The sequence below is a fragment of the Oncorhynchus mykiss genome, chromosome 20 (assembly GCF_057628025.1).
Source record: "Oncorhynchus mykiss isolate SJ-2025 chromosome 20, ASM5762802v1, whole genome shotgun sequence".
Classification (NCBI taxonomy): Eukaryota; Metazoa; Chordata; class Actinopteri; order Salmoniformes; family Salmonidae; genus Oncorhynchus; species Oncorhynchus mykiss.
Genome location: NC_143041.1, coordinates 25,197,847 through 25,342,025, shown reverse-complemented (window position 1 = coordinate 25,342,025; position 144,179 = coordinate 25,197,847). Strand labels below are relative to the sequence as shown.

At 43.3% G+C, this 144,179-nt stretch overlaps 6 protein-coding genes across 7 annotated transcripts; 5 read left to right on the top strand and 1 right to left on the bottom strand.

Moving 5' to 3' along the window:
• Nucleotides 1–53,193: 53,193 nt before the first annotated feature.
• Nucleotides 53,194–92,286, bottom strand: LOC110499108 (serine/threonine-protein kinase SBK1-like). Of its 2 annotated transcripts, none has more exons than XM_021576019.3 (5): nucleotides 91,350–92,286; nucleotides 91,106–91,232; nucleotides 59,761–59,999; nucleotides 57,246–57,448; nucleotides 53,194–56,844 (listed from the first exon to the last, which is right to left on the bottom strand). In XM_021576019.3, exons 2-5 carry the CDS (start codon nucleotides 91,141–91,143, stop codon nucleotides 56,011–56,013), a joined length of 1,314 nt encoding a protein of 437 aa, XP_021431694.3. In that variant the 5' UTR covers nucleotides 91,144–91,232; nucleotides 91,350–92,286; the 3' UTR covers nucleotides 53,194–56,010. The 2 variants fall into 2 exon arrangements, with proteins under 2 accessions (XP_021431694.3, XP_021431695.3); XM_021576020.3 differs by having other exon boundaries at nucleotides 91,106–91,227; nucleotides 91,350–92,218.
• A 20,440-nt stretch (nucleotides 92,287–112,726) lies between these two features.
• Nucleotides 112,727–114,369, top strand: LOC149974464 (uncharacterized). The gene is made up of 2 exons (XM_090213207.1): nucleotides 112,727–113,618; nucleotides 113,751–114,369. The coding sequence occupies exons 1-2, from the start codon at nucleotides 112,866–112,868 to the stop codon at nucleotides 113,850–113,852; spliced, it is 855 nt and encodes a 284-aa protein (XP_090069333.1). The 5' UTR covers nucleotides 112,727–112,865; the 3' UTR covers nucleotides 113,853–114,369.
• A 91-nt stretch (nucleotides 114,370–114,460) lies between these two features.
• On the top strand, nucleotides 114,461–115,950 carry LOC149974463 (uncharacterized). The gene is made up of 3 exons (XM_090211976.1): nucleotides 114,461–115,048; nucleotides 115,192–115,318; nucleotides 115,652–115,950. The coding sequence occupies exons 1-3, from the start codon at nucleotides 114,461–114,463 to the stop codon at nucleotides 115,948–115,950; spliced, it is 1,014 nt and encodes a 337-aa protein (XP_090068102.1).
• On the top strand, nucleotides 115,468–134,839 carry LOC149974462 (uncharacterized). The gene is made up of 6 exons (XM_090211975.1): nucleotides 115,468–116,152; nucleotides 116,302–116,428; nucleotides 116,740–117,294; nucleotides 117,551–118,003; nucleotides 125,078–125,109; nucleotides 134,717–134,839. Exons 1-6 carry the CDS (start codon nucleotides 115,991–115,993, stop codon nucleotides 134,837–134,839), a joined length of 1,452 nt encoding a protein of 483 aa, XP_090068101.1. The 5' UTR covers nucleotides 115,468–115,990.
• Nucleotides 134,840–136,847: 2,008 nt separating this feature from the next.
• Nucleotides 136,848–137,976, top strand: LOC149974461 (uncharacterized). Its single transcript, XM_090211974.1, has 2 exons — nucleotides 136,848–137,742; nucleotides 137,875–137,976. Exons 1-2 carry the CDS (start codon nucleotides 136,990–136,992, stop codon nucleotides 137,974–137,976), a joined length of 855 nt encoding a protein of 284 aa, XP_090068100.1. The 5' UTR covers nucleotides 136,848–136,989.
• A 132-nt stretch (nucleotides 137,977–138,108) lies between these two features.
• On the top strand, nucleotides 138,109–139,466 carry LOC149974460 (uncharacterized). The gene is made up of 2 exons (XM_090211913.1): nucleotides 138,109–139,040; nucleotides 139,184–139,466. The coding sequence occupies exons 1-2, from the start codon at nucleotides 138,453–138,455 to the stop codon at nucleotides 139,343–139,345; spliced, it is 750 nt and encodes a 249-aa protein (XP_090068039.1). The 5' UTR covers nucleotides 138,109–138,452; the 3' UTR covers nucleotides 139,346–139,466.
• Nucleotides 139,467–144,179: the final 4,713 nt, after the last annotated feature.

Sequence of the window (144,179 nt, the reverse complement as noted above, 5' to 3'; positions counted from 1 at the left end):
ACAGGGTAGAGGAAGCAAGATTATTAGCTACCAGTACCCTTCCCCTATAAGACAGCTGGGGAAGCACTCATTTCCACCTTGACTGTCTGGCACACACTTTCTCCAATACACCCTCAGTTATTTTTCTGAAAGACATCGGAGCCTAGAAAAGTCTTCATCCCATCTCTGCCCCACTGAAGCCCCCCTGGTAACCGTGGAGCGGACCCCGTCTGAAGCTGACCTGCCCACATCTCTTCACTCTTTCCCCAATTGACTCTAGCTGAGGAGGCCCCCTCATACACCTTTAAAGCATTTGAGAGAACCTTAACATCCTCACCCCCTGTAATAAAAACTATCACGTCATCTGCATACGCAGACAGTGCTATCGTGGGACCCTTCATTACCCCTGGCACAGAGAAACCAGTAAGCTTTGCTCTTAAAAAACGAAGCATTGGTTGAATCGCCAGACTATATAACTGCCCTGAAATTGGGCACCCCTGCCTGATGCCCCTTTGGACAGGGATGGGGCAACTCAAACCCACCTTCACCATACGCGAGGCACCAGCATACAGTAAATTCATCCAAGACAGAAAAACATCCCCAAACCCAAAGGCTTTCATTGTTTTAATCAAGTACTGGTGGTCCACACGATCAAAAGCCTCCTGAACCAACGAAAATAAACCCACATTTACATCAGACAGTTTACAAATGTCTAAAACATCTCTTATCAGAAACAAGTTGTCAACAATAGAGCGATCAGGTATACAGTAGGACTGGTCCTTGTGGATCAACAATCCCAGATACTCTTTCAACCTGTTTGAGAGACATTTAGAAACAATTTTGCATTCAGCGCACAGCAAAGCAACAGGTCTCCAATTTTTTATGAGAGCCAAATCCCCCTTTTTATAGGCAACAGTGAAAGCACCGCACGTTGACAGGATACAGGAAGGAATAAAAATCATAAAAATTCTCCCCAACAATCCCCCAAAAGTGCTTATAAAACTCAGATGGTAAACCATCGATGCCAGGGGCTCGGCCTGTTGAGAGCTGCATGCCTGCTGTGGACAGCTCTTGCAGTGTAATGTCAGAGTCCAATGCGACTCTCTGCTCAGGTCCCAATTGAGGAAGACCGTGTAACAACTGTTCAGTACACAGTGTCACAATCCTCCGCCTTTATAGAGGGACAAGTAGAAATCCACGGCATGTTGACCCATTTCAATGTCATCCGTGGTCACCTTTCCATCAGGGAGACGAAGGCAGACCATCTGTTTACGTTGAAATGTCGACTGTCCTAGGTTTTAAAAAAAGCGCTGGGAGCATCCATATCCTTGAGGGAAGCGAAACGAGACCTAATCAAGGCACCCTTCACTCTTTCATGCAGAAACGACCTCAGTTCATGTCTCTTGTCCTGTAAGTTCATGACTAGTCCAGGGTCGTTCTGAGTGAGCAGCTTCAATTCAATAGATTTGATGTCCTGTTCAAGGGCCTTGATAGTCTCTTTAACTTCAGAGACAGAGCAGTATACTGTTGACAAAATACTCGTATTTGGGCCTTCCCAACCTCCCACCATTGTCTCAAGGACTCAAAAGTCCCTTTTATAACCCTCCATTTTTCCCAAAACAACAAAAACCTGTCACAAAACATGACATCATGTAACAAATTAACATTAAAATACCAGTAAGATGATGACCTTCGTGGACAGGACTTGTGAATATCAACAGTAACAATATGATGATCAGAGAAACCCACAGGAGTAATGGCACACTTTCCAACCCTACTACAGTATTGCTCAGATACATACAACCTGTCTAACCTTGCTGCACTGACACGACCTTCATTAATTTTTAGCCATGTGTACTGCCTAACTTTTGCATTCCTTACTCTCCACACATCAGAAAGCACAAACTCAGTTAATAGGCCAGACAGGCAAGTGGCTGACCGCAGGTGGGGTTCTTCAGCGGTGCGATCAACAGTAAAATCCACTGTACAGTTCCAGTCACCCCCTAAAACCATACACCCCTCTTGGTCACACTGTCTTAAGGTTTCCTTTATTTGATCAAATATAGCAACACGCTCTGTATCTGTACCCTCATTAGGAGCATAAACATTCAAAAAAACAAACAAAAACCCCATAACATCCACCTTGACCAATAAAACCCGACCTGTGACACTCTCTGTTGTAGATACCACAGTCACCCCTAAGCCTGAGGAAAACAAGATTGTCACCCCAGCACTGAAATTAGTACCATGACTGAGTACATGCTGCCCCTCCCACCACATACCCCAGTCAACCTCATTTTCCTCATCACTATGTGTCTCCTGTAGGAAAACTACATTAAGCCTTTTCTGTTTTATTACTTCTAATACCCAAGCCCTCTTATTCCTGTCCCTTCCCCCATTAATATTGAGAGAACCTACCCTTAGTACCTCCATATAGAAAAGAAAAGCAGAAGAAACCACTGAGAAACCAAAGAGAAAAAAGACACCCTATGAAGCATGATCATCATCATTATTTTAATATTCTCTTAACCTGACCACCACCTTTTGCTACTGCAACAGCAGTGATACATTTCCTCAAGCGAAACCGCTTCTTCTCACTCAATTGGTCTAACCCCACCGTCTTCTGTAACATCACAGCTGACCTCACAAACTTATCAACATCAAAATCTGCCAATTTAACAGATTTCCCAGAAACTCATTAGATCATAAACTGAGTCCTCACCAGCAGCTATCATATCAAAAGAGATATCCATATCCTTCTCCTGATCCTCAGCTGAGACCACAGACAACTGACTCCCCTCTACCACATCCCTTTCAACACTCCCCACTTGCACCTCATCACTCGTACCAGGCATCTCCTCCACTACCTGGGAGACTAGCCCCACCTGAACATCATTACTCATAGTGGGCATCTCCTCCACTACCTTTGAGCCTAGCTCCACATGAACCCCAGCACTCGTAGTGGGCATCTCCTCCACTACCTGGGAGCCTAGCTCCACATGAAAACCCTCATGTACCTCATTACTCGTAGTGGGCATCTCCTCCACTACCTGAGAGCCTAGCTCCACATGAACCCCAGCACTCGTACTGGGCACCTCCTCCACTACCTGGGAGCCTAGCTCCACATGAACCCCCTCCTTTACCCCAGCACTCGTACTGGGCACCTGCTCACTAGTCTGAGGAACTGGCTCTTCAGATACATCCTTACCTTCTACAACAATACAGTACTTTTCTGTAGCATAACATTTCCCTATAATACAAGTTGCAACTCCGTGCCCTCAACACGGATAACTTGTTCCTAAGCAACATGTGCTTTTGGCTGCTCTACCGCTGTCGGCCCACCTCTCCCTACATCAGTGGGCCCAGGCGTTACGATGACCACCTGCGCTTCTCCCTCGGCCTTCTCCCTTTTCGGGCAAGCATGTCGCTTATGACCAACATCCCCACACTCTAAACACCGTTGACTACCCGTACTAGCATAAGCCATATACATTCTATTGTCATACTTGATTTTAAACAATGACTCTAAAGTCTGCTGCGGTGAGTCCAAAAACATAAACACCTGTCGCCGAAATGACATTACCTGTTTCAACGCCGGGTGTTTGCAACCCAACGGGACAACCTTAATTGAACTGGCGAAATTCCCAAAGCGCAATAACTCGCGCTCCAATAGCTTATTTGGAATAAACGGCGGTACATTTGAAATCGTTACCCTTGTTGACTGAGAAAAAAGCGGCATAACTTGAATAAACATTCCTTTAAGAAGTACACCATGCTCAACCATACAATCTACAAGACGCTCTTCTTTAAGAAGTACACCATGCTCAACCATACGATCTACAAGACGCTCTTCTTTAAGAAGTACACCATGCTCAACCATACGATCTACAAGACGCTCTTCTTTGAGAAGTACACCATGCTCAACCACACGATCTACAAGACACTCTTCTTTAAGAAATACCACCATCGCTTTATTCATCCGGGATGCATAAGCAACATTCTCATAGCCTACCTTCTCTCCTACTGCGACCAGAAACTCCTCAACCGTGACAGTAGCTTCAGTAACACACCTAAAGCCGTGCCGAAGTGACAGGGACGGCATCCCCATTCGGGCTGCCATCCCCGCCAAAATCAGGGTCATTTCGATACGACAAACAAAATACTTAATTCTACCACAACAAAAATAATAGCCTTAATCATGCACAGAAGAAAACCAAAAAATAGCAAACCGAAAGAAAGTTGTGAATATCTAACTCTCCACAACACACGCACTCCTTCACTCAAACAATTCCCAGCATGCACCAAACACTCCCGAGAGAGAGAGAGAGAGAGAGAGAGAGAGAGAGGCACTCTCAAGGGCAAATACACAAGACCATTCAATGTCAGGTTTTAAATCTGTGCATTAATGTAGTAATAATGAGCGTTGCCTGATCCATCCCAATAGGGTCATTCTTGAAATGTGGTGTCATTTGCGTCTCTTGCATCTGCAACCATGAAAAACACTTTAAAATGGCAAATAGCTACACATCATATGTTTTTATTTATATTTAGCTGTTTATCAATGATAAAACATAATGCAAGTCATTTATATAAACAAACCTTTGTTTATGCATTGTTTAAAATACTTAGGGTAAGCAAATTGGCTTGCCCCAGTAGTGATGAGTAGAGTTGTAGTGACATGTTTTTGGGATGTAGAGATATCTGTCCATTATTTTGAGTGCTATAAAATAAACAAAAGTATTTATTTAACTCAGCAAAAAAATAAATGTCCTCTCACTGTCAACTGCGTTTATTTTCAACAAACTTAACGTGGAAATATTTGTATGAACATAACAAGATTCAACAACTGAGACATAAACTGAACAAGTTCCACAGACGTGACTAACGGAAATGGAATAATATGTCCCTGAACAAAGGGGCATCAAAATCAAAATTAACAGTCACTATCTGGTGTGGCCACCAGCTCCATTAAGTACTGCAGTGCATCTCCTCCTCATGGACTGCACCAGATTTGCCAGTTCTTGCTGTGAGATGTTACCCCACTCTTCCACCAAGGCACCTGCAAGTTCCCGGACATTTCTGGGGGGAATGGCCCTAGCCCTCACCCTTTGATCCAACAGGTCCCAGACGTGCTCAATGGGATTGAGATCCGGGCTCTTCGCTGGCCATGGCAGAACACTGACATTCCTGTCTTGCAGGAAATCACTCACAAAACAAGCAGTATAGCTGGTGGCATTGTCATGCTGGAGGGTCATGTCAGGATGAGCCCGCAGGAAGGGTACCACATGAGGGAGGAGGATGTCTTCCCTGTAACGCACAGCGTTGAGATTGCCTCCAATGACAACAAGCTCAGTCCGATGATGCTGTGACACACCGCTCCAGACCATGACGGACCCTCCACCTCCAAATTGATCCTGCTCCAGAGTACAGGCCTCGGTGTAACACTAATTTCTTCGACGATAAACGCGAATCCGACCATCACCCCTGGTGAGACAAATCCGCGACTCATCAGTGAAGAGCACTTTTTGCCAGTCTTGTCTGGTCCAGCGACAGTGGGTTTGTGCCCATAGGCGACTTTGTTGCCGGTGATGTCTGGTGAGGACCTGCCTTACAATAGGCCTACAAGACCTCAGTCCAGCTCTCAGCCTATTGCGGACAGTCTGAGCACTGATGGAGGGATTTTGCGTTCCTGGTGTAACTCGGGCAGTTGTTGTTGCTATCCTGTACCTGTCCCGCAGGTGTGATGTTTGAATGTACCGATCCTGTGCAGGTGTTGTTACACGTGGTCTGCCACTGCGAGGCCGATCAGCTGTCCGTCCTGTCTCCCTGTAGCGATGTCTTTGGCACCTCACAGTATAGACATGGCAATTTATTGCCCTGGCCACATCCGCAGTCCTCATGCCTCTTGCGGCATGGGCATCTTTCTTTTGGTGTTTTCCAGAGAGTCAGTAGAAAGGCCTCTTTAGTGTCCTAAATTTTCATAACTGTCAGCTTAATTGCCTACCGTCTGTTAGCTGTTAATGTCTTAATAACGACCATTATTGTTCAGTAATGGTTCATTGAACACGCATGGGAAACAGTGTTTAAACCCTTTACAATGAAGATCTGTGAAGTTATTTAGATTTTTACGTATTATCTTTGAAAGACAGGGTCCTGAAAAAGGGACGTTTCTATTTTTGCTAAGTTTATGTTGTATAGATCAATAAAAAAGGCTATTCAAATACACATTTTTTTCACACAAATATTATGTGTTCCTACATTATATGTAATTGGTGTTATCCAAATGTAAAAGAAGGGAAATTGCATTTTGTGCAAAATTATTAATCACGTCAGGGACATCAGAGACTGTAACGTTCTTTGCTTCACGGAAACGTGGCTCACTGGAGAGACTCTATCCGAAGCGGTGCAGCCAACGGGTTTCTCCACGCATCGCGCAGACAGAAACAAACATATTTCTGGTAAGAAGAGGGGCGGGGGCGTATGCCTTATGACTAACGTGACATGGTGTGATGAAAGAAACATACAGGAACTCAAATCCTTCTGTTCACCTGATTTAGAATTCCTCACAATCAAATGTAGACCGCATTACCTACCAAGAGAATTCTCTTCGATTATAATCACAGCCGTATATATCCCCCCCCAAGCAGACACATCGATGGCTCTGAACAAACTTTATTTAACTCTTTGCAAACTGGAAACCATTCATCCGGAGGCTGCATTCATTGTAGCTGGGGATTTTAACAAGGCTAATCTGAAAACAAGACTCCCTAAATTTTATCAGCATATCGATTGCGCAACCAGGGGTGGAAAGACCTTGGATCATTGTTACTCTAACTTCCGCGACGCATATAAGGCCCTGCCCCGCCCCCCTTTCGGAAAAGCTGACCACGACTCCATTTTGTTGATCCCTGCCTACAGACAGAAATTAAAACAAGAGGCTCCCACGCTGAGGTCTGTCCAACGCTGGTCCGACCAAGCTGACTCCACACTCCAAGACTGCTTCCACCACGTGGACTGGGACATGTTTCGTATTGCGTCAGACAACAACATTGACGAATACGCTGATTCGGTGTGTGAGTTCATTAGAACGTGCGTTGAAGATGTCGTTCCCATAGCAACGATTAAAACATTCCCTAACCAGAAACCGTGGATTGATGGCAGCATTCGCGTGAAACTGAAAGCGCGAACCACTGCTTTTAATCAGGGCAAGGTGTCTGGTAACATGACCGAATACAAACAGTGCAGCTATTCCCTCCGCAAGGCTATCAAACAAGCTAAGCGTCAGTACAGAGACAAAGTAGAATCTCAATTCAACGGCTCAGACACAAGAGGCATGTGGCAGGGTCTACAGTCAATCACGGACTACAGGAAGAAATCCAGCCCAGTCACGGACCAGGATGTCCTGCTCCCAGGCAGACTAAATAACTTTTTTGCCCGCTTTGAGGACAATACAGTGCCACTGACACGGCCTGCAATGAAAACATGCGGTCTCTCCTTCACTGCAGCCGAGGTGAGTAAGACATTTAAACGTGTTAACCCTCGCAAGGCTGCAGGCCCAGACGGCATCCCCAGCCGCGCCCTCAGAGCATGCGCAGACCAGCTGGCCGGTGTGTTTACGGACATATTCAATCAATCCCTATACCAGTCTGCTGTTCCCACATGCTTCAAGAGGGCCACCATTGTTCCTGTTCCCAAGAAAGCTAAGGTAACTGAGCTAAACGACTACCGCCCCGTAGCACTCACTTCCGTCATCATGAAGTGCTTTGAGAGACTAGTCAAGGACCATATCACCTCCACCCTACCTGACACCCTAGACCCACTCCAATTTGCTTACCGCCCAAATAGGTCCACAGATGATGCAATCTCAACCACACTGCACACCGCCCTAACCCATCTGGACAAGAGGAATACCTATGTGAGAATGCTGTTCATTGACTACAGCTCGGCATTCAACACCATAGTACCCTCCAAGCTCGTCATCAAGCTCGAGACCCTGGGTCTCGACCCCGCCCTGTGCAACTGGGTACTGGACTTCCTGACGGGCCGCCCCCAGGTGGTGAGGGTAGGCAACAACATCTCCTCCCCGCTGATCCTCAACACTGGGGCCCCACAAGGGTGCGTTCTGAGCCCTCTCCTGTACTCCCTGTTCACCCACGACTGCGTGGCCACGCACGCCTCCAACTCAATCATCAAGTTTGCGGACGACACAACAGTGGTAGGCGTGATTACCAACAACGACGAGACGGCCTACAGGGAGGAGGTGAGGGCCCTCGGAGTGTGGTGTCAGGAAAATAACCTCACACTCAACGTCAACAAAACTAAGGAGATGATTGTGGACTTCAGGAAACAGCAGAGGGAACACCCCCCTATCCACATCGATGGAACAGTAGTGGAGAGGGTAGCAAGTTTTAAGTTCCTCGGCATACACATCACAGACAAACTGAATTGGTCCACTCACACAGACAGCATTGTGAAGAAGGCGCAGCAGCGCCTCTTCAACCTCAGGAGGCTGAAGAAATTCGGCTTGTCACCAAAAGCACTCACAAACTTCTACAGATGCACAATCGAGAGCATCCTGGCGGGCTGTATCACCGCCTGGTACGGCAACTGCTCCGCCCTCAACCGTAAGGCTCTCCAGAGGGTGGTGAGGTCTGCACAACGCATCACCGGGGGCAAACTACCTGCCCTCCAGGACACCTACACCACCCGATGTCACAGGAAGGCCATAAAGATCATCAAGGACATCAACCACCCGAGCCACTGCCTGCTCACCCCGCTATCATCCAGAAGGCGAGGTCAGTACAGGTGCATCAAAGCTGTGACCGAGAGACTGAAAAACAGCTTCTATCTCAAGGCCATCAGACTGTTAAACAGCCACCACTAACATTGAGTGGCTGCTGCCAACACACTGACACTGACACTGACTCAACTCCAGCCACTTTAATAATGGGAATTGATGGGAAATGATGTAAATATATCACTAGCCACTTTAAACAATGCTACCTTATATAATGTTACTTACCCTACATTATTCATCTCATATGCATACGTATATACTGTACTCTATATCATCGACTGTATCCTTATGTAATACATGTATCACTAGCCACTTTAACTATGCCACTTTGTTTACATACTCATCTCATATGTATATACTGTACTCGATACCATCTACTGTATCTTGCCTATGCTGCTCTGTACCATCACTCATTCATATATCCTTATGTACATATTCTTTATCCCCTTACACTGTGTACAAGACAGTAGTTTTGGAATTGTTAGTTAGATTACTTGTTGGTTATTACTGCATTGTCGGAACTAGAAGCACAAGCATTTCGCTACACTCGCATTAACATCTGCTAACCATGTGTATGTGACAAATAAAATTTGATTTGATTTGACTTTAGTAAATTATTTTGAAATGGTTAATGACCTTAGATTTGAGCATCTGTGGTCATTGGTGTTACCGTCATTGCTGTTCCTGTCATTAGTGTTAGACCTTCTACTCCTACTGGTGGCACATTGTTATCATAATGGTACAAATGGTTTAAAGTCATTAAGCTGCCACATTAGTCCATTTAGAATGGGAAAATCTACCCAAGTACATAAAACAATTTTTAAAGTTTAAAAAAATCCAAATGCCATGCCCAAATGCTACTGCAATTCTTGAACAACCGAATACATACATAAATGCTCATTTAAATCACTTCAGAGAAGCACAGTATGGCTGTTTTGTCACGAAGATTATTTTATCGAATACATTTGAAAAACATAAAAATATAATTATGAATTAATCATAGCACAATATACTGTGGGTAGAGTACATGGTTTAATAACTACCTAAAGTCTTCTTACCATGTACAATACAATTTCTGTCACCCCTTTTGCGCTATACTCACAAATGCCCAGCAATGATTGACCACTTAAGAATGGTAATTTATTTATTTATTTATTTTACCTTTATTTAACCAGGTAGGCAAGTTGAGAACAAGTTCTCATTTACAATTGCGACCTGGCCAAGATAAAGCAAAGCAGTTCGACAGATACAACAACACAGAGTTACACATGGAGTAAAACAAACATACAGTCAATAATAAAGTATAAACAAGTCTATATACAATGTGAGCAAATGAGGTGAGAAGGGAGGTAAAGGCAAAAAAAGGCCTTGGTGGCAAGGTAAATACAATATAGCAAGTAAAACACTGGAATGGTAGTTTTGCAATGGAAGAATGTGCAAAGTAGAAATAAAAATAATGGGGTGCAAAGGAGCAAAATAAATAAATAAATTAAATACAGTTGGGAAAGAGGTAGTTGATAGGGCTAAATTATATGTGGGCTATGTACAGGTGCAGTAATCTGTGAGCTGCTCTGACAGTTGGTGCTTAAAGCTAGTGAGGGAGATAAGTGTTTCCAGTTTCAGAGATTTTTGTAGTTCGTTCCAGTCATTGGCAGCAGAGAACTGGAAAGAGAGGCGGCCAAAGAAAGAATTGGTTTTGGGGGTGACTAGAGAGATATACCTGCTGGAGCGTGAGCTACAGGTGGGAGATGCTATGGTGACCAGCGAGCTGAGATAAGGGGGGACTTTACCTAGCAGGGTCTTGTAGATGACATGGAGCCAGTGGGTTTGGCGACGAGTATGAAGCGAGGGCCAGCCAACGAGAGCGTACAGGTCGCAATGGTGGGTAGTGTATGGGGCTTTGGTGACAAAACGGATTGCACTGTGATAGACTGCATCCAGTTTGTTGAGTAGGGTATTGGGGGCTATTTTGTAAATTACATCGCCAAAGTCGAGGATTGGTAGGATGGTCAGTTTTACAAGGGTATGTTTGGCAGCATGAGTGAAGGATGCTTTGTTGCGAAATAGGAAGCCAATTCTAGATTTAACTTTGGATTGGAGATGTTTGATATGGGTCTGGAAGGAGAGTTTACAGTCTAACCAGACACCTAAGTATTTGTAGTTGTCCACGTATTCTAAGTCAGAGCCGTCCAGAGTAGTGATGTTGGACAGGCGGGTAGGTGCAGGTAGTGATCGGTTGAAGAGCATGCATTTAGTTTTACTTGTATTTAAGAGCAGTTGGAGGCCACGGAAGGAGAGTTGTATGGCATTGAAGCTTGCCTGGAGGGTTGTTAACACAGTGTCCAAAGAAGGGCCGGAAGTATACAGAATGGTGTCGTCTGCGTAGAGGTGGATCAGAGACTCACCAGCAGCAAGAGCGACCTCATTGATGTATACAGAGAAGAGAGTCGGTCCAAGAATTGAACCCTGTGGCACCCCCATAGAGACTGCCAGAGGTCCGGACAACAGACCCTCAGATTTGACACACTGAACTCTATCAGAGAAGTAGTTGGTGAACCAGGCGAGGCAATCATTTGAGAAACCAAGGCTGTTGAGTCTGCCGATGAGGATGTGGTGATTGACAAAGTCGAAAGCCTTGGCCAGATCAATGAATACGGCTGCACAGTAATGTTTCTTATCGATGGCGGTTAAGATATCGTTTAGGACCTTGAGCGTGGCTGAGGTGCACCCATGACCAGCTCTGAAACCAGATTGCATAGCAGAGAAGGTATGGTGAGATTCAAAATGGTCGGTAATCTGTTTGTTGACTTGGCTTTCGAAGACCTTAGAAAGGCATGGTAGGATAGATATAGGTCTGTAGCAGTTTGGGTCAAGAGTGTCCCCCCGTTTGAAGAGGGGGATGACCGCAGCTGCTTTCCAATCTTTGGGAATCTCAGACGACACGAAAGAGAGGTTGAACAGGCTAGTAATAGGGGTGGCAACAATTTCGGCAGATAATTTTAGAAAGAAAGGGTCCAGATTGTCTAGCCCGGCTGATTTGTAGGGGTCCAGATTTTGCAGCTCTTTCAGAACATCAGCTGAATGGATTTGGGAGAAGGAGAAATGGGGAAGGCTTGGGCGAGTTGCTGTTGGGGGTGCAGTGCTGTTGACAGGGGTAGGAGTAGCCAGGTGGAAAGCATGGCCAGCAGTAGAAAAATGCTTATTGAAATTTTCAATTATGGTGGATTTATCAGTGGTGACAGTGTTTCCTATCTTCAGTGCACTGGGCAGCTGGGAGGAGGTGTTCTTATTCTCCATGGACTTTACAGTGTCCCAGAACTTTTTTGAGTTAGTGTTGCAAGAAGCAAATTTCTGCTTGAAAAAGCTAGCCTTGGCTTTTCTAACTGCCTGTGTATAATGGTTTCTAGCTTCCCTGAACAGCTGCATATCACGGGGGCTGTTCGATGCTAATGCAGAACGCCATAGGACGTTTTTGTGTTGATTAAGGGCAGTCAGGTCTGGGGAGAACCAAGGGCTATATCTGTTCCTGGTTCTAAATTTCTTGAATGGGGCATGTTTATTTAAGATGGTTAGGAAGGCATTTTTAAAAAATATCCAGGCATCCTCTACTGACGGGATGAGGTCAATATCCTTCCAGGATACCCCGGCCAGGTCGATTAGAAAGGCCTGCTCGCTGAAGTGTTTCAGGGAGCGTTTTACAGTGATGAGAGGAGGTCGTTTGACCGCTGACCCATTACGGATGCAGGCAATGAGGCAGTGATCGCTGAGATCTTGGTTGAAGACAGCAGAGGTGTATTTAGAGGGGAAGTTGGTTAGGATGATATCTATGAGGGTGCCCGTGTTTAAGGCTTTGGGGAGGTACCTGGTAGGTTCATTGATAATTTGTGTGAGATTGAGGGCATCAAGTTTAGATTGTAGGATGGCTGGGGTGTTAAGCATGTTCCAGTTTAGGTCGCCTAGCAGCACGAGCTCTGAAGATAGATGGGGGGCAATCAGTTCACATATGGTGTCCAGAGCACAGCTGGGGGCAGAGGGTGGTCTATAGCAGGCGGCAACGGTGAGAGACTTGTTTTTAGAAAGGTGGATTTTTAAAAGTAGAAGTTCAAATTGTTTGGGTACAGACCTGGATAGTAGGACAGAACTCTGCAGGCTATCTTTGCAGTAAATTGCAACACCGCCCCCTTTGGCAGTTCTATCTTGTCTGAAAATGTTGTAGTTTGGAATTAAAATGTCTGAATTTTTGGTGGTCTTCCTAAGCCAGGATTCAGACACAGCTAGAACATCCGGGTTGGCAGAGTGTGCTAAAGCAGTGAATAGAACAAACTTAGGGAGGAGGCTTCTAATGTTAACATGCATGAAACCAAGGCTATTACGGTTACAGAAGTCGTCAAAAGAGAGCGCCTGGGGAATAGGAGTGGAGCTAGGCACTGCAGGGCCTGGATTCACCTCTACATCGCCAGAGGAACATAGGAGGAGTAGAATAAGGGTGCGACTAAAAGCAATAAGAATTGGTCGTCTAGAACGTCTGGAACAGAGAGTAAAAGGAGGTTTCTGGGGGCGATAAAATAGCATCAAGGTATAATGTACAGACAAAGGTAAGGTAGGATGTGAATACAGTGGAGGTAAACCTAGGTATTGAGTGATGAAGAGAGAGATATTGTCTCTAGAAACATCATTGAAACCAGGAGATGTCATTGCATGTGTGGGTGGTGGAACTAATAGGTTGGATAAGGTATAGTGAGCAGGACTAGAGGCTCTACAGTGAAATAAGCCAATAAACACTAACCAGAACAGCAATGGACAAGACATATTGACATTAAGGAGAGGCATGCTTAGTCGAGTGATCAAAAGGGTCCAGTGAGTGGAGAGGTTGGTTTAGGGTCACAGCGATTTAGACAGCTAGCCAAGCCAACCGGTAGCAAGCTAGCATAGGATGGAGTCTGTTGTTAGCCACCTCTTGCGTTCGGTCAGTAGATTAGTGGGGTTCCGTGTGGTAGAGGGGATTAATCCAAATCACACAACAACAAAAATAAGAACAATAGATATAGTTATAGAGGCCCGAGAAGAAAACATAATAATTCAAATAAATAAATTGTCCGATTGTCTATTCAGATAGCAGCCGGAAAGACAGCTAACGGTTAGCGGGCCGCAGATGGGCGTTCCGGTAACGTCGCGACAGAGGAGCCAGCCGGATCTCCTTCAGGTAGATAACGTCGGCAGTCCGGTTGTGAAGGCCCGGTGGGGCTCCGCGTAGGCAGTGAAACGGGTCCGGATAGGTGACTGCAGCCCAGGAGTGAATGATGGAACTCAGGCGTGATTGACGGAGCTAGCTAGCACCGGAACAATCGATGTTTGCTCCGGAATCGACGAAAGCCGACTGTCACACGGATAGCAGCTAGCTAGCTGTGAGATCCGGGTATGAATGTCCAGAGAGCAGTTGAAATCCAGGGACATGGAGAGAAAAATTGGTCCGGTATGTTCCGTTCCGAGCCGCGCTGCGCCGTACAAAACTGGCGATAGATTTTCGATAGATTTTCGAACTAAAGGACAGCCGATGACCACAAACCGTGGTTAGCTTCTGATTAGCTTCTGGGCTAGCTCCTGGCTAGCTTCTGGCTAGTTTCTGGCCAGCCTCCTGGAGTTTCTGGCTAGCTTCCTGAAGGATTGCAGATCTGAGGTAAATAATACTTTTTTATAAATATAAATTGGTGAGGCTGGTTGCAGGAGAGTGTTTAGAAGATGAGTTGATGGAAAATAAAAATAAAATGTATGTGAAAAAAGTTGTAAATATATATATATACAGGACACGACAAGACGAGGACAAAAGACGTCTGAACTGCTATGCGATCTTGGATGAGTAATAGTCAGGTATACTGAATGTTACATGACAGTATGTGATGGATTTGTTTATGTCTATTGCACATCAATATAATCATTATAAACCATGGTAAATCATAATATTTTATTGGTGGGAGATAGTTGTCAGCACTCCAGTCTTTCCATTTCTCCCATGATGCCCTAGTAGTAAGTTCCAGAATGTGAATAGATTTAATAACAATGGTGCCCCAAAGTGCCAAGCTATTGAAACATTATTTATATAACTTACATTAAACGCAATTCCCTCTTTAAATCCAGACTTTTCAACTTTGCTACTCATATGGCTGTCTCAACTCTCAATTTGAGTTGACCCCACTTTAACTCAATCAGACCACACCGGCACCAAGCTTTAAGGTTGTTTAAATATAAAAAATACGTGTTGTTATTACATTCTATTGTAATGCACCGTAATTGGCAGTCTGTACACTTTTAAGACAATCTTATATAATACAACCCCAATCGAATCATTACTTCACAGGAGAGCCATTTGAACGTAAACTTTTTATTTGTGTTTTAAATGTGTGTTTTTTGGGCAGAAATGTCTTCTGGAACATGTGAACTTTCAGGTGTCTTAATAACAAACTTGTATGCCATCTGTAAATATAATAAAATAGTTAAATTGCGAGCCTAGTTGGTTTAGCCACAGACAAAGTCAGCAACCTTCCCACTAGCCATGATTGGCTGAGATAATGAGTTGGCTAGACATGCCGAGAGATCGAGCATTGAAATCAGTGGAATTAAAGTATGATAACTAAGGAAATGGAGAAAACATCTGTCTTCAGATTACATCTTTAAACTAAAGGAAACCATGGCATCCGTGACAGAGAGGGAGAAGCGCCCATCAATGTATACAGGTAATATAGTGTAGCTAACTACATTTTCAGATATTACACGTTTCTAATTTTGTTAGAAAGTTGTTTTAATTTAAAGTCAAAGTGTACTGTTCGCTAGCTAGCCAAACGTTAGCTGGCTGGCTCACTAGCTAATGTTATATATATAATCTGTGTAGTGGTTCATTGCTAGCTAGCTACATGTATTAATAAAAGACTTCACTTTGCAATTAACCATTTCAATATAATGTTCATGATGTCAATGCAACAACTGTTGATAGACGTAGCTGGTAAATTCGCTCTGGCTATCTACTCCGATTTCAGAGCACTCTGTCTGAGTGTGCCAGAGCGCCGAATAGCTGACAAATGGGTTCTTGACTCCTGTTGTTAGGCCAGAACGCTTGGATCAACCCTACTCCTCGGCCAGAGCGTCCAGTGTGCGCTCTGAACGCTCTGAATTTACGAATGGACAATCTGACAACACTCTGAGTTTACGTGCAGGGTTATTGCTTAAGAGTGTTTGGACGATGCTGAATGGGTGTGGACGAGCTCTCCAGGAAGAGCTCTCCAGTTTGTGTACCAAAACATTCAAAGGCCATTTTCTCAAAAGTGAGGTTACATGTTTATCAACTTTCAAAGAATAATTCCTTTTCCATTGTTCCTGAACTTTAGTGTAGGATACACCATTTTCTACCTCTGTTTCTACTTTTATCCAATGCAAAAACAAAAACACAATTTCAAATTTTGCTACATAAGACTCGAGCCGGTCGGTCACACACGTATGCCATGCAAAAACGCTAGAGAGTTAATGCATGAATAAGGCCTTTATAAGGCTACATAGGGCCAGTAATGCATTACACCTGGAATAAAGGCTTACATTTTTATTGGGTGGGAGGTACTTTGTGAAGGCTCTTTATTCTCACAGCCTTTTCATTGTAGATTTCATAACATTTGTTACTCTCCACCATCCAACACTCACCGCCTTGACCTAGTTTTCTTAATATCCCATAAATCATTCATATTGTTTAACCAGTGTGAACTCATTCTTCCTCTATCCTTAGTAAACATTACCCAAACTTAGTGTCCATATTAGGACAGCCCCAGTCTCAGCAGGAGACGTTGCCCTGATGTAGACGTCGCCAAGGCAAATAGAGGTTATTGAAGCTTCCATCCAAAACTTCTTCTTTAATTACCTATAGCTTCTAGATGAGCATTACCTCAAAAAGACAGACTCATGTCCCTTCCTTGTTGTAGCTCTATCTTTATAAAGCATTGAGTAATGTTTAGGGAGGTGAAGTGACTAAGGCCAGGTTTGACGTCAACAATCTGTGATTTAAAAAATAAAATTGGAAAGATATTGCTTTCATTCTCTCTCAGAATATCATGAATAAAGATTTTGCTGTCCATGTGGCTGGAATGCAGTGTCTATGCCTACACAAGGCACAGAAGTCTCTAGTGCACAGTAGTAGGGTTTCTCTGCTCTAGGCAATATGTCATCTGTTTTGATATGCATTGAAAGATCTTGTCTGTGATATTGGTCTCTGACCTTCATCTCTATGCCACTAGTGACTGCATTTACCCGGAATGATCGTCCAATAGAATGCAAGCACCGACTGAGCCCGGCTCTAATGATGTGCAAAAATAGGAGAGAGGGCAGAATTGCACTCATTATCTTCATATACAACAAGGATTATATTGCCCAACGTTTTCATATGGCATTAATATATTTAATGAGATGTAGTTTTTGTAGTCATCAAGAACTGTTTGATACCTAGTGCCAGAGCTGTAAATGGCTAGGCAATTTTTTACCTAATGAATTCTGGGAATTAAAAAAAATCATAATTGTTATCAAATGTGTATTTATTACTGTATGCAACAACATGTCATGCAAAGAACATCCCTTCAGTTAAAATCAGTTGAATGACTTATTCACCTATCATCAAGTACCATCAGGTGAAAGTATGGCTCTGAAAATAATCAATTAATCTAAAAAAGATGTTCAATCATGGAAGAAGACAGGTCAACTTAAATGCAGTTGCACATACAATGTAATGAATTTATTTCGTATCAACCCTTTCAAAAAATGTTTTTGTGTCCTCAACCCTATCTCCCCTGGCCTCAGAGCCAGGGCTGGATTAATGCAGGGGCTTTTGGGCCCAGGCTCGTGGGTGCCAAGAGCCAGCAAAAAATGTTAATGAACATTATGAAGCAAACATATACCGTATATATTATATATACCGTGTATAGCATATAAAGTTGAAGTCGGAAGTTTACATACACATATGTTGGAGTCATTAAAACTCGTTTTCAACCACTCCACAAATTTCTTGTTAACAAACTATAGTTTTGGCAAGTCGGTTACGACATCTACTTTGTGCATGACACAAGTAATTTGTCCAACAATTTTTTACAGACAGATTATTTCACTTATAATTCACTGCATCACAATTCCAGTGGGTCAGAAGTTTACATACATAGTTGACTGTGCCTTTAAACAATTCCAGAGAATTATGTCATGGCTTTAGAAACTTTTGATAGGCTAATTGACATCATTCGAGTCAATTGGAGGTGTATCTGTGGATGTATTTCAAGACCTACCTTAAAACGCAGTGCCTCTTTCATCATGGGAAAATCAAAAGACCTCAGAAAAAAATTGTAGACCTCCAGAAGTCTGGTTCATCCTTGGGAGCAATTTCCAAATGCCTGAAGGTTCCACGTTCATCTGTACAAACAATAGTATGCAAGTATCAACACCATGGGACCACACAGTCGTCATACTGGTCAGGAAGGAGACGCGTTCTGTCTCCTAGAAATGAACGTACTTTGGTGCAAAAAGTGCAAAGAAATCCTAGAACAACAACAAAGGACCTTTTGAAGATGCTGGAGGAAACAGGTACAAAAGTATCTATATCCAGAGTAAAACGAGTCCTATATCGACATAACCCAGTCGCTCAGCAAGGAAGAAGCCACTGCTCCAAAACCGCATAAAAAAGCCAGACTACGGTTTGCAACTGCAGATGGGGACAAAGATTGTACTTTTTTGAGAAATGTCCTCTCGTCTGATGAAACACAAATAGAACTGTTTGGCCATAATGGCCATTGTTATGTTTGGAGGAAAAGGGGGAGGCTTGCAAGCCGAAGAACACCATCCCAACCGTGAAGCATGGGGAGTTGCAGCATCATGTTGTGGGGGTGCTTTGCTGCAGGAGGGACTGGTGCACTTCACAAAATAGATGAAATCATGAGGGAGGAATATTCTGTGGATATATTGAAGGAACATCTCAAGACATCAGTCAGGGAGTTAACTTCATTGGGATTGGGGGCAGCATTTTCAATTTTGGATGAAAAGCATGCCCAGAGTAAAAAGCCTGCTACTCAGTCCCAGATGCTAATATATGCATATTATTAGTAGTATTGGATAGAAAACACTGACGTTTATAAAACTGTTTGAATGACGTCTGTGAGTATAACAGAACTCATATGTCATGAGAAAAAATCCAACCAGGGAGTGGGAAATCTGAGGTTTTGCAGTTTTTCAACTCAGCCCCTATTGAAGATACAGTGGGATATTGTGTCACGAATACCACCAAAGTTGTCTCCCCTTCTTGCTCGGGTGGCGCTCGGCGGTCGTCGTCGCCGGTCTAGTAGCTGCCACCGATCCCTTTTTCCTTTTTGTTTGTTTTTGTCTAATTGTTTTCACCTGTTCCTTGTAGGGGTTTTGGGATGGGTGTTATTTAAGTTAGTTTTGCCCGCTGGTGTTTGTGCGGGCTTATTGTGTTTGTTACGTTTGTAGTGTATCGTCGGTATTCGGTTTTCGTTGTCCGGGTTTGTGTGACTAGGTTTTGGGTTTGTTTTTGCACCTGTGTTTTAGGGCATTCACCCATGTTTGGGACCTGTTACTTGGTTAAGGACATTAACGCGTTTTTTCCCGTTTACTTTGCTCTCTGCGTTTGACTCCTCACCCATCACTCACCCATTGTTATAGAAGCCCACACCACCAGATGGAGTCAGCAGGAGCAGTGACCACCCCTCTCCCCACGATGAAGGAGAGAGTCCTTCAGCATACGTCCATCCTCCATCGCATCGGATCAGCAATGGATCAAATGATGGAGAGGATGGACCGTTGGGAGAGGAGTGGTCTCTCTACTACCCCACCTACCCTCCCACCAGCATCTGTACCATCTCCTCCAGCGGGATCCGGTGCCAGCGCTCTGCGCATCACGCCTCCGAGGGAGTACGATGGAGCGGCGGCGGGGTGCCAGGGATTTCTGCTACAACTAGAGTTCTACCTGGCCACCGTTCGTCCTGCTCCCTCGGACGAGGAGAGAATAAGTGTCCTCGTCTCCTGCCTGACGGGTAGGGCCCTGGAGTTGGCCAACGCCGTCTGGAACGGGCCCGACTCAGCGAGGGGCCACTACCTGGAGTTCACCCGCCGTTTCCGGGCTGTGTTCGATCATCCTCCAGAGGGCCGAGCGGCGGGTGAGAGGTTGTTCCATCTCCGGCAGGGGACGAGGAGCGCGCAAGACTTTGCATTGGATTTCTGGACTTTGGCCGCTGGAGCTGGGTGGAATGACAGGGCCCTGATAGACCATTACAGGTGTAGCCTAAGAGAGGACGTCCGCAGGGAGCTGGCTTGTCGGGACACTACGCTCAGCTTGGATGAGCTGATCGACATGTCTATCCGGCTAGACCATCTGCTGGCTGCTCGCGGACGTTCTGAAAGGTTCCTGTCAGTTTTGTGGAGACAGGGAGGGGGTGGTCTGATGAGTGTTCAGGCAGGTGTTTAGGAGTTTCCATCGGTGCGACAACGGTGGAGAGTTCAGACCAGGTTTCCACCGAGTATGCCGATTTTGCCTTCATGTAAGAAGAAGGCGTGATAAACCTCCAAGTAAACGCTGCACACCCCAGGAGTCACGTGTATCCTTTGTCCCAGGAGGAGACGTTGGCTATGGAGACATATGTCACAGAGGCTCTGGGACAGGGGTACATTCGGCCCTCCATGTCTCCTCAAGTTTCTTTTTCGTGAAGAAAAGGGAGGGTGGTTTGCGTCCGTGTATTGATTATCGAGGTCTAAATTCCATCACTGTGGGTTTTAGTTACCCACTACCTCTCTTCGGTGAAATAATTTCACGGGGCGCGGTTTTTCACGAAACTGGACCTTAGGAGTGCGTATAATCTGGTGCGTATTCGGGAGGGGCGTTTAGTACCACATCTGGCCATTATGAGTACTTCGTCATGACGTACGGGTTAAATAATGCTCCAGCCATCTTTCAATCCTTCGTTGATGAGATTCTCAGAGACCTGCACGGACAGGGTGTAGTGGTGTAAATTGACGACATCTTGATCTACTCCGCTACACGCGCCGAGCATGTGTCTCTGGTGCGCAAGGTTCTTGGGCGACTGCTGGAGCATGACCTGTATGTGAAGGCAGAGAAATGTGAATTTTCCAAACGAGCCGTTTACTTCCTGGGTTATCGCATTTCCACCTCGGGGTGGTAATGGAGTGTGACCGCGTCAAGGCCGTGCGTAATTGGTCGACTCCCACCACGGTAAAGGAGGTGCAGCGGTTCTTAGGGTTTGCCAATTACTACCGGAGGTTTATCCGGGGCTTTGGCCAGGTGGCGGCCCCTATTACCTCACTGCTGAAGGAGGGACCGGTGCGTTCACAGTGGTCAGCAGAGGCGGACGGAACCTTCCGTCGGTTGAAGGCGCTGTTCACCGAAGCGCCAGTGTTGGTGCATCCGGAACCTTCCTTGGCATTCATAGTTGAGGTGGACGCATCCGAGGCTGGGGTTGGAGCTGTGCTCTCCCAGCGCTCGGGTACACCACCGAAGCTCCGCCCCTGTGCTTTTTTTTCGAAGAAGCTCGGGCCAGCGGAGCGGAATTATGATGTGGGGGATAGGGAGTTGTTGGCCATTGTTAAGGCTCTGAAGGTGTGGAGACACTAGCTTGAGGGGGCTAAGCATCCTTTTCTCATCTGGACTGACCACCGTAACCTGGAGTATATCCGATCAGCTAGGAGACTGAATCCTTGTCAGGCAAGGTGGGCCATGTATTTCACCCGATTTCGTTTTACGATCTCATATTGTTAAGGGATTTTTTTAATCAATAATGACTAATTATGTATACATTTCAATCAGGACTGAATAATCAGAATACTATTATGTTACTGTATAGAGGTATGAATTTTCTTTTAATCCTAGTACTGAATATAATGTGTGTAAATATAATCAAGAATTAGAACAATGAACTGTCGGTTCCTTGGTAGAAATGAATGAACTTATCGTCAGACTGGCTAGAATGCTTATCTACACATGGAGACCTTGGCTCAGTCATAAATGATCTAAATTGGTGTGGGACGATGTGGGAGGGCTTGAGAACTATACTGCCATTGTACCGGATGGAGAAGAGACGGGACAGTTCGAAAACTAATGACGTCATTTTCAGTTTATAACCTGTGGTAAATTGTATCGTGTTCAGTACTCTCGAGAATAAACGCTACTGATTGATTTTGAGACTGGTCTCTGTCCATTTTATGCAAATAAGGGTCTTACAAATTATTAGGAGTGGGCAGAGTTGAATTGGTTAAATAAAACATAAAGGAATTAATTCCTGTTCCACGTATCAACCATGTTCCCTCAATACTAAAGCCGACGCGCTGTCCCGCCTATATGACATTGATGACCGGTCCATCGATCCTACTCCCATCATTCCGGCTGCCAAGCTGGTAGCACCGGTAGTATGGGAGGTGGACACGGAAATCGAGCGGGCACTAAGGGAGGAACCTACGCCTCCACAGTGCCCGGAGGGTCGTAGGTACGTGCCGCTCGCTGTTTGTGATCAATTGATTTGATGGGGACATCATCAGGTCACCCGGGTATTTCGAGGATGGTGCGAAGTCTTAGAGGGAAGTACTGGCGGCCTACCTTGGTGAGAGACGTGCGATTCTATGTCTCCTCCTGTTCAGTGTGCGCTCAGAGTAAGGCTCCTAGGCATTTGCGACGAGGGAAATTACAACCCCTCCCCGTTCCACAACGGTCCCATCTATTTTCTTACGGATCTTTCCGTCTCAGGGGAACACGACGATCCTGGTCGTTGTGGATCGGATCACTAAGTCCTACCGTCTTATCCCGTTGCCCTGTCTCCCTACGGCCCTGCAGACCGCGGAGGCACTATTCACCCATGTCTTCCGGCACTACGGGGCGCCTGAGGATATCGTTTCTGATCGGGGTCCCCAGTTTACGTCCAGAGTATGGAGGGCGTTTATGGAGCGGCTGGGGGTCTCGGTCAGCCTGACCTCAGGTTATCACCCGGAGAGTAATGGGCAGGTGGAGAGAGTGAATCAGGAGGTGGGTAGGTTTCTGCGGTCGTATTGCCAGGACCAGTCAGGGGAGTGGGCGAGATACATCCCCTGGGGTGGCCTGGGGTGGACGGCAGAAGAAGAACGCTGACCGTCACCGCAGTGAGGCCCCCTTGTTTGCACCGGGAGACAGGGTCTGGCTCTCGACCCGAAACCTGCCCCTCTGCCTGCCCTGCCAGAAGCTGGGTCCGCAGTGTGTAGGGCCATTTAAAGTCCTGAGGAGAGTAAACGAGGTGTGTTATCGATTGTTACTCCCTTCGTATTATCGTATTAACCCCTCGTTTCATGTGTCTCTCCTCAGGCCGGTGGTAGCTGGTCCCATGCAGGAAAGGGAGGTTCCGGAGGTCCCTCCGCCCCCTCTGGACATCGAGGGGTCGGCGTGCACATTCTGGACTCCAGACGCCGGGTGAGGGGCCTGCAGTACCTCGTGGACTGGGAGGGGTACGGGCCGGAGGAGAGGTGCTGGGTCCCGGTGGGGGATATATTGGATCCCACTATACTAAGGGAGTTCCATCGCCTGCATCCGGATCGCCCTGCGCCTCGCCCCGCGGGTCGTCCCCGAGACTGGTGTCGGCGCGCTGCAGGAGCCACGCATCAGGGGGGGTGGTACTGTCATGAATACCACCGAAGGTGGCTCCCCTTCCTGCTCGGGTGGCGGTCGTCGTCACCGGTCTACTAACTGCCACCGATCCCTTTTTCCTTTTCGTTTGTTTTTGTCTAATTGTTTTCACCTGTTCCTTGTTGGGGTTTTGGGATGGGTGTTATTTAAGTTTGTTTTGCCCGCTGGGGTTTGTGCGAGCTTGTTGTGTTTGTTACGTTTGTGGTGTATCGTCGCACGTTGCACCTGTGTTTTAGGGCATTCACCCATGTTTGGACCTGTTACTTGGTTAAGGACATTAAAGCGTTTTTTTCCGTTTACAGTTGCTCTCTGCGTTTGACTCCTCACCCATCACTCACCCATCGTTACATATTGGTCATGTTGCACTTCTTAAGGCTTCCACTAGATGTCAACAGTCTTTAGAATGTTGTTTCAGGCTTCTACTGTGAAGGGGGGCTGAATGAGAGGGGAATGAGTCAGAGGTCTGCCAGCAGCCACGAGCTCGTGACGCGCGGTCATGTGAGAGTTAGTTTACGTTCCATTGCTTTTCTACAGACAAAGGAATTCTCCAGTTGGGACATTATTGAAGATTTATTTTAAAAACGTCCTAAAGATTGATTCTATACTTTGTTTGACATGTTTCTACGACCAGCAATATAACTTTTTGGACTTGTCGTCTGACCTATCTGTTGGACTTGCACGCGCATTTGGATTTGTTTACCAAACGCCCTAACAAAAGGAGGTATATGGACATAAATGATGAACTTCATCGAACAACTCAAACATTTATTGTGGAACTGGGATTCCTGGGAGTGCATTCTGATGAATATCCCGAAGGGGAGGAGCCGCACGTCGGCCTCCTCCCCTTCGGCATACGACATCGCCAGAACACTAACCACCGGTCCTGGGATTCATCATTACGTGCACCTGTTAATCATTATGATTCACACCTGGACTTCATTACCTTCATCATTTCTCCCCTTTATATGTCACTCCCTTTTGCTTTCGCATCAGTTGGTATTGTTCTTTTGTATCGTTGGCCGAGCGTCTCATTACTTGTTTTGTTTTATTAAACCTGTACCTGCTTCCCGACTCACAGCTCCATTATTACATTGTCAGAGTGTTTGCTTACCAATTGACACCCTATTCCCAACATAGTGAACTACTTTTGACCAAAGCCCTAAGGGCCCTTGTCAAAAGTAATGCACTATTTATGGAATAGGTTGCCATTTGGGATGGAACCATAATCAGAATGTGTGGGAAAATCAGCGCTCATGTCCAGCTGGCAACACCAGCGGGTCCAGTGTAATTAGAGAATTACAGAAACATTAATCATCTTTGCTTTAACACTGGCTGTAATTCATGTGTCAGCTGTACCCCTCTTGCTTTCCCGCATGTTATGGAGACTCATTAAGAGTAATTAAAAGTAACGACGGTGATTAATCAACGCTCTTGAGCGGCATCCACTAGGACCTTGATATTTCCGAACAGGCAATGACACAGACAATCCTATCTCAATGCCGATCTAAAGTGGGAGCAGCACATTGACTTCTGAAATTTAGGGGTGGTTTCCTGGACAGAGTTTAATTTTCAGGACGAGGCTAATTCTACTTAAATGAATCCAGATTTAAAAAGTGGCTTTCTGAGACGTTGCTTAACTTCAAATTAATTCATTCTAGACTAGAGAGTCCCAGACTAAGGTAAATAAGGATTAATTGTTTATTAATCTTTGTGAAGCCTAATTAGAGGATGTGCACTTGGTGCTGACCTGAGGATGCTTAAAAAAACAGGGATGGGACACTAATACATAAGCATTGTGGAATTGCTTATATATTAGTGTAAACCAAACAATGGACGGAGGTGAAGAAAAACGTTCAAAGAATTTCAGGGACTTTGAAAAAACCCTCTTGAAGCGAATAGTATCAAACCACCCAATTATCGAGAACAAACTCAAATGAAAAGTAAACAAAAGGACGCTACAACAACTATTGTTGGCCCACTTTTACAACTCAGTGTGTAACACAACACAGTGGGGCCTAAATGTATGTGTGACATAAATGTAACAAACAATATCATACATAATTACTAATCATTTCTATATTGTCTTCTTTCTAAGGTCCTATGGAAAAACATAAAAATCAACTTTAAAGAAGACAAATGTTGTTGCTCGTAGAGAGCCTTTCAAAACTGGTGGCAGACTCCCAGTAATACCAGAGCCAGATGAGCTGAGGGACTTGTTGACCGGGATCATTCATAGCCATCAACCCCTGTAAGGCATCCCCGATGATGACCATTTGGACAGTTCAGATGGGGGACCTTTCCAATCCTCATTTGGTAGGACACATTTGTTCAACATGTGCCATTCCCGGACTACAGTGAATATGTAATGTTAACGGTCATCTCTTGCACTCCCAAAATGAAATAAATAAATAAATAAATAATGTTCTCTACTGCAGCAATGTAATCATTTTCTACAGGCAGATGATCACCATAGCTTGGAGGGGATAAGACAGGATAAAGGTCAGGCTGCTACATCTGCAGATTAGAGTGTCTAGTTTGTGAAACAGGTGCCTCAAAAGTCCTCAACTGGCAGCTTCATTAAATAGTACCCGCAAAACACCCGTCTCAACATCAACAGTGAAGAGGCGACTCTGGGATGCTGGCCTTCTAGGCAGAGTTGCAAAGAAAAAGCCATATCTCAGACTGGCCAATAAAAATAAAAGATTATGTTGGGCAAAAGAACTGTCACGACTTCCGCCGAAGTCGGTCCCTCTCCTTGATCGGGCGGCGTTCGGCGGTCGACGTCACCGGCCTTCTAGCCATCGCCGATCCACTTTTCGTTTTCCATTTATTTTGTCTTTGTCTTACACACCTGGTTTCAATTCCCCAATTACTTGTTCATTATTTAACCCTATGTTCCCCCATGTTTGTTTGTGAGTAATTGTTTATTGTATTGCGTTCCGTATTTGTGGCCTTGTATTTTTGCGATGTGTATTGTGATATTATTGAGTAAAGTTGCTTCCAGTTGGCTTGGGCAGCAGCATCAGGAAACGTCATGTAATTGTCTTTCAGTTAACATATTTTGTTGCAGACTTTGTGGACTATTCTGCATACAGTCAGTTCACTTACACCACACAAATCTCCTGTTTCATGATGGAAGGTTCCAGATGCCAAAAACCTCAAGGTGACCAGTACTTGTAGGGAAAGAGGGATGGGCCTTCCCCTAAGAGAGTCAGATTAAAGCCTTGGCTTCAGCAAACTAATTATGACAGCTGCATTTTGTTTGTACATAGGGAAAAGGTCACAGAAATAGATTTAATCAAAGTCATTCAGTGGGTTTCTCCTGTCTATAACCACATTTCTGTCTGTTGGTGGTGCTCTCTGATCATCAATGAATAGTCAAGGTAATCCATTGTCATTGTCAACCTGGTGATTCATCTGAAGGTAAACCTGCTTTGTCCAGGTTTAATTTAAACCTTTACTTAGATTTATTTTTTCTTTATTTAACTAGGAAAGTCAGTTAAGAACAAATTCTTATTTTCAATGACAGCCTAGGAGCAGTGGGTTAACTGCCTGTTCAGGGGCAGAACGACAGATTTGTACTTTGTCAGGTCGGGGATTTGAACATGCAACCTTTCAGTTACTAGTCCATGCTCTAACCACTAGGCTACCCTAGATTAACTGTAATCTTCCTTCTGAAAAATCAGACTTTTTAAGGACTAGGGCAAGTCTGAGACTATTTTAAACCATGTCTGAGAAATTCAATTTCAGTTGGACCAGTTTAAAAGTGCAATTTAGTCTAGGATTAGGCTTAATCTGTGTTTGCGAAACCACCCCTTAGAGTTGAGTACAAGAGGTAAATTAGGGTTAAGGAGTTAGCATTAAGAAGGTGGTGTTAAAAGGTTAGTATTGCTTTAAGGAGGCAGGAGTTACTGTAAGCAACTAGTGTTAAATTTGTGCTGAGCTCTGAGACCAGACTTCTCCGAGATATATGATAAGTTACTTCATACAAGTGGGTAAGACGTACACTATTATACTAAATTTCCTCTAATTCGTATGATATTGTATGACCGCTATTCCACTCATAACGTAACCTAATCTAATATATCATGCAAAATGGAGGGATACAAATGTACATACCAAATCCTATGAATTGCCCTGAGGCCAGGTTGCTGAGACGGTAGTACAAGCTCTCTGTTGAACTTTCAGACTGAGCCAAAGTAACGGTTTGGAGCTCAGAGTTGAGGAGTGTCGACAGGTGTTGCTGTGTGGCACAGGCAGGTCGTAAGGCTCACTTCATTATACTGACTTCAAAGCACAGGGAGAATATTGCTATGGCGGATGAGGGCGCGCTCCCTTGGGTCCAGGTTATTCCGTGGAATTATAGGATACACAGTGGGATCCAAACAAGATTCAAACACGACTGGGATGAATTTGAAAAAAGATTCAAACAGACTGCACAGGATTGATCAAATCAGACTATACATGTACATGATGGATTGTTGTGACAGTTCTCATTCCCGTCAACATCTATTAGAAATCATCATGAATTACAAGGTACTATTTAATTGTTTATTGAGCACAGGTGTGTAATGTGCAGCAGAGCGCCATTTGCACAATGTGTTGGGAGCTGCGGGAAGAAACAGCGGGCATTCAGTAAGCTGTAACGGAACAAACAAACAACACATTTTAGTGATCTCTGGTCCATTGTTAGACTGATAAACTAATACTGTTAAGAGTCATTATGTTGTGCTAACTGCGTTTATGTTTCAGAAGCTGAGCTGTACACTTACCGTGATGCGCGTTCCATTTGCTTCATGTCATGCCGCCCAGCTATGCTAGTCTAATGCTAAGCTAACATAGTGCACGGGTTCAGCTTTCCTTGAGTTCATTATATTTATGTTTGGACAAGTTTACTTCATTTTTTACGTTTTGGCATTTTAGATTTTTCTTATTTTTGGGACTCTGGCACTGTGCAAAGCCATTCAGCTTTGCTTGAAAATAACAAATAAAACCAGTTGCAACTGTCAACGATCCTCTTGTCCAGTCCTTTGGCACCTTAGACACTTATCAGCCAGTCCGCCTCCTTACAATTACAGTATATACGATATTCAGTATTAATACAGGATTCTTAAACTAAAGATTGTTGTCTAGTAGCACAACAAGATGAGGCGGGATTGATTTTGTTATATACTGTCCTCTCTGCTTAGTGAACTGGTGGATGGTGGGTCAGGTCAGAAGACACAGCGTACAGTAAAATGTATTCACAAACCCACAACAAACAAACAGGCATACTTATAAACAAGTGTGTACTTCCAAACTAAGGGATGCGGTGGAGGCTTTGGATAAAATGTACATTTCAGAACTCTTTTCAGTTCTGCTATGGCAATGGTGACAGATGGCCACACACTGCCCATGAGTTCCTCTTGTCTGACTCAAAATATACAGCCACAGTTCTGGCAACACACACACACACACACACACACACACACACACACACACACACTGAGTACTGCTGGGGTAGAGGTATCTGGTATTTTGTGTCCCTGTCACCTGTCCTCCAAAGGCGAGAGTGCCAGGGTGAGGTCTAGGAACCAGCTGTCATATTTCTGATACACTTGCTGCCATTGACAAGTACATGCATATACTCTTTCTCTGCACACACACACACACACACACACACACACACACACACATACACACACACACACTGATGTCTCAAATACAAAGATCCTCCCCTGTTCTCCAGTTGTGATCTGACGGAGTTGAAGAGTGTCCTTTCTCATCTCTTATAGACATAGATCTGACAGAGTGTGGAGCATCACTCAGCAGTCTGCTCCAACCATGATACATATTTCACAGTTCTAATCATCAGATCAAGACCTATTTGGTCCTGGGTTTAGTGTAGTTTATTTGGATCCCCATTAGCTATTGCACATGCAGCCGGTACTCTTCCACATAAAATGTAAAAATACATGACAGAGTATATAAGTTATAGACAAGAACAACAATATAATATTACATGAAATTAAAAATATACCAAGGTAACTGCCAAAATAAAGGAAACACCAACATAAAGTGTCTTAATAGGACACTGGGCCATCACGAGCCAGAACAGCTTGGCATAGATTCTAGAAGCAGGGTGTCACGCCCTGACCTTAGAGCCTTTATTTCTGTTTTTGGTTAGGTCAAAATCAAATCAAATCAAATCAAATGTTATTTGTCACATACACATGGTTAGCAGATGTTAATGCGAGTGTAGCGAAATGCTTGTGCTTCTAGTTCCGACAATGCAGTAATAACCAACAAGTAATCTAACTAACAATTCCAAAACTACTGTCTTATACACAGTGTAAGGGGATAAAGAATATGTACATAAGGATATGTGAATGAGTGATGGTACAGAGCAGCATAGGCAGGATACAGTAGATGGTATCGAGTACAGTATGTACATGAGGTGAGTATGTAAACAAAGTGGCATAGTTAAAGTGGCTAGTGATACATGTATTACATAAGGATGCAGTCGATGATATAGAGTACAGTATATACGTATGCATATGAGATGAATAATGTAGGGTAAGTAACATTATATAAGGTAGCATTGTTTAAAGTGGCTAGTGATATATTTACATCATTTCCCATCAATTCCCATTATTAAAGTGGCTGGAGTTGAGTCAGTGTCAGTGTGTTGGCAGCAGCCACTCAATGTTAGTGGTGGCTGTTTAACAGTCTGATGGCCTTGAGATAGAAGCTGTTTTTCAGTCTCTCGGTCCCAGCTTTGATGCACATGTACTGACCTCGCCTTCTGGATGATAGCGGGGTGAACAGGCAGTGGCTCGGGTGGTTGATGTCCTTGATGATCATTATGGCCTTCCTGTAACATCGGGTGGTGTAGGTGTCCTGGAGGGCAGGTAGTTTGCCCCCGGTGATGCGTTGTGCAGACCTCACTACCCTCTGGAGAGCCTTACGGTTGTGGGCGGAGCAGTTGCCGTACCAGGCGATGAAACAGCCCGCCAGGATGCTCTCGATTGTGCATCTGTAGAAGTTTGTGAGTGCTTTTGGTGACAAACCGAATTTCTTCAGCCTCCTGAGGTTGAAGAGGCGCTGCTGCGCCTTCTTCACGATGCTGTCTGTGTGAGTGGACCAATTCAGTTTGTCTGTGATGTGTATGCCGAGGAACTTAAAACTTGCTACCCTCTCCACTACTGTTCCATCGATGTGGATAGGGGGGTGTTCCCTCTGCTGTCTCCTGAAGTCCACAATCATCTCCTTAGTTTTGTTGACGTTGAGTGTGAGGTTATTTTCCTGACACCACACTCCGAGGGCCCTCACCTCCTCCCTGTAGGCCGTCTCGTCGTTGTTGGTAATCAAGCCTACCACTGTTGTGTCGTCCGCAAACTTGATGATTGAGTTGGAGGCGTGCGTGGCCACGCAGTCGTGGGTGAACAGGGAGTACAGGAGAGGGCTCAGAACGCACCCTTGTGGGGCCCCAGTGTTGAGGATCAGCGGGGTGGAGATGTTGTTGCCTACCCTCACCACCTGGGGGCGGCCCGTCAGGAAGTCCAGTACCCAGTTGCACAGGGCGGGGTCGAGACCCAGGGTCTCGAGCTTGATGACGAGCTTGGAGGGTACTATGGTGTTGAATGCCGAGCTGTAGTCGATGAACAGCATTCTCACATAGGTATTCCTCTTGTCCAGATGGGTTAGGGCAGTGTGCAGTGTGGTTGAGATTGCATCGTCTGTGGACCTATTTGGGCAGTAAGCAAATTGGAGTGGGTCTAGGGTGTCGGGTAGGGTGGAGGTGATATGGTCCTTGACTAGTCTCTCAAAGCACTTCATGATGACGGAAGTGAGTGCTACGGGGCGTTAGTCGTTTAGCTCAGTTACCTTAGCTTTCTTGGGAACAGGAACAATGGTGGCCCTCTTGAAGCATGTGGGAACAGCAGACTGGTATAGGGATTGATTGAATATGTCCGTAAACACACCGGCCAGCTGGTCTGCGCATGCTCTGAGGGCGCGGCTGGGGATGCCGTCTGGGCCTGCAACCTTGCGAGGGTTAACACGTTTAAATGTCTTACTCACCTCGGCTGCAGTGAAGGAGAGTCCGCATGTTTTCGTTGCAGGCCGTGTCAGTGGCACTGTATTGTCCTCAAAGCGGGCAAAAAAGTTATTTAGTCTGCCTGGGAGCAGGACATCCTGGTCCGTGACTGGGCTGGATTTCTTCTTGTAGTCCGTGATTGACTGTAGACCCTGCCACATGCCTCTTGTGTCTGAGCCGTTGAATTGAGATTCTACTTTGTCTCTGTACTGCGCTTAGCTTGTTTGATAGCCTTGCGGAGGGAATAGCTGCACTGTTTGTATTCGGTCATGTTACCAGTCACCTTGCCCTGATTAAAAGCAGTGGTTCACGCTTTCAGTTTCACGCGAATGCTGCCATCAATCCACGGTTTCTGGTTAGGGAATGTTTTAATCGTTGCTATGGGAACGACATCTTCAACGCACGTTCTAATGAACTCGCACACCGAATCAGCGTATTCGTCAATATTGTTATCTGACGCAATACGAAACATGTCCCAGTCCACGTGATGGAAGCAGTCTTGGAGTGTGGAGTCAGCTTGGTCGGACCAGCGTTGGACAGACCTCAGCGTGGGAGCCTCTTGTTTTAGTTTCTGTCTGTAGGCAGGGATCAACAAAATGGAGTCGTGGTCAGCTTTTCCGAAAGGGGGGCGGGGCAGGGCCTTATATGCGTCGCGGAAATTAGAGTAACAATGATCCAAGGTTTTTCCACCCCTGGTTGCGCAATCGATATGCTGATACATTTTTGGGAGTCTTGTTTTCAGATTAGCCTTGTTAAAATCCCCAGCAACAATGAATGCAGCCTCCGGATAAATGGATTCCAGTTTGCAAAGAGTCAAATAAAGTTTGTTCAGAGCCATCGATGTGTCTGCTTGGGGGGGGTTATATACGGCTGTGATTATAATCGAAGAGAATTCTCTTGGTAGATAATGCGGTCTACATTTGATTGTGAGGAATTCTAAATCAGGTGAACAGAAGGATTTGAGTTCCTGTATGTTTCTTTCATCACACCATGTCTCGTTAGTCATAAGGCATACGCCCCCGCCCCTCTTCTTACCAGAAAGATGTTTGTTTCTGTCGGCGCGATGCGTGGAGAAACCCGCTGGCTGCACCGCCCCCGATAGCGTCTCTCCAGTGAGCCATGTTTCCGTGAAGCAAAGAACGTTACAGTCTCTGATGTCCCTCTGGAATGCTACCCTTGCTCGGATTTCATCAACCTTGTTGTCAAGAGACTGGACATTGGCGAGAAGGATGCTAGGGAGTGGTGCACGATGTGCCCGTCTCCGGAGTCTGACCAGAAGACCGCCTCGTTTCCCTCTTTTTCTGAGTCGTTTTTTTGGGTCGCTGCATGGGATCCACTCCGTTGTTCTGGGTGAAAGGCAGAACACAGGATCCGCGTCGCGAAAAACATATTCTTGGTCGTACTGATGGTGAGTTGACGCTGATCTTATATTCAGTAGTTCTTCTCGACTGTATGTAATGAAACCTAAGATGACCTGGGGTACTAATGTAAGAAATAACACGTAAAAAAACAAAACACTGCATAGTTTCCTAGGAACGCGAAGCAAGGCGGCCATCTCTGTCGGCGCCGGAAGTTGAATGGGTGTGATTAGGGTGGGCATTCTAGGTTTTCTGTTTCTATGTTTTCTAACTCTTTGTTGTTTTTGCTATGTGTAGTTCCCAATCAGAAGCAGTTGTCTCTGATCGGGGATCATATATAAGTTGTGATTTTCCGTTTGGGTTTTGTGGGGAGTTATTTTCTGTTTAGCTGTTTTGTTGCCTGATAGAACTGTGTGCTTTAGTTTTTTCTACTTTGTTATTTTGTTGCGGTGTTCAGTTGATTTAAAATCATGAGCGCCTACCACGCTGCACCTTGGTCTCCTTCTTCAACCCACGAGAGTCGTTACACAGGGCTCTAAATTTAAATGTTTAATTGGTAGCACTGGCGCTCCAAATATAAAAAAGTTAGGAATACAAACATGAAATTTAGAAGCACAAGAAAATAATATTTTTTAAGGATAAAGTGACTAAAGGGGCAGTTGAAATCAGTGAGGGGGGCTACATTTTGGGGGTTCTTGCATTGGAATTATATTGAATTCTGCTTATATTATCACGCTATAGCACAATAAACATAAAGTTCCAATTCAGAGACACTGATATTATTGAGTGCTTTTGAAATCTGTAGCCTATCTCTGCTACACTGTATCAACACAATGGACATCGCACTACAGCTAGGCCATTTTGGTAACTAATATAGGCCTCAAGATAGATATTACAAACAGTCTATGTGAATGCAGTCGTACACACAGGTGTCTTACCAAAATAATGCAAACTAAATGCTAAAACGAGTAGCCTAGTTTTTCAAGCATGCAACCCAAAATTCTGAATAGCAGTTTGGCTTAAAATACAGACAACTGCGAATGTGAACAAATGAATGAGAACAGAAAACAGTGGTACCAAGTAGTAGGCCTAGTAAACAAAATATCAGATTGATTAAGGCATGACACAATCTATATTTAGGCTAGTTACTTTAACAGGAAACACATGCAGTCAACAAAAGGCGAATGGAGATCCAAATAACCAAAACATAGGTTACAACCTACTACAGTGAGATGCAGCCATACACAGCTGTCTTAACAAATAAATAGGCCTGGACAGGCCCACTTCAAACAAGCAAAATCATGCCACTTGATAATGAGTTCAGCAACACATTGTGATATGGTACAATACACTTCTGTCAATCAAATTTGACCCACTTTATTAATTTAGCAGTGCTAGCCTACCATAAACACGTTTCCAATACGTACAGTTCCATTTAGAATGTATCTTTTTCTATGATGAAACAGGGGCATCATTTGGGTTCCTTTATTGGAATTATATTGAATTCTGCTTATATCCCACTACACCCCAATAAACATACAAGTTCAAATGCTTTTGACCAAGAAGTTACAGGTTCAATGGCACAAAATCTCTACTGCGCGCTATCAGCACCATGGACAGTGCCCTACACCCTAAAGCAAGATTTTGATTTTAAAAAACAACCAACTACACTGTTTCAATCTTACCTTTTCAAACAAGTCATGCTTACTGCATTGAAACTTGGACTGACTTTTGTGGCTTCCACAACTACATGCAAGAACTAATTTTCCACTTTGTTCAGTCACAGAAGAAGCCAAGGAAAGCTCAACTAATCCGTTTGAGTTTATTTGTATTTTTACACGTTTCAGTAAAAGTGCTGGTTTTAGCCAGTCGGCTAATTTTCAACCGCAGTCCCTAGGCAGATTATTAAAAACAGTTACAATAACAATACAGACAAACAATGATCAGTGAACACATTTTTATTTAAATAGACAAGTCAGTTAAGAACAAATTGTTATTTACAATACGGCCTACCAAAAGGCAAAATGCCTCCTGCGGGAACGGGGGCTTGGATAATATATACTTTTTATTTTTATAAAATATAAATATAGGGGAAAACACACATCTCGACAAGAGATACAACACAACAACATAGCAAGGCAGCAACACATGACAACACAGTATGATGGCAACAGCATAAAACATGGTACAAACATTATTGGGAACAGACAACAGCACAATGGGCAAGAATGTATAGGAAACAATACATCATGCAAAACAGCCACAAATGTCAGTAAGAGTGTCCATGATTTAGTCTTTGAATGAAGAGGTTGAGATAAAACGGTCCAGTTTGAGTGTTTGTTGCAGCTCGTTCCAGTCGCTAGCTGCAGCGAACTGAAAAGACGAGCGACCCAGGGATGTGTGTGCTTTGGGGACCTTTAACAGAATGTGACTGGCAGAACGTGTCTTGTCTGTGGAGGATGAGGGCTGCTGTAGATATCTCAGATAGGGGGGAGTGAGGCCTAAGAGGGTTTTATAAATAAGCTTCAATCAGTAGGACTTGCGATGGGCTAGTCGCATTATAAGGGGTGGGAGATGAGGAAATGTTGGACGGGCAAGGATGCATGGCTGAGTCAAATAGGACTCCTGACTTAAAGAAGTGGTGATTAAAGAGCTCAGCCATGTGCTTCATGTCAGTAACAACCACATCATCAACATTAAGGGACATGGGCAGATGTGAGGAAGAGGGTTTATTCTTCAGGTCTTTAACCATTTTCCAGAACTTCTTGGGGTTAGACCCACAGAAAGAGAACTGCTCCTTAAAGTAACTAACTTTGGCCTTCCGGATAGCCTGAGTGCACTTAATTTTCATTTGCCTGAACGAGAAACCAGTCATATTGAGTATGTGTGTGCCGAGCCTTTCGCCAAGTACAATTCTTGAGGTGGAGTAACTCTGCAAGATCACAGTCGAAACAGGGCCTGAACCTGTTTTTAATTCTCATTTCTTTACGGGGCGGGTTTGTTAACAATACCACTAAAAATATCAAAAAAGGACATCCAAGCATCTTTGACAGAGGGGATCAAACTGAGTCTATACCAATTTACAGAGTAGAGCAACATAGGACAAGCAAAACGTAACACACAGACAGAGCAATAGCACATAAAGCAAAAAAAACAATACAAATGCACAGCTGTGATGGGGGATCTTACAAGAAGATTTCGGGGAGAATGGAATGATCGATTACTCAGGAAGTTCCACAGAGCATCAAGGAGGCTGCAACTTGTGGAGTCCCAGAGAATCTTTGCAGGTTATCAATTTTTCTTCAATGGAGCCAGAGCAGGCGATTTCAGTCTGGAAAAACTGGCAAGCGACATTGGCAAGCGCAACTCAGCCTCCATTAAATCTGTTTAGCTTACATCCAGCAGTTGTTTCATCTTTTTCACATCTAGAAAGTCATGGCACTCTGGGTCAACGGCACACAGGGCCTCCACCAGTTGACTGACATTTCACCAATGACATCATCCAAGAACAGTCTCAAATGCTCTTTGTTTCATGCGTGCCTAGCAAATCATTTGGTACCATCAATAGCATTCTTCCAGTTAGAACACCTAGCTTGGGTAAAGTCCTTGTCTGCGTTAGCATTCGACCCAACACAGAACTTTTGACATGGGAAACAAAATGCAGCATCTGCAGTAACTGAGTATTCCAGTTACTCTTTTCCTCTGAACCAGTTGCTATTAAATGAATGTTCTTGGACAGAAAACCTGCGACTCGGGTAGGCTTCTAGGCTAATCTAGAATGGCAACTCTGCTCCAATGTCATCAGGAACAGTCAGAGGTGGGGGCAGCTGTGGAGCCATTATCCTGGCAGCGCTTGTGGAAGGGTGGGTAGGCTCTGCACACGGAGCTAGCTAGAGCTCGGCAGCATCATCGCTGCTGGGCTTGGCTGCGGCCTTGATGGTTTGATGCTGCTGCTTTCTTCTTATTGCTCCCATTCTCTCATTCTCCTTTGTTTGGGTACTTTGGCGAATCCAATTTCTGATATCCATTGTGGCAGATTAACTGGTTTGAGCTCGCTAAATGCGCTAAAGTTAACACTTTTTACAGCTAGCTAAGAAGCTAACTAAACTCGGTAGTGGTATGGCGTGAGGCAGAGTTAAGTGAAACAGTAAACTTGACCCCGCAGGCCTGCCCCTTATAAATCAAAATCAAATCACATTATTCACTTAGCTTACCACAGAGATTAGAACCGTTTTCCCCCCACTTTTTATGGAAACCCAAAGGAGTCATACCGAAATGCCCTGTGGCTTACCATAGCCCCCCTACACACACCGTGGCGTTCCCTGTCCATAGTGCTGGCACAGCACAGTAGAGAAATTTTAACATGGGGACAGAGAAGTAAAACTGAGGGAGCTCAAGTTTGAACTGAGAGGGTTAAGCACCCTTGTGGAGCCAGGTCCGAATTGAAATCCTATATGAATTCTAGCTACTTTTCAAGCACCTGTTGGGCCCTAGAAACTAATATGTAGTACTGTGAAGACATTTATTTATTATAAAAGCTAAAATGTTGATACGAATGCTTGTCATTGAAATTACAATGTAATTAGTGGAATATTAGGTTTCTGCTTTCTACATGGCGTAAAAGCACAATTTTTCTATTGAGATGCATTACATTGAAAATTGTACACTGTCTCTTTAAAAACGTCAGGTTTGTGATGACAACGTGTAAGAGTTCTATCATTGATATGATCATTAATCTCCTAAATAAACTATCCCCTTTCCTTTCTTTCTGTGCCCACAATTTTTGGGATATACTGGTAAAGTTATCAGGTTGTTAGCTAGTTAGTCAATGAGGTAACATGTCTGAACAATGTGTAAACAAATTATTAATGAGTAGTTTTATAACGGCCCACAACCTGGTTGATGAATGTAAAATGTAGTCCCAGGGATCCGGTATTTGTAGAAAAAAAACGTTGCGTTGGTAATATGGGTCAGGGCCCGGTTTCCCGAAAGCATCTTTAGGCTCAGTTCATCGTTAGAAACTTTGTAGGAGCATTGTTAATTCTCCGAACGGTTTCCCAAATCCATTGTTACTAAAGTCGCACTTGAAAACGCTTGTTATTTACCGAATGCCTCAGACCACGAGTGGAACAGCTAAGTACGTCGTTAGATGTGTTTTTCCCCACCGCGTCACTTTATACACAGAAGATCTCCGCTAAACATAGAATCAAGATGTTCTGTCTCTCTCTGACCACTGATAACTTCACAAATTACTTGACTACAAATACAAAGTTGACAATGTCTTTGCAATTGCTATAAACAAGCAAAGGATAAAAAATATGCTTTAAATGAAAACGGAGATGACTGCATTAAAATATCAATATCCTACAGTATAGGTTAGATGTCTATAACTCAATAATGTTGAAATCAATTTAGTGTTCATTATGCTAATTGGATAAAGGATAAACATTTGTAATTTTGCCTCAATACATTTCATGATGGGCAACAAGATGTGCTCAAGCAAATCGAATGTATTTGATAGCCCTTCTTACATCAGCTGATACATCAAAGTGCTGTACAGAAACCCAGCCTCAAACCTCAAACAGCAATCAATGCAGGTGTAAAAGCACGGTGGCTAGGAAAAACTCCCTAGAAAGGCCAAAACCTAGAGAGGAGAATATAACAGAACATGGCCATGGTGTTTAAAATGTTCATAAATGACCAGCATGGTCAAATAATAATAATCACAGTAGTTGTTGAGGGTGCAACAAGTCAGCACCTCAGGAGTAAATGTCAGTTGGCTTTTCATTGCCGATCATTGAGAGTATCTCTACCGCTCCTGCTGTCTCTAGAGAGTTGAAAACAGCAGGTCTGGGACAGGTAGCACGTCCGGTGAAATGGTCAGGGTTCCATAGCCATGGGCAGAACAGTTGAACCTGGAGCAGCAGCACGAAAGAGAGAATTAGAGAGAGCATACTTAAATTCACACAAGACACTGGATAAAACAGGAGAAATACTCCAGATATAACAGACTGACCCTAGCCCCCCGACACAAACTACTGCAGCATAAATACTGGAGGCTGAGAAAGGAGGGGTCAGGAGACACTGTGGCCCCATCCCATGATATCCCCAGACAGGGCCAAACAGGCAGGATACAACCCCACCCTCTTTGCCAAAGCACAGCCCCCACACCACTAGAGGGAGATTTTCAACCACCAACTTACCATCCTGAGACAAGGCCAAGTATAGCCCACAAAGATCTACACCACGGCACAACCCAAGGGGGGGGGGGGGAGCAACCCAGACAGGAAGACCACGTCAGTGACTCAACCCACTCAAGTGATGCACCCCTCCTAGGGATGGCATGGAAGAGCACCAGTAAGCCAGTGACTCAGCCCCTGTAATAGGGTTAGAGACAGAGCAGTGGAGAGAGGGGAACCAGCCAGGCAGAGACAGCAACGGCGTTTCGTTGCTCCAGAGCCTTGCCGTTCACCTTCACACTCTTGGGCCAGACTACACTCAATCATATGACCTACTGAAGAGATGAGTCTTCAGTAAAGACTTAAAGGTTGAGAGCGAGTCTGCGTCTCTCACATGGGTAGGCAGACAATTCCATAAAAATTGAGCTCTATAGGAGAAAGCCCTGCCTCCAGCTGTTTGCTTAGAAATTCTAGGGACAATTAGGAGGCCTGCGTCTTGTGACTGTAGCGTACGTGTAGGTATGTACGGCAGAACCAAATCGGAAAGATAGGTAGGAGCAAGCCCATGTAATGCTTTGTAGGTTAGCAGTAAAAACCTTGAAATCAGCCCTTAACAGGAAGCCAGTGTAGGGAGGCTAGCACTGGAGTAATATGATCCAATTTTTTTAAATTCTAGACAGGATTCTAGCAGCCGTATTTAGCACTAACTGAAGTTTATTTATTGCTTTATCCAGGTAGCCAGAAAGTAGAGCATTGCAGTAGTCTAACCTAGATTCAACGAAAGCATGAATTCATTTTTCTGCATCATTTTTGGACAGAAAGTTTCTGATTTTTGCAATGTTACGTAAATGGAAAAAAGCTGTCCTTGAAACAGTCTTGATATGTTCGTCAAAAGAGAGATCAGGGTCCAGAGTAACGCCGAGGTCCTTCACAGTTTTATTTGAGACGACTGTACAACCATCAAGATTAATTGTCAGATTCAACAGAAGATCTTTGTTTCTTGGGACCTAGAACAAGATTCTCTGTTTTGTCCGAGTTTAAAAGTAGAACGTTTGCAGCCATCCACTTCCTTATGTCTGAAACACAGGCTTCTAGCGAGGGCAATTTTGGGGCTTCACCATGTTTCATAGAAATGTACAGCTGTGTGTCATCCGCATAGCAGTGAAAGTTAACATTGTTTTTCAATGACATCACCAAGAGGCAAAATATACAGTGAAAACAATGGTGGTCCTAAAACGGAACCTTGAGGAACACCGAAATTTACAGTTGATTTGTCAGAGGACAAACCATTCACAGAGACAAACTGATATCTTTCCGACAGATAAGATCTAAACCAGGCCAGAACTTTTCCGTGTAGACCAATTTGGGTTTCCAATCTCCAAAAGAATGTGGTGATCGATGGTATCAAAAGCAGCACTAAGGTCTAGGAGCACGAGGACAGATGCAAAGCCTCGGTCTGACGCCATTAAAAGGTCATTTATCACCTTCACTCACAAGTGCAGTCTCAGTGCTATGATGTGGTCTAAAACCAGACGGAAACATTTCGTATATATTGTTTGTCTTCAGGAAAGCAGTGAGTTGCTGAGCAGCAGCCTTTTCTAAAAAAAATGAGAGGAATGGAAGATTCGATATAGGACCATTGTTTTTATATTTTCTGGATCAAGGTTTGGCTTTTTCAAGAGAGGCTTTATTACTGCCACTTTTAGTGAATTTGGTACACATCCGGTGGATAGAGAGACGTTTATTATGTTCAACATAGGAGGGCCAAGCACAGGAAGCAGCTCTTTCAGTAGTTTAGTTGGAATAGGGTCCAGTATGCAGCTGTAGTAGCGGTAGTGTCTTTCCAAGCTAGTCGGAAGACTTCCAGTTTGGTTCTGGCGCCATTTCCTTTCCAATTTCCTGGAAGCTTGCTTTAGAGCTCGGGTATTTTCTGCATACCAGGGAGCTAGTTTCTTATGACAAATGTTTTTAGTTTTTAGGGGTGCAACTGCATCTGGGGTATTGTGCAAGGTTAAATTGAGTTCCTCCGTTAGGCGGTTAACTGATTTTTGTCCTCTGGCATCCTTGGGTAGGCAGAGGGAGTCTGGAAGGGCATCAAGAAATCTTTGGGTTGTCTGAGAATTTATAGCACGACATTTGATGCTCCTTGGTTGGGGTCTGAGCAGATTATTTGTTGCGATTGCAAACGTAATAAAATGGTGGTCCGATAGTCCAGGATTATTCGTAAAAACATTAAGATCCCCAACATTTATTCCAATGGACTAAACTAGGTATGACTGTGGCAGTGAGTAGGTCCAGAGAGAGACATGTTGGATAAAACCCACTGAGTCGATGATGGCTCCGAAAGCCTTTTTGAGTGGGTCTGTGGACTTTTCCATGTGAATATTAAAGTCACCAAAAATTTGAATATTATCTGCTATGACTACAAGGTCCAATAGGAATTCAGGGAACTCAGTGAGGAATGCTGTATATGGCCCAGGAGGCCTGTTAACAGTAGCTATAAAAAGTGATTGAGTAGGCTGCATAGATTTCATGACTAGAAGCTCAAAAGACGAAAACGTTTTTTTTGTTTTGTAGATTGAAATTTGCTATCGTAAATGTTAGCAACACCTCCACCGCCTTTGCGGGATGCACGGGGGATATTGTCACTGGTGTAACCAGAAGGTGAGGCCTCATTTAACACAGTAAATTCATCAGACTTAAGCCATGTTTCAGTCAGGCCAATCACATCAAGATTATGATCAGTGATTAGTTCATTGACTATAACTGCCTTTGAAGTGAGGGATCTAACAGTAAGTAGCCATATTTTGAGATGTGAGGTATCACGATCTCTTTCAATAGTGGCAGGAATAGAGGAGGTCTTTATTCTAGTGAGATTGCTAAGGCGAACACCGTCATGTTTAGTTTTGCCCAACCTCGGTCGAGGCACAGACACGGTCTCAATGGGGATGACTGTGCAAGTGGCATACTCCACTAAGCTGGCAGGCTGGCTAACAGCCTGATGCCTGGCCTGCACTCGATTTGATTGTGGAGCAAGGGGAGTTAGAGTCCTGTCTATGTTCGTAAATAAGATCAGAGCACCCCTCCAGCTAGGATGGAGTCTGTCACTCCTCAACAGGCCAGGCTTGGTCCTGTTTGTTGGTGAGTCCCAGAAAGAGGGCCAATTATCTACAAATTCTATCTTTTGGGAGGGGCAGAAAACAGTTTAACCAGCGATTGAGTTGTGAGACTCTGCTGTAGAGCTCATCACTCCCCCTAACTGGGAGGGGGCCAGAGACAATTACTCGATGCCGACACATCTTTCTGGCTGATTTACACGCTGAAGCTATGTTGCGCTTGGTGACCTCTGACTGTTTCATCCTAACATCGTTGGTGCCGACGTGGATAACAATATCTCTATACTCTCCACACTCGCCAGTTTTAGCTTTAGCCAGCACCATCTTCAGATTAGCCTTAACGTTGGTAGCCCTGCCCCCTGGTAAACAGTGCATGATCGCTGGATGATTCGTTTTAAGTCTAATACTGCTGGTAAAGGAGTCGCCAATAACTAGGGTTTTGTATTTGTCAGAGCTAATGGTGGGAAGCTTCGGCGTCTCAGACCACGTAACGGGAGGAGTAGAGACCAGAGAAGGCTCGGCCTCTGACTCCGACTCGCTGCTTAATGGGGAGAACCGGTTGGAAGTTTCTGTCGGCTGAATGAGCGACACCGGTTGAGCATTCCTGCAGCAGTTCCCTCCAGAAACCATGAGAAAGTTGTCCGGCTGCGGGGACCGTGTGAGGGGATTTATACTAACGTTACTATCTGTACTTACTGGTGGTACAGACACTGTTTCATCCTTTCCTACACTGAAATTACCCTTGCCTAACGATCGCGTCTGAAGCTGGGCCTGTAGCACAGCTATCCTCGCCATAAGACAATCTTTCTCCTGTATATTATGAGTACAGCGACTGCAATCAGAAGGCGTCAAGTTAATGTTACTACTTAGCTTCGGCTGTTGGAAGTCCTGACGAACCATGTCCAGATAAAACCTCCGGAGTGAAAAAGTTGAATGAAAAAAAGTTGAGTTAGGGAAAAACTAAAAATATAAACGGTAATTAAAAAGTAAAAAACGTAAAGTTATCAGGTAGCAAAGCAATGATGTGTCTAAGCTTGATTTAGTGCATTATGTTAGGGTAAGGATAAGCGGCCTCTATTTATAGCGATAGGTGATAATATCTCATAGAAGCTGATCCGTTGTCAGTATTATGGAATAATTCTAATGTTAAGGTAAGATTTGAAAGTGAGAATGCTGATCTGAGTGCAGTGCTGTCTTTCATTCAAACCTATCAGTATCGACACAATTCAACAATGTACTTAGTGAACTTTCTATCTGGTGTTTTGGGAAACGCATGTTAAATCTTCAGCCGTTGTAGGAAACATGCATCAGTAGGCCTAAATTCCATCAGTTGGGAAACCGGGGCCCAGAACCTGAACAACAAGTTCCATTTAGCTTTGTGTCAAAAACGCAACAACTTTGTCAATATGACTTCACCATGATGACTGACCATCCAATTGTACTCCTATGAGTTCAGCTTCTTCAACTTGTTCAATGGTCACAGCCTTTATGCACAACTCCAGTTGAGGTTTAGGTTTAAGAGAATGTTTAGAACCATCATCTTATTATCCATTTATTTTATCCAAACATCAGTTATCTGAGAGTGCAGTAAGTTGTGCCCTTTCCTATATGCAAGCTGAAAGTCAGTAGTTAACTTGTATTTTTTTGTCTATGAAATGTCTATGAAATGATTGGCTATATCAAAATGTTGTGATATAAATTAACAATAAAATTCAATTATCTATAGATTGAATGAAAAATTGTCCCATGTTATTGTTTCTTGTTGACTTGCCCATGTTGTCGTTTGTTGGCTCCACGCTGCTGGAAATTGATGTGGTTCTTTTAACTGGGGGAGCTGCTGCTGTGTTGTCTGAGAGAATAGTGCTCCACCGTTTCCAGACTTGGCCTGTAGTAACTTTTATTTATAAAAAAATAAAATAAAAAGTACCCTCCTTTTTCTCCCCAATTTCGTGGTATCCAATTGTTAATAGTTACTATCTTGTCTTATCGCTACAACTGCCGTACGGGCTCAGGAGAGACGAAGGTCGAAAGCCATGCGTTCTCCGAAACACAACCCAACCAAGCCGCACTGCTTCTTAACACAGCGTGCATCCGACCCGGAAGCCAGCCGCACCAATGTGTCGGGGGAAACACCGTGCACCTGACGACCTGGTTAGCGTGCACTGCGCCCCAGTTTTCTGCTGCCAATGACTGGAACTAACTACAAAAATCTCTGAAACTGGAAACACTTATCTCCCTCACTAGCTTTAAGCACCAGCTGTCAGAGCAGCCCACAGATTACTGCACCTGTACATAGCCCATCTATAATTTAGCCTACTAAACTACTACCTCTTCCCCTACTGTATTTATTTATTTATTTAGCTCCTTTGCACCTCATTATTTCTACTTTGCACATTCTTCCAATGCAAATCTACCATTCCAGTGTTTTACTTGCTATATTGTATTTACTCCCTTATCTCACCTCATTTGCTCACATCGTATATAGTCTTATTTTTCTACTGTATTATTGACTGTATGTTTGTTTTACTCCATGTGTAACTCTGTGTTGTTGTATGTGTCGAACTGCTTTGCTTTATCTTGGCCAGGTCGCAGTTGTAAATGAGAACTTGTTCTCAACTTGCCTACCTGGTTAAATAAAGGTGAAATAAATAAATAAAACAAAAAATGAATGTTTCTCACTGAACCATACAAGTCCTGTAGAATGACGTTCAGCTCCGTTTTTGTTATTTTCTCACAATGTTTCCCTTTTTCTGCACACCAGTCAGTGAAGCAGATAAGTGCCCGGTTTATAATTAGATTATTATCTAAATTATATACATTCAATGCAATCAATTACCTTAATTTCTCCTAAATTAAATACAATTTCAGCAAATCTTACCTGTTTCTAACTACAGGATAGATTTTTAGAGCAATCTGAGTTGGTGGGTGTCATTGCTATGATATGGAATGACTCTACAGCCAATGGGAACTTATATTACTTTGGAGCAAAGCTCTGCAACATTAGTGAATATATGATCAATACAAGTGGATGTCACAGATCCACTAATACTTTCCGACACTGTAGTTGGATGAGTGATAACCTGGGTCATAATACAGGCATTAGTCGCAGTTAGAAGCTTCCTCTTGAGAGGACAGCTAGATGATAACCAGTCTAAGTTCAGGTCACCAAGAAAATACATTTATTTGTTTACACTAACAAACACCCTACTTTCAGACTCCTAATTAACCTTACAACTCTGTAGACTCTAGCCACTTCCATGCCAGTCAGAAGAAATTAAGTGTTTTTATCTCTGATCACTCAAAAGTTGATTTGTCCACTGACTGTAGGATAAGGGGAACATGGTGTGTTGAGAACTTGGTAGAGACTAGAGATCCTGACTGCCAATGTGTCCAGCCTGAGGCATTTCATTAAGTTATCCTGATATTTACACCTCACCATTGTTACAGCCCCCAACACCGTTGCCCACCCGTCTCCCTTTAGTGTTCATTTAATTGGGAATTGGGAGGTGGGGAAGCCCGCATTTTTGGTGACCATTCAAAACCGAAAGTCACTTTATGGCTATTAAAATATAAGCTGTGATAGCTGTAAACCTAATTTATAATTACATTTATTTGCCCGGTAGGCTAGTGCAATCTTGGTGTTATGTATTAGTATAAACATAAACACAACTGAACAACTTGCTATTTAGAGCATTTCCACAAAATACATGTCCTGGTTTTGGCTTCGAAGACAGTGCAATTGTAGGCTATAACAAATATACATTGTCATGCAGGGACAGAATGATAATTGAGATAATCCAAATCATGAATGATTACTTAGTTGGGCTAACTTTTTAGGCATACTGTCAAGGGATGACGCTGGAGAGGAGAAGCAAGTACAGGGAGTCAAACATTTAATAGGGAACGGACATAGAACGAGACAGAAACACAGACAAACTACAACCAATGCAGCAGCGGGGAACAGAGATGGGGAAATGACAAATATAGGGGAGGTAATAAACAGGTGATTGGATGAGTCCAGGTGAGGCCAATATCGCTGATGCGCGTGACGAGGGAAGGCAGGTGTGCGTAAATGATGGTGGCAGGAGTGCTTAATGCAGGGCAGCTTGGCGCCCTTGAGCACCAGGGTGGAAGAGCGGGAGCAGGCGTGACACATACTTCATCGTCATCCTCTGCCTGCATCCCTAATCCGTACCTGTAGCCTACCTGCCTCTGGTATAATGCATTTCCACCTCTCACTCTATCAGTACCGCTTGTCCATCTTCCTCAATTAAAATGAGGAATTCTTACAGATCAATATTGCTGGCAAAACGTAATTAAATATTGCTAGGTTATTTAGCTATAGTGTGGTATATATGTATATAATCACCAGAGAGTGCAACTACTGCGTAGGCAACAATAATATCAGACGTGAGACAAGCTGGCCTGGGGGAAATGCTCGAGCCGCCCACATTCAATATTCTCGGCATCGCCTTGTTGATACAATATATTTCAAAATTCTCACTGCCGCCTTGTTCGTTGATACAATGTTACAATATTCTCAGAGCCACCTTGTTGATACAATGCTTCAATATTCGCAGAATGTTTCCCTTTCCTGGCGAATAATGCAGCAGGCAAATGAAAAAATGATAGAGAAGCACATGAGACAATGTTGGTGGGAAGCACAGGAGACAACGACACTGTACACTGTATGCACGTTCCACAAGGGTGGCTTCATATAGCCTATAGCAGGAGTTCGGCAACCTTTTTCATAATGGAGTGCCAGTTTAAAATTGAAACTACCATTTCTAAAGATCTGCGTGCAAGTTAGGATTTTCATATATAGTGCATTCGGAAAGTATTCAGACCCCTTGACTTTTTCCATATTTTGTTACATTACAGTCTTATTCTAAATTGGATGACATATTTTTTTTCTCATCAATCTACACACAATACCCCATAATGACAAAGCAAATATAGGTTTTTAGAAATGTATTCAGACCCTTTGCTATAATACTCAACATTTAGCTCAGGTGCATCCTGTTTCCATTGATCATCATTGAGATGTTTCTACAACTTGATAGGACAGGATTTGGAAAGGCACACACCTGTCTATAATGTCCCACAGTTGACAGTGCATGCCAAGCCATGAGGTTGAAGGAATTGTCTGTAGAGCTCTGAGACAGGAGTGTGTTGAGGCACCGATCTGGGAAAGGGTACCAAAACGTTTCTGCAGCATTGATGGTCCCCAAGAACACACTGGCCTCCATCATTCTTAAATGGAAGAAGTTTGGAACCACCAAGACTCTTCCTATAGCTGGCCGCCCAGCAAAACTGAGCAATCGGGAGAGAAGGGCCTTGGTCAGGGAGGTGACCAAGAACAAGATGGTCACTCTGACAGAGCTCTAGAGTTCCTCTGTGGAGATGGGAGAATCTTCCAGGAGGACAACCATCTCAGCAGCACCACCAAACAGGCCTTAAGAGTGGCCAGACGGAAGCCACTCCTCAGTGAAAACCATATGACAGCCCACTTGGAGTTTGCCAAAAGGCACAAAGACTCTCAAACCATGAGAAACAAGATTCTCAGATCTGATGAAACCAAGATTGAATTATTTGGCCTGAATGCCAAGAGTCCTGACTGGAGGAAACCTGGCACTATCCCTACAGTGAAGCATGGTGTTTGCAGCATCATGCAGTAGGGATGTTTTTCAGCGGCATGGACTGGGAGACTCATCAGGATCGAATCTCTGAATGTCCTTGAACCCGATCTAAGATCTCTGGAGAGACCTGAAAATAGCTGTGCAGAGGACCTGCAGAGAAAGATGGGAGAAACCCCCCAAATACAGGTCTGCCAAGCTTGTAGCATCATACCCAAGAAGACACAAAGCTGTCAAAGGTGTCAAAGGTGTCTTCAACAAAATACTGAGTAAAGGGTCTGAATACTTATGTAAACTAGTCAGAGGCGCTGTCCATTCAGAGCCACTCCACAGAGCTCCACTATTCCAACCTGTAGGTTACCGAAGCACTGTCCATTTAGCTGTGGTTTTAAAAAGGAATGTTTGATGTTTCTTTTGTATTTCGTGATTTTCGCCATTCTTTGGTTGAGCTTGTTTGTCTTCATGTGTCCTTGTCGATTGTAGGCCTAAGTACGTCCTTTGATGTAAGGCTATACTTTTTATTTTAATGCATGTGTAGCATTTATCTGGCATAGTTTTCATTCAAAGTCAGCTGTTTAATGCACCAGTAACTTTCACATTGATGTCGTCATTTGAAGTCATTCTTTTTGAGACAGTGTGTATTGTGCATCTATATTTCAGTATTTCATGTTGCAATGTTTGCACCTTTCCACAAGTAGCCTAAATGAGTCAGTTCATGAGGAGGTTGAGTAGTTGTTTACACTGTACACGCAGTTCTACAGACGTTTAAACTTAATATTGCGGTGACAATTAATACTTGGGGTCATTTTTTGTTGTTGCTTTTGCTGTTCTCTAAACAGCATTTTTTAGTTTTTAACCCTCAGAATACTGAACTCTGAAAAATGTTTGCAACATTCCAAAGAAACGTGTCTAGAACATTAATATAGAAAATTCAAATAAATATTTCAAATTCAAATAAATATTTGTAATATTAAACAGTCTCATATCATTTAAAAACTTAACTTATTTTTAATCCAACTGCATTGTCAGATTTCAAAAAGGCTTTATGGCAAAAGCATACCATGCTAGGTAGATCTGAGGACAGCACCCCACATCAACATATCTTTCAACCAGCACAGGCTTCACAAACTCACAAATAGCAATTAAATAAATCACTTACCTTTGAATATCTACCTTTGTTTGCAATCCCAAGGGGCCCAGCTACAACATGAATGGTTGTTTTGTTAAACAAAAATCCTTCTTTACATCCCCAAAAGTCTGTTTGATTTCAGTAATACACTCGTTCAACATGCAGACAAAGGAGTCCAAAAAGCTACCGGTACAACTTCGTCACACGCAAAGTACTATGTATAGGAAAGTAAAATTCGTAAGCGCGCACCTTCTCCCTCACGTGACTGATTTGGTCCAGGTGCTGTCCTAACAAAAACTCCAAATACTTGTTTGTTTTTCAAAAAAGAAGCCTGAAACCTTGAATAAAGACTGTTGACATGTAGTGGAAGCCATAGGAATTGCAATTTGGGTGACGGACATATGTTAAAGCAATAGGTTTCCATAATAAGAGCCTGTGAGCTGAAAAATATACAAATTCTGGTCAGATTTTCTTCCTATTTTCACCTGACATATATTTTCTGTTATACTCACAGACATTATCTTAACAGTTTTGGAAACTGTAGAGTGTTTCCTATCCAATGCTGCCAATTATATGCATATCCGGGCTTTTGGGCCTGAGTAACCGGCAGTTTACTTTGGGCGCGTCAGTCAGGCGGAAATTCAGGATGTTGTCCCCTAGCCCTAAGAATTAAGGGAATGGTCTCTTGGACTGTTGACATGTATTGCAAATGTTTATCAGCACAGCATTATGACAGCATTTTCTAAACTGCAGAGGGGGTTGTTGCTATTATTTTGTAGGTTTCCTATACCATAGTTAGTCTTGCACATCACTGGAACATTCCTGAAAAAAAATGGTGGTATTTGTATTGAAGCAATTCTATGACTACTGACAACTCTTTCTGTAGCTCCTCCCTGATGTCAGCCACCGCTCTCATGATGCTCTCGACAATTGCCACCTTATCCTACTTCAGAACTGTCCTCTCACCTCGTAGCTCATTCACTTCTACCTCCAATAGGGAGATAATCCTTAAAGCCTTGGACAGGTAGGACAGGTTGTCACTCTCCATGTCTGCTTGGGTGGCTTGGTTAGATATGAGGGTCTGGTGACTTATGGAATCAACTCATTTCTCATCAGGGTTTCCTACTGCTATGGCAAATTATTGTGCCCTCTTTTCCACAGAGATGGAGTCTAGTTTCTACAGTGTGTCTGATACTCCACTGTTGTGGAAATGTCAAAATATTACTATAAAATACCATCTCCATCACATATTTGTAACTACGTTTCACCTAAACATCCTGTGCTTCACCCAAACGTGCTGTGAAAACATTGAAATAATACGATTTGCATTTACTAAGCTGCTAATTATTTCCTTTTAACCATAGTGAATCACTCACATTTAACATATTTACCCAGCTGGATATTTACTGACGCAAACCAGGTTACGACGCCTCAAAGGCACAACAGCTGTATGACTACAGATGCATTCACATTTCACCAGCAAGCCTCCAGTTTAGTCTTTGGTGCATTTTTTCAAACACTGAGGTAATATTACCACAATATCACATCAATCCATATTCTATGATGTTTTCAAGTTGAAATTAGCATATGCATAGCTATTTGATTTAGAATTTTAGGGGCCCTTTGGGTATTGTAATGGAGACGCTGTGAGTTGAGAAGCAGGTGCAGGTTAAACGTTTCTCAACTGTATAGTGTTTGATATACCATCTTCTACCTCTGAGTTTCTACTTTTATCAAATGTAAAAAATACCATTTAAAATTTTGCGACAAGATTGAATCGAGCCGGTTGGTCACAAATAGCCTACTTACTAACCAAGACATCGGACAAAACTTTTTCAATACCTGGTTTGCATACCCAGTGTTGAATTAGTTAGCATTTACTGGTAGATGAGTTGAGACATCTTTCCTACCCTACCGACTACCGATGTTATTCTTCTGTGAGCGGCTCCATACCAAAACTATCATCTACCATTCCAGTGTTTTAAAAAAAAAAAGTTTTTACTTGCTATAATGTATTTACTACGCCACCATGGCCTTTTTTGCCTTTACCTCCCTTATCTCACCTCATTTGCTCACATCGTATAGAGATGTTTTTCTACTGTATTATTGACTGTATGTTTGTTTTACTCCATGTGTAACTCTGTGTTGTTGTACCTGTCGAACTGCTTTGCTTTATCTTGGCCAGGTTGCAATTGTAAATGAGAACTTGTTCTCAACTTGCCTACCTGGTTAAATAAAGGTGGGAAAAACCCCCACAAAAAAACAATTGAGAGCTGCAAACTGCAGATGACTACACCACACCACTGGCCCTTTGTGTTTTACCAAAAGTGCACTCTCCTACATGAGTGTGCTGGTATTACGTTTGCTGTCCTTTCAGAATCATGAACCTGTCCCCCCACTGTGCAAACATATCTGTAAAAGATATAAAGGCTGTTAAGATATTAATGTTTAAAACGAAAATAATATATATTTGGCTTGGCGAAGCGGTTTTATGCACTGACTGAATGGAAGCTGATGATTATGAGTTTTTTACTCTACTGGTCTTGGCTGGTTACGGGAATACATTACTAGTGTCACGCCCTGATCTGTTTCACCTGTCCTTGTGCTGGTCTCCAACCCCCTCCAGGTGTTGCCCATCTTCCACTATTATCCCCTGTGTATTTATACCTGTGTTCTCTGTCTGTTTGTTGCCAGTTCGTCTTGTTTGTTCAAGCTTACTAGTGGTTTTCCTGTCAGCGCCTATCGGTTCCCAGACTCGCTGTGCTAGTCATCCCTGTTTTGACCTTTGCATGTCCTGACCCTGTACCCGCCTGCCTGACCTCACTGCCTGACCCTGTGTCTGTCTGCCGTCCTGTACCTTTGCTCCACCTCTGGATTACTGAACCCTGCCTGTCCCTGAGTCCGCCTGTACCTTTGCCTCACCCTGGATTTTCAACCCCTGCCTGCCTTGACCTGTTTTCGCCTGCCCCTGTTGCTACAATAAACAGTGTTACTTCGACAGTCTGCATCTGGGTCTTTCCTTGATTCCTGATACTAGTCCTCACTGTGAGACCGAGTACAAATGTATCCGACACCAAAGCAAGACCTAGACACTCAATATGTGGTCTCGAGACCTGAACTCGAGTACTACAACACTGCCAAATATCATCCTTTTACCAACCTTGACCACAAACCAGTCTTCCATTTCTGCAAACTGCCTACTTGTAGAAGAGGCTGGTGGGAGGAGCTATAGGGGGACGGGCTCATTGCATTAGCTGGAATTAATTCCATTCCAGCCATTACAATGAGCCTGTCCTCCTATAGCTCCTCCCACCAGCCGCCTCTCCCTCCTAGCGATTTAGCTAGCATCTCCACAAAGCCAGGGCTTAACACCACAGCACCTCTGCTGAGCTTGACAACTCCATCCATCCATGAAACATTTAGGCTCCATCCACCCTTGCCTATCAGCTCCACACAGCCTTGGTTTAGAAATCCTATTTCTCTCCAGCCAGATCTGAGGTATAGGCTATTAGAGCATCTTATACTAACTCAATTAACCTGCAATTCAGTCGTTACTGTAGCTAGTTACCTCAGGTCACCAGTCCTTCAAAGAGGGGGAGAACAGGCTATTGCACATGGCTAGATTCCACATGCTAACCCCATCTCTCTCTCTGCCACGTAGACCTTTCAAGTGCTTCTGTACTGTCTGGCGTGATTAGCTTAACACAGTAGCCGCTAAAACCCACCATTTCCCAGACGTCCAACTCAGCCCCATTATGGCTATACTGCTAATACCTCAGCTCAGAGAAGACAACATTAACACTCGCTGAAGGGGGTGGCTGATAATTGTTCTCGTTTGTGGTGGGATATTCACACTGCCTTGCTCTCATCCCCCTTTTTTGAGGACCGCCAGATAACTTATCTACGGATGTGTTAATTGGTCTTCCAGCAGGAAGTCAGCTTATTAAAGCAGTCTGCACATGCACCAGACCAAAGAGAGACCAGACCAAAAATGACCAAAAATGAGACCCGCTTTGACCTGACCTTCAGCTAATGTGCAGTCGAAAGGAAACACTTAGAGCTGGACTGGATTTGCATACACATATAGGTGGAGTACAATTAAATGCGGGGAAGAGGGGGAGGGGATAAGCAAAGACATTCAGCCATTTATAGATGTTAATGCACTGGTCATTTTAACATATTGCCAAAAATAATACAAGTTTGTATCAGTTCTGGTACACAAAGTTTGATTTGAACTCAATATTAAACAGTTTATTTGTTTCTGTGTTAAATACATTTGTACATTTACAGAATTCAACTTGCTGGTGGAGACCAGCTAGTAGGATCAGGACATAACTGAGGTAAACAGTAGGCTACAAAACTGAAATGAACATTACACAATGTGATCATAATGCCTACATAACCTATTATAACAGTCTGACAAAAACTTGACACTTATGACAACTGACATAACACTGTTCTGATGTATACGGTTGTGCAATATCGAACAAAACTATAAATATTCACAATTCACACAGCAAAACAGTGTATGCATCTTGACATAAGTAGAGGCTACATATGCAAGTTATGCACGCATTCACCCTATGAGTGATCACAGAAAATCTCCGCCCAGATTGAGGTCAATGAACCACCATTCTCCTCTGACTACGGTCATCCTTAAAGTGTGACATATGACAAGGGCACTGACTTCATGACTAGCAGGTAGGTGTTCTAGAGACGATGGAGGAAGAAGGAAGGTGAATTGAACAGATTTTGACAAACGTAAACAGTACAACAGATGTATGTACATAGTATATGTGATAGAATGAGACTGACATTGCCGACATAGTAGAACAGACATACTGTATACTACACATTATATGTGGAAGGCAATTGCTATGAGAACTCTGGCTAGCAGGGCAGTGTTGTTAATAATACTGGTGTTGTTGCAGAATGACCAGACCCAACAATTATGTTTGATGTTTCGGGAGTGGACAGGAGCTGAGAAACTAACCATAAAAACACTGACTGTCACTATAGCGACAGGGATGATGGGCTGTCATCGGGGAAAGGAAAGAAGGGAAGGGTGGGACACGCACAAAACACACCTGTCTGACATAACAGTAGCAGTAACTTAGCCGATAAATAGAGATGAACGCTTGATAAAGCAGCACACAGTGCGCTTTTTAGATGCTTACATCATTTGTTTTCTTTTTTCGCTATCTGAGACACTCGCAGTGTGGCGGCCTCAATTGATCTTCAGCCCACAGCATGCCAAAGGGGGGAGAGAGAGGTCATCCTACCAGACAACACAGAATGGCTCAGAGACTCAAGTGCAGGAGAAAGACAAGCAGATGGGGAAGAGAGCGAGTGAGTGAGAGATAGATGAAGGTGAAGGACGAAGAGTGGAGGAAGATTGGTTGGCTGGGAGTTTGAGGAGCCTGGAGCGAACATGGGATCTATGATCAATTATATTGGAATTGCTTCGGTAATGTTATACAGGATGCATGTGTGCAGTAAAGCAGTAACTCAGTAAAGTACTTGATTGATTTGAGTTGAGTTGTATTGACAGAGGAAGGGGACTATTTATGGTTAAGATGGGCTAAGGTCACAGTGTTCAGAATGTGCTCAGGGAGAGACATCACACGTGTTAAACAGTACTATTCCAATAGGCCCTGGTCCGATCCCAACCATACTCTAAAGGCTGCCACTGTCCACCCCATTTTTGGCACCACTATAGAGCATTATAATTTTATAATGTTCATATACTGTACATGTCATATTATTTTTGCTACATTCAGTGCGTTGATCCCAGTAACCTCTCCCAGTAGTAAACAATATTAATAGAGCTACATGGTTGAACTACCTGACAATAATACAGTGTGGCGCTTAACATAGTAAATATCTATAATGCACTTTTTTTTATTCTCCCCCTTTACAAAGAGATTGTGTTTTAGTTGTTCAAACCCCCACCCCCCAACCCCCCCCCCCCCCCCCACACACACACACACACAGCAAATATAAAATAAACACTCCCTCTATTCTATAACAGTTTCCAAGCATTTGAATGTCAACAGAAGCAATTATATATTTTCTAATTTCTTTTCACATTGGAAGATGCCTGTATGAACTATTTAGGCACTATTACAGAATGAAATGTGTCCTTTTAAACATTGGTCTACTACAGGAAATCCCCTGTAACCCTCAACAGGAAGTTACTCTGAGACAGGAAGTAACCGCTGAGATGTCCTGAGATGTCTGACAGCAGGGTCCTGTCTCAGTTCAGACAGTCTAGATGAGCAATGTCCCATTGTCATAGTAACTGCTACATTGGAGAGGCACCTTCATATATTTTCTCCTTTTGAAAAACAATCATTCTCCCCTATGTCCATAGCCATTTTCACATTTTGGAAATGGCCGGAACTGCCATGGAATCCCATTCGTTCAGCGATATGTCAGTCAGACAGAAGATCAGTTTGACCTATTGGATCACTGGCCCTCTGATCAGCTAGTTTTCTAAAGCATGTCACTAGATCAGCTAAGGTTTGGGCCTCCCCAGGTCAAAGGTATTTATATATATAGAGAGAGAAGCAGAAGAAGAAATATAAAAATAAGAGAAATTAGGGAGAAGGGAGGCAGAATGGAAATGTGTCGTCAGGGAGCATTGAATGTTTCTACTGAACCCAATGTTTAGAAATGGCTAGAACTGTTTCTATTAGCATCATTAGCCATGTTAATGTGTGTACCAAGAAGCAAAATAGCTGAACAGTGGAACGAGCTGCTGTGAAAAAAACGACGTCAGTCAGTGGACTCTTGAATGTCGCTTCTCCAACTCAGAAAACAGTCTAAGGTCACAAATCAAAATAACAAACGCATGCGCTAGTGAAGACTTGTCCAAGAGTGTACTGCCGTAAGTGCTGATACCAATCTGTGTCACAGTCAAGAATTCGATATTGGGCTTCTTCTCAGCAGCGTCAACCTTCAACTCCAGTCAAAATGGCCGTTACAAGTACCTTGCACAGGTTCCTATCGTCATGGCAACGCCCACAGATACCGCTGCTCATCCAGTCTCTGTCAGACACAGATCTCTATGGCAGTAGCCATCACCTTGGTCTTCTCTCGACCCAGAGAAGAGTGGTGCTGGCCAGGAGACTCCTCCTGAGGGGACTGGGGGTCAGAGAGGACGCTCCTCTTCAGGGGCGCTGGGCGCAAGAGTGAGGTCGTTCCTGGGGGAGTGGAGGGCTCTGGGTGTCTGTGGGAGCGCAATGAGGAGGAGGACAAAGAGGAGGTAGAGGTGCAGCCTGCAGGGCATAAACCAGATGAACTGGACCTCTCGCTTCGCTTGGCTCGGCAGGAGGCACGGCGTCGGAATTCGCTAACCAGCTCGTACTTGACAAAGCAGAAGACGTCCTTCACGCCGCATCGCTTCTCAGGTTCGGCAGCTAGCAGCCGCTGGAACATGCGCAGGGCGTCGTCAGTGAAGCGGCGCCACTGGGATGGGTAGGCCGCCGTGGGACACCCCGCACGATGCCAGCGCCGGAACTCCTCATAGAATGCGTCAGTAGGCAGCGCTGCCTCCCAGGGGAAGTTACCGGTCAGCATGCAGAAGACAAGCACTCCGAACGCCCAGATGTCCAGACTGGTGGTTACCAGGAAGCCTTCGGCACGACTGGCGCGGCACACCTCCGGCGCCGTGTACGGGATGGTGCCACTCACGCGCTTCACCCGGCAGCCCACTCTCCGCGTCATGCCGAAGTCAGCCAGCTTGACGCGTCGGCACTCGCGGTCGAAGAGGAGCACGTTTTCGGGCTTGACGTCACGGTGAACCAGGTTCTTGCTGTGCATGAAGTCCAGAGCCAGACCCAGCTGCTGCATACAGCGCTTCACCATCTCCTCCGGAAGACCCACCTACAGGGAGGAGAGGAGGAAGAAGTGAAGAAAGAGAAAAGGGTGTTAGTTTTAGATTTTTCAGTAGGGGAGGAAAATGAAGTACAATAAATGAAATGAGAAAGAAATAGAAGAGTTGTAGAGGGACTAAAGTGGGACAAAGAGGCTCTTGTTAAGCATTATATTGCACTCATCTTTAACAACCTAGAATAAGAACATTTGCGTCTGGGTACCAGTCCCTCCACTGAAATTAAACGAGAGCTCTACAGTACACTAAATACGTATGCAGCTCAAGTCTGAGCAAGGACAAGGCTCCAATCCCAGAAGCACAGGGCTTTGAAACATTGTGCTTGATTGGCTAGGGTATGGGAGAACAGTGATTGGTGTGGAGATAAGTACAATCCAGTACCAGTACCCAGTACCTGGGGAGGAATGATGTCGAACAGGTCTCCAGCGGGGGCATACTCCTGTCCAAAGACGTAGCTATCCTCGGTCTCGAAGAGTACGTCCAGGACTTTGATGATAAATGGGCTGCAGCTCAGTGTTCCTGTCAGGCTGTACTCCCTCAGGAAGCTCTTCAGCTTCGTCTTGCTCTTGGTCACAAACTTCAGAGCCATTTTGGTGCCTGATATGTACACACAGTGATGGACAGAATTAATGAATTAATAATTCAATGTCCAATAGGGAAATTTGTTTGGCAACATTTCAGAAGATAGACAGGCAGACAGGCAGACACATGCACGCACACAGAAGCAAGCACACGCTCACACACACGCCTGAGTTAATAACATTACAACTCACATACTGTATCAACATTCTGTATAGCAAGATTATTAAAGTTTTTTTTAATATTCGTTTTTATTGCTATTAGTGTTGGGATTTGTATTTGGAATTCAGTTTAGTTTCAATTTGTTTTTAGACCTGTTTCAGTTGTATAAAGTAATTATTATTTCAATGTTATATTATTACATTACAGTTTTAGTGTTTGAGACAGAAAGTATGCGTGGGCCCGGCTAGGAGCCATTTGTGTTGTATAGTTTTTGTGTGTGTGTTTTTTCCAGGGGGCAGCAATACATAAGGTGATAGATCAGGTACTAGGTTGGGTTAGGTTTAAAGGAGCCATCAGCAGTTGCTTCATACATTTTTACTTAAATTAATGATTGATTCTTGAATAAAATAACTTATGAGCCTCATGAGCTTTGTTAAACTGTTATTCCCCATCAGAAGCCAAAATATAAACTTGTTTTACTTCAATGTTTATAAACAAAGTAAATGTAAACAAACACTGTAAAGCATTAAAGCATGGTTAAAACTATAATTTTGATATCATGGATGGTCAGTTCTTGTTTTCATAGCGCCGTCTATGAATTTGAAAGGGGTTACATTTCTCCAGAGCCATCCCTCAGCTTGTGGAGGGGAAAATGCTTTGTTAATTTTCTACTGCTGGTTGGCTCTTTAAATGATAAAATAAATATCGATGTGACTAGGATTTAAAAGGAAGTGCTGAAACTGGTACAAAAAAAATATTGTGGAAGGAAACTCTCTCTCACCCATATTTACACCAATCCAATGCTTTTTCACCTCAGTAGGACATATAAGAAGAATCAAGTGAGTGTGATGTCATCTCGGATATCCCAGACCTTGAAGTATTATAACCGGTCTTTCTAGAGAGACTAATGGTGATACAAACTAGACCTATTTGAAACATTGGCATCTCCTGGCAGCATTTACCTGTCAGATTCAGTAGCTTGAAAACCCCATAAGTTTTTTTTCCCCAAAGCTTAGAAGAAAAACTAACATTTTATTTTAGTTTGTTTTGGAGACAAAGATAATAGTTTCAGTATAGTTTCCGTTTTTCAAACTGGTTTGTTAATTATTTTATTTCAGTTTACTAAATATTTTTTTCATGATTACTTTTAGTTTCAGTTTATTATTATAACCTTGTTGTACAGTATCAGATAAATATTTTAGGCAAGGCAATATGAACTTAACTGACATGTATTAAGTCAATTGAACTAAATATGACTGTTGTATCTGATTCTGTGTATCTGATACGATTTGAATCTTTTATTTTTCCTGCATTCTGAATAGCCAAAAAGCACATGGAATCGGATATTTCAAGCCACATTTCAAACCACCTTCATAGGTTTCTGGCCATGTGACTGAATGGTCAAATCTGATTTATTTGCCCTCAAGTGGTTTTTCGACTCTTATTTCGCATATCTTGACGTTTGCTAGCTACTCTGTTGGCAGTTTGACAAGAACATGTGGTAGATAACTGACTTGTTAATTGTTTAAAAAAAAAAATACTGAATGTGCTAGAAAGCTAAACAGCTACTTAGCAGCCTTGGTGACTGTTGTGTCTAGCCAAAAATGACTTGTTTTGAAAGTTGGATCACCATCCTTTGAGGCTTTGAAAGTGTTCTTACCCTATGATTTTGAACATTCAAAGCAACTGGGAAACGTCCATTGAGGCATTGTCACCTTGGCTTGCTACATAACTTCTGAGTGAAAGGAAGCATGAGCACCACCACCAATCAGCCTACACCACTGCACACATACCCGTCATTACTATGACAGCTATGGTAGCCTTCTCAGCAAATGACTGTGGTCTGAACACACACAAATCTGATTTGGTCCCTTGTAACTTGCTGTTTGGACAATCAGTAGTCCAAAATGGATTTGAAAAACAAAACTAATTTGAGCATTAAGGCCTTCACTTTTATCCAGTCTAATGCCCTCTTCAGCTTAATGGCATGTAACCTTGTAATTAACTTTCAACCTGAAGAGCCCTTTCACCCTGACATCTTACACTATGGTGACCTTTGACCTCACAATAACCTGTCACTGTAGTGCCCTTTTTCATTGACTGTTGACTCTATGGAAACTTTTGCCGCCAACAATGTCCCTTCACCACAGCCATGCCCTCTGACTCACCCTGTGTGCGGTGTGCCACAAGGTCCACCTTGCCATAGGTGCCCTTGCCCAGCTCGCGGATGTGCTCGTAGTGTTTTGCCAAGTCTGCACCCGGCAGGGAGGTAATGGCCAGGGCCTGCATGTCCTCCACAGGCACTCCTCCACCACCGAAGTAGCCCACCTTGGAGTTGGGAGAGCCTCCACCACCCACCCGGCCCGGCCCCAACAGAGACAAGCTCACCTTGACGCTGTGGGGCAAACTAGGGACAGAACAGAACACAGACAGACAACATAAATTCATGTGTCTGAGACAAGAAAAACTGTGTTACGCTAAATACAGCAGGCTTACTTGACCTTGAATGTCATTCAGTGTGTGTGGCCCAACGCTCTAAACACTAGGCTACCTGCAGTAATAAAGTCTCTGTATCAGCCTGAGAGAGAAATGGCCGGTTCTTGGCAATGTTCCTCAGGTGGTAAAAATATATTTTGGTCACATTCCTAATTATGTGATTTGAAATTTTGTTCAGAATCTAAAATAACACCTAGGGTTTTTTACCTGGTGTTTTATCTTTATTGCCTGTGAATTAAAATATGCGCCTTGATTCTCTCTCGGTGCTTTGGCTCCAACAATAAGTACCTCAGTCTTGTCTTGATTTAGCTGGAGGAAGTTGTGAGCCATCAAAGTATTTAAATCACTAGTACAGTCTAATAATTTATCAGTGGAGCTAAAATCCTCTGGTGACACAGAAATGTAAAGTTGTGTATCGTCTGCGTAGCAGTGAAAATCAATGCTGTGCTTTCTGATAATGCTGCCAAGAGGTAACATATGTAAAAACTGAACAGTACCGGACCCAAAATCATACCTTGTGAAACGCCACGTGTGTTATGTATTTTCTCTGAGTTATGGTCACCAAGGATGACAGAAAACTCTTGACTGGTTAAATAGGTCCTAAACCAATTTAGAACAGGACCGGAGAGGCCAACCCAACTCTCCAGTCAGTCCAGAAGGACATCATGGTCAACAGTGTTGACTGCAGTGTTGACTTAAATCTGAGAGTACAAGGACAAAGAGCTGTTTGGTATCTGTGTTGGCTTTTAGATAATTTACCACGGTCTCTGTGCTGGGCACGAAAACCAGATTGGAATTTTTTTTTTTGCTTAAGAATGTAAGGTTGGAGATTGCTAAAAGCTGAAGGTCGAAAATTGCTAAAAGCTGAACAATCTCGATTACTTTTCTTCAGAAGGGGTTCACCATTGCAGTTTAGTGCAGTGGCGAAAGTGCCTGTAAACAGGGATTGATTTTAACAACAGATTGCACTTCGTCAGATATGCAATTAAAAAAAGTTTTGAAGAGAGTGTTGGGGATAGGTTCGAGAAGGCAGGTAGAAGGCTTAAATTGTGATATTATTTTCCTGAGCATATCTGTGCCAACCAGGGAAAATAAATCCATAGTGCCTTTGCGTAGTAGGCTAGGGCACAAACTTCTCATCAGTTCTTGCTATTTAATGTTTTATTTCTTATTTCTTACTATTATTATTTTTATTGGTGCTCAACTGTTATGAAAGTTCGATTGTTAATTTTGTTTTGTATTTAAACGCCACTTTAAATGTGTGAAACATCCAATCAACTTTGCGCTCAGTAATGAGGTAATTCACGAGGAAGGTTTTACTTGTGATGACTTGTGATTGCTCTAACATTTAAAAGTGCCAAACGAGGGTGGTCTATGGTGATAGGTGGGATGGGCTGAGAGTGGCTGAGGGGTGGGTGTTAGGGAAGATTCAGAATTTGTTGGTAACATATGTTAGATGTTTTATATTTATCAAATGGGTGTAAGTTAATTCTCATCAGAATGGTATTTTTGTGTAATTCTGTGGTGAGGTTGCAGTTATCTGTTCCATGTCAAAACTAAGTTGCCTGGGCCGCTGAGAGGGGAGAGGTCAAAGTGTCATCATGTGTAAACATCTATTTTACTCCCTACCTTTTCTAGTGGGGAAAGAAGGGTTGCATTGTTGTTTCTATCTTAAACTATAGCCTCACCCTCCTCTCCGTGAGTTTGTCCAGGAGTTTGTATTTAGAGTGGGTTGTATATAAATGACAATTTGATATATGCCTGTTGATATGGAGGATTTGGTTTATGGTTTCACGGGTTTGGGAAAGGAGACAAAGCTGAACGATGAGTTATGTCTATGCTGTCTGACTATGTGTGTCTTTGCTATTAAAGGAACTCAGTTGTATTGTAAGGGGGCTCTCAGAGAATTCATGGTTAGACACTGAATCGATCTGAGAGTCACAGGGTTGTGATAGAGCTCATATAATTAAAGATGGACTTTAATAACTAACTCTGACTTGTGTGTGTGGTTTGCTCCCATGATTTGGTAAATAGAGGAAATTTCCACGACATTGGATAAAAGCTTCCAGTACATATCTATGTCCATACAATTGATAGCGTAGCAGGAGTGAAGGGATTACTTGAGATGTGCCCAGTAAACATATTTGACTTGTTGCAGCTCTGGGCTATCTTTTAGAAAGTTGGATGCTGACTCAATTTCCTGAACCCTGAAAAAATTGTTAAGACTTTTCAATAGCATAGACTGACCATTAGAAGACAGAGGCAGGGCTCATCACCATCCCAAAGTGAAGTTTCAACCGTTCCAAATTGAAGATGAACAATCCCAAATTAAAATACTTTGTTTCTTTTTATGTTTTGATATGCCAAAATGGGTCTACTCTAGAATCTGTCATTCACAGTGATTTAGAAGGCTAATAACAGTACGACTGAAATAGATATACAGTTGAAGTCAGAAGTTTACATACACCTCAGCCAAATACATTTAAATTCAGCTTTTCACATTTCCCACATTTAATCCTAGTAAAAAAATCCCTGTTTTAGGTCAGTTAGGATCTTTATTTTAAGAATGTGAAATGTCAGAATAATATTAGTTTTGTGAAGTTTGGCCCATTCCTCCTGACAGAGCTGTTGTAACGGAGTCAGGTTTGTAGGCCTCCTTGCTCGCACACGTTTTTCAGTTCTGTCCACAAATTCTCTATAGGATTGAGGTCAGGGCTTTGTGATGGCCACTACATTACCTTGACTTTGTTGTCCTTACGCTATTTTGCCACAACGTTGGAAGTATGCTTGGAGTCATTGTCCATTTGGAAGACCCATTTGCGACCAAGCTTTAACTTCTTGTGTTGCTTCAATATATCCACGTAATTTTCCTTTCTCATAAAGCCATCTATTTTGTGAAGTGCACCAGTCCCTCCTGCTGCAAAGCACCCCCACAACATGATGCTCCTACCTCCGTGCTTCACGGTTGGGATGGTGTCCTTCTGCTTGCAAGCCTCACTCTTTTTCCTCCAAACATAACGATGGTCATTATGGCCAAACAGTTATGTATTATATAATGGCCAAACAGATCAGAGGACATTTCTCCAAAAAGTACCGTCTTTGACCCCATGACCCCATGTGCAATATTCACTGACAAAATAAAATAAACACTTGAGTAAATGAGGGATAAAAAAGTACATCAAAAGTAGGTGCTTCCACTAGAGGTCGACCAATTAATCGGAATTGGCCGATTTAATTGGGGCCGATTTCAAGTTATCATAACAAATCAGTAATCGGCATTATGGCCGATTACAATGCAATCCACGAGGAGACTGCATGGCAGGCTGACCACCTGTTACGTGAGTGCAGGCAGCAAGGAGCCATGGTAAGTAATGCTAGCTAGCATTAAACTTACCTTATAAAAAACAATCAATCTTAACATAATCACTAGTTAATTACACATTGTTGATGATCTTACCAATTTAATTAACTAGGTTGTCCTGGGTTGCATATAATCAATGCAGTGCCTGACATTGTGTCACTTCTCTTGCTTTCAGTGTAAGCAGAGTCAGGGTATATGCAGCAGTTTGGGCCGCCTGGCTCGTTGCGAACTGTGTGAAGACCATTTCTTCCTAACAAAGACCGAAATTCATTTGCCACAATTTAACATAATTATGACATGACATTGAAGGTTGGGCAATGTAACTGCAATATTTAGACTTAGGGATGCTACACATTCTATAAAATATGGAAGAGTTCCGTATTTCAATTAAAGAATAAAGGTTTTATTTTCGAAATTGTAGTTTCCGGATTTGACCATATTAATGGGGCGGCAGGGTAGCCTAGTGGTTAGAGCGTTGGACTAGTAACCGTAAAGGTTGCAAGTTCATATCCCCGAGCTGACAAGGTACAAATCTGTCCTTCTGCCCCTGAACAGGCCCACTGTTCCTAGGCTGTCATTGAACATAATAATTTGTTCTTAACTGACTTGCCTAGTTAAATAAAAAATGACCTAAGGCTTGTATTTCTGTGTGCTTATTTTAATTAAGTCTATGATTTGATAGAGCAGTCTGACTGAGCGGTGGCAGGCTTGTAAGCATTCATTCAAACAGCACTTTCCTGCGTTTGCCAGCAGCTCTTCGCAATGCACAGCGCTGTTTGACTTCAAGCCGAGATTAGGCTGGCAATACTATATAGTGCCTATAAGAACATCCAATAGTCAAAGGTCTATGAAATACAAGTGGAAATATAGTAACTAATATAATAACTACAACCTAAAACTTTTTAACTGGGAATATTGAAGACTCACTTTAAACTTTAAAAGGAACCACCAGCTTTCGTATGTTCTCATGTTCTGAGGAAGGAACTCAAATGAACACTTATGGGAGATTCTGGAGTGATGTTTGAGACAGTTTTCCACCACCATTAACAAAACACCAAATTCTGAAATTTCTTGTGGAAGAATGGTGTCACATCCCTCCAATAGAGTTCCAGACACTTGTAGAATCTATACCAAGGCACATTGATGCTGTTCTGATGGCTCGTGGTCACCCAGGGCCCTATTTTGTCAGTTACCTGTATGTAAATAATTATTCCCCGTACACATCGTGATGCATTTCCTTACACCATACTGTATGTAATCTTTAAGCCTCTCTGGACAGAGACCAAAGGGAGAGTTCCACAACCCAAGACAAGATGGAGGAGAGTCTCTCGTTTATCACATTTACTTAGGGAAAATACAACCTTTTCATTCACGACAGGAGAAACATATTGTTTCAGTTGATAGTAAAACATGTTTAGTTTAGTGACTTGTTCCACAACTTGTTTCTCTAACTTTCTAGCAATTCAAGCTAGCTTACAGAGCAGCTAGCTAGCTAAAATCTAAGCTAGGTTGAAGATAATTTAGCTAGCGACCTCCACCTATTAATAATCATCCAAAACAAATGTCATTACCATCACATTAAACTAAAACGGCAGCAACAGTAACATAATTGGCTTAATTAAGGATCAGACCTTTTTTTCAATTTTGCCTAAAATGACAGCATGTAGCTCAGGACCTGAAGCAAGGATATGCATATTATTGATACCATTTGAAAGGAAACACTTTGAAGTTTGTGGAAATGTGAAATTAATGTAGGAGAATATAACACATTAGATCTGCTAGAACATAATCAAAAAACAATGCATTTTCTATTTATTATTTTGTTCATCATCTTTGAAATGCTTAGAGAAAGGCAATACTTTCAGAAAGGAGTCCAGGTGTAATTCTAGTTTGAGAAATAGACGCCTCACTAGTCCTCAACTGGCAGCTTCATGAAAGTACCCGCAAAACACCAGTCTCAACGTCAACAGTGAAGAGGCGACTCCGGGATGCTGGCCTTCTAGGCAGAGTTGCAAAGAAAAAGCCATCTCTCAGACTGGCCTATAAAAATAAAAGATTAAGATGGGCAAAAGAATACAGACACTGGACAGAGGAACTCTGCCTAGAAGGCCAGCATCCTGGAGTCGAATAACTTTTCTTTAATGAGTTGGACGGGAAAGATATACTCCAAACACCCGAACAGGCCCTCATCCCTATCATTCGCTGGAGAAGGAAACTGAGATTTTGCGGAAAGAGATCAGGGTGCCTTGTGAGGATCAGGCGACGAGTGGCTAATCTGCCTTTGTACTCCGTACTGCTAGCTAACGTTCAATCACTGGAAAATTAATTGGACAAATGAAAAGGACATATATCCTACCAACGGGACATTAAAAATGGTAATATTTTATGTTTCACCGTGTCGTGGCTGAACGACGACATTATTAACATACAGCTGGTGTGTTATATACTATCGGCAGAACAGAACAGCAGCCTCTGGTAATACACGGGGCGGCGTCCTATGCATATTTGTAAACAACAGCTGGTGCACGATATCTAAGGAAGTCTCAAGGTTTTGCTCGTCTGAGGTAGAGTATCTCATGATAAGCTGTAGAGCACACTATTTACCTAGAGAGTTTTCATCTGTATTTTTCATAGCTGTCTACATACCCCCACAGACCGAGACTGGCACTAAAACAGCACTCAATGAGCTGTATACCACCATAAGCAAACAGGAAAACGCTCATCCAGAGGCGGCGCTCCTAGTGGCCGGGGACTTTAATTAACGCAGGGAAACTTAAATCAGTTTTACCTCATTTCTATCCGCATGTTAAATGTGCAACCAGAGGGAATAAAAAAAAAAAACTCTAGACCACCTTTACTCCACACACAGAGATGCGTACAAAGCTCTCCCTCGCCCTGCATTTGGCAAATCTGACCATAATTCTATCCTCCTGGTTCCTGCTAACAAGCAAAAAATTAAAGCAAGAAGCACCAGTGACTCAGTGGGTAAAAAAATGATCAGATGAAGCAGATGCTAAACTACAGCATAGTTTTGCTAGCACAGACTGGAATATGTTCCGGGATTGAGGAGTACACCACATCAGTCACTGGCTTCAACAATAAGTGGATCGATGACATCATTCCTCAGTGACTATGCACAGTACATACCCCAACCAGAAGCCATGGATTACAGGCAACATTTGCACTGAGCTAAAGGCTAGAGCTACCACTTTCAAGGAGCAGGACTCTAACCCGGAAGCCTATAAAAATCCCGATATCACCTCCGACAAACCTAACAATTTCACAACAACTACCTTATACAAGTGTAAAGGAATGAATACGAATATGTACATAAAAAATATTTGAATGAGTCATGGCCGAACGGCTTAGGCAAGATGCAGTAGATGGTACAGAGTACAGTATATACATATGAGATGAGTAATGTAGGGTATGAAAACATTATATAAAGTGACAGGGCTTGCAAACTATTACAGACTACAAAGGGAAGCACAGCCGAGAGCTGCCCAGTGAGACAAGCCTACCAGACAAGCTAAATAACTTCTATGCTCGCTTCGAGGCAAGCAACACTGAAACATGCATGAGAGCATCAGCTGTTCCGGACAACTGTGTGATCACACTCTCAGCAGCCGATGTGAGCAAGACATTTTAAACAGGTCAACATTCACAAGGCTGCAGGGCCAGATGGATTACCAGGACGTATACTCCGAGCATGCGCTGACCAACTGGCATGGGTCTTCACTGACATTTTCAACCTCTCCCTGACTGAGTCTGTAATACCAGCATGTTTCAAGCAGACCACCATAGTCCCTGTGCCCAAGAACACTAAGGTAACCTGCCTAAATGACTACCGACATGTAGCACTCACGCCCATGGCCATGAAATGCTTTGAAAGGTTGGTCATGGCTCACATCAACACCATTATCTCGGAAATCCTAGACCCACTCCAATTTGCATACCGCACCAATAGATCCACAGATGATGCAATCTCTATTGCAATCCACACTGCCGTTTCACACCTGGACAAAAGGAACACTTACAGTGGGCAAAAAAGTATTTTGTCAGCCACCAATTGTGCAAGTTATTCCACTTAAAAAGATGAGAGAGGCCTGTAATTTTCATCATAGGTACACTTCAACTATGACAGACAAAATGAGAAGATTTTTTATGAATTTATTTGCAAATTATGGTGGAAAATAAGTATTTATCTCAATACTTGTTATATACCCTTTGTTGGCAATGACAGAGGTCAAACGTTTTCTGTCAGTCTTCACACGGTTTCACACACTGTTGCTGGTATTTTGGCCCATTCCTCCATGCAGATCTCCTCTAGAGCAGTGATGTTTTGGGGCTGTTGCTGCTAACCATGGTTGGTGGTCATCAGCTATCCTTTAGCTCGACAAGCAATTGCCAGTTTGTACAACGCGACTCAGACCAGAGCATACCGGACCTATTTTCTCTCCATATCCCCAGATTTCTTCCGCAAGCTCTGGACATTTACACCTGGATCTTGCAGCTAGCTAGCTGCTATCCGATTGACAAATGGCTTACGTCGGTCCCGGAGCAAACATCAATTATTCCGGAGCTAGCCACCTGAAGAGTTCCATCAGCCACTCCTGGGCTACAATCATGTATCTGGACCCGACGTAAGCCGACGCCGACGCGGAGCCCCACCGGGCCTTCACGACTGGACTACCGGCGTTATCTGCCCGAGGGAGTTATCCAACTGGCCCCTCCGTCGCGACGTTACCTGAACGCCCATCTGCGGCCCGCTAATCGTTAGCTGTCTTATTGGCTGCTATCTGAATAGGTCTATCAGACAATTTTCTTGGGTCACTCTAACTATATCTATTTTGCCAATTGGATTGGTGCCCTCTACCACACGGAATCCCACTAATCTACCGACGGAAACGCACGAGGTGGCTAAAAACAGACCTCCATCCTCTGCCAGCTTGCTACCGATGGCCCGGCTAGCTGTCTGATTCGCCGTGACCCCAACCAACCTCACTACTCACTGGACCCTTATGATCACTCGGCTAAGCATGCCTCAGTGTCAATATGCCTTGTCCATTGCTGTTCTGGTTAGTGTTTATTGGCTTATTTCACTGTAGAGCCTCTAGCCCTGCTCATTATACCTTATCCAAACCTTCAGTTCCACCACCCACACATGCGATGACATCACCTGGTTTCAATTATGTTTCTATTCTTTATATTTCTATTTTATATTCTTTCATCAACACTTAATGCCTAGGTTTACCTCCACTGTATTCACATCCTACCATACCTGTGTATGAACATTATACCTTGAAGCTATTTTATCGCCCCCACAAACCTCCTTTTACTCTCTGTTCCGGACGTCCTAGACGACCAATTCTCATAGCTTTTAGCCGTACCCTTATCCTACTCCTCCTCTGTTCCTCTGGTGATGTAGAGGTGAATCCAGGCCCTGCAGTGCCTATCTCCAATCCTATTCCCCAGGCGCTCACTTTTGATGACTTCTGTAAGTCATGCATGTTAACATTAGAAGCCTCCTCCCTAAGTTTGTTTTATTCACTGCTTTAGCACACTCTGCCAACCCGGATGTCCAAATCCTGGTTTAGGAAGACAACCAAAAACTCTGAAATCTCCATCCCTTACTACAACATTTTCAGACAAGATAGAACGGCCAAAGGGGCGGTGTTGCAATCTACTGCAGAGATAGCCTGCAGAGGTCTGTCCTACTATCCAGGTCTGTACCCAAACAATTTGAATTTCTACTTTTAAAAATCCACCTCTTTAAAAACAAGTCTCTCACCGTTGCCGCCTGCTATAGACCACCCTCTGCCCCCAGTTGTGCTCTGGACACCATATGTGAACTGATTGCCCCCCATCTATCTTCAGAGCTTGTGCTGCTAGGTGACCTAAACTGGAAGATGCTTAATAACACCCCAGCCATACTACAATCTAAGCTTGATGCCCTCAATCTCACACAAATTATCAATGAACCTACCAGGTACCACCCCAAAGCCGTTGACACGGGCACACTCATAGATATCATCCTAACCAACTTGCCCTCTAAATACAGCTCTGCTGTTTTCAACCAATATCTCAGCGATCACTGCCTCATCGCCTGCATCCGTAATGGGTCAGCGGTCAAACGACCTCCACTCATCACTGTCAAACGCTCCCCGAAACACTTCAGCGAGCAGGCCATTCTAATCATCTTAAACCATCTTAAATACCATCTTAAATAAGCATGCCCCATTCAAGAAATATAGAACCAGGAACAGATATAGCCCTTGGTTCTCTCCAGACTTGACTGCCAACACAAAAACATCCGATGGCATTCTGCATTAGCATCGATCAGCCCCAGTGATATGCAACTTTTCAGGGAAGTTAGAAACCATTATACACAGGCAGATAGAAATCCAAGGCTAGCTTTTTCAAGCAGAAATTTGCTTCCTGCAACACAAACTCAAAAAAGTCCTAGGACACTGTAAAGTCCATGGAGAATAAGAACACCTCCTAGCTGCACACTGCACTGAGGATAGGAATCTCTGTCACCACCGATAAATCCACTATAATTGAGTGGATTTCACTCAATTATAGTCAACAGCACTGCACCGCCCACCCTTCCCCATTTCTCCTTCTCCCAAATCCAGTCATCTGATGTTCTGAAAGATCGGCAAAATCTGGACCCCTACATATCTGCCGGGCTAGACAATCTGGACCCTTTCTTTCTAAAATTATCGCTGAAATTGTTGCAACCCCTATTACTAGCCTGTTCAACCTCTCTTTCGTGTCGTCTGAGATTCCCAAAGATTGGAAAGCAGCTGCGGTGATCCCCCTCTTCAAAGGGGGGAACACTCTTGACCCAAACTGCTACAGACCTATATCTATCCAACCCTGCCTTTCTAAGGTCTTCGAAAGCCAAGTCAACAAACAGATTACCGACCATTTGGAATCCCACCGCACCTTCTCCGCTATGCAATCTGGTTTCAGAGCTGGTCATGGGTGCACCTCAGCCACACTCGAGGTCCTAAACGATATCTTAACCGCCATCGATATGAAACAATACTGTGCAGCCGTATTCATTGACCTGGCCAAGACTTTCGACTCTGTCAATCAACACATCCTCATCGGCAGACTCGATAGCCTTGGTTTCTCAAATGATTGCCTCGCCTGGTTTACCAACTACTTCTCTGATAGAGTTCAGTGTGTCAAATCGGAGGGCCTGTTGTCCGGGCCTCTGCCAGTCTCTATGGGGGTACCACAGGGTTGAATTCTTGGGCCAACTCTCTTCTCTGTATACATCAATGATGTCACTCTTGCTGCTGGTGAGTCTCTGATCCACCTCTATGCAGACGACACCATTCTGTATACTTCTGGCCCTTCTTTGGGCACTGTGTTAACAACCCTCCAGACGAGCTTCAATGCAATACAAGTTTCCTTCCGTGGCCTCCAACTCCTCTTAAATACAAGTAAAACTAAATGCATGCTCTACAACCGATCGCTGCCTGCACCTGCCCGCCCTTCCAGCATCACTACTCTGGACGGCTCTGACTTAGAATATGTGGACAACTACAAATACCTAGGTGTCCAGTATACCTAGGTGTCTAAACTCTCCTTCCAGACTCACATCGAACATCTCCGATCCAAAGTTTAATCTAGAATTGGCTTCCTATTTCGCAACAAAGCATCCTTCACTCATGCTGCCAAACATACCCTCGTAAAACTGACCATCCTACCGATCCTCGACTTCGGCGATGTCATATACAAAATAGCCTCCAATACCCTACTCAATACATTGGATGCAGTCTATCACAGTGCCATCCGTTTTGTCACCAAAGCCCCATATACTACCCACCACTGCAACCTGTATGCTCTCGTTGGCTGGCCCTCGCTTCATACTCGTCGCCAAACTCACTGGCTCCAGGTCATCTACAAGACCCTGCTAGGTAAAGTCCCCCCTCATCTCAGCTCGCTGGTCACCATAGCAGCACCCACCTGTAGCATGCGCTCCAGCAGGTATATCTTTCTGGTCACCCCCAAAACCAATTCTTCCTTTGGGCACCTCTCTGAAACTGGAAACACTTACGAACTACAAAAATCTCTGAAACTGGAAACACTTATCTCCCTCACTAGCTTTAAGCACGAGCTGTCAGAGCAGCTCACAGATTACTGCACCTGTACATAGCCCATCTATAATTTAGCCCAAACAACTACCTCTTCCCCTACTGTATTTATTTATTTTGCTCCTTTGCACCCCATTATTTATATCTCTACTTTGCGCATTCTTCCACTGCAAATCTACCATTCCAGTGTTTTACTTGCTATATTGTATTTACTACGCCACCATGGCCTTTTTTGCCTTTACCTCCCTTATCTCACCTCATTTGCTCACATTGTATATAGACTTATTTTTCTACTGTATTATTGACTGTATGTTTGTTTTACTCCATGTGTCGAACTGCTTTGCTTTATCTTGGCCAGGTCGCAATTGTAAATGAGAACTTGTTCTCAACTTGCCTACCTGGTTAAATAAAGGTGAAATATCTATATTTTTTTAAATCTAGGATGCTGCTACTCTCTGTTATTGTCACTTTAGTGATTGAGTGGAAATACAAAATCGATCGTGCATGCTATATGGACCTTTTAGGATATGGAAAAGGATTTGATCTAACAAAACAACACTTCATGTTATCTCTGGGACCTGAAGGAGGGTGTGGGGTGGGTGGACTGAGGTAGGGAAGGGAGTGGGGGGTGTTGTGTGGAGGGAGGAAGGGAGGGTGGTTGGGATATGGTAAAATCTTTGTACTTACAATGATGTACATTTTGTAAAACTTCAACAAAAAAAATATGAGTTAATTGGAATGCAAGGCGGACCTAACAAACAAAGAAACTAACGTATTAATCTTGTCATTGTGTGTCACTGTTTTTATGTGCTGTGTGGTTACGTATTGTACACACAGATAGGGTTTTTGATAAGGCTGATCTCACACGGAGATGTCATCTATTGTGCATGGATATCACAACACTCACACACCCCATCAGTGTGTATTTCCCACACAGATGGGCCATTGGTAAGCGAGCAATCTCTCTCGCACACACACACACACAGACAAAGAAAGACTGGTTCACTGAAGGCTCTTTCTCCCTCCCTCCCTCCACAGCCCAGCTTTTGTTCTTTGTTCTTCCTCTCGTCCAATTAAGATTACTCAGCTATCTTGTGGGAAGAAAGTAATAAATATTACATTATTAATTAGAGGGAAGAAACTGCAATAGGGTGCAACTATTTGGAGCTGCCAGATCTTCACACGCTTGGCCTAAACAAGGCCAAAATATAAGTGTGCCTCGCTAAGTATCTTCTATCAGAACACATATGCTCCTTTACTCAGTCACGATTAGAGCCAAGACCGAGAAATAAACATTAAGTCACAGCATGTCTTCTGCCAAGGAGTGAAAACTGTACAGTGCATTGTCTATGCAGTATATCTTGCATAGACAATGCAATGTTCAAATATTTTGTCTTGCACATTCACCCTCTGAATGGCACACATACACAATCCATGTCTCAATTGGCTCAAGGCTTAAAAATCCTTCTTTAACCGGTCTCCTGCCCTTCATCTAAACTGATTGAAGTGACATCAATAAGGGATCATAGCTTTCACCTGGATTCACCTGGTTAGTCTATGTCATGGAAAGAGCAGGTTTCCTTAAAATGTTATTGTATACTCATTGTAAATGTAGCTCATTTGCTGTTATAAAAAAATAGCTTTGAACAGGTTGGGTTAAAAAAATGTTTTAACTGATTGAGTAGACCAGACTCCCCATCCCGCTCCTGACCCATCAATCATAATTAACCCAGTAGATGAGGGGCTGTTTGTTTACTGGCACTCCTTAAGCGCTAGCTGGCTAGCTGTAGTTGCAGCCGCGTAGGGCTCCAGGGGGGAACATGCAACACTCCGGAATCAAATCTAATTGCATTACTCAGCCTTCACTAAGGCAAAACACCTCCGAACCTAAGACGCAGCCACCTCATTTCCTTTGCAGAACATTATTAAGAGACCCAGAATGGGATGAGGGGAAGAGAGATGCCATCAGCTGCAGTATAATGTTCTAAATGGGAACCGGGAAATGGGGATCCTACAAAGTGCTTTGTGGGTGTGTTGATAGAGGGGTATGTGTGAGTCTAGGTTTGGATGAATGCGTGCACTGAATGTGTTGTGAATGTTTGAGTGTGTAACTATGTGAGCTCAGTTTGCACATACATTGGTGTATGTGTGTGTACCGCATGTGTTTGTTTGTGTCTGTGTGCCCCTGTGCACACAGTCCTGCAGTGACACTATCAAAGGGCCATTGTGTTCCCATATCTCCCAGAGAGCAGCTGCGGCGCTGCGTGAGGGAGGCCGAGCGTCTCCACCGGGTCTCTTTCCTCACGACTCAACATTAGTGTTCAGCTAAGGCCACATGCCCCACTGCGCTCCCATTCTGCCCTGTGCTACTCTGTCCTCAGCACCTACTGTATAAAAGAGAGGCAGCATGGAAATATATAGGGATTTCACTTGTGTGAGATCCTCATGTCCCAGAGTTTATTGAGCCAGTAAAATAACTGAAAAGAGTCTGCACACTCAAATGATTCATGAACAAATGTCACTACTTGGATCAAAACACTTCAATATAGGTATGTCAATCAAAAATGGGTGAGCGGATTGCAGATCTACTCCAGTCTCACATTTCCTATTCATGTATATTTCACTGGTCACCCCCAAAGCCAATTCCTCCTTTGGCTGCCTTTCCTTCCAGTTTTCTGCTGCCAATGACTGGAACAAACTGCAAAAATCACTAAAGCTGGAGACTCATATCTCCCTCACTAACTTTAAGCACCAGCTGTCAGGGCAGCTCACAGATCACTGCACCTATACATAGCCCATCTGTAAAAAGCCCATCCAACTACCTCATCCCCATACTGTATTTATTTATCTATCTATCTATATTGCTCCTTTGCATCCCAGTATCTCTTCTTGCACATTCATCTTCTGCACATCTATCACTCCAGTGTTTAATTGCTACTGTATTATTGATTGTTTGTTCCATGTGTAACTATGGGTTGTTGTATGTGTCGAAATGCTTTTATCTTAGCCAGGTCAGCAGTTGTAAATGAGAATTTGTTTTCAACTATCCTACCTGGTTAAATGAAGCTGAAATAAAAAAATAAAAAAATAAATTCTTAGCACCTCTGAAACCCTCATTGCTCAAGACTAGACTCTAGAGATCACCATATGCAGCAATTGCATTATTGTTTAATGTGCTGGGAACTGAAAAACGACCTCTCCAGCAGCAGTCAGCGCAGCACTACCCTTGATAACCCTAACAGACAGCTCACCGTGCAGACATTGGTTAAAATACAAATTGATTCAATGTATTGTGACGTGGAAAATACGTTGGAATTGAAAAAAGTCATAAATGTAAACTTTTGCTTTGAGGGTAAAATTTCAACCACAGGATTATGTCATTCATCATGGTAACCAATTTTCAACCTAGACAAACCTTATATAAAATATGTTGAATTTGTACCTTTGAAACAATGTCAGAAATAAGAAAAAAACTATAGGCCGGGCAGCACCTCTTACTGGAGAGTTTACCTATCTACAGCTATCCCTTCGGTCTCCCATTCAAGGTTTTAACCGAGCCCTTCTTAGCTTTGATATTTGTCACTGACTGTAACCAATGTGCTATCGTGAGAATGATTGCTGAGAGATCTCCACTTAATAAATGTACTGTTCCTATCGAAGTCATTCTAAAGGGTAGGTTCAACAGAGCAAGTTAAATGGAACCATACTTTATCAAATCATACATCATCAATGAAGCCATTTAGGCCTGTATAGCGTTTTGTAAGTCATCAATAGCTATTGTTTAAATTCATCCCAGGATTAAACAAAAAATAGACAATAGATGTAGGCCTAGAGTTTCTAGCTTTGGTTGATTTCAAATTGAATCTACACGTTGTAACGATCGTTGTCCTCCTCGGATGAGGAATAGGAAGTATCAGACCAATACGCAGCGTGGTAAGTGTCCATGTTAATTTTAATAAATAAGCTGAACACTGCAATAACCAAAAACCAACAACACGAGCGCGTAAACGAAACAGTTCTGTAAGGTGAAGACACACAAACAGAAAACAACTACCCACAAACACAGGTGGGTTAAATTCATAATTAATATGTTGGACTCCCGTTTCCCTTTCAACCAAAATTCTAAGTTAAAGAATAAGACTAAATCAAATCAAACTTGAAGGCACTTTTAAATATATTTTGATTTGATTTAATCCTAGTCTTAGATTTTTGGTTGAGATGGAGACGTAAATCCAACATATTTATTATTAACGTGTGTCACGTTCTGACCTTAGTTCCTTTTTTATGTCTCTATTTTTGGTTTGGTCAGAGCGTGAGTTGGGGTGGGCATTCTATGTTTTGTTCTATGTTTTGTATTTCTGTGTTTGGCCTGATGTGGTTCCCAATCAGAGGCAGCTGTCTATCGTTGTCTCTGATTGAGCACCATACTTAGGTAGCCTGTAGACAAACTGGAATTATAGCCAGTGGCACAGATGGAGCTCTCCAAGCAGAAGAAACTTCTCCTTCAAATGTTGATATTTGGTTGGTTGACAACCAAGCACAATTCAGTATTACTTTTGTAAGACAGTAAATAGTCTAATATTATGGACACCTGACACACTAATGTAACGTTATTTATTCAACCTTAAAATGAGTAGCACATCCATGACCACATTTTTAGATTACTGTAACAATACATGTCTTCTTATGTAATCATATACATAGAAAGCCTCCATGTTCAGGGTCGCAGGTCTGTGGAAACCTTCACAATTGCTATAATAATCTGTGCAGAATCTCAAACGGCATTGATCACTTGCACCATGTATTTCAATGTAATCTCAACTGTAATACAGGTCATTTGGTTATTAGATGAAGCACAGTGATAACACATTAAGTTGTTGTATAAATAAACAAGATATGACATTGTATTCCCATTTTAACTGTTGTCCTTTTAAAAATGGTTGAAAGTGCAGCGATAACACATTTAGGTGACAAGTAAACCAAAAATCAGACATTGATTTTCCATTGGAATTTGGTGGTGCTTTTCGATGGTTGAAACCATAGTGATAACACATTGGGAATTCAACAAACTTTTAGCTGTCTTTTTGAGTGGGTCAAAATAGGTTGGAATCTCATTGATTAACATATCTAGCCAAATATTACCCAATTCTCCATGTTGCAATGACGTGGTGTGCCCAGTGCGAAGATATCCCCTTTAAAGCCCAGAATGCCCCTAACGGACAAAAACATACCCTTTAAGGTCCAGGATAGTCTCCACCAGAAGTGGCTGGTGGGAGGAGCTAAAGGAGGATGTGCTCATTGTAAGGGCGGGATTGGTATAAATGGAACGGAGTCAAACATGTGGCTTCCATATGTTTGATGTGTTTGAAACCATTCCATTAATTCCATTCCAGCCATTAAAATGAGCCTGTCTTCCTATAGTTCCTCATACCAACCTCCTCTCGTTCACACTAACAAACAGACAGAACCTGTATAAGCGTGCACGTGCACGTGCACACACACACACACACACACACATCAAAATGGTAACAGCTTGGACCTCCACATGCATAGACACAAGATGGCTAGTGGAATAGCCAGACAACCTTTACTGAACAGACTCTTGGCTTGAGAATAGAATAGAGCTGAATCCTGGGAGACTAATGCCAAATGGTTTATTTTTTTGTTCTCAGTTTGTGTATCTGTCTCATGTACAGCTAACTGCCAAAATAAAGAAACACCAACATAAAATGTCAAAAGTGAATTGGGCCACCACGAGCCAGAACAGCTTCGATGCACCTTGGCATAGATTATACACGTGTCTGGAACTTTATAGGACGGAAGCGGCGCCATTAATTGACAAGAAATTCTATAATTTGGTGTTTTGTTGATGGGGATGGAAAAAAAATAATGTCTCATCCGCCTCTCCAGAATCTCCCAACCGTGTTCAGTTGTGGATGGGGGCACTGTCATCCTATCTATGGAAGCACAGCCATCACAAAACAGTGCAAACTGTTTCTTTCTGTTCTTGTTAGAGGAGTGGGAGGCCCCGGTGCACAACTGAGCAAGAGGACAAGTACATTAGAGTGTCTAGTTTGAGAAACAGTCCTCAACTGGCAGCTTCATTAAATAGTACCCGCAAAACACCAGCCTCAACGTCAACAGTGAAGATGCTGTGATGCTAGCCTTCTAGGCAGAGTTGCAAAGAAAAAGCCATATCTCAGACTGGCCAACAAAAAGAAAAGATTAAGATGGGCAAAAGAACACAGACACTGGACAGAGGAACTCAGCCTAGAAGGCCAGCATCCCGGAGTCGCCTCTTCACTGGTGACGTTGAGACTGGTGTTTTGCGGGTACTATTTAATGAAGCTGCCGGTGAGGACTTGAGAGGCATTTGTTTCACAAACTAGACACTCTAATATACACTCTAACATACTTGTCCTCTTGCTCAGTTGTGCACCGGGGCCTCCCACTCCTCTTTCTATTCTGTTTAGAGCCAGTTTGCGCTCTTCTGTGAAGTGAGTAGTACACAGCGTTGTACAAGATCTTCAGTTTCTTGGCAATTTCTCGCATGGAATAACCTTAATTTCTCAGAACAAGAATAGGCTGACAAGTTTCTGGCCATTTTAAGCCTGTAATCGAACCCACAAATGCTTATGTTCCAGATACCTAACCAGTCTAAAGAAGGCCAGTTGTATTGCTTCTTTAATCAGCACAATAGTTTTCAGCTGTGCTAACATAATTGCAAAAGGGTTTTCTAATTATCAATTAGCCTTTTAAAATGACAAACTTGGATTAGCTAACACAATGTGTCATTGGAACACAGGAGTGATGGTTGCTGATAATGGGCCTCTGTACGCATATGTAGATATTCCATTAAAAATCAGCCGTTTCCAGCTACAATAGTCATTTACAACATTAACCATGGCTACACTGTATTTCTGATCAATTTTATGTTATTTCACATCGGTTACACCAGCCTCATCTCGGGAGTTGATAGGCTTGAAGTCATAAACAGCGCAATGCTTGACGCACAACGAAGAGCTGCTGGCAACACGCACGAAAGTGCTGTTTGAATGAATGCTTACGAGCCTGCTGCTGCCTGCCACCGCTCAGTCAGATACTTGTATGCTTGTATGCTCAGTCAGATTATATGCAACGCAGGACATGCTAGATAAACTAGTAATATCATCAACCATGTGTAGTTAACTAGTGATTATGATTGATTGTTTTTTTTATAAGAAGTTTAATGCTAGCTAGCAACTTACCTTGGCTTACTGCCTTCGTGTAACAGGCAGTCTCCTTGTGGAGTGCAATGAGAGGTAGGTGGTTATAGTGTTGGACTAGTTAACTGTAAGGTTGCAAGATTGGATCCCCCGAGCCGACAAGGGGAAAATCTATAATTCTGCCCCTGAACGAGGCAGTTAACCCACCGTTCCTAGGCCGTCATTGAAATTAAGAATGTGTTCTTCACTGACTTGCCTAGTTAAATAAAGATAAGATAAATGTGTAAAAAAAAAAAGTACGTGTCCAAAAATACCGATGTCCGATTGTTATGAAAACTTGAAATCGGCCCTAATTAATCGTCCATTCCGATTAATCGGTCGACCTCTAGTGGCAGCATCATGTTGCAGGAGGGACTGGCGCACTTCACAAAATAGATGGCATCATGAAGGAGGAAAATTATGTGGATGTATTGAAGCAACATCTCAAGACATCAGTCAGGAAGTGGACAATGACCCCAAGCATACTTCCAAAGTTGTGGCAAAAATGGCTTAAGGAAAACAAAGTCAAGGTATTGGAGTGGCCATCACAAAGCCCTGACCTCAATCCTAAGCTTGTGGAAGGCTACCCAAAACGTTTGACCAATGTTAAACAATTTAAAGGCAATGCTACCAAATACAAATTGAATGTATGTAAACTTCTGACTAACTGGGAATGTGATGAAAGCAATAAAAGCTGAAATAAATCACTCTACTATTATTCTGACATTTCACATTCTTAAAATAAAGTGATGATCCTAACTGACCTAAGACAGGAAATTTTTACTAGGTTTGTGAAAAACTGAGTGTAAATGTATTTGGGAAAGGTGTATGTAAACTTCCTGATTTCAACTGTGTGTGTGTATATATAAAATGGCAAAGAATATATGGGGGATTGGAAGTGATGCAGATAATTACATTGATGGAAGCTACAATCTATCTGTAATATTAAAGCGGAGTACAAAATAAAATAAAATGTTTACATTATTTCGGCAGTTACCTCTATGTCCTCTTTGTTATTTACTAAATGTAGCATTGTTTTGTCTAGACATTGTTTGTCTTGAATCTATAATTGATCCATCCTGCCTCGTCTCATCTATCTTACAATTCTGTTCTGTTTGAGTGTCTATTCATCTCTAGTCATACTGGTGTGAAATTAACATTACATTTCCATGGGAACTGTCTCCTCTGATGATAGATGCAGCTAGGCAACTTCAAGTGGACATCTCTCTCTTACACTTTCAAATGTCCAATGCAGCCATTTTTATCTCAATATCAAATCATTTCTGGGTAACATTTAAGTACCTTACTGTGATTTTAATTGGAAACAATGGTCTTTTTTAAATAAATAGATTGCATAAGTATGTGGACACCTTCTCATCAAACATCTCACGGACATTAATACGGAGTGTATTCCCTCTTAATGCTATCTTCCGGAAAGGCTTTCCACCATTGCTGTGAGGACTTGCTTTCATTTAGCCACAAGAGCATTAGTGAGGTTAAGAACAGATATTGGGCAATTAGGCCTGGCTCGCAGTTGGCGTTCCAATTCATCCCAAAGGTGTTCGATGGGGTTGAGGTCAGGGCTCTGTTGCAGGCCAGTCAAGTTCATCCACACCGATTTAGACAAACCATTTCTGTATGGACCTCACATTGTACACGGGGGCATTGTCATGCTGAATCAGGAAAGGGCCTTCCCCAATCTGTTGCCACAAAGTTGGAAGCACAGAATCATCTAGAATGTCTTTGTTGGCTGTAGGGTTAAGATTTTCCTTCACTGGAACTAAGGGGCCTAGCCCAAACCATGAAAAGCCGCCCCAGACCATTGTTCCTCCTCCACCAAAGTTTACAGTTGGCACTATGCATTCGGGCAGGTAGCATTCTCCGGGCATCGACCAAACCCAGATTCGTCTGTCCGACTGCCAAATGATTAAGCATGATTCATCACTTCAGAGAACACATTTCCACTGCTCCAGAGTCCAATGGTAGCGAGCTTTACACCACTCCAGCTGACACTTGGCATTGCGCATGGTGATCTTAGGCTTGTGTGCGGCTGCTTGGCTATGGAAACCCATTTCATGAATCTCCCGATTATCAGTTCTTGTGTTGACGTTGCATCCAGAGTTAGTTTGGAACTCGGTAGTGAGTCTAATACCCCTTTAATTGTGCATTTTGCAAAACATTTGTCATGACAGAGTTTGCTAAACAAAAGCCCACACGATTGATACAATCATGATATAATTCTGCTACACTACGTGCATAGTAGACATTCATACCACACATACATACAGGGGCAATATTGCTGGAAATTAATTGGCAGATATTGTGTTACGTTTAGCTTTTTAAGCCAATTGTGGCTAACTAGGGGTGGAATAATGTTAATGTGGATTTGATTCGATAGTAGCAGGGAGCTTGATGTGTATGATACTTGTGAGATTTGTTTGTTTGCGGTGGAACACGTGAAAAATAGATGCACTTTCAGAATTGTTTGGCGAGCTACTCATAAGTGGGCTGGTCGCAATCGACCTGTTGGAGACCACTGATTGTAGAGCTACAGAGCACCATTCAACATGAAATAGCTAGTCTACATCAAACAAAAGCAATTAACAAGACATAGACACACAAAACCACTCAACAGTCAAGTAACTGCACTCAACAGGAAAATATACTGTAGATTATAGAACCCCCTCACCTTGCATGTATTCGACAGTGTAGGAATGTTTAATGTCATGACTGACACTATAGGATTGAGGACATGAAATGGGAGCGAAACACAACGTCCCAGAGGCAGGGAGGAGAATCCATTCCTTTGATGTGAAATGGATGGGGGTACTGACTCCAAGGCTGTACTGGAGTAGACTGGAGTCTACTATGGGCTGGGAGAGAGACGGTTTGGCTGTATTATATGATGAGGAGGAACTAAGGAGGAATTTGGCCATTTGCCAAGCATTCAGACACTGCTGAAGGGGACCAATGTAACCAGAAAACCAGATCTTGATCGATTACCATGACGATGGGAGGATCCTACCACCAAATGCCAACCCTGTGGTGACATCAATCCCTGCTGTTCTGTCGACTGCTTTTGGTTGCTGAGCCAGAAGGGCTGCAATGCAATCCAGTCCAATCTCATCACTCGCTTTCTTCCCCTTTCCTCGGACCTTGTCGATTCCGAATGGAATGCAGCCGCTGCAGGGGCTGATCTAATATCATACCTATCCATGCAGCTACACTGTAAGTGCATCGCCTTACCTGCCACCAAAGTGTGTCATGCTGTACCATCCTACCAGCTCTCCAACCTGCCCCCTGCACAGGACATAGGCTACAGTAGATGTGTGACAATTGCCAAACAGCGCAGTGGTGTGTATAATGTTTGCAGTACAGCATGTTCTATTATGTATCGTATGCTCCAGTGTATGATAGGCTACTATGAATAATATAGTATGGTACTGAACTATTTTCCTGTAGATAAGGTGAAACTGTGCTGTGATTCATTCATACAGTACAGTTGCATATTGGCTTTACAAAGCTGCTACTTAACACTTAACGTGGCACTCCAGTCTCCTTTTCCCCTCATTGAACACCTGATTTACTTAACAAAGGCACATCTCAATACAACTTTTTAAAGGCTTTTTGAGGAGGAGCGCAAGTGAACCTTGAAACCCAAATAACTATTGGTACATTTGTAAACAACAGTGTTCCATTGTGGCTGTAAACAGCTATCTAAGATAGTTAACTTAGTCTAGTTGTTTTCTCAAGGTCAAAATGTGCATATTGACCATATTATTCGAGGGTGGGATGATCCTTACGACTGGGAACAAATCTATTTTTCAAAATTAAAGTTGATAGATTTCCCAAAGAAGCATCGCAGCGGGATGAAGTACCTGAATTGATAGTAAAGTTAGCAGCAGGAGGTGAAGGTGCCACAATGATGTGTAGCACATGGGTAGGTTGTTTATCAAGTTAACCATCTATTCTACGTAACGTTAGCTAGCTAGCTACATATAAATAGGATAGACAGCCATCCAATATTTTTTATGGCACAAACATAGCTTTATCTGCTAAAAACAACAATGTTAGCTACCTAGCTAACAAGCTAACTAGAAGATGAACAGATTTCCATTCCCAAAGAGAGAACAAGCTATGACAATACAAAAACACAATCGCAACAAAATATCAAATGTTATATCGCTTGAGAATAATTAAGCATGTCCTGGTCTAATTTCTATGTTTCTTAATCTCAGATACAGAGACCTGTGAAAGCTGCTAAACCTGTCTGCGGATTAAGGTCCTAATGAAAGTCCCAAGTCCTGAATAGACTGAAGGGTACAGTATATCTTCAATTGGTACATGCCATTGGTTTACTGTTAAAATTGGTTGTAGGACTACAACAATTCTGTTAAAGTAACAATGCATAGGCCTAGAACATCCGCGGCCAACCTTGCTCCTAGAGATCTACTGGTTGTGCAGGTTTCTGTTCCAGCCCAGCCCTAACACCTGACATTCTGCTTATTATTTGTATTAGACACTACTTATTTAACTGTTACATTTTTGTTTTGGAGTAAGACGGATGTCTAAACTGCAGGTCAGCTTTTCTCGTCATGAATCTTGTTCTGGAGGCAGCTCTGCAGTGGTCACTAGCTAGCACAGCCACAAAGTCATGACATCTGATTTTAAACCTAACCCTAACCACACTGCTAACCCTAATGCCTAGCCCTAACAAAAAGAAACAACAACAAAAAATCGTGAACTTTTACAATATAGCGAATTTTGACTTTGCAGCCAGACTATCTTGGTGATTTCTGGTATATCCTACAATAAAATCACACCACAGCATGTTTTTGGACTCATTCAGCAGTTTTTACCTGATTAAGTACAATAACTTGAAAGTTCAATTTATATTCATGATGCTTTCGCTGCTTTCTGTTAACAAGACATATTGATAAATAGCCCAATGTCAAAATACAGTTAAGTGTCCAAATTAACAATCAATATGCAAAACTGTTTGTGATATATTGAAAACCTAAACATATTTACACATACAGTACATGTGCAACAATATTAATCAGACAGTGCCTTGCAAAAGTATTCATCCCCCTTGGTGGTTTTCCATTTTTTTTGCATTACACCCTGTAATTTAAATGTATTTTTATTTGGATTTCATTTAATGGATATAAACAAAATAGTCCAAATTGGTGAAGTGAAATGAAAAAAATAACCTGATTCAAAACAAAAAACAAAAAAAATGGGGGCCTCCCGGGTTGCACAGTGGTCTAGGGCACTGCATCGCAGCGCTAGCTGTGCCAACAGAGACCCTGGATTCGCGCCCAGGCTCTGTCGCAGCCGGCCGCGACCGGTAGGTCCGTGGGGCAACGCACAATTAGCCTAGCGTCGTCCGGGTTAGGGAGGGGTTGGCCGGTGGGGATATCCTTGTCTCATCGCGCACCAGTGACTCCTGTGGCGGGCCCGGGCGCAGGGCACGCTAACCAAGGTCTCCAGGTGGACAATGTTTGATCCGACACATTGGTGCGGCTGGCTTCCGGGTTAGATGCGCGCTGTGTAAGAAGCAGTGCGGCTTGGTTGGGTTTCGGAGGATGCATGGCTTTCGACCTTCGTCTCTCCTGAGCCTGTACGGGAGTGTTAGGGATGAATCAGAAATAGTTAGGTAACATTCATAAAAAACATGTTTTATTTACATAATAATGCTTATGTGAGAAATGTGTATGTTAGGATGTCTTCTTTTGGATAATAGTGATGGCAGTTTGCAGTTATCCCTTCTCTGCAAGGGCTTAGTCAATAGGGGCCCAGAGAGGGGACAGGTCAGGCTTGTCTTCTTATGGGAATATGTCTGTAACTATTACATGTCCCCTCTGAGGTTGCCCTTATCTTGATCTAGTATATGACCTAAGAGGCTCACTGTCTCGGTGAGCTTGTCCAGGAGGGTGTGTATTTGAGATGGGAATATCTAGAATTGACAATTGATATATTCCATTGGATAAGGTAATGGTTTGGTACTATGTTGTACCAAGAGCGAGATAAGAACTACGTTTAGGAGACTAAACTGAACAATAATTCATAGCTAATGCTATAAATATATTCTTTCAAGTAAAAGGTTCTTTGTGTAATGATCCTAAGATCTGTTATTCGTCATGTGAGTTGAGATGGGTGTGTCTTAGCTATGAATGATACTAAGAACTGTTTTGTAAGCACTCTCAGAGAATTCATTTATAGACACTGAATTGATCTGAGAGTCATAGGGCTATGGTGAAGCTCATATTATTAAATATGGACTTTATGATATACAGTGGGGCAAAAAAGTATTATAGTCAGCCACCAATTGTGCAAGTTCTCCCACTTAAAAAGATGATAGAGGCCTGTAATTTTCATCATAGATACACTTCAACTATGGCAGACAAAATGAGAAGAAACAAAATCCAGAAAATCACATTGTAGGATTTTTAATGAATTTATTTGCAAATTATGGTGGAAAATAAGTATTTGGTCAATAACAAAAGTTGATTTCAATACTTTGTTATATACCCTTTGTTGGCAAGTCTTCACAAGGTTTTCACACCTTTTTGGCCCATTCCTCCATGCAGATCTCCTCTAGAGCAGTGATGTTTTGGGGCTGTTGCTGGAAAACACCGACATTCAATTCCCTCCAAAGATTTTCTATGGGGTTGAGATCTGGAGACTAGCTAGGCCACTCCAGGACCTTGAAATGCTTCTTACGAAGCCACTCCTTCGTTGCCCGGGCGGTGTGTTTGGGATCATTGTCATGCTGAAAGACCCAGCCACGTTTCATCTTCAATGCCCTTGCTGATGGAAGGAGGTTTTTTCACTCAAATATCACGATACCCATTCATTCTTTCCTTTACACGGATCAGTCGTCCTGGTCCCTTTGCAGACAAACAGCCCCAAAGCATGATGTTTCCACCCCCATGCTTCACAGTAGGTATGGTGTTCTTGGATGCAACTCAGCATTCTTTTTCCTCCAAACACGACGAGTTGAGTTTTTACCAAAAAGTTATATTTTGGTCTCATCTGACCATATGACATTCTCCCAAACTTCTTCTGGATCATCCAAATGCTCTCTAGCAAACTTCAGACGGGCCTGGACATGTACTGGCTTAAGCAGGGGGACACGTCTGGCACTGCAGGATTTGAGTCCCTGGCGGCGTAGTGTGTTACTGATGGTAGGCTTTGTTACTTTGGTCCCAGCTCTCTGCAGGTCATTCACTAAGTCCCCCCCGTGTGGTTCTGGGATTTTTGCTCACCGTTCTTGTGATCATTTTGACCCCACGGGGTGAGATCTTGCGTGGAGCCCCAGATCGAGGGAGATTATCAGTGGTCTTGTATGTCTTCCATTTACTAATAATTGCTCCCACAGTTGATTTCTTCAAACCAAGCTGCTTACCTATTGCAGATTCAGTCTTCACAGCCTGGTGCAGTTCTACAATTTTGTTTCTGGTGTCCTTTGAAAGCTCTTTGGTCTTGGCCATAGTGGGGTTTGGAGTGTGACTGTTTTGAGGTTGTGGACAGGTGTCTTTTATACTGATAAGTTCAAACAGGTGCCATTAATACTGGTAACGAGTGGAGGACAGAGGAGCCTCTTAAAGAAGAAGTTACAGGTCTGTGAGAGCCAGAAATCTTGCTTGTTTGTAGGTGACCAAATACTTATTTTCCACCATAATTTGCAAATAAATTCATTAAAATCCTACAATGTGATATTCTGGAATTGTTTTTCTCATTTTGTCTGTCATAGTTGAAGTGTACCTATGATGAAAATTACAGGCCTCTCATCTTTTTAAGTGGGAGAATTTGCACAATTGGTGGCTGACTAAATACTTTTTTGCCCCACTGTAACTCTGACTTGTGTGTGGTTTGTTCTCTCATGATTTGGTAATACAGGAAATTTCCACGACAGGAGTTGTAGCGATGAGACAAGATAGTAAATACTAACAATTGGATACCACGAAATTGGGGAGAAAAGGTGGTAAAATGTTATTGTTTTTTTATTTAAAAATGTAAAAAATACTCGAAAAGTGGTGCGAGAATATGTATTCACCCCGTTTGCTATGAAGCCCCTAAATAAGATCTGGTGCAAACAATTACCTTCCAAAGTCACATAATTAGTTAAATAAGGTCAACCTGTGTGCAATCTGAGTGTCACATGATGTCAGTATATATACAAACACAATTGTTCTGAAAGGCCCCAGAGTCTGCAACACCACTAGGAGCTCTCCAAACAGGTCAGGGACAAAGTTGTGGAGAAGTACAGATCAGGGTTGGGCTATAAAAAAAATGTCCAAAACTTTGAACATCCCATGGAGCACCATTAAAAAATTGAATATGGCACCTCAACAAACCTGCCAAGAGAGGGCCGCCCACCAAAAGTCACAGACCAGGCAAGGCATTAATCAGAGAGGCCACAAAGAGAGCAAAGATAACCCTGAAGGAACTGCAAAGCTCCACAGCGGAGATTGGAGTATCTGTCCATAGGACCATTTTAAGCCGTACACTCCACAAAGCTGGGCTTTATGGAAGAGTGGGCAGAAAAAAGCCATTGCTTAAATAAAAAAAATAAGCAAACACGTTTGGTGTTTTCCAAAAGGCATGTGGGAGACTCCCCAAACATATGGAAGAAGATACTCTGGTCAAATGAGACAAAAATGTAGCTTTTTGGCCATCAAGGAAAACGCTATGTCTGGCACAAACACAACACCTCTCATCACCATGAGAACCCTATCCCCAGCATGGTGGCAGCAGCATCATGCTGTGGGGATGTTTTTCCATCAGCAGGGACTGGGAAACTGGTCAGAATTGAAAGAATGATGGATGGCGCTAAATACATGGGAATTTTTGAGGGAAACCTGTTTCAGTCTTCCAGAGATTTGAGACTGGGACGGAGGTTCACCTTCCAGCAGGACAATGACCCTAACTGCTAAAGTTAAGTAACACTTGAGTGGCTTAAGGGGAAACACTTAAATTTATTGGAATGGCCTAGTCAGAGCCCAGACCTCAATTGAGAATCTGTGGTATGACTTAAAGATTGCTGTACACCAGCGGAACCCATCTAACTTGAAGGAGCTGGAATAGTTTTGCCTTGAAGAACGGTCAAAAATCCCAGTGGCTAGATGTACCAAGATTATAGAGACATACCCCAAGAGACTTGCAACTGTAATTGCTGCAAGATGTGGCTCTACAAAGTATTGATTTTGGGCGGGTGAATAGTTATGCACACTCAAACGTTCTGTTTTTTTGTCTTATTTCTTGTTTGTTTCACAATCTGTGTTAATTTCAGGTTGTAAGGCAACAAAATAGGAAAAATGCCAAGGGGATGAATACTTTCTCAAGCCACTGTACATGTTGGTTAGATGAGAATTTGTAGAAGGCTTCTATCTACATTTTGGAATGGCAGATGTTGATTTTGGGTGACCGCCATCATGGAAAAAGAGAGCAAACAAATTTTTCTGTTAACTTCAACAAATCAAGACTGGCCATAGGATATCAACAGTGACTAAAGTTTGACTTTCAAATCTGTGTATTGGTGTGTGGCCAGCGACATTTATAAAAGAGACCGTCCAAATTATCCGTTCCATTTCAGAAAGAAAATGATAGCTGCGTTCTAAGTCCTGCGACCCCCAGCGAGTATGACAAAATCAACAGTACAAAGCTAAAGATATTGATCTGTTTTAAGGAATTGCTCGTGTCATTGTGACTATAAGCTTTTATACTAACATCAGCAATCTGAGGTAAAAAAAAAGGATGTGTAATTTCCCTCCCAATACGATGTGGTCAAAATGTCAGCTTGTGTAATGTAGTATCACATACTGTCCACGTCATGTAAAGTAGCGTAATATACTGTACATTAATTAGATATGACAAAATAATCCAATATCTTAATTTAGGATGATAGTAAATAAAGCAAACTCTCATATTTAATTATCAAATATTTCACAAGTTTAACCATTTAGAGATTCAAAAACATCCTCCTAGGCCCAATTTAACCAGGTGCTCTAGACTAGAGCATCCATAGGTCCTATGCAGCAGGCTGAACGTTTGACGTCCCTACTAACGAGAATTAAAAATATATATAATAATAAATAAATAAACATTTGAATTTAAAAAAATCGCTCCATTCTCCCTCCAGGACAAGACTTATGACAATAAACATTAACCTGCGTCCAAACCCACTAACCATTTACACAGGCATTCTTCGTATGATAATAAATAAAGGTGTTGATTCTTGGAATTCAGTATAGTGTATTTTAAGGTCATTGAATATTCCTTGTTTGTCTGTTTTACTTGGTTGTCTCTCACTCTCATTTTGTCTGATGATATTACATAGATGTGCAGGTGTAGCTGATGTCCTTGACCATTGGTTTGGCTGTAACAATCCCTGTATGGCTGACACACCCGTGAGTCCAAATATGAACTTCGCATTTCCATATTTCAACATCATGTCATTTACAATATCAACATTTATGATCGCTATGTTTGATTTACAGTTACAAGGATGACATGCGTCATACCCTGGGTTGTCCTAAACAGAATGATATACAGTTACACAAATACAGTTACACAAATTCCATACAGTAAGAACATTTAAGACTGCTTTTGTAATGAAGTGAACATGTATATTTGTATTGAATGTTGCCTATGTTTGTCATATTTTGAAGGAAATTTGCACTCATGAGTCCATTCTATGTGCACCAAAGTTACAGTATGTTTAGTTGAAGTGCCTTGTGAAAGCCTAACGCTGTAAGATCATATTAGTGTATCTTAGCTAGTCATGTTCACAAATGATGCCCACCTGACCCAAACTGAGATTTATAATGGAAGTTTTTTGGGGATTGCCTAAACAACAACAGTAATTGTTTGATGGTGGGGATGCAGGGCTGTGTTCCAAACAGAAAACGATAAGTTTACCTGCTTCAGTTCCTCAATGGCAAAGCTAGGAGCGTAAAGAAAAGCACCTTTATAGTTGAATGCGCTTTCCTTGAGTCATAAAAGTGCATTGACATTACGAAGGAACTGTGCACAGTTTGGACAGATGTGTGTCCACTTGGAGACACCGGTTAGGCCTCTCACTCAAACCTTTGTAATATGTTTTTCTTATATGCTGCACCTACCTCAACATTTTCATGAATATTGTTATTATGTTACTGAATGTATCTGGAGTATTTTCAGATTCCATTATTGACAAATGTTGCAAAAAGTACAGTAAATGTAAAATGCACATAAAATTAACAGTTTTAATGTTTGAATTCAGTCTTCAGTCAGGAGAACTGTTGTCTCCTCACCTTTGGTCTGATAATTTCTCCATAATCTCCAAAGTGTTCTCTTTCAATTGCTACCATATTTATTCATTTAGAAACATTTACATTTGGCCCTATCCATATAGGCCAATTTCCACGTATGTAAAGGTTTAAACAAAGTATGGTACTGTTATTGCCATACAAGGTCAAGGCAAGGAAGTATTGTTTTGTCATCAAGCAATACAAGGTGAATTAAATGAATGTCCAACTCTTCGCTGTCATCATGTTTCATTTAGAGTGCATTACTCCCCAGAAGGCTTGCGGCTTTTATTGTTTTTTTTGTTCAATAGAGTCAGACACTCATTTAAATGCATTTCAGGGCATTACCAGTGAGATATTACCGCCACTGACCAGACTGTGCACTCACTTTATGATACCTCCTGAGTGCCAATTTCGTTAATCTATTTGTGTATAATGGTACTGAATAGCAAATGCAGTGCTGCCCGGTAAAGGATATCCTGCCTGATTTAAAATGTACAGGCACTAGATTAATACATTTTGGGGGATGAAAAGGATGGTGGTGTTGTCGCAGTGAGTTTGGTTCAGAAGAGATCACTTTTACATTGACCTGACCTCATACCCTTGCCCCTTAAAGCTATCATGAAGATGTCACCTTTTTCTCAAAGAAAACACATTGCATGGTGAATAGTTAAAGTATAGAGAAAATGTTCCTTAAATATATGGGAAATAGGCCTAATGACCCCAATCTGCTGAATGAATATTCCACAATCAAGTCCACTGGAAATCTTCAGACTACACCAAAAAATGATGCACTTTTTCAAAAAAATATTAGGGATCTTTCTCTGTGATGCATATAGCCTAAATCATCATAGGCCTACAAACAAACCCTATACTGATAACGGTTCATATGATTTAAGTTGCCATTGCATCATATTTTACACGATGTATGGCTAGCCTATGTTAATCAGGTAACTTTCAAATGATCTGTGTGTGATAATCTGATCAGATGTTGAAACTAAACTCACCTGCTGGCGACCTGTCTCTCTCCTCCGTGGTCCTGCATTCGCGCGGTGCAAGGAGCACCTGCACTCTTCAATTGACCGGTTGATTCACTGGGGTCTGGTCGACGATATCTCCTGTTTTAGATCTATTCTGATTTAAATTAAATGAATCATATTTCAACATTAACGAATGAGTCAATAATATGACAGTTTATAATAAAAGCACAATTACACTGTGTTATTTCATCTGAAAAAAAGTATAGCCTACACTGTGAACTGAATTGCGGTCCGGGTTTGTGTCTCGTTTTCTCGTCTGTGTTGGTAATTCTCTGATTGGTTCCGTGCTTAAAGGCACTCTTCTGTTTTGGATTATTCGGTGCCACTGGAGAATTGACACCGTTATCTTCTACGGTTTGGTAATGGGTGGCAAGATGCTCCGTTCCTCTATGGAAAGCGCACACCGCTCAACCTGCAAGGCAACGGGAGGCGGGTGTGTGTGTCTTTCGCTTTTCTTGTGGTCTGCATGACCCAATTCAGCACCACATGAAATTCATTCATTTGCAGCATACTTTTCAACCTGCGTGGAAAATGACCCGACTCTCTATCTGCACCTATTCACTGTGTCTCAATTTCTCATCGATGCGTCAGGCTGGTATTGTCTGTTACTCCAAGCAAGGGAATATGTGGTTCGTTTTTTACTATCCCTTTCACAACTGTTCACAATCTCAATCTCTCTGTGGCACTACCAGACAGCTCTTTCATTGTTCCCAAAGATGATATGTTCTATTTAGCCTACAAGATAGCCGAGGGACCGCTCTAACAATGGAAATACATGTCCTCAATTATTGAAGGCAGACGAGATCAGGTGGGACAATTCTAGCCAATGAGAGTGCAGATACACGTGTGAACAACAGGGACAACTAAGTAGTTTTTCTGAAAGTTGCCGGAATGCCACGTTCATCCACTTATATCATTACATTTGCAACAGCCTAAACATTATGAAATGCATATTCGATCAAATAAGCTTCACGTAATCCGACACGCTCTCATAGACGTCCAAACAAAAATGTCTTATCTCACGAGGACAGAATTGGGCGGAGTAAATCCTCTTGCTTTGCCTCTTCCTCTTGTTCCCTCCCGTCTGGTCTCCATCTTCTGGCAGCAGCAGCGCTAACGTGCACTGGGTCCTAGCGCCTAGTTTTTATGAGTTTTACTTAATAGGAGCAGTCTACTACACCAATGACTGTTGCATAATTCAGAAGCTTATGCCCTCAAGTACTTCTTCACAGTGACTTTGCCAAGTGTCCATATTAGGTAACATTTGGGGCATGACTTTCAATTAATTTAGCCTACTGGTTGGTGGTTCCATGTTTAACAACAGGCAAGCATCCAATCATCTTTGTCAACCCAAATAGATTGGATTGGTGGAATGGGATTGGAATAACAGGGGCAACTTTATCAACCTTAGAGCACTGTCCTCCACTAATCCTTTGAGAGCATCATCAGAAATCACGGATCAGAACGGTTGATGAGTAGAGTAGTTGAACTGTTGGGAACTCTTCATCGTACCCCTGGGAACTCTTCATCTCTCTCTCTCTCTCTCTTCTCTTCAAAAAATACCCCTGAACAGGCAGTTAACCCACTGTTCATAGGCCATCATTGAAAATAAGAATTTGTTCTTAACTGACTTGCCTAGTTAAATAAAGGTAAAACATTTTTTTTTTTAAATATTCCCCTCAGGCAGTGCACTTGTTCCACTCAAAACCCACTGCTCCAGAACTAAGACAGCCTAGGCCTACAGGGTGTCAAAAATAAGATGGTTGCACACACATCCAGGACAGGATCAGGCCACGGAAGAGGAAAGAAAAAGGAGCATCAGTCTAGGTAACAACTATGACAGTGCAAAGAATATGACTTGCCTATATCTTGAAACAATATCAGTGCCACCAGGGTATTATGTTGCAGTATTTTCCTGTTCAAGGAATATGTACTGAAAAGACAGTTATATAGTTGATATCATCGGTTAGATGTTGTCACCTTTTGAGAGGTTCAAGATTTCTCTCTGGGAATTGGGCAAGAAGCAATGAGGCTGAGAGTTTCCTCGGGGTTACCGTGGGAACCGGGTTGTCATAAATCATGTTGAAGGTCAAATACTGTGGGATGACAACAGGGAGCGGTGTGGGTCAAATAAGTTCATGTGAGCTGCGAACAAATAGAGCAACAGCACTTGCTCTTGTGCTCTCTCTCTCTCACTCTCTCTCTCTCTCTCTCTCGATAAGCTTTAGTAACATGAATGACAAAGCCACTGTTGCTAAAGCGAAGTGAGATAATGACCATAACAGTAAAAAATAAATAATGATAACAATAGTGATGGTGATTAGAGAAAGATTACAATATATTACAATAGTTTTTTAATATAGAAATAAGATGAATAAACACAAATAGTAATATTAATGTGATAATCTAAAAAACATTTAGCTTTGTTAATTAAAAAAGAAAAATATACAGTAATTACAATAATAACAGATAATAACTGAGTGTACCAAATATTAAAGGAAAAATACTCCCAAAACCATTGATTCCTTTAATTTACGGTGTTAAATAACAATAATATGTGAGAACAATATTTTTTGTTTCATTTTGGCATTATAAGGTTGGTAGCAACATGGGAAATTGCTGTGGAAATCTGTTGCAGCTCAAGTAAACTAAAAAATCAACAATGCAATGCTCTCTATGGGGTGGCTGGCTAGCTATCTTGGTAGCTATCAAATGTAGCTACACACAATAATACCAAAGACTATATCAGCATGTAAGGTAGCTAGTTAGCTGTAAAATCACCTAAACAAACTGCACTATGAATTTAGGAGTATACAATCATACCATGTTCAACCTGCAGATTGATGTGCCTCACAGAGTGGAGTCTGACATTCGCAATGACAGATATACTTTTGAAGAGATGAGATGCGTTGCCCATACTACGTCAATGAGCCCCACGGTGCATTCTGAACATGGGAGTCTATTGTGCGCTAGCTCAAAAATCCCAATTTAGCTTGAATTTTGTCAACAAGAAGTACATTACAAATGGTATTTGAGATGTGTGATCATTACCTTGCTATCTGTAATATCGTATAGCTTTGGAATCGTGACATTACATACTTTTGACGAAAGTAGGCAAGTTTGTCGACATATACTCTGACTTTGAGAAGGGATTGCGTGACGATTAGCAACCGCGTGACGCAGCATGACAACGTAAACACGATTGGTTGACAGTCTGCTGGGTGGGGTTACATACGTTCCTTCATTCCTTAATTCATTCTCTGGCAATGGCACCAAGCAATGCACCATGGACAAAAGAGGCAGACAAATAGGAAAAATGTGCTAGACCCTTCATTAAATGAAACATTTCTCGAGGTAGGAATATCGCAAAAATATGATCACTGGGTCATTCAGAGAAAACATCCTCCTGAGTTATGACATCACCCAGTATTGAAATCTGACATGTATGAAAGATGTTATCGCAATCTAAAAGTCATATTCCTATTGACTTCCAGTGTAGTGAGAGTGACTTTATCACAGTTCTACGTCATACAGGCCGGATTTCTGAGTGCTTGATTGCCAATAGCTCAGATACACGTGAAAACATGAAATGACCCAGGGAATCAATAGCACATCACTCAGAGATGCACAAAACAATATAACAATTAAAATGTGTCAACCATTCCTTTAAAAACACCTTCCTAATATTTGCCCTCAGAACAGCCTTAATTCGTTGGGGCATGTATTCTACAAGGTTTCGAAAGCATTCCATAGGGATGCTGGCCCATGTTGACTCCAATGCTTCCCACTGTTGTGTCAAGTTGACTGACTGTTCAGTTAGTGCCCATCTTTGGCAGTACTGCTCTTCAAAGGGATAGGCTCTGTTGTAATCCTGGTTCTGTGGGTGACAACAATACTCAGTTGTCAGTTTATAACAGGCACTTAATCTGTGTGTTATGTAGGGTGAGGCCTGGGGCTGCAGATTGCTCCAACATTGTTGCTAATTCATTTATATAAATATTAAAACAGTGTTGGACTCAGGCTGCATACCTGCCTAACTCCATGTCCTTGGGTAAAAAAAAGTCTGTAATTTTGCTTTGATTTATTATTCATATATAAAGATTTCAAAGTGTGATACTTTCCCCCCCTATACCAATATGGAGGAGTTTATAAAATAGACCTATCATAATTTAAAAAAATATCTGCAAAATATATTTTCCCAGATTATTGCACACACAGACGCCTCTGTAGTTATTGGTTGGATTTGTCTCCTTTTTGCCTGTCCGGGACAGGCAGGGTTCAGTAATCCAGAGGTGGAGCAAAGATACAGGACGGCAGGCAGACTCAGGGTCAGGGACAGGCAGGGTTCAGTAATCCAGAGGTGGAGCAAAGATACAGGACGGCAGGCAGACACAGGGTCAGGCAGAGAGGTCAGGCTGGCAGGTACAGGGTCAGGACAGGCAAAGGTCAAAACCGGGAGGACTAGCAAAGAGAGGTTGGGAAACGATAGGAGTTGACAGGAAAAACTCTGGTAAGCTTGAACAAACAAGACGAACTGGCAACAAACAGACAGAGAACTCAGATATAAATACATAGGGGATAATTGGGAAGATGGGTGACACCTGGAGGGGAGTGGAGACAAACACAAGGACAGGTGAAACAGATCAGGGTGTGACAGGGAGGCGTTTAGATCTTTGATTTGAAATGTACTGTAAAGGATTTCAAAGTAAGTTTTCCAGATTGTTCCATTTTGAATAGCTAATTCTGTTTCATTGTTATCAAAGTTTTTGTATAATTCCTAGAATGAGTTTTGATCAATAGCCTCTTCAATTTCATTTAGTTTTATTTGAATTTGCTTTCAATGTATGTGAATAGTTTAGACGCAACTCCTCGTTGGTTGGCTCTCTGTGTTTTTTGTTGGAGAGCATTGGTAAAACATTTGTGGAGGAGATACATTGTTTATCAAACCACACTTATTTTAATTTTTTTGTTTGTTTGTTCTGTTATTGTTTATCCTAAGATTTGAAAATGAGGCCAATATTTCAAACACATTATTGATGCATTTGGTTGCTGAATTTAGGTTAGGTCGGACGGACTCCTGTCCTTTTTTTTTATGTTCTAAATGTGATAGCTGAGAACCAGGTGGGTATTATAATGCCCTTAGCTCTGTGGATTTTAGCAGTGAACCTCTCCAGGTTTAAGTTGTCAAGATAGTAGTAGATCCACAGATTGTTCAGGTGAGCCTCCTGATCAAACCATGCTCCCAGAATGTTCATTTTTGCTGTTGTGAGGGCAGCCATAAGTAGATAGGAGTTTTTCAAGTTTAAACTGATACCGAAAGTTTCTCTAAATAGGAGTAATCCAGGACAGAAACGAATGGGCAAGACAAAGTTCCATAGATCTCATACAGCTGGGCCCTCCCAGAACATGTGCATAGATGTACCAGTCAGATCACACCACTTGCAAGCTTTGTCCTCTGAGAGTTTTATTTGGAATTGTACAGTCAGTGGTGTTAATTACTTGTGTAAAAATACTTGAAAGTACTACTTATGTATTTTGGGGGGATATCTGTACTTAACAATTTATATTTTTGATTACTTTTACTTTTACTTCACTACGTTCCTAAAGAAAATAATGTTATTTTTACTCCACACATTTTCCCTGACACCCAAAAGTACTTATTACATTTTGATTTGCAAAGCAGGACAGGAAAATGGTGTTTTGATCAAGATGCAGTAGATGGTATAGAGTACAGCCATATTGGTCAGGGAGAAATCCAAACCAATATAACTGAAACAAGTGGCAGTACAGTCATGATCTTGAAATACCTGATTTTACAGAAATTGTTGAATATAGTTATGGTCTGGGAAGAAAGTAAGCCGGTACAGTCCTGTACGGCGTCCCGGCAAAATAAATGGTGGGGGTATGTCGTACCAGTAAAACGGGAGCCTAACACATTTAACACAACATGCCAAGAAAACTGTAGGCCATTAGATCATTATTTTTACATTATCACATGTCAAGAGTCAGCTTGACCTCGGGTTTTCACCCGAGAGTAATGGGCAAGTGGAGAGCGTAAACCAGGATGCGGGCAGGTTTCTGCGGTCATATTGCCGGGACCGGCCTGGTGAGTGGGCGGGTATGTTCCTTGGGCTGAGCTCGCTCAGAACTCCCTCCGCCACTCCTCAACGAACATGTCCCCTTTTGAGTGTGTGTTGGGTTACCAGCCTGTCCTGGCCCCATGGCATCAGAGCCAGACCGAGGCTTCTGCGGTAGAGGAATGGGTACAGCGCTCCAAGGACACCTGGAAAGCCGTCCAGGAATCGCTAAGACTAGCGGGAGAACGGCAGAAGAGGAGCGCTGACCAGCACCGCAGTGAGGCCCCCGTGTTCGCACCAGGGAACCCGGTCTGGCTCTCGACCTGAAACCTGCCCCTCCGCCTGCCCTGTTGGAAGACAGGGCCGCAGTGTGTGGGGCCGTTTAAAGTCCTGAGGAGAATAAACGAGGTGTGTTACAGGTTACAACTTCCTAGGTATTGCCGTATTAACCCCTCGTTTCATGTGTCTCTCCTCAGGCCGGTGGTGGCTGGTCCTCTGCAGGAAGGTGAGGTGCCTGTGGTCCCTCCGCCCCCTCTGGACATCGAGCGGTCCACGGCGTACACAGTATGTGGCATTCTGGACTCGAGACGCCGAGTGAGGGGCCTACAGTACCTCGTGGACTGGGAGGGGTACGGTCCGGAAGAGAGATGCTGGGTTCCGGCGGGGGACATTTTGGATCCTTCTCTCCTGAGAGACTTCCACCGCCTCCACCCAGATCGCCCGGCGCCTCGCCCTCCGGGTCGTCCTCGAGGCCGGTGGCGGTGCTGCGGGAGCCGCGCGTCAGGGGGGGGGTACTGTCACGACTTCCACCGAAGTTGGCTCCCCTGCCTGTTCGGGCGGTGCTCGGCAGTCATCGTCACCGTCCTACTAGCCGCCACCGATCCCTTTTTCGTTTGTCTGTTTATTTTTGTCTTATTAGTTTCACCTGTGTTTCTGTTGTTTGGTTTAATGAGCTTCCCTATTTTTAGTAGGTGAACCCGCCCTTGTTTTGTGCGGGATTGTCTTTATGTTACGTGTGTGCGTTTTAGGTAGAGGTGGATTTTTTTTCTTAACTTGGCACCCTGTGTTTTTTGGGTTGTCACATTGTTGTCCGTGCCCTGTATTGTTGGGCTTATCATTTTGCGTGCCGAAGTAAAGAGCACTTTTCCCCAGTGGAACTCTCTGCGTCTGATTCCTTCACCCACCTAGTCCCACGTGACACTCTGTTTCCTGTGCATGACTTCTTCCTCCACTACACCCGGGGCATTACACATACAGTAGGTTTTTTGTAACAGATGTCTCTTTCTATTCATATAATGGCACCGGATGAGATGGCTGCAGTTTTACTATCCCCTAAACCAGTGGTTCCCAAACTTTTTATAGTCCCGTACCCCTTCAATCATTCAACCTCCAGCTGCGTACCCTCTAGCACCAGGGTCAGTGCACTCTCAAATGTTGTTTTTTTGCCATCATTGTAAGCCTGCCACATACACACTATACATTACATTTATTAAATATAAGAATTTGTGTGAGTTTTTGTCACAACATGGCTCGTGGGAAGTGACAAAGAGCTTTTATAGGACCAGAGCACAAGTAATAATACACTGCTCAAAAAAATAAAGGGAACACTTAAACAACACAATGTAACTCCAAGTCAATCACACTTCTGTGAAATCAAACTGTCCATTTAGGAAGCAATACCGATTGACAATAAATTTCACATGTTGTGCAAATGGAATAGACAACAGGTGGAAATTATAGGCAATTAGCAAGACACCCCCAATAAAGGAGTGGTTCTGCAGGTGGGGACCACAGACCACTTCTCAGTTCCTATGCTTCCTGGCTGATGTTTTGGTCACTTTTGAATGCTGGCGGTGCTTTCACTCTAGTGGTAGCATGAGACGGAGTCTACAACCCACACAAGTGGCTCAGGTAGTGCAGCTCATCCAGGATGGCACATCAGTGCGAGCTGTGGCAAGAAGGTTTGCTGTGTCTGTCAGCGTAGTGTCCAGAGCATGGAGGCGCTACCAGGAGACAGGCCAGTACATCAGGCAACAACCCAGCAGCAGGACCGCTACCTCCGCCTTTGTGCAAGGAGGAGCAGGAGGAGCACTGCCAGAGCCCTGCAAAATGACCTTCAGCAGGCCACAAATGTGCATGTGTCTGCTCAAACGGTCAGAAACAGACTCCATGAGGGTGGTATGAGGGCCCGACGTCCACAGGTGGGGGTTGTGCTTACAGCCCAACACCGTGCAGGACGTTTTTCATTTGCCAGAGAACACCAAGATTGGCAAATTCGCCACTGGCGCCATGTGCTCTTCACAGATGAAAGCAGGTTCACACTGAGCACATGTGACAGACGTGACAGTCTGGAGATGCCGTGGAGAACGTTCTGCTGCCTGCAACATCCTCCAGCATGACCGGTTTGGCGGTGGGTCAGTCATGGTGTGGGGTGGAATTTCTTTGGGGGGCCACACAGCCCTCCATGTGCTCGCCAGAGGTAGCCTGACTGCCATTAGGTACCGAGATGAGATCCTCAGACCCCTTGTGAGACCATATGCTGGTGCAGTTGGCCCTGGGTTCCTCCTAATGCAAGACCTCATGTGGCTGGAGTGTGTCAGCAGTTCCTGCAAGAAGAAGGCATTGATGCTATGGACTGGCCCGCCCATTCCCCAGACCTGAATCCAATTGAGCACATCTGGGACATCATGTCTCGCTCCATCCACCAATGCCACGTTGCACCACAGACTGTCCAGGAGTTGGCGGATGCTTTAGTCCAGGTCTGGGAGGAGATCCCTCAGGAGACCATCCGCCACCTCATCAGGAGCATGCCCAGGCGTTGTAGGGAAGTCATACAGGCAGGTGGAAGCCACACACACTACTGAGCCTCATTTTGATTGTTTTAAGGACATTACATCAAAGTTGGATAAGCCTGTAGTGTGGTTTTCCACTTTAATTTTGAGTGTGACTCCAAATCCAGACTTCCATGGGTTGATAAATTTGATTTCCATTGATAAGTTTTGTGTGATTTTGTTGTCAGCACATTCAACTATGTAAAGAAAAAAGTATTTAATAAGAATATTTAATTCATTCAGATCTAGGATGTGTTATTTTAGTGTTCCCTTTATTTTTTTTGAGCAGTGTATAATAATAATCAATCATTTTGCTCTTTATTTAACTATCTTATTGAAACATGATTTGTTCATTGAAAATTGTGAATAACTAATGAGAAGGTTGTGCTTGAAAGGATGCACATAACTCTGCAATGTTGGGTTGAATTGGAGAGAGTCTCCGTCTTAAATCATTTTCCACACAGTCTGTGCCTGTATTTAGTTTTCATGCTAGTGAGGGCCGGGAATCCACTCTCACATAGGTACGTGGTTGCAAAGGGCATCAGTGTCTTAACAGCGCGATTTGCCAAGGCAGGATACTCTGAGCGCACCCCATCCAGAAATCTGGCAGTGGCTTCTGATTAAATTCAATTTTCACAGAACTGCTTGTTGCAATTTTGATGAGGCTCTCTTGTTCAGATATCGGTAAGTGGACTGGAGGCAGGGCATGAAAGGGATAACGAATCCAGTTGTTTGTGTCATCCGTTTTGGGAAGTATCTGCGTAATTGCGCACCCAACTCACTCAGGTGCTTCGCTATATCACATTTGACATTGTCCGTAAGATTGAGTTAATTTGCACACAAAGAATAATACAATGATGAAAATACCTGTGTGTTGTTCTTGTTCATGCAGACAGAGAAGAGCTCCAACTTCTTAATCATAGTCTCAAATTTGTCCCGCACATTGAAAATAGTTGTGGAGAGTCCCTGTAATCCTAGATTCAGATCATTCAGGTGAGAAAAAAAATCCCCCAGAAAAGCCAGTCGTATGAGAAACTCGTCATCATGCAAGTGGTCAGACAAGTGAAAATTATGGTCAGCAAAGAAAACTTTAAGCTCGTCTCTCAATTTAAAAAAATGTGTCAATACTTTGCGCCTTGATAACCAGCGCACTTCTGTATGTTGTAAAAGCGTTACATGGTCGCTGCCCGTGTCATTGCATCATTCAGAAAATACACAATAGTTCAAGGGCCTTGCTTTAACAAAGTTAACCATTTTCACTGTAGTGTCCAAAACGTCTTTCAAGGTGTCAGGCATTCCCTTGGCAGCAAGAGCCTCTTGGTGGATGCTGCAGTGTACCCAAGTGGTGTTGGGAGCAACTGCTTGAATGTGCGTTACCACTCCACTATGTCTCCCTGTCATGGCTTTTGCGCCATCAGTACAGATACCAACATGAGCAGCAGCTACATTTGGCGACATACAGACCATTAGTGGAATTCCCGCGAGAGAGTAACGGTTAATGTGATTGGATTTTAATTCTTTGACTAGGCTACCTGTACTTGACATTGTGTTGCTATTTCGCTGAACACTAGATGGTTTAATTGTATTTGGCAGTGAAACAAGGCTACTCAGGTGAGAGAAAAAAACTCACCCAAATGTATAGCCCCGTTAGAAAATATAAATGCTGTTTGAAAGTGTGAAGAAAAACAAAATAAATGTCAAAAATATACATTTAAAAAAAATGTGAATCACATTTTTGTTTGGCGTACACCCGACGGCATTGTGCGTACCCCAATTTGGGAACACCTGCCCTAACCAGTTGTGCTATTGTGTGTGTTTTTTTTGCGTTATTTGTAACTTATTTTGTACATAATGTTTCTGCACCGTCTCTTATGACCGAAAAGATCTTCTAGATATCAGGACAGCGATAACTCACCCTGTACTGGAGGAATACTTTTTCTTTAACGAGTCAGACAGGAAGGATTTACTTTAGACGCCGACAAGTCCATCCTTCATCTCCGTCATTCGCAAAAGAAAAAGACGGGGACAAAGGTTTGGGTCCCTTGTAAGGATCCGACAGCAAATGGGTAATCTCCCTTTACCATTAGTCCTATTAGCCATTAGTCCTATTAGTACAATCAAAGGATAATAAAATAGACTAACTACGATCACGTATATCCTACCAACGGGACATAAAAAATATGTTTTGTTTCACCGAGTCGTGGCTGAACGACGACATGAATAACATACGGCTGGCGGGTTTTAGGCTTTTTCGGCAGGAGAGGACAGTGGCCTCTGGTAAGACATTACTATCCTCCTGATTCCTGCTTACAAGCAAAAACTAAAGCAGGAAGAACCAGTGACTCGGTCAATAAAAAAGTGGTCAGATGAAGCAGATACCATATGTTCCGGGATTCTTCCTGTGGCGTTGAGGAGTACGCCACATCAGTCACTGGCTTCATCAATAAGTGCATCGATGACGTCATCCCCACAGTGACTGTACTTACATACCCCAACCAGAAGCTATGGATTACAGGCAACATTCTCAATGAGCTAAAGGGTAGAGCTGCCACATTTAAGGAGGGGCACTCTAACCCGGAAGCATATAAGAAATCCTGCTATGCCCTCCGACGAACCATCAAACAGGAAAAGCGTCAATACAAAGCTAAGATTGAATCGTACTACAAGGGCTTGCAAACTATTACAGACTACAAAAGGAAGCGCAGCCGCAAGCTGCCCAGTAACATGAGCCTACCAGCCGAGCTAAATAAGTTCAAGGCAAGTAACACTGAAACATGCATGAGAGCAACAGCTGTTCCAGACAGCTGTGTGATCACGCTCTCTGCAGCCAATGTGAGTAAGACCTTTAGACCACTGCGCCACTCGGGGGGCCTGTTTTGATGAAGTTCTGATACCTTTTCAGACGTTTTCTGGTCGATGTTTTCTAAGACCCCCTTTCCATCTGTTTATCCAGAAATCAAAGCCTTCGCTTATTCCTAATTTTTAACACATAGACACTTAACTAACATTTGACACAATTTGATATGCTCATATAAACTTCACATGTTGGTGCTCATGGGTCCTTTTCGATGGAAATTCCTCTGACTTACAGTAGATTCCAGAGGGATCAGGTTTTCATTCCACCAATGAAATGTTAAGTTATATTTGAAGATCTTGATCTTTAAATAATCCACCTTTCATGCCCAGATACTCTGAGACAGAATTAAATGGGAATCACTGTTATTAACACAATTCTTCTGTGTTTTGAATTGAAAACTTGAAACTAACTTGAACACACAGACTGACGCTCATTTAATGTATTGTAATGAATACAGTATAATGTTGCCTCATCTGGCCATGGAAAGGGTTCTCCCCTGTGTGTTTTTTTTCTCCCTCATATTAGAGTTGTTTGTCATTGATTATACTATTATTCTGTCACGCTCCCGCTCTTCCCCCTCTGGCGCTTGAGTGTGCCAGGCTGCCCTGCATCACGCACTCCTGCCATCTATTACGCACACCTGCCTTCCCTCATCACGCGCATCAGCGATATTGGACTCACCTGGACTCAGTCATCACCTGTTTATTTCCTCCCCTATATTTGTCAGTTCCCTTGCTCTGTTCCCTGCTGCTGCATTAATTGTTTGTTGTTTGTGTTACTCGTTTGCTGACGCTGTTCCTGTCTTGTTCCATGTCTGTTCTATATTAAATGTTTGACTCCTCGTACTTGCTTCGTGTTTCCAGCGTCATCCCATGTGACATATTCACCATAGGTGTGACCAAGTCATTCGAGTCACAAGCAAGTCTCAAGTGACAAGGTCCGAATCTCAAGTCGGGTCCAAGTAGAACGGGTCAAGACTCAAGTTACGTCCAAGTCGTGCATTCTAAGAGCAATTCGAGTAACACGTTTTCAAATCAATTCTCAAGTCAAGTAAATAAAATCTATACATGTACACTTGTTCAACTACAAAATCTTTGTCTATTTATTGAGGCTACCAGGCAGCCATTTCATGATTTTGTCTTCAACACATTTTGATTAGCCTATGTCATTGTAACAGTCATAAGGGCATGAAATCAGCAGAAGGCAAGGCAGGATGACGTGCTCAGAGTGTACATTTATTTACAGATCTTGGTGATCCAATGGCAAAAGCGCCATATCATACAACATATACAATTAGATTTGCCAAATATACACAGGAAATAGCCCAAAAGAAATAACCTCTGTATCAGGCCTAACCTGTCCTATCTAAACGGACACAAGTAGCGAACAAGACGGTACAGCTTACCCTTGAGAAATCAAATCTGTCAAACAGGAGCTGAAACAAGTTGTCCTACATCACAGGAGGTTGGTGACACCTTAATTGGGGAGGAAGGGCTCATGGTAATGGCTGGAGGGAAATTAGTGGAATAGTATCAAATACATCAAACATGGTTTCCATGTGCTTGATGCCATTCCATTCGGTCTGTTCCCACTTAGAGGGTAAGAAATGCTTGGCTAAATTCAAATGTATTGTAAGCTTATCAAACATGCAGTGGAGACCTGTCATTCTGTTTTGAGTCCAACAAAAGTCCAACAAAAGATTTACATGCTAAAATTGCCACTGCAAACATGAAACAGAAATGTCTACGTGTTGCAAACAACAATACAGGGATGGAATGATGAAAGTCTAGCAATTATTGTAGTATTAGATGGAATATAGATTTACAACATAGGGCCTATGCATTTAAACGTGTGAAAGCAAAGCAAACATTTCAACAAGAGAAAAAAAGCCCTCTCCACTGGGGGGGGGGGGGGTTTGGAGAGCACAAGTGGATCCGTCTTCGCCACAGGAATAATTCATTTTAAACAAATTCCAAATGTAAGCTTCAAAAGTAAGCAATACATTTCAAGCAGTTGTTACATACCAAAATACCAGTAGGCCTATGCTAGTCAATTAATCAATCAAATGTATTTATAAAGCCTTTTTTACATCAGCTGATGTCACAAAGTGCTATACAGAAACCCATCCTAAAATCCCAAACAGCAAGCAATGCAGATGTAGAAGTGTGGTGGCAAAACTCCCTATAATGGTAGTAACCTAGGAAGAAACCTAGAGCGGTACCAGGCTCTGAGGAGTGGCCAGTCCTCTTCTGGCTGTGCCGGGTGAAGTTTATAACAGTACATGGCCAAGATGTTCAAACGTTCATAGATGACCAGCAGGGTCAAATAATAATAATCACAGTGGTTGTAGAGGGTGCAACAGGTCAGCACCTCAGGAGTAAATGTCAGTTGGCTTTTCATAGCTGATCATTCAGAGTTAGAGACAGCAGGTGCGGTAGAGAGAGAGAGTCGAAAACAGCAGGTTTTCAGCAGGTAGCACATCCGGTGAACAGGTCAGGGTTCCATAGCCGCAGGCAGAACAGTTGAAATAACCAGGTGGACTTGGAAAAGCAGGGAGTTATCAGGCCAGGTAGTCCTGAGGCATGGTCCTAGGGCCAGGTGGACTGGGGACAGCATGGAGTCATCAGGCCAGGTAGTCCTGAGGCATGGTCCTAGGGCCAGGTGGACTGGGGACAGCATGGAGTCATCAGGCCAGGTAGTCCTGAGGCATGGTCCTAGGGCCAGGTGGACTGGGGACAGCATGGAGTCATCAGGCCATGTAGTCCTGAGGCATGGTCCTAGGGCTCAGGTCCTTCGAGAGAAGAGAAGGAGAAGGAGAAAGAGAAAGAGAGAGAATTAGAGGGAGCATACTTACACAGGACACAGGATAAGACGGGAGAAATACTCCAGATATAACAGACTGAACCTAGCCCCCCCGACACACATTTCAGCATAATTACTGGAGGCTGAAACAGGAGAGGTCTGGAGACACTGTGGCCCCTTCCGACTACACCCCAGGACAGGGCGAACCAGGCAGGATATAATCCCACCCACTTTGCCAAAGCACAGCCCCCACACCACTAGAGGGATATCTTCAACCACCAATTTACTACCCTGAGACAAGGTTGAGTATAGCCCACGAAGATCTCCTCCACGGCATGAACCTGAGGGGGGCGCCAACCAGCGCTTGGGTAGCGGAATTACTTTGGCTTCCCTCCAAGCCGGAGGACAAAGATTTCCTCTAGGCTCAGATTAAAAATATGACAGATAGGAGTGGTTATAGAGTCAGCCACCATCCTCAGTAGCTTTCTATCTAAGTTGTAAGTGCCAGGGGGTTTGTCATTATTGATCGTTAACAATAATTTTTCCACCTCTCCCACACTAACTTGCACTGGTGTTCTTTCATTATTTTTTTGCATGAATATAATTGCTCACTGTTTGTCATGGGCATTTCCTGCCTAAGTTTTCCCACTTTGCCAATGAATTAATCATTAAAATAATTGCCATCATCAAATGATTCTGCCCATAATTTCATTTAACCTCTTATGGCTGCATCCCTTGTTTTCAATTTCCGCCTGAAGACATACCCTAATCTAACTGCCTGTAGCTCAGCCCCAGAGGCAAGGATATGCATTTTTTTGTTATTATTTGAATGGACAGATTCTGAAGTTTGTGGAAATGTTAATGAAATGTAGGAGAATATAACACAGTAGATCTGGTGGAAGAAAAGAGAAAAAAATATATATGTTTTCTGTTTTTTATTGTTGTAGTATCATCTTTCACATGTACTAGAATAGCCACACAGTCAGATAGGATTTCAGACTGATAACTTCAGGAATGGGTGAGCAAAATGACATTTAGCATGAAGTCACCCAGGTGTCCCACACAAGTTGCACAAATGTACCCATTATTATTCCTGTTTTAATTCTTAAATGTCTGTCTAGGAGGTGATGGGGACCATGGCTAGACAGCAGGTTTCAAGTCTTGCCATAGATTTACAGATTTAAGTTAAAACTGTAACCTGGCCACTCAGGAACATTCACTGTCTTCTTGGTAAGCAACTCCAGTGTATATTTGGCCTTGTGTTTTAGGTTGTTGTACTGCTGAAAGGTGAATTCATCTCCCAGTGTCTGGTGCAAAGCAGGTTTTCCTCTAGGATTTTGCCTGTGCTTAGCTCCGTCCCATTTCTTTTTATCCTGATAAACTCCCCAGTCTTTGTCGATGTCAAGCCTACCCATATCATGATGCAGCCACCACGATGCTTGAACATAAGGAGGCAGTTACTTCGTGATGTGAAGTGTTGGATTTGGACCAAACATGGGCTGCATTTAGGTCAAATAGGACGACATAATTATTAACTTGACCGTGCTTAAAGAGATATTCAATGTCTAAATGTTATTGTTACCCATCTACCAAGCACTGCCCTTCTTTACGAGGCTTTTGAAAACCTCCCTTGTCTTTGTAGTTGAATCTGTGCTTGAAATTCTATACTTGACTGAGGGACCTTACAGATGTTGTATGTACAGGGGACAGAAGAAAGGGTAGTCATTAAAAAATCATGTCATCCCCTTCAGACCATGAGACCCTGAGAGATTGAGCATCAAAGTGTTCACATCGCAGATCTCAGAACTGTTTTGTAGTTCATTCTTCTTTCATAACCCAGTAAGGTCCTCAACTTAAGGGTACCTAAAGTGCTGAGTATCAAAACCCTAAGCCATTTGTAAATCTGTTTTTTTAAGGGTGGGCCATTCACGTTATGGCCATTCTTCTGAAAAAGTTGTGACAGAAAATCTAAGTAAATGCAAAATGTAAGGTTTTGAGATAATGGGTATTATTCAAGTACCAGATCTCAGAATTGTTTATTGATGTCTTCCTCTACATGACTCAATAAATACAGTGCATTTGGATAGTATTCAGAACCGGTGACCTATTCCACATTTTGTTACAGCCTTATTCAAAAATGGATGTAAACAAAATTCCCCTCTTCAATCTACACACAATACCCCAAAACGACAAATTAAAAACATTTAGACATTTTTGCAAATGTATAAAAATATAAAACAGAAATATCACATTTACGTAAGTATTCAGACGCTTTACTCAGTGCTTTGTTGAAGCACCTTTGGCGGAGATTACAGCCTTGAGTCTTCTTGGATTTTACGCTACAAGCTTGGCACACATGTATCTGGGGAGTTTCTCCCATTCTTCTCTGCAAATCCTCTCAAGCTCTGTCAGGTTGGATGGGAGCGTCGCTGTACAGCTATTTTCAGGTCTCTCTAAAGATGTTCGGTCAGGTTCAAGTCCGGCCTCTGGCTGGGCCACTCAAGAACATTCAGAGACTTGTCCCAAAGCCACTCCTGCGTTATCTTGGCTGTGTGCTTAGGGTGGTTGTCCTGTTGGAAGGTGAACCTTTGCCCCAGTCTGAGGTCCTGAGCGCTCTGGAGCAGATTTTCATCAAGGATCACCCTGTACTTTGCTCCATTCATCTTTCCCTCATTCCTGACTAGTCTCCCAGCCCCTGACCCTGAAAAACATCCCACAGCATGATGCTGCCACCACCATGCATCAGGAATGGTGACAGGTTTCCTCCAGATGTGACGCTTGGCATTCAGGCCGAAGAGTTCTTTCTTGGTTTCACTAGACCAGAGAATCTTGTTTCTCATGATCAGAGAAAGCTTTTGGCAAAATCCAAGCGGGCTGTCATGTGCCTTTTACTGAGGAGTGGCTTCCATCTAGCCACTACCATAAAGGCCTGATTGGTGGAGTGCTGCAGAGATGGTTGTCCTTCTGGAAGGTTCTCCCATCTCCACAGAGTTCCTTCATATTGACCATCGGGTTATTGGTCACCTCCCTGACCAAGGCCCTTCTCCCCCGATTGCTCAGTTTGGCTGGGTGGCCAGCTCTAGAAATAGTCTTGGTAGTTCCAAACTTCTTCCATTTAAAAATGATGGAGGCCACTGTCTTCTTGGGGACCTTCAATGCTCAACACAATCCTGTCTCAAAGCTCTACGGACTATTCCTTCCAACTCACGGCTTGGTTTTTGCTCGGACATGAACGCCTTTCCAAATCATTTACAATAATTTGAATTTAGATGGACTCATCTCAAGGATGATCAATGGAAACAGGATGCACCTGAGCTCAATTTTGAGTCTCATAGCAAAGGGTCTGAATACTTATGTAAATACCTTTAATACATTTGCAAACTTGTCTGAAAACCTGTTTTTGCTTTGTCATTATGGGGTATCGTGTGTAGATTGATGAGGAAAATATGTTATTTAATCAATTTTTAGAATAAGGCTGTAATGTAACAACATGTGAAAAAAGTCAAGGGGTCTAAATACATTCCAAATGCGCTGTATATCACCTTACAGACAATTATTTTTTACTGACAACTCAGTATTGTGTAATTGGATTGCAGACAGAACCTAATAGCTCTACGTTAACAGATGTTTGCTCAGACAAAACGTTCAGATTATACAATTTTATTTCAATGTAAATGGAGTTCAAGAAAAATCGGACATATCTCACATGAAAAGGACCAACTAAAGGGAATCTCTATGTGAATTACTCATTTTTGACCCAAAATGTCAGATAGAACTTTAGTTCCAAGGTCTTGCCCTATTTTTTCACACCGTCCATGTAATTTATGTGATTTGTTAAGCCACATTTTACTCCAGAACTAATTTAGTCTTGCCTAAACAAGGGGGTGAATACTTATGCAACGACTATATTTTAGTTATTTCATTTTTTATTCATTTGTAAATGTTTCTTCTCACTTTTACATTGTGTATTTTGTGTAGATCATTGACAAAAGATCCTACTTTGTAACGCAAGGGGGTACTTATGATACCCACTGTACATTTCACACACACTCACACACACACACACACACACACACACACACACACACACACACACACACACACACACAGAGAAGTCAGCTCAGACAGATCCAGCTCAGTGAGGTCCAGCTCATGAGCTCCATCAACAACAGCACATTTTTATTTTGAAAGGAAAATGTTTGTGTTTTTTCAACTAATGTCAGTGCATCGATTTGTTCTCCTAAACAAACGGCTTAAAATGAAAACTTACTGATTCCTGTATCAAGACACTACATATCAAATTACCTTGAAAAGGAAAGATGCACATGTATTTTACCAGGTAAGTTGACTGAGAACACATTCTCAATTACAGCAATGACCTGGGGAATAGTTACAGGGGAGAGGAAGGGGATGAATCTGCCAATTGGAAGCTGGGGATAATTAGGTGGCCATGATGGTATGAGGGCCAGATTTGGAATTTAGTCATGACATTGGAGTTCATACCCCTACTCTTACAATAAGTGCCAAGAGATCTTTAGTGACCAGTCAGGACACCTGTTTAACGCCCCATGTGAAAGCCGGCACCCTACACAGGGTAATGTCCCCAATCACTACACTGGGGAATTGGAAAGAGTCCCTTCTACTGGCCCTCCAACACCACTTCCAGCAGCATCTGGTCTCCCATCCAGGACCAACCCTGCTTAGTTTCAGATTGAAGCCAGCAGTGGGATGCATGGTGGTATGCTGCTGGCACATCCCTAGTACAAACCCCGCCCACCTGTCAATTCAGACCGGCTAAAGCAAACTCAAGGTTGTCTTTTTGACAACATGATTTGTCTTGCAGAAGAAGCTGATGAAGCAGTTTTTGGTGCTCCAGAGTCAAGGCCTCCAGAGTCATGTCCCTCACCACACCATGCGTACTCACCACACTCATATCCGTGGAGGACATGAGCAACTGGCTTGTTAAGAACAAGTCCCTGGAGCGGTGAGTACAGCTACTTGTACTATGTACCATATAATTAGGAATCAGAATACTAGAATGAACATGAACCTTCATATGACAGTATAAAAAGTCAGCCATTTTGGTAAGGGAGTTGGTAAGCCAGTGGTCAGCCAGTGCTATGATAAAATATTGTGTAAAACAATGAATGTGAACATTATCTGCACAGTATGTTTGTTAGCTACAGTGGCGACCCGTCATTCAGGGCAGGCGGGGTTGAATTGTATCATTCTGAACTTTATCCACAACGTTATATTACATTTTGTTGCGACTCGAGGGATACCTCTCTGTCCATTCTAGCAGCAGGCTACACAGTGGATGGAACAGCTAACGTCAGCTAGGTGGCTAACGTTAGCTAGGCTAGGGGTTAGGGGTTATGGTTAGGGGTTAGGGGTTACATGCTAAGTAGTTGCAAAATTGCTACAAAGTTCTAAGTAGTTGCAAAGTTGCTAATTAGCTAAAATTATGAAGTTGTCCATGTTGTGATTCAAACACACAACCTTTGGGTCTTCCCCAACCAACCTCCCTCATTTTGTTTTTGGCTTAAAAACCCTTATTTCTTTTATACAACGTAACATATCATCTTTGGGGCAGCAGGGTAACCTAGTGGTTAGAGTGTTGGACTAGTAACCGAAAGGTTGCAAGTTCATATCCCCGAGCTGACAAGGTACAAATCTGTCGTTCTATCCCTGAACAGGCAGTTAACCCACTGTTCCTTGGCCGTCATTGAAAATCAGAATTTGTTCTTAACTGACTTGCCTAGTTAAATAAAGGTAAAATACATGTCATACTCATTTGAGTATCACAGATTAAAATTTACTCTGTTCCGTCTAGTATTTAAGGCCAGGCTGCTGTACTGCAGTTCACTCCATTTCTTATTTATTTTCCTCCCATTCTGTAACTTTGAGGGTTTATGACAGAGCCCCTCTAATTTTATAGGACCTCAATGCCATGTTTTTTTATTTTTTACCTAAACATACAAACACCATCAGATAGAGTTCATAGCAATCAGTGCACAAATTTGGTGAAATATAACAGAACACATGATCTGGAATGACATTCACTCATACGGGAAGGGTTGCCAAAAATAACTAACTGAAAGCCACACTCCCAATAAGCCACAAATATGGCTGCATTGAGGCATATATAGTGGCACCATGCCACTACCTATTTCATTTGTTCATTTAGAAAATTAGACAGCTCATAATTCAGTGCCTTTATCAGTCAACATATCTATATTGTAGCTTCGGTTAGTTTTAAAAATGCAACATTTTCTCTCAGCCTCATGGCAAAATGTGTACAATAGCAGGAAGTTTCTGGCCCACCCAAATGTCTGCAGGCCCACCCATCAACAAATGTCTGGCTACGCCACTGAATCACTGTCATAGGCTCAATGGGAAATCAATGTGAAAGTAGAGGAAGGATAAAAAAAAGGCAGGAATGTTCAGTTGCTCTGTATTTGATTTTAAGGTTCAGAAAGGAAGCAGAGGAAGGGAATGACATAAGTCACCTGGTAAGAGATTAGAAAGATGTCTACAGTATAAGTTAAGTGGAGATAATATACAGTTAGTGAGTTATCCTTTCTAATAAACAATGTCCTTATTTAGCATTGGCTCATGGTACATTGATATCAATATTTTCCCCTCACTGCTATGGGCATTAATGGCACCCCCTGTTTCCTGTGACAGACCTGGGAGGTGAACACTCAACTCAGAATGAGGGACGTTGAACATGAGGCTTTTACTGAGTTGGCCACCGACCTTAGTCAGGCCATTAACTCACTTGACTTCACTGCTGATCTCTCCTACCTGTGAGTCACATTCACTCTTTATGTTACAGGTGTTTGGTTTATGTATTATTCTATCCATCCACTGATGCTAAATGAAATGACGAGTGCAGGGGCCGATATCAATCACACTTCATTTACTGTGTGTAGCACATTCCTTACAGAGGATGCGTTTCAATCTGCATAAAAGTGTTTCCTCTTGTCTCTATCTGGCTTGTATATTTTAGAAACCCTGAGGTCTGCGATGAAGTTGTAAGAGCTCTAAAGAGCATTTCCCAGAGCCTGGCCTTCCAGCCGTACTCCGAGCTGTGCTGTCCCTCTAAGGTGGTGGTGGACATCGTGTCCAGGCTGCTCCAGGCCCTCTGGTCCTGCCAGATGGAAAGCCCCTGTGACCGGTCCTCCATGGCCCTGAGCGACATGAGTGTCACCATAGTGCTGGCAGTAGTGGAGAACCTCTCTAGAGTTCTGAAGGCTCCTCCTGTCGCTCAAGTCTACTACTCCCGTTCCACTGGTGTCAGGATGGTCCACTCACTCAACCGTAAGATCCAGTGCCTAAGCAGCCCTGAGGACCTTAGGAGAGCTCTTTTCACTCAAAGTTCCACCTTGATCAGCACCATCATTGAAGCTGTGAGCACCAAAGTCCAGAGGCTGTTTGAAGCTCCTGCTGACTACATTCCATTAAGCTCTATCCGCAGCTGGATATCAGAGCCCAAGGCGAGCGAGGTTCGTCCAAAGTGCCCTGACCAGCTGGTAATCTCCTCGGAGCTCCTGAGGAACATCATTGGTATGATAGTTTATGTAGTCTTCGAAGGCCACATAGAGGAAGACATCAACCTTCATTACTGGCCCCTCATAAACGACATAATCCACCAGCTGTCACTGTGTGGGGTCAAAGTCACAAAGAAAAGGGGCAAGGCCAACTGGCACATTGGCTGGTACCAGATCCTTGAGATGGTGACAAACATCCATACTTATCTTCACCACTATACTGGCACAGAGCTGGTACTAAAGTTTGCAACATCTGCCAGGGCCACCATGCTAACGAGGCACATGGTTCACCATGTGGTCGAGGAGCTGGTAAAGCTGAAGGACGTGGATGAAGGGACACCAGCTTCAGGGAGCAGTGAGGTGAGCAATGATTACAAGTGTTTATCTTTATGAAAGTCCACTCATACAAAGCATTTTTGTTGTTGTTGTTGGTAAAAAAGATTTGCAATGTCGCAAATATTAAGTTAAATATGATGTCCTTGTTGCTTTCAGTCTGTAACAGCACCCCTAATCACTAACCCCGTCAAAGTGGACAACATTACAACAACCATGACCACGACTCCAGTTGACCTCCAGTCAGGTGAATTAAATTGACACGGATCACTTTGACAGGTGTCCTTGTCCTACTGTAATATAACTTATTAGCTAATGTTTTGAAACTAGACAGTTTCGTAATAAGTTGTGTTTGTATGAGAATGATTTTCTCCTTCTAATTTCAAGGGAATGTTGTGGTAAAATACTCAGCACCCTGTATTCCACCTGCAGGCTTTGCCCCGGCACCATGCATATTACCCCCAGGAATTGCCACTGCATCCTGCACCCCACCACTGGGATTTGCCCCGGCATCATGTCCCCCACCGCCAGGCTTTGCCCCTCTATCATGCCCCGCACCACGAGGCTTTGCCTCTCTATCATGCCCCCCACCATCAGACTTTGCCCTTCTCTCCTGCCCTCCACCACCAGGCTTTGCCCTTCTATCCTGCCCCCCACCACCAGGCTTTGCCCCTCTATCCTGCCCCCCACCACCAGGCTTTGCCCCTCTATCCTGCCCCCCACCACCAGGCTTTGCCCCTCTATCCTGCCCCCCACCACCAGGCTTTGCCCCTCTATCCTGTCCCCCACCACCAGCCTTTGCCCTTCTATGCTGCCCCCCACCACCAGGCTTTGCCCCTCTATGCTGCCCCCCACCACCAGGCTTTGCCATGGCATCCTGCCCCCCACCACCAGGCTTTGCCCCGACATCATGCGCCCCACCACCAGGCTTTGCCCCGACATCATGCCCCCCACCACCAGGGTTTGCCCATCTATCCTGCCCCCCACCACCAGGCTGTGCCCCTCTATCCTGCCCCCCACCACCAGGCTTTGCCCAGGCATCCTGCCAGCCACCACAAGGCTTTGCCCTTGCATTGTGCCCCCCACCACCAGGATTTTCCCAGGCATCCTGTCCCCCACCACCAGGCTTTCCCCAGGCGTCATGCCACCCACCACTCACTATCGCGGATCATATCTGCACTCTAATTCAGAGCATCACTGCCAGATCCAACAACATCGTCAACAAGGAGCTGGAGAAGTGTATCGACTCTTATAGTAAGAGCATCTGGGCTGACACTTTCTACTGCGAGTACATGAAGATGTACCCATCACCCCAGGGGATTGAAGCCTTCTCATTTGATGAGGATAGATTTTTAGTGGTGACCAACATAATCGGCAGAATATTGCTGAACAATCTCCAGCTAGAGATGCTCCTCTCAGTGGAAGACTTCTATTTGGATGAAGTAGGGAGCAGTGGGGTAAGCAACGATCACAAGTGTTTATCCTTATGAAAGTCCACTCATTCAATTTTCTCTGATAAAAATACAAATACATGTTGGTAAAGAGGAGATATGAAATGTAACACATGTTTTGTTAAATATTGTGTTCTTGTTGCTTTCAGTCTGTGGACTTGATCCGGGCAATCCCAGAGACCCCTAACCCTGATAAAGTGGTAGACATCACAACAACCCTGACCACTAATCCAGTCAACCTTCAGGTTTTGGATGAAACACTTGTTCTTCAGTCAGGTGAGTTACACTGTCACAATCACTTTGACAGGTGATCATTTTTCACTGTAATGTAACTTACTGGCTCAAGTTTAATAACTAGACAGTTTGGTAATTAAGTTAAAGACGTCCTCCAGAGAATGTTGAACTTTTCCTGTTGAAAAGCGATATCCCAAGTATAAATCCAGTAAATTACACACACTAAAGCAGTGGTCACCAACCGGCCAATCGCAATCGACTGGTCGATCTCCAAGGCATTCCTAGTCAATCACCAAACATGTATGTAAACAACCCAACAATAAAGCCTTAAAGTTTTTATTTAAGACTGATCTTCACTTTGTTCGCCACCAACAGGCTTTGCCACGGCACACTGCACCCCACCACCAGGCTTTTCCCCAGCACCCTGCATTCCACCCCCAGGCTTTGCCCTGGCAACCTGCACCTCGTCCCCAAGCTTTGCCGCTAATGCCATGCAGGGCTTTGGCACCAAAGTCATCCTGAAACAAATGGTCCTGCTATTCTTGGAGAGGCTCCCTCCTTCGTCAGAGGACCTTGAGTCAGAGTTCCTGACTATCACCGATCGTATCTGCACGCTGTTTCAAAGCATCACTGCCAGATTCCGCAACATCGCTGGAGAAGTGTATCGACTCTGACAGTAAGAAGTACTGGGCTTACACCTTCTACTGGGAGTACATGAAGAGGTACCCATCATCCCAGTGCCTGGGGATTGAAGCCTTCACATGTGATGAGGAGAGATGTTTAGTGGTGGCCAAAATGTTTGCAAAGAAGATGTGCCCCAAGATGCTCCCCTCAACAGCAAACTTCGACGAGGCTGAAGATTCAGGCAGCAACGGAGTAAGCGATAATTTCCCGTGTTAATCTTTATGAAAGTCCACTCATTAAATTATCTCTCATAAAAAAACAAATAAATGTCAATGTTGTGAAAAAGGAGATATGAAATGCAGAAAATGTTCTGTTAAATATTGTGTTCTTGTTGCTTTCAGTCTGTGGACTTGAACCTGGCAATCCTAGAGACCCCTAACCCTGATAAAGTGGTAGACATCACAACAACCCTGACCACTAATCCAGTCAACCTTGAGGTTTTGGATGAAACACTTGTTCTTCAGTCAGGTGAGTTACACTGTCACAATCACTTTGACAGGTGATCATTTTTCACTGTAATGTTACTTACTGGCTCAAGTTCTGTAACTAGACAGTTTGGTAATTAAGTTAAAGACGTCCTCCAGAGATTGTTGAACTTTTCCTGTTGAAAAGCGATATCCCAAGTATAAATGCAGTAAATTACACACATTAAAGCAGTGGTCACATACCGGCCGATCGCAATCGAGTGGTCGATCTCCAAGGCATTCCTAGTCAATCACTAAACATGTATGTAAAAAACCCAACAATAGACTGATCTTCACTTTGTCCGCCACCAACAGGCTTTGCCACGGCACACTGCACCCCACCACCAGGCTTTACCCAGGCACACTGCACCCCACCAACAGAATTTTCCCCAGCACCCTGCATTCCACCCCCAATATTTGCCCTTGCAACCTGCACCTCGTCGCCAAGCTTTGCCGCTAATGCCATGCAGGGCTTTGGCACGATAGTCATCCTGAAACAAATGGTCCTGTTTTTCTTGAAGAGGCTCCCTCCTGCATCAGAGGACCTTGAGTCAGAGTTCCTGACTATCACTGATCGTATCTGCACGCTGTTTCAAAGCATCACTGTCAGATTCTGCAACATCGTTGATGAGGAATTGGAGAAGTGTACCGACTCTGACAGTAAGAAGTACTGGGCTTACACCTTCTACTGGGAGTACATGAAGAGGTGCCCATCATCCCAGTGCCTGGGGATTGAAGCCTTCACATGTGAAGAGGAGAGATGTTTAGTGGTGGCCAACTTGTTTGCAAAGAAATTGTACCCCAAGATGTTCCTCTCAGCAGCAGACGTCGATGAGGCTGAAGATTCAGGGAGCAATCGAGTAAGCGATGGTTTTAAGTGTTTATCTTATTAAAGTCCACTCATTCAGTTGTCTCTGATCCAAAAATGTATTGTTGTCAATATTGGTAGAATAAAAAATAAAAAATAGTACATCTGCAATGTTGCAAATGTTATGTTAAATAATAACTGTCTTAAATATTTCATATTTTTGCATTCAGCCTGTGGACCTGAACCTGGCAATCGCCAACGAATTTGTCCCTAACCCTGTCAAGGTGTTGGAGTTGCTTCAACCCCTGTCACTGCCAGACATCAAAAAGCCAGTGACCACTATCCATGACAAAGTGTTGGACAACACACCAACAACCCTGGTTGATGCCCCAGTTAAGGTGGACAGCATCACAACACCCCTGGTTGATGCCCCGGTTAAGGTGGAAAACATCACAACACCCCTGGTTGATGCCCCGGTTAAGGTGGACAACATCACAACACCCCTGGTTGATGCCCCAGTTAAGGTGGACAGCATCACAACACCCCTGGTTGATGCCCCGGTTAAGGTGGAAAACATCACAACACCCCTGGTTGATGCCCCGGTTAAGGTGGACAACATCACAACACCCCTGGTTGATGCCCCAGTTAAGGTGGACAACATCACAACACCCCTGGTTGATGCCCCAGTTAAGGTGGACAACATCACAACACCCCTGGCCACTAATCTAGTCTACCTTAAGGTTACGGATGAACCAGTTGAATTCCAGTCAGGTGAGTTACATTAACACTTTGACAGGTTATCATTTCCCTCTGTAATATAAGGTATTAGCTATTGTTTTATTTTAACATGACAGTTTTGTAACTAACTAATTTGTAACTAATTTAAGCTATTGTGATTGATCTTCTCCTTCTCATTTCCAGAAGATGTTGTGGTCATTGAACTAAAGAAAAGCAGAGTTATGAGATTCTTCTGTCGACTTTTCTGCTGCATAAACGAAGTTGATTTGATGGTGTGAACCTGACCAGCTTTTCAGAGGATGACTTCAGCTCACACACAAACACACGGGCGCGCACACACATGTATACGCATGCACACACACACACACACACACACACACACACACACACACACACACACACACACCAGATGTTGTTTAACATGAGTTTTGCATGTTAAATATTTCTCTATAATTTTTCCTCATTAAATATTTTATTATGTCTTCATTCAATGACTATTTTTACTATTTACAGTAGCAATCGATTTGTATTGTTTTAAAAAAAAACTATTTACAGTTTCACATTTCATCACAAACGTACAGTTTTTTTACAATCGCTTGAACCCATTTCTCAATACTTAGGTCACTTTTTCAAAATTCTTCATACAGTGAGCATAACAGCAGTCTATGTGGGCTAAACTATGGATCATTTTTCATTGCTTTGGCACAAAATGCATTCAATGACTACATATTTAAATTTTCATTAACTCTTTTCTCACTCAGACACAACCACCATGTCACGCCCTGGTCTTTATATTTTGTGTTTTCTTCATTATTTTGGTCAGGCCAGGGTGTGACATGGGTTTATTTATGTGGTGTGTTTTGTCTTGGTTTTCGTAGGTATTGGGATTGTGGTTTAGTGGGGTTCTCTAGCAAAGTCTATTGCTGTCTGGAGTGGTTCTCAATCAGAGCCAGGTGTTTATCGTTGTCTCTGATTGGGAACCATATTTAGGCAGCCATATTCTTTGAGTGTTTCGTGGGTGATTGTTCCTGTCTCTGTGTTTGCTGCACCAGATAGGCTCAGTCATTTGTTTTTTTCTTTTCACTTGTTTTGGAAGAGAAGAGAACGAGCGCCATTCTCCTTGCGGAGATGGTGCTAAATACATCAACACGGTCGGTCCCTGGGATTGGGCTGGCTAACACGATTAGGTTTGCTTGGAAGGAAAAGGAGATGGAGCCTTTAGGACGGGAATCTTTTGGAAGGATAATATTGATGGGGATTCTAAAGCTGACGGTGAAGGACGTGTTTTGTTTCCAAGGCAACTCGTTGGAGGGAGCATACGACGTGGCACTATATACAGAGGCAAAACACGATGATATCCTGAGAAGGGCAAGAGCAGTGGGAGGTGAGAGGCCGATGTGCCACTACGAAATAACAAGCCTGGCGAAGAATAATTTTAGGGTTGTAACTGTCAACATTTACAACCCTTACGTTAAGGACGAAGAGGTGAGGGCTTTTCTGGGGAGATATATGGATAACGTCTCCTCAGCAAGGCACCTCAAAGACTCCCTTGGGTTTTGGAATGGGAGGAGAGGTTTCCAGGCCCTCCTCAGAGAGGACCCAAAGGGACATGGTGGCTACCTCCATCCTCCTGCTATGTTCTCCCTAGGGGCTGACAGGGGGACGTTGTTTTATGCACGTCAGCCCCCATTTTGCAGACGCTGTATGGCCTACGGTCACATATTCGCCTCATGCAGTACAAGAAAATGCAGATTTTGTGCATCTGAGGATCATGAGGCGAGGGATTGTGACAAGCCTAAGACGTGCCATGGGTGTGGCTCGTCAGCACACCTGTGGCGGGGGTGCCCGGCCCGTCAGTGGTCGTCTGCGGCTGGGGGGGGAGTAGGGGCGGGGGATGGGGGAAGAAGAGGAGGGGAAGGAAGCACGCCTCATGATCAGAGTACAGGTCCAGAGGGGAAGGCCACAAGGAAGGAGGAGGAGCAAGAAGCGGCGGAAGGAAGAGAGAAGGAAACGGAAGGCACGGGAGTAGGAGAACCAGGAAAAGCGGCGGAAGACGGCAACCGAGTGGAGGAGCATGAGAGAGAAGAAAGCGATGGAGGAGTGGTGGAGAAGGAGACGGTGGAAGAGCAAGTGGACTGGGGGGAATGTGCCCTGGTGGAAGAGATGAGGGGTATGGTGGAGGAGCTGGCGGGGGGGGGGGGGGGGGGGGTGGTGGTATCTCTCCACTGCCGTCATCACCATCACCAGAAGAGAATGAAGAGGAGGGAGCGATTGGCCGACAGTGAGAGGGAGGGGATGGCCAAGAGAGTGATGGGGGTGGGAGAAACCTCTGGGTTGCTGCTGGTTTCCACAGGCTCTCAATATCTGTTGGGTGGGGACACACCTAACAGGACTCAGGACTGGGTACAGGAGGAGGTGGGGAGTTTTTTGTTTGGGGACTCAGCCTCACCAAATTTTTTCCAATCCAGCTGCAGCACTGGGGAGGGGGAGGATTGTGGGGGTAGACCCAGGGTGCAGGGCACCCCGGAGCCAAACACTATTCCTGCATCCTGGGTTGGTGAGATGGAGGAAGAGGGGGGGATTTTGGGAGTACAGATGGTGTTATCACCGGTAGATATGGAGCAGGGGAGCATCGGGTGAGTCTCCTGTTTTTGTTTTTTTCTGTCTGGGTTTAGAATTTGAGTGTATTACATGTTTTTATTTTATTCTTTCATGGGGTCTGATTTTACTTTTGTTAGTTTAAATGTAAGGGGTTTAAGGGATTGTGTTAAGAGGAGGGCAGTTTTTAGTTATTTGGAGGGTGTGGGGTTTGATTTTTATTTTTTACAGGAGGTTCACCTGAGGGATGGAGGGGATGTTAATAGGTTTAAGAGGGAGTGGGACAAGGGGGAGTCGGTTTGGGGTGTTGGGGGGGGTGCACTCATCGGGGGTAGGGATTTTGTGTGGGCACAGGGAGGTTAAAGTGGAGGATTCTTTTGTGGTAATGCAGGGGAGGGTTATAGGGGTGGATGTCACGATAAGGGATTGTAATTTTAGATTAGTGGTGGTGTATGGACCACAGGTGGTGGCAGACAGGAGGGAGATGGTGGACTGTCTGACGCCCCTGTGTGTCACAAATAGGAAATTAGTGATAGGGGGGGATTTTAATACAGATTTAGGAAGAGGGGGGGATAGCAGTGCAGGCGCCATTGCCAGGCTAATGACTTGCCATGGTCTGGTAGATGGTGGTCTGCACACTACTCCGAAAATGGACGGTCCTACATGGCGCAACTCCAGGGGGGTTGAGCGGAGGCTTGACTATATTTTTGTACCCAGGTCTTTGGGTAAGTTGTCTGGGCGGCTGTTGCCTGTTTTCTTTTCGGATCATGACGGGGTGCTCCTGCAGGTGGGGTCGCCAGTCTGCCTCTTTGGTAGGGGGTACTGGAAGCTAGATCGGGATGTGCTGGAGGAGCAGGCTTTTGTTGATGGGTTTTATGGTTTCTTTTGGAGGCTTGAGGGTCTCCGGTCCATGTGCGAGGGGGTGTTAGAGTGGTGGGAATTAGTTAAGGTGAGGATTAGGGCTTTTATAATAGGGTATTGCAAGAGGAAAAAAAGGGAGGAGAGGAGGGAGGTGGATCGTATCCAAAGGTTAATTGAACTCGAGTACGAGGCAGGCAACCTCGGCGGGTCGTTTGACTGGGAGAGATCCGCAACCCTAAAGGCGCAGCTCAGGGAGTTGCAGGAGCGGAAGGCTCGAGCTTTCCTGGCTTTCCTGGAGCGTGCGCATAGTGGCTTTCTAGAACACAATGAGACTTGTTCTGCTATGTTCTTTAAGTCGGTTAGGGCCAGACAGAGTAGGAAGGTAATGAATGGCGTTAGGGAAGAAAATGGTAGTATAGTTAGAGAACCAGAGGATATGGTCAGGGTGACAACTGATTATTTCCAAGGTTTATTTAAGGAAAGGGAAATAGATGTAGGGTTAGGGTTATGTGTTTTTAGAACACTTGTCCAGGCGGTTGCCGGAGGACATTAGAGAAGTGATGGAGGCCCAGATTTCACTAGAAGAGGTTGAGAGCGCTCTTAGGAGGATGGGAAAAGGGAAGGTGCCTGGGATAGATGGGCTGCCGGCTGAGTTTTATCTCAAGTTTTGGGGTATACTTGGACCAGTGGTCCTCGAAGTCTTGAAGGCCATCCTTGAGACGGGGGTCCCGGGGGGATCAATGGCTGTTGGTGTGCTGTCACTTTTATATAAAAAGGGGGAAGTAACAGACCTTGGCAACTGGCGGCCGTTGACCATGCTGTGTGTAGATTACAAGCTACTTGCAAAGGTTTTAGCAGACCGGTTGCGCACAGCCCTTCCCTACGTCGTCCATGAGGATCAGACGTGCGGGGTAGAGGGCCGCTCTATTAGATGGAACCTACAGTTAATCAGGGACTCCATCGCTTGGGTTGAAGATAGAGGACTGCCTTTAATGGTAGCAGCGCTAGATCAGGCGAAAGCCTTTGATCGCGTGAATAGATCATTTTTATTCAGAGTGTTAGGTCGATTAGGATTTGGGGAGAAGTTCATAGGATGGATTCGTACATTATATGTCGGAGCGGGGTGCCGAGTTAGTGTAAATAGTTACTTGGGTGACGTTTTTGACCTCTCGTCTGGGGTCAGGCAGGGGTGCCCACTCTCGGCTCTCCTCTTCGTTCTGTACATGGAGCCTCTGGGGGCTGCCATTAGGGCAGACACAGGGGTGGAAGGCTTGTTGATCCCTGGAAGTGGTGGGCTGCGTGTTAAGATGACGCAGTACGCCGACGACACTTCCTTGCTGCTGTGCAAGGACTCGTGCCTGACAAGATCCCTTGCCATCTTTGGGGATTTCACCCGAGCGTCGGGAGCAGTTCTGAACCATGCAAAGTCTTCCGTCAAGTTTTTCGGAAGATGGCGCGGTAGAACGGATGTGCCCGGGGGGTTATCTCTCTGTGAGGGGGCCCTGAGGATTCTCGGGGTCCATTTTGAGACCTCCGGCTCAGCGACGCTAAACTGGAACATGCGTATCGCAGTGGTACAGAGGAAGCTAGCAATGTGGAAGGCTAGGTATTTGTCTTTTATGGGCAAAGTCCTGGTTCTAAAGGTGGATGTGTTGCCGTCTCTTTTGTATTTGGCGTACATCTACCCATTGCCGGCTAGTCTGAGGAGGCCTCTAGTGAGGCTTGTGTGTCAGTTCATGTGGAGTGGCAGGTGCGAGTGGGTCGCCAGGGCACGCATGCTTTGTCCCATCGGGGAGGGAGGTAGGGGGGTACCACATTTCCCCCTCAAGCTGGACGCAATTTTTGTTTCTTTCTTGTTAACGGAGCTTGCTCATCCAGTGATACACCCGTCCGGTTACCTCCTGCGGGTGTTCTTCTCGTATCAGGCGAGAAGCGTAATGGTGTGGTCTAACACGGGTCCTCGGGCGGAACAGCTGCCAGGGCACTTTGGTCATGCGGCCAAGTGGCTGCGTGAGCACCCTGAGGTTGAAGTTGCCAGAGTAGGTTTAGATCACAGGCACCTGTACGAGGAGGTCAGAAAGGCAGGGAGTCCGGCGCCTGTAGTGGGCATCTCGGAAGTGGTCTGGGAGGGAGTGCAGGCGCGGGGTCTGGACAACAGGCTCAAGGACCTGAATTGGTTGAGCCTCCATAAGTGCTTGCCGGTACGTTCCATCATGTACCGGTATAGTTTGGTGCAATCCCCCACCTGTCCAAGATCTTCTTGTGGCAGGGAGGAGACTGTGTGCCATGTCTTTTGGGACTGTGCCTTTGCCGGAGTAGTATGGGCTAGGGCACGGGTGTTGTTAGGTTTGGTAAGGGGGGATTTTGTATTGACGTGGGCCAGGTTAGAGAGAGGTGTAGGGAGAGCGAGAGGGACGGATAGGGACAGGTTTCTGCTCTGGCTTCTCATGAGTCTCTTTAAACGGGGGCTGTGGGAAGCCAGGCAGAACATGGTGAAGACAGGGAGAGATTGGGGGGTGGAAGGGATAGTGAGGAGGGTGGAAGGAGATTTGAGGGGGAGGATGAAGAGGGAGGAGAGGAAGTGGGGGCAGCATGCTGCCCGGGAGAGGTGGAAGGGGGGTTTAGGGCTGGGTGTCATTTAGATTTGTAAGGGGATAGATTAGGGACGGGGAGATAGGGAAAGGTAGTTTGTAGGATGACGGGGAGGGAAGATGCTGCCCTGAGGTTTTGTTTGGGGTTTTTGTTTTGTTTAAATTAAAATACCACTATTTGAGTTTGTATGGAAATTATAAGTTGTAAAGAATGAATGGTATTGATGATAATAAATTATTTTTATAAAAAAAAAAAAAAATAGGCTGTTAGGTTTTCGTGTTACGTTTTTGTATTGTTCGTTTTTTCATTATTAAAGATGAATATAAATTACCACGCTGCATTTTGGTCCAACTCTACTTCACCCGAAGAAAACCGTAACAAACCACCAAAACTCTATGTACCTACAGGCCAATTTGCACATATTTACATACTCTTTTCAAAACTGTTAAACTTAAATTCAAAACCTAAAATTACACAAAATTGAGTAAGACATAAATTTGCTACATTTCTACAGTAATAGCGAATTGAAATATTTTCCAAATCTAAAAAATGAAATACTATCAAAACAATTAGACCAACCACAGCTGATTCCCATTGTAGATGAACACCTACCCAGGTGTTAGTCTTTCAATTTCATTACCATCTATACAAAAGGGGACATTTTAGGAATAATGCTGTACTGTAATGTAAACATGGACCCAGCCAGAGATAGAGAAGTGGCTGACAGAGGAAGAAGAGTGGCTGGGAGAGGGAGAGGAGTACATATGAGTGGTGGAAGAAGACCGAGAGGAAGATCAAGAGCTGTAGTCTCAGATGAGATTAGGGCTACTATAATTGATCATGTAATATATTATGATCTATCAATGAGAGAGGCTGGTCTGAGAGTGCAGCAAAATCTGCAACACTCAACAGTGGCATCTATTCTGAGAAATTTCCGGCATAACAACAGGTAAGATGTGCATTCTGCAAGGGCATCTGACTGAACTGCACATTACAGAAGTATATTGAGCAAAGCCTCCAAACCTTGTGTGTAATTGTTTTTGTATTTCTGCTTAGGACCCAACGGTTACCTCCTAAAGGCGGGAGAGGTAGGATTTTCACTGCTGTGCAGGAAACTGCAATCGTTGATATGGTCATCAGAAACAATGGCATAACTCACAGAGATTCGGGACAGAGTGTTGGCAGACAATGTATTCTGAGAAATTTCCGGCATAACAACAGGTAAGATGTGCATTCTGCAAGGGCATCTGACTGAACTGCACATTACAGAAGTATATTGAGCAAAGCTCACTGCAATCGTTGATATGGTCATCAGAAACAATGGCATAACTCACAGAGATTCGGGACAGAGTGTTGGCAGACAATGTAAGCATTACAACTATTTCTAGAGTCCTGAAACAACATCAAGTCAGGATGAAAAGTTGCGCACTGTCCCCTTTGAGAGGAACTCTGAATGAGTCAAGCAACTCAGGAACCAATAAGTCCAGGTAAGATGACTATAAAATATAGTACTGGTTTTGAACAAAACCAAACAGGGCAGAGGCACACAATGGCATGTTTTAAGGTATAATGTAAACTACCGTATTAGCCTAACTCTTATGTTGTCTTGTGGATTTATTTTAGAGAGTCATGGAGATTGAAGCCAGGCAAACACCCCACATATTCATCTTTGTGGATGAGGCTGGTTTCAACTTGGCCAAAACACGGTGGCGAGGAAGGAATGTGATTGGGAAAAGAGCCTCAGTGGATGTCCCGGGCCAGTGGGGTGCCAATATCACAATGTGTGCAGCAATATCCTCTGATGGATGGCTGTTACACAAACCTCTAATTGGGACATACAACACAGAGCGTCTCATTTCATTCCTGGATGACCTCTATGGAAGGGTTGTGCCAGGTGAGGAGAGGGTCACAGTGAGGCGAAAATGTTTGTAATTGTATGGGAAAATGTGGCGTTTCACCACTCCTGCAGTCACAGAGTGGTTTGCAGCCCATCCCAGGTTGATGTCAATTTTCCTCCTTCCTTACTCTCCGTTCCTCAACCCCATAGAGGAATTATTTTCCTTATGTAGGTGGAAGGTTTATGACCACCATCCACATGATCAATTGTCCCTCCTGGACGCAATGAAGGCTGGATGCCTGGACATATCTGCAGAAGATTGCCAGGGATGGACTAGGCATGAAAAAAGATTATTTCCTAGGTGTATTGCCCAAGATGACATAAGATGTGACGTGGATGAGAACCTGTGGCCAAATGCACATGACAGGGTTTACTAGCATTGCTACTGTATCTGTATCGGTAGATGGTGTATACACAAATTCTTGTATTTTGGAATCACATGAGACATGTATGCAGTGTTTTGAATGTGAAATTAACTGCTGTGCCAAGCTGAAAGTTAGTTATGCTCACTGTGTGAAGAGTTTTGAAAAAATGACCTAAGTATTGAGAAATGGGTCCTAGCGATTGTAAAAAACTGTAAATTACATATTATTTATGCATCAACATGTGTTGAACGTCTGTTAGCCTGAGTTTCCTAGTTTAATAACTGTATTTGTTCCGTTTTCCAGCAGAAGGCAGTCTTGTCTAATATCTGGAGTCATGTATGTTACAGTAATTCTGATGACCTTGTGTCTTGGTATATATGTTCTTAGTCATTAACATATACTACAAAACAATACTACATTGAATATATATATAAATATATAACAAGCATGACCACAGTACAGTATTGACAAGAACAATGGTCATTATGTATATGCTATTAAACCAGTAGTCAGAAAGATAGGGCCATATCCAATAATCTCTCTTTCTTTGATTGCAAAATCTCTATGTGTAATAAACAGGGGTCACTGTTGGACTAGATAGATTAGGGAAACCAAATAAAGCTTTACAGTTTACTTTGCAGCAGGGATCTGCTTCATTTCACTTCCAGATGATTATGATGGCCTTGCCTCTCCCAACATGATGGGTGGGGGCTGTGGTGAGACTGGGAGCAAGACCATGGGAAGAACTAGTAGGAAAACGTTGAGACACAACGACTACAGCACCGTGCAGTACATCCGTCGAGAGTGTTGCTGTGCTGTATTTAAACTCCAGTCAGATTCCCACACATTTCAACAACACAACACCCCCCGAGACCCACGCAGGCGCGGATCTACAGCTTCCGCCAATGCTCTCCATCCAGGTTTCCCACTTCTACTCTTTGATACACACACACACACACATACACACACACACACACACACACACACACACACACACACACACACACACACACACACACACACACACACAGTGCCTGGCTTGCACTGAGGTGGGTTTCAAGTTTACAATGCACTCTACAGCTATGTAGCATATATCAGTGCTCTATGGTCATCTCTGTCTTCACAATAGGACTGTTAAATCACCTGGCAAGAAGAGCTGAAGCAGCTCAGCTGAGAAAATGGCCCCAGTTTGCTACAGAAATTCCTTTGATATGTTTATACTTATAATCATAATAATGAACAAAATGTCCCTTGTGTCACTTGAGTCCAATACACAGATTTTGAGCCATAGTCGAAAAAATGCTAAAATATAATTGCCAACATTCTCCTGAAATACGTGGAGGCCTATTTCACAAAACACTGTTGTGGTTCGGTGCATCAGTGTATTCAATTATTGTAACAATCGTATACATTATTGTTATTTGCAAATAGATTATAGATGTAGGCTATTTGCAATGGTAAATACATGTAGATTGTATTTAACTTAAAGGCTAACCATTGCCATTGTCATTGATGTTTGATAATAAATACATGTTTGTATATTTAATTACGCAGGAGTCAATCAAATCAAACAAATCATTTTGCTGACAATTATTCCTACGTTGATGTTTTCGTTATTTGATAATCGACATCATGCATTTTTGCATTAGCTTTTACGAGTGAGGAACGAGAGCGCAGCGCATCACCTGTCACACACAGTGTGTGACAATTATCGAACCTGTAGCCTACAGTATTACGCAACAATACGCACACTCCATAACAGTATGTTCACAATCAATTTCTATGGAGATGGAATGTTTGATTTCTCCAGAATGTCAGAATGTTAGCTAAAAACATTAGTTTGCGCCAACCCAAGCACAAACACCTTTGCGAATTAGCTACGATTACTCATCTTTATTTTGAGTTATTGTCAAAAGTCCATCTATCATTTCCTCAAATAATTCATGGATTTTAGCAATAAAATCCCGCGTGCCCTTTCTACATCTGCTCAGGTAAATCCTATGATATATCTTATTTGAGTTTTAATCGTTCAATTATGTCCTTGTAGAAAGTCCTGGTATGTTTTTCTGTTCTCAAGATGTTCAGTCCGAGTGCTGAATACCGGCAGACTGTAGAGCGGTGCTGGGACAAAAACTACTACAATGAGCAGGTAAAATTAAATCATTTTCATTTCAGAAAACACTTACACCATATCGAAAGTGTATGTTACAGTGGAGTAAATGTGAATGTTGTAGTGAGTGAACGTTATTTATGATAAGACTTACATGGAGAAAATCGAACCATTCTGAAATGAAAATGGATGGCCCTCCCTTCAGCAAAATATATTTGACCTAAAACCCTACTTTAAAATATAGTGACCCTCCCATATACCCAAAATATTAACTAAAACTAAGTGGATAACAGATAACATGTCTACCGTTTACCCTAACTTCTTGGACAGACAATATGAGGTTTATAAATTGTTAATCATCCTGTAAGCATTAAATAGCAACATGGGAATTTTGATAGCACACAGGGCTGTGGGCCAGAAGGTTAGGGTAACATAAGGACTAAATGTATGTCTAATTTACACATCTCAATCTGGCTTTCTGGGATCACTATATTTTTTAATTGCAGCCGCAGTGTTTTAAAACGGCCTATCACTCTAATATCGTTGCTATAAATCAGAGCACGCACAAGCAGTCTCTCTCCATGCATTCTATTCAAATTGAATCCTGTTTCAGATATTTACAGTATATACTGTATATATAGCCTGTATATACAGTACCACTCAAAAGTGTGAACACACCTACTCATTCCAGAGTATTTCTTTATTTTTACTATTTTCTACATTGTATAATAACAGTGAAGACATCAAAACTATGAAATAACACATATGGGATCATCTAGTAACCAAACAATTATTAAACAAATCAAAATATTTTTTTTTATTTGAGATTCTTCAAAGTAGGGACCCTTTGCCTTGATGACAGCTGTGCACACTCTTGGCATTCTCTCAACCAGATTTTCCAACAGTCTTGAAAGAGTTCCCACATATGCTGAGCACTTGTTGGCTGCTTTTCCTTCACTCTGCGGTCCAACTCATCCCAAACCAACTCAATTGGGTTGAGGTCGGGTGATTGTGAATGCCAGGTCATCTGATGCAGCACTCCATCACTCTCCTTGGTCAAATTGCCCTTACACAGCCTGGAGTTGTGTTTTGGGTCATTGTCCTGTTAAAAAACAAATGATAGTCCCAATAAGCGCAAACCAGATGGCATCGCTGTAAAATGCTGTGGTAGCCATGCGGGTTAAGTGTGCCCTGAATTCTAAATCAATTACAGACAATGTCACCTGATTGGCTCAAACACATTAAGAAGGAAAGAAATTCCACAAGTGCACATTTAACAAGGCACACCTGTTAATTGAAATGCATTCCAGGTGACCTCAGGAAGCTGGTTGAGAGAATGCCATGAGTGTGCCAAGCTTTCATCAAGGCAAAAAGGGTGGCTACTTTAAAAAATCTCAAATATAAAATATGTTTTGATTTGTTTAACACCTTTTTGGTTACTACATGATTCCATAAAGAGGTGGAAAAAGTATTCAAATGTCATACTTGAGTAAATGTACAAAGTGAAAGTAAATGCTATACATCAAATTCCTTATATTTGGCAAACCAGACTCCTTTTTTATTACTTTTTTTAACAGCCATGGGCACACTCCAACACTCAGACATCATTTAGAAAGGAAGCATTTATATTCAGTGAGTCCACCAGATCAGAGGCAGTAGGAATGACCAGGGACATTATCTTGATAAGTGTGTGAATTGGACATTTTTCCTGTACTGGTAAGCATTCCAATTGTAACTAGAACTTTTGGGTGTCAGGGAAAATGGATGGAGTAAAACGTACATCATAGTGTGTAGTGAAGTAAAAGTAGTCAAAAATGTAAATAGTAAAGTACAGATTCCCCCCAAAACTACTTAAAGTATATTATCTTCAGTACTTTTCACCACTGATTCCATATGAGTTATTTCAGTTTTGATGTCTTCACTATTATTCTACAGAAAATAGTAAATAATAAAGGAAAAAACTGGAATGAGTAGGTGTGTCCAAACTTGTGACTGGTACTGTAGGCTACTTAACAGCTTCTACCCACAAACCATAAGACTACTGAACAGCAAATCAAGTGAATAACCAGACTATTTGTATTGTCCCCCCCCCCCCCCCCCCCCCACACACACACAATTTTTACACTGCCGCTACTCTCACTGCTGCTACTCGTTTATTATCCATGCATAGTCACTTTACCTCTACCTACACGTACATATTACCTCAATTACCTCAACTAACACACATTGACTCTGTAGCCCCGCACATAGACTCTGTACCGGTACCCCCTGTATATAGCCTGCTACTGTTATTTTATTGTTGCTCCTTAGTTATTTGATATTTTTCTTCAGTTAATTTTAGGAAATACTTTTTTAACACTTTTTTTTTCATAAAACTGCATTGTTGGTTAAGGCCTTGTAAGTAAGCAATTCACTGAGAGGTCTACTACACCTGTTGTATTCGGCGCATGTGACAAATAACATTTGATTTGATTTTTGATTGGAAGAGCTTTGCACACCTGGACTGTGCAATATTTGCCCATTATTATTACTGTTTTAATTCATAATGGTCTGTCTAGGACGTGATGGGGACCATGGATAGACAGCCATTTTCAAGTCTTGCCATAGATTTTCAAACAGATTTAAGTTAAAACTGTAACCAAGCCACTCGGGAACATTCACTGTCTTCTTGGTAAGCAACTCCAGTGTATATTTGGCCTTGTGTTTTAGGTTGTTGTCCTGCTGAAAGGTGAATTCATCTCCCAGTGTCTGGTGCAAAGCAGGTTTTCCTCTAGGATTTTGCCTGTGCTTAGCTACGTCCCATTTCTTTTTATCCTGATAAACTCCCCAATCTTTGTCGATGTCAAGCCTACCCATATCATGATGCAGCCACCACGATGCTTGAACATAAGGAGGCAGTTACTTCGTGATGTGAAGTGTTGGATTTGGACCAAACATGGGCTGCATTTAGGTCAAATAGGACGACATAATTATTAACTTGACCGTGCTTAAAGAGATATTCAATGTCTAATTGTTATTGTTACCCATCTACCAAGCACTGCCCTACTTTACGAGGCTTTTGAAAACCTCCCTTGTCTTTGTAGTTGAATCTGTGCTTGAAATTCTATACTTGACTGAGGGACCTTACAGATGTTGTATGTACAGGGGACAGAAGAAAGGGTAGTCATTAAAAATCATGTCATCCCGTTCAGACCTTGGGACTATAAGTTTCTGAGATATTGAGCCTCAAAGTGTTCACATCGCAGATCTCAGAACTGTTTTGTAGTTCATTCTTCTTTCATAACCCAGTAAGGTCCTCACCTTAAAGGTACCTAAAGTGCTGAGAATCAAAACCCTAAGCCATTTGTAAATCTGTTTTTTTAAGGGTGGGGGGTGGCTACGTTATGGCCATTCTTCTGAAAAAGTTGTGAAAAAAATCTAAGTAAATGCAAAATGTAAGGTTTTGAGATAATGGGTATTATTCAAGTATCAAGATCTCAGAATTGTTTATTGATGTCTTCCTCTACATGACTGAATAAATACAGTGCATTTGGATAGTATTCAGACCCGTTGACCTATTCCACATTTTGTTACAGCCTTATTCAAAAATGGATGTAAAAAAAATTCCCCTCTTCAATCTACACACAATACCCCAAAACGACAAATTAACAACATTTAGACATTTTTGCAAATATATAAAAATATAAAACAGAAATATCACATTTACGTAAGTATTCAGACGCTTTACTCGGTACTTTGTTGAAGCACCTTTGGCGGAGATTACAGCCTTGAGTCTTCTTGGATTTTACGCTACAAGCTTGGCACACTTGTATCTGGGGAGTTTCTCCCATTCTTCTCTGCAGATCCTCTCAAGCTCTGTCAGGTTGGATGGGAGCGTCGCTGCACAGCTATTTTCAGGTCTCTCTAAAGATGTTCGGTCAGGTTCAAGTCCGGGCTCTGGCTGGGCCACTCAAGAACATTCAGAGACTTGTCCCAAAGCCACTCCTGCGTTATCTTGGCTGTGTGCTTAGGGTGGTTGTCCTGTTGGAAGGTGAACCTTTGCCCCAGTCTGAGGTCCTGAGCGCTCTGGAGCAGATTTTCATCAAGGATCACTCTGTACTTTGCTCCATTCATCTTTCCCTCAATCCTAGTCTCCCAGCCCCTGACCCTGAAAAACATCCCCACAGCATGATGCTTTCACCACCATGCATCAGGAATGGTGACAAGTTTCCTCCAGATGTGACGCTTGGCATTCAGGCCGAAGAGTTCTTTCTTGGTTTCATCAGACCAGAGAATCTTGTTTCTCATGATCAGAGAAAGCTTTTGGAAAAATCCAAGCGGGCTGTCATGTGCCTTTTACTGAGGAGTGGCTTCCATCTAGCCACTACCATAAAGGCCTGATTGGTGGAGTGCTGCAGAGATGGTTGTCCTTCTGGAAGGTTCTCCCATCTCCACAGAGGAACTCTGGAGTTCCTTCATATTGACCATTGGGTTCTTGGTCACCTCCCTGACCAAGGCCCTTCTCCCCCGATTGCTCAGTTTGGCTGGGTGGCCAGCTCTAGAAATAGTCTTGGTAGTTCCAAACTTCTTCCATTTAAGAATGATGGAGGCCACTGTCTTCTTGGGGACCTTCAATGCTCAACACAATCCTGTCTCAAAGCTCTACGGACAATTCCTTCTACCTCACGGCTTGGTTTTTGCTCTGACATGAACTGTCAACTGTGGGACCTTATATACACAGGTGTGTGCCTTTCTAAATCATGTTCAATCAATTGAATTTACCACAGGTGGACTCCGATCAAGTTGTAGAAACTACTCAAGCATGATCAATAGAAACAGGATGGTCTTAATTTAATAATAATAATTTACAATAATTTGAATTTATAACAGATGGACTCATCTCAAGGGTGATCAATGGAAACAGGATGCACCTGAGCTCAATTTTGAGTCTCATAGCAAAGGGTCTGAATACTTATGTAAACAAGGTATTACTGTTTTTTACCTTTAATACATTTGCAAACTTGTCTGAAAACCTGTTTTTGCTTTGTCATTATAGGGTATCGTGTGTAGATTGATGAGGAAAAGATGTAATTTAAACCATTTTAGAATAAGGCTGTAACGTAACAACATGTGAAAAAAGTCAAGGGGTCTAAATACTTTCCAAATGCCCTGTATATCACCTTACAGACAATTATTTTTTACTGACAACTCAGTATTGTGTAATTGGATTGCAGACAGAACCTAATAGCTCTACGTTAACAGATGTTTGCTCAGACAAAACGTTCAGATTATACAATTTTATTTCAATGTAAATGGAGTTCAAGAAAAATCGGACATATCTCACATGAAAAGGACCAACTAAAGGGAATCTCTATGTGAATTACTCATTTTTGACCCAAAATGTCAGATAGAACTTTAGTTCCAAGGTCTTGCCCTATTTTTTCACACCGTCCATGTAATTTATGTGATTTGTTAAGCCACATTTTACTCCAGAACTAATTTAGTCTTGCCTAAACAAGGGGGTGAATACTTATGCAACGACTATATTTTACACACACACACACACACACACACACACACACACACACACACACAGAGAGAGAGAGAGAGAGAAGTCAGCTCAGACAGATCCAGCTCAGTGAGGTCCAGCTCATGAGCTCCATCAACAACAGCACATTTTTATTTCAAAAGGAAAATGTATGTGTTTATTCAACTAATGTCAGTGCATCGATTTGTTCTCCTAAACAAACGGCTTAAAATGAAAACTTACTGATTCCTGTATCAAGACACTACATATCAAATTACCTTGAAAAGGAAAGATGCACATGTATTTTACCAGGTAAGTTGACTGAGAACACATTCTCAATTACAGCAATGACCTGGGGAATAGTTACAGGGGAGAGGAAGGGGATGAATCTGCCAATTGGAAGCTGGGGATAATTAGGTGGCCATGATGGTATGAGGGCCAGATTTGGAATTTAGTCATGACATTGGAGTTCATACCCCTACTCTTACAATAAGTGCCAAGAGATCTTTAGTGACCAGTCAGGACATCTGTTTAACGCCCCATGTGAAAGCCGGCACCCTACACAGGGTAATGTCCCCAATCACTACACTGGGGAATTGGAAAGAGTCCCTTCTACTGGCCCTCCAACACCACTTCCAGCAGCATCTGGTCTCCCATCCAGGACCAACCATGCTTAGTTTCAGATTGAAGCCAGCAGTGGGATGCATGGTGGTATGCTGCTGGCACATCCCTAGTACAAACCCCGCCCACCGGGTCAATTCAGACCGGCTAAAGCAAACTCAAGGTTGTCTTTTTGACAACATGATTTGTCTTGCAGAAGAAGCTGATGAAGCAGTTTTTGGTGCTCCAGAGTCAAGGCCTCCAGAGTCATGTCCCTCACCACACCACCGTGGATGACATGAGCAACTGGCTTGTTAAGAACAAGTCCCTGGAGCGGTGAGTACAGCTACTTGTACTATGTACCATATAATTAGGAATCAGAATACTAGAATGAACCTTCATATGACAGTATAAAAAGTCAGCCATTTTGGTAAGGGAGTTGGTAAGCCAGTGGTCAGCCAGTGTTATGATAAAATATTGTGTAAAACAATGAATTTGAAGATTATCTGCACAGTATGTTTGTTAGCTACAGTGGCGACCCGTCATTCAGGGCAGGTGGTGTAGAATTGTATCATTCTGAACTTTATCCACAACGTTATATTACATTTTGTTGCGACTCGAGGGATACCTCTCCGTCCATTCTAGCAGCAGGCTACACAGAGGATGGAACAGCTAACGTCAGCTATGTGGCTAACGTTAGCTAGGCGACTAACGTTAGCTAGACTAGGGGTTAGGGGTTATGGATAGGGGAAGGGGTATATTACATGCTAAGTAGTTGCAAGTTGCTAATTAGCTAAAATGATGAAGTTGTCCATGTTGTGATTCAAACACGCAGCCTTTGGGTCTTCCCCAACCAACCTCCCTCATTTTGTTTTTGGCTTAAAAACCCTTATTTGTTATGTACAACGTAACATATCATCATTGGGGCGTCAGGGTAGCCTAGTTGTTAGAGTGTTGGACTAGTAACCGAAAGGTTGCAAGTTCATATCCCCGAGCTGACAAGGTACAAATCTGTCATTTTATCCCTGAACAGGCAGTTAACCCACTGTTCCTTGGCCGTCATTGAAAATAAGAATTTGTTCTTAACTGACTTGCCTAGTTAAATAAAGGTAAAATACATATCATACTCATTTGAGTATCACATATTAAAATTGACTCCGTCTAGTATTTAAGGCCAGGCTGCTGTACTGCAGTTCACTCCATTTCTTATTTATTTTCCTCCCATTCTGTAACTTTGAGGGTATATGACAGAGCCCCTCTAATTTTATAGGACCTCAATGCCATGTTTTTTATTTTTTACCTAAACATACAAACACCATCAGATAGAGTTCATAGCAATCAGTGCACAAATTTGATGAAATATAAGAGAACACATGATCTGGAATGACATTCACTCTCACGGGAAGGGTTGCCAAAAATAACTAACTGAAAGCCACACTCCCAATAAGCCACAAATATGGCTGCATTGAGGCATATATAGTGGCACCATGCCACTGCCTATTTCATTTGTTCATTTAGAAAACAAGACAGCTCATAATTCAGTGCCTTTATCAGTCAACATATCTATATTGTAGCTTCGGTTAGTTTTAAAAATGCAACATTTTCTCTCAGCCTCATGGCAAAATGTGTACAATAGCAGGAAGTTTCTGGCCCACCCAAATGTCTGCAGGCCCACCCATCAACAAATGTCATGGCTACGCCACTGAATCACTGTCATAGGCTCAATGGGAAATCAATGTGAAAGTAGAGGAAGGATAAAAAAGGCAGGAATGTTCAGTTGCTCTGTATTTGATTTTAAGGTTCAGAAAGGAAGCAGAGGAAGGGAATGACATAAGTCACCTGGTAAGAGATTAGAAAGATGTCTACAGTATAAGTTAAGTGGAGATAATATACAGTTAGTGAGTTATCCTTTCTAATAAACAATGTCCTTATTTAGCATTGGCTCATGGTACATTGATATCAATATTTTCCCCTCACTGCTATGGGCATTAATGGCACCCCCTGTTTCCTGTGACAGACCTGGGAGGTGAACACTCAACTCAGAATGAGGGACGTTGAACATGAGGCTTTTACTGAGTTGGCCACCGACCTTAGTCAGGCCATTAACTCACTTGACTTTACTGCTGATCTCTCCTACCTGTGAGTCACATTCACTCTTTATGTTACAGGTGTTTGGTTTATGTATTATTCTATCCATCCACTGATGCTAAATGAAATGACGAGTGCAGGGGCCGATATCAATCACACTTCATTTACTGTATGTAGCACATTCCTTACAGAGGATGCGTTTCAATCTGCATAAAAGTGTTTCCTCTTGTCTCTATCTGGCTTGTATATTTTAGAAACCCTGAGGTCTGCGATGAAGTTGTAAGAGCTCTAAAGAGCATTTCCCAGAGCCTGGCCTTCCAGCCGTACTCCGAGCTGTGCTGTCCCTCTAAGGTGGTGGTGGACATCGTGTCCAGGCTGCTCCAGGCCCTCTGGTCCTGCCAGATGGAAAGCCCCTGTGACCGGTCCTCCATGGCCCTGAGCGACATGAGTGTCACCATAGTGCTGGCAGTAGTGGAGAACCTCTCTAGAGTTCTGAAGGCTCCTCCTGTCGCTCAAGTCTACTACTCCCGTTCCACTGGTGTCAGGATGGTCCACTCACTCAACCGTAAGATCCAGTGCCTAAGCAGCCCTGAGGACCTTAGGAGAGCTCTTTTCACTCAAAGTTCCACCTTGATCAGCACCATCATTGAAGCTGTGAGCACCAAAGTCCAGAGGCTGTTTGAAGCTCCTGCTGACTACATTCCATTAAGCTCTATCCGCAGCTGGATATCAGAGCCCAAGGCGAGCGAGGTTCGTCCAAAGTGCCCTGACCAGCTGGTAATCTCCTCGGAGCTCCTGAGGAACATCATTGGTATGATAGTTTATGTAGTCTTCGAAGGCCACATAGAGGAAGACATCAACCTTCATTACTGGCCCCTCATAAACGACATAATCCACCAGCTGTCACTGTGTGGGGTCAAAGTCACAAAGAAAAGGGGCAAGGCCAACTGGCACATTGGCTGGTACCAGATCCTTGAGATGGTGACAAACATCCATACTTATCTTCACCACTATACTGGCACAGAGCTGGTACTAAAGTTTGCAACATCTGCCAGGGCCACCATGCTAACGAGGCACATGGTTCACCATGTGGTCGAGGAGCTGGTAAAGCTGAAGGACGTGGATGAAGGGACACCAGCTTCAGGGAGCAGTGAGGTGAGCAATGATTACAAGTGTTTATCTTTATGAAAGTCCACTCATACAAAGCATTTTTGTTGTTGTTGTTGGTAAAAAAGATTTGCAATGTCGCAAATATTACGTTAAATATGATGTCCTTGTTGCTTTCAGTCTGTAACAGCACCCCTAATCACTAACCCCGTCAAAGTGGACAACATTACAACAACCATGACCACGACTCCAGTTGACCTCCAGTCAGGTGAATTAAATTGACACGGATCACTTTAACAGGTGTCCTTGTCCTACTGTAATATAACTTATTAGCTAATGTTTTGAAACTAGACAGTTTCGTAATAAGTTGTGTTTGCATGAGAATGATTTTCTCCTTCTAATTTCAAGGGAATGTTGTGGTAAAACACTCAGCACCCTGCATTCCACCTGCAGGCTTTGCCCCGGCACCATGCATATTACCCCCAGGAATTGCCACTGCATCCTGCACCCCACCACTGGGATTTGCCCCGGCATCATGTCCCCCACCACGAGGCTTTGCCTCTCTATCATGCCCCCCACCACCAGACTTTGCCCTTCTATCCTGCCCTCCACCACCAGGCTTTGCCCCTCTATCCTGCCCCCCACCACCAGGCTTTGCCCCTCTATCCTGTCCCCCACCACCAGGCTTTGCCCCTCTATCCTGCCCCCCACCACCAGGCTTTGTCCCTCTATCCTGCCCACCACCACCTGGCTTTGCCATGGCATCCTGTCCCCCACCACCAGGCTTTGCCCCGACATCATGCGCCCCACCACCAGGCTTTGCCCCGACATCATGCGCCCCACCACCAGGCTTTGCCCATCTATCCTGCCCCCCACCACCAGGCTTTGCCCCTCTATCCTGCCCCCCACCACCAGGCTTTGCCCAGGCATCCTGCCAGCCACCACCAGGCTTTGCCCTTGCATTGTGCCCCCCACCACCAGGATTTTCCCAGGCATCCTGTCCCCCACCACCAGGCTTTCCCCAGGCGTCATGCCACCCACCACTCACTATCGCGGATCATATCTGCACTCTAATTCAGAGCATCACTGCCAGATCCAACAACATCGTCAACAAGGAGCTGGAGAAGTGTATCGACTCTTATAGTAAGAGCATCTGGGCTGACACTTTCTACTGCGAGTACATGAAGATGTACCCATCACCCCAGGGGATTGAAGCCTTCTCATTTGATGAGGATAGATTTTTAGTGGTGACCAACATAATCGGCAGAATATTGCTGAACAATCTCCAGCTAGAGATGCTCCTCTCAGTGGAAGACTTCTATTTGGATGAAGTAGGGAGCAGTGGGGTAAGCAACGATCACAAGTGTTTATCCTTATGAAAGTCCACTCATTCAATTTTCTCTGATAAAAATACAAATACATGTTGGTAAAGAGGAGATATGAAATGTAACACATGTTCTGTTAAATATTGTGTTCTTGTTGCTTTCAGTCTGTGGACTTGATCCGGGCAATCCCAGAGACCCCTAACCCTGATAAAGTGGTAGACATCACAACAACCCTGACCACTAATCCAGTCAACCTTGAGGTTTTGGATGAAACACTTGTTCTTCAGTCAGGTGAGTTACACTGTCACAATCACTTTGACAGGTGATCATTTTTCACTGTAATGTTACTTACTGGCTCAAGTTTAATAACTAGACAGTTTGGTAATTAAGTTAAAGACGTCCTCCAGAGAATGTTGAACTTTTCCTGTTGAAAAGCGATATCCCAAGTATAAATCCAGTAAATTACACACACTAAAGCAGTGGTCACCAACCGGCCAATCGCAATCGACTGGTCGATCTCCAAGGCATTCCTAGTCAATCACCAAACATGTATGTAAACAACCCAACAATAAAGCCTTAAAGTTTTTATTTAAGACTGATCTTCACTTTGTTCGCCACCAACAGGCTTTGCCACGGCACACTGCACCCCACCACCAGGCTTTTCCCCAGCACCCTGCATTCCACCCCCAGGCTTTGCCCTGGCAACCTGCACCTCGTCCCCAAGCTTTGCCGCTAATGCCATGCAGGGCTTTGGCACCAAAGTCATCCTGAAACAAATGGTCCTGCTATTCTTGGAGAGGCTCCCTCCTTCGTCAGAGGACCTTGAGTCAGAGTTCCTGACTATCACCGATCGTATCTGCACGCTGTTTCAAAGCATCACTGCCAGATTCTGCAACATCGTTAATGAGGAGCTGGAGAAGTGTACCGACTCTGACAGTAAGAAGTACTGGGCTTACACCTTCTACTGGGAGTACATGAAGAGGTACCCATCATCCCAGTGCCTGGGGATTGAAGCCTTCACATGTGATGAGGAGAGATGTTTAGTGGTGGCCAAAATGTTTGCAAAGAAGATGTGCCCCAAGATGCTCCCCTCAACAGCAAACTTCGACGAGGCTGAAGATTCGGGCAGCAATGGAGTAAGCGATAATTTCCCGTGTTAATCTTTATGAAAGTCCACTCATTAAATTATCTCTGATAAAAAAAACAAATAAATGTCAATGTTGTGAAAAAGGAGATATGAAATGTAGAAAATGTTCTGTTAAATATTGTGTTCTTGTTGCTTTCAGTCTGTGGACTTGAACCTGGCAATCCTAGAGACCCCTAACCCTGATAAAGTGGTAGACATCACAACACCTATGACCACTAATCCAGTCAACCTTGAGGTTTTGGATGAAACACTTGTTCTTCAGTCAGGTGAGTTACACTGTCACAATCACTTTGACAGGTGATCATTTTTCACTGTAATGTTACTTACTGGCTCAAGTTCTGTAACAAGACAGTTTGGTAATTAAGTTAAAGACGTCCTCCAGAGATTGTTGAACTTTTCCTGTTGAAAAGCGATATCCCAAGTATAAATCCAGTAAAGTACAAGCAGTGGTCACCAACCGGCCAATCGCAATCGATTGGTCGATCTCCAAGGCATTCCTAGTCAATCCCTAAACATGTATGTAAAAAACCCAACAATAGACTGATCTTCACTTTGTCCGCCACCAACAGGCTTTGCCACGGCACACTGTACCTCACCTCCAGGCTTTGCCACGGCACACTGCACCCCACCAACAGAATTTTCCCCAGCACCCTGCATTCCACCCCCAGGCTTTGCCCTTGCAACCTGCACCTCGTCGCCAAGCTTTGCCGCTAATACCATGCAGGGCTTTGGCACGATAGTCATCCTGAAACAAATGGTCCTGTTTTTCTTGGAGAGGCTCCCTCCTGCATCAGAGGACCTTGAGTCAGAGTTCCTGACTATCACTGATCGTGTCTGCACGCTGTTTCAAAGCATCACTGCCAGATTCCGCAACATCGTTAATGAGGACCTGGAGAAGTGTACCGACTCAGACAGTAAGAAGTACTGGGCTTACACCTTCTACTGGGAGTACATGAAGAGGTACCCATCATCCCAGTGCCTGGGGATTGAAGCCTTCACATGTGATGAGGAGAGATGTTTAGTGGTGGCCAAAATGTTTGCAAAGAAGATGTACCCCAAGATGCTCCCCTCAGCAGCAGACTTCGACGAGGCTGAAGATTCAGGCAGCAATGGAGTAAGTGATGATTTTAAGTGTTTATCTTTATAAATGTCCACTCATTCAATTTTCTCTGATAACAATACAAATAATTTGGGAAAAAGGAGATATGAAATGCAGCAAATGTTCTGTTAAATATTGTGTCCTTGTTGCTTTCAGTCTGTGGACTTGAACCTGGCGATCCCAGAGACCGCTAACCCTGTCAAAGTGGTAGACATCACAACACCCCTGGCCACTAATCCAGTCAACCTTCAGGTTTTGGATGAAACACTTGTCCTTCAGTCAGGTGAGTTACACTGTCACAATCACTTTGACAGGTGATCATTTTTCACTGTAATGTTACTTACTGGCTCAAGTTCTGTAACAAGACAGTTTGGTAATTAAGTTAAAGACGTCCTCCAGAGATTGTTGAACTTTTCCTGTTGAAAAGCTTTATCCCAAGTATAAATCCAGTAAAGTACAAGTAGTGGTCACCAACCAGCCAATCGCAATCGATTGGTCGATCTCCAAGGCATTCCTAGTCAATCCCTAAACATGTATGTAAAAAACCCAACAATAGACTGATCTTCACTTTGTCCGCCACCAACAGGCTTTGCCACGGCACACTGTACCTCACCTCCAGGCTTTGCCACGGCACACTGCAACCCACCACCAGGTTTTACCCCTGCACACTGCACCCCACCAACAGAATTTTCCCCAGCACCCTGCATTCCACTCCCAGGCTTTGCCCTTGCAACCTGCACCTCGTCACCAAGCTTTGCCGCTAATACCATGCAGGGCTTTGGCACGATAGTCATCCTGAAACAAATGGTCCTGTTTTTCTTGGAGAGGCTCCCTCCTGCATCAGAGGACCTTGAGTCAGAGTTCCTGACTATCACTGATCGTATCTGCACGCTGTTTCAAAGCATCACTGCCAGATTCCGCAACATCGTTAATGAGGAGCTAGAGAAGTGTACCGACTCAGACAGTAAGAAGTACTGGGCTTACACCTTCTACTGGGAGTACATGAAGAGGTACCCATCATCCCAGTGCCTGGGGATTGAAGCCTTCACATGTGATGAGGAGAGATGTTTAGTGATGGCCAAAATGTTTGCAAAGAAGATGTACCCCAAGATGCTCCCCTCAGCAGCAGACTTCGACGAGGCTGAAGATTCAGGCAGCAATGGAGTAAGTGATGATTTTAAGTGTTTATCTTTATAAATGTCCACTTATTCAATTTTCTCTGATAACAATACAAATAATTTGGGAAAAAGGAGATATGAAATGCAGCAAATGTTCTGTTAAATATTGTGTCCTTGTTGCTTTCAGTCTGTGGACTTGAACCTGGCGATCCCAGAGACCGCTAACCCTGTCAAAGTGGTAGACATCACAACACCCCTGACCACTAATCCAGTCAACCTTCAGGTTTTGGATGAAACACTTGTCCTTCAGTCAGGTGAGTTACACTGTCACAATCACTTTGACAGGTGATCATTTTTCACTGTAATGTAACTTACTGGCTCAAGTTTTATAACTAGACAGTTTGGTAATTAAGTTAAAGACGTCCTCCAGAGATTGTGAACTTTTCCTGTTGAAAAGCGATATCCCAAGTATAAATCCAGTAAAGTACACACACTAAAGCAGTGGTCACCAACCGGCCGATCGCAATCGACTGGTCGATCACCAAGGCATTCCTAGTCAATCCCTAAACATGTATGTAAACAACCCAACAATAAAGCCATACGTTCCTATTTTTTGTATTACTTTCACGCTGTTGGTGGTAGGTGCACTTGATTCAGCAGCCCTAGCGCCGGGAAGGCATAGTGTTCCCATTTTGAACCATTTCATGTGTCTGAAGGTAGAACTCCGCCTACCCTGCAGACGCAGAGAGCAAATCAACTGCACCTACTGTATAGGCCTACCGCTGGCCAATCAGATAGCCTGCACATTTTCCTTGAGCCATAGACTGTAAAAATGAAGTATTGAACGCACAGCAAATTTCATATTGTGACACTTCAAAACCTTTAAAACCACAACAAGAGAGAGACTCAATGAATACAGCAAGAAGCTGTTCTTTTAATGAGTAAGTTTAAGTTGTTATTCAACATTGTCAACACTTTGTTCAACACGTAAAGCCATAAAATGCGAGTTGTCCTTATTTCCACTCACGCTACAACCAGCACTGCAAGCTGTATTGAATGAGAATGGCAAAGTGTTCCGATTAGCTTGTGTTATTATTAGCGACTTGGCTTCTGTTTTTATATTGAGGGATATCTCACTCGTCATGGGAGTAACAACATGAATTGGTGCTTGAGGTGGAAATAATGCAGTGGGCCTTGAGTTTCACCCTCTGCTGGAGTGCAGAGGAGTCGGTTGAGAGGCAGCCTCACTGCTTCTCCCTCCCCTCAGACTTACCATCAGATGCAGGCCATCAGTCCTGTAAAAAAATTCAAGTGAATTATTATGCTCACTCAGCTGTGCCTCCCAAATAATACAACACATTATCTAATTACCAGTGTTATCATATATAAAAAAAATATATATATATTATTTAAATACACGGTCTGAAAAGATCAACATTGGCAGGCCAATCCAAGTGTTGCCAATATGCAGTGATAATGTATTGGGCCAAAATCCTACTGAACAAACCTCATTGCTACAGAACAGTTTTGAAATAGTTAATGTTGCATAGGTTAACTTGTTTTAAAGTCATGTTTAAAAAAATCTGAGCGCTAGATCTGGACTTGCATTTTGACTCAGAAAGTGATTTTGACTCAGAAAAGGTTGGTGACTACTGCTCTCAAGGGGATAAGAATAAGTTTTTAGCTAAATACAGTTTCTTAGAGACAACTGCCAACTTCAAGGAGCAGGCTATTCAAGGTGTTGGTCTGATGGTGATCCGTGATGTCATCGGCCTCCCCCCTTTCTCGAGGAACAA

What these genes read in the sequence shown, in the direction of transcription:
- LOC149974464 (XM_090213207.1), top strand. Translation starts at nt 112,866, where the DNA reads ATGGAAAGCCCCTGTGACCGGTCCTCCATGGCCCTGAGCGACATGAGT. An exon ending in CAGCTTCAGGGAGCAGTGAG is followed by an intron (nt 113,619 to 113,750) that starts GTGAGCAATGAT and finishes TGTTGCTTTCAG; the next exon opens with TCTGTAACAGCACCCCTAAT.
- LOC149974461 (XM_090211974.1), top strand. Translation starts at nt 136,990, where the DNA reads ATGGAAAGCCCCTGTGACCGGTCCTCCATGGCCCTGAGCGACATGAGT. An exon ending in CAGCTTCAGGGAGCAGTGAG is followed by an intron (nt 137,743 to 137,874) that starts GTGAGCAATGAT and finishes TGTTGCTTTCAG; the next exon opens with TCTGTAACAGCACCCCTAAT.
- LOC110499108 (XM_021576019.3), bottom strand. Translation starts at nt 91,143, where the DNA reads ATGCAGGACCACGGAGGAGAGAGACAGGTCGCCAGCAG. An exon ending in TGTGGCACACCGCACACAGG is followed by an intron (nt 57,449 to 59,760) that starts GTGAGTCAGAGG and finishes TGTACATATCAG; the next exon opens with GCACCAAAATGGCTCTGAAG. An exon ending in TCGACATCATTCCTCCCCAG is followed by an intron (nt 56,845 to 57,245) that starts GTACTGGGTACT and finishes TCCTCCCTGTAG; the next exon opens with GTGGGTCTTCCGGAGGAGAT.
- LOC149974463 (XM_090211976.1), top strand. Translation starts at nt 114,461, where the DNA reads ATGGCATCCTGCCCCCCACCACCAGGCTTTGCCCCGACATCATGCGCC. An exon ending in ATGAAGTAGGGAGCAGTGGG is followed by an intron (nt 115,049 to 115,191) that starts GTAAGCAACGAT and finishes TGTTGCTTTCAG; the next exon opens with TCTGTGGACTTGATCCGGGC. An exon ending in AACACTTGTTCTTCAGTCAG is followed by an intron (nt 115,319 to 115,651) that starts GTGAGTTACACT and finishes CGCCACCAACAG; the next exon opens with GCTTTGCCACGGCACACTGC.
- LOC149974462 (XM_090211975.1), top strand. Translation starts at nt 115,991, where the DNA reads ATGAAGAGGTACCCATCATCCCAGTGCCTGGGGATTGAAGCCTTCACA. An exon ending in AAGATTCAGGCAGCAACGGA is followed by an intron (nt 116,153 to 116,301) that starts GTAAGCGATAAT and finishes TGTTGCTTTCAG; the next exon opens with TCTGTGGACTTGAACCTGGC. An exon ending in ACCTCCTAAAGGCGGGAGAG is followed by an intron (nt 125,110 to 134,716) that starts GTAGGATTTTCA and finishes TTTGTCTTGCAG; the next exon opens with AAGAAGCTGATGAAGCAGTT.
- LOC149974460 (XM_090211913.1), top strand. Translation starts at nt 138,453, where the DNA reads ATGGCATCCTGTCCCCCACCACCAGGCTTTGCCCCGACATCATGCGCC. An exon ending in ATGAAGTAGGGAGCAGTGGG is followed by an intron (nt 139,041 to 139,183) that starts GTAAGCAACGAT and finishes TGTTGCTTTCAG; the next exon opens with TCTGTGGACTTGATCCGGGC.